Source organism: Anoplopoma fimbria, chromosome 2 (assembly GCF_027596085.1).
Source record: "Anoplopoma fimbria isolate UVic2021 breed Golden Eagle Sablefish chromosome 2, Afim_UVic_2022, whole genome shotgun sequence".
NCBI classification, from domain to species: Eukaryota; Metazoa; Chordata; class Actinopteri; order Perciformes; family Anoplopomatidae; genus Anoplopoma; species Anoplopoma fimbria.
Window position 1 is genome coordinate 19307873 of NC_072450.1, and position 144179 is coordinate 19452051.

General features: G+C 38.7%; 4 protein-coding genes across 7 annotated transcripts; all 4 read left to right on the forward strand.

Moving 5' to 3' along the window:
* The first annotated feature begins 390 nt into the window (after nucleotides 1-390).
* tmem9b (TMEM9 domain family, member B) lies at nucleotides 391-5664 on the forward strand. Its single transcript, XM_054614467.1, has 5 exons — nucleotides 391-632; nucleotides 1329-1420; nucleotides 1519-1627; nucleotides 2185-2319; nucleotides 4338-5664. The coding sequence occupies exons 1-5, from the start codon at nucleotides 561-563 to the stop codon at nucleotides 4491-4493; spliced, it is 564 nt and encodes a 187-aa protein (XP_054470442.1). The 5' UTR covers nucleotides 391-560; the 3' UTR covers nucleotides 4494-5664.
* A 714-nt stretch (nucleotides 5665-6378) lies between these two features.
* dennd2b (DENN domain containing 2B) lies at nucleotides 6379-49071 on the forward strand. 2 transcript variants are annotated; one of them, XM_054611843.1, is made up of 20 exons: nucleotides 6379-6481; nucleotides 19511-19609; nucleotides 23486-24739; nucleotides 25968-26116; nucleotides 30462-30583; nucleotides 31919-32137; nucleotides 32519-32615; nucleotides 32790-32834; nucleotides 33206-33390; nucleotides 34465-34574; nucleotides 34862-34931; nucleotides 36507-36584; nucleotides 37819-37959; nucleotides 38061-38209; nucleotides 44555-44732; nucleotides 46156-46197; nucleotides 46853-46964; nucleotides 47301-47540; nucleotides 47801-47887; nucleotides 48516-49071. In XM_054611843.1, the coding sequence occupies exons 2-20, from the start codon at nucleotides 19536-19538 to the stop codon at nucleotides 48548-48550; spliced, it is 3387 nt and encodes a 1128-aa protein (XP_054467818.1). In that variant the 5' UTR covers nucleotides 6379-6481; nucleotides 19511-19535; the 3' UTR covers nucleotides 48551-49071. The 2 variants fall into 2 exon arrangements, with proteins under 2 accessions (XP_054467818.1, XP_054467817.1); XM_054611842.1 differs by lacking the exon at nucleotides 6379-6481 and adding an exon at nucleotides 10416-10655.
* Nucleotides 49072-54362: 5291 nt separating this feature from the next.
* trim66 (tripartite motif containing 66) lies at nucleotides 54363-68854 on the forward strand. The gene is made up of 17 exons (XM_054614942.1): nucleotides 54363-54452; nucleotides 55286-55499; nucleotides 57263-57392; nucleotides 57710-57826; nucleotides 58003-58117; nucleotides 58369-58515; nucleotides 59486-59603; nucleotides 59972-60801; nucleotides 62398-62604; nucleotides 63566-63695; nucleotides 63807-63888; nucleotides 63976-64162; nucleotides 64806-65728; nucleotides 65853-65976; nucleotides 66083-66157; nucleotides 66874-67026; nucleotides 67185-68854. Exons 1-17 carry the CDS (start codon nucleotides 54444-54446, stop codon nucleotides 67419-67421), a joined length of 3798 nt encoding a protein of 1265 aa, XP_054470917.1. The 5' UTR covers nucleotides 54363-54443; the 3' UTR covers nucleotides 67422-68854.
* Nucleotides 68855-75772: 6918 nt separating this feature from the next.
* stk33 (serine/threonine kinase 33) lies at nucleotides 75773-89541 on the forward strand. 3 transcript variants are annotated; one of them, XM_054617838.1, is made up of 14 exons: nucleotides 75773-75859; nucleotides 80152-80268; nucleotides 80775-80888; nucleotides 81041-81145; nucleotides 81330-81468; nucleotides 84010-84095; nucleotides 84827-84914; nucleotides 86428-86503; nucleotides 86597-86709; nucleotides 86890-86975; nucleotides 87061-87133; nucleotides 87712-87875; nucleotides 88358-88441; nucleotides 88774-89541. In XM_054617838.1, the coding sequence occupies exons 2-14, from the start codon at nucleotides 80152-80154 to the stop codon at nucleotides 88942-88944; spliced, it is 1416 nt and encodes a 471-aa protein (XP_054473813.1). In that variant the 5' UTR covers nucleotides 75773-75859; the 3' UTR covers nucleotides 88945-89541. The 3 variants fall into 3 exon arrangements, with proteins under 3 accessions (XP_054473813.1, XP_054473820.1, XP_054473830.1); XM_054617845.1 differs by having other exon boundaries at nucleotides 88777-89541; XM_054617855.1 differs by lacking the exons at nucleotides 80152-80268; nucleotides 80775-80888; nucleotides 81041-81145 and having other exon boundaries at nucleotides 75792-75859.
* Nucleotides 89542-144179: the final 54638 nt, after the last annotated feature.

The following is a 144179-nucleotide window of genomic DNA, read 5'->3' on the forward strand; positions in this document are numbered from 1 at the left end:
CTTTACATGTTATTTATATTTCATGTTCTGGTATGTCTCCTCTATATATTATCTTTGCTGTCTACATTTAATTTCATTAATGCAGATTTTCACCCCACTTTTCTCCACAGACCTCTTAATGGTCGCCTAACTAGCGTTTGGTAATCTGATTATTTGCTACGACGTCGAACCAAGGGGTGCGTTCGTTTTAATTCACCCGGCCACCAGCAAGGGCGGAGTGTAGCTCGGCTTAAATCGTTTTACGTTTCTCAGAATTGTTCTATTGAATTGGACAGTATTAGAATATTTTACCAAGTTAAAACCAAACGATGATTTTTTTTAAAAATACGGCCCCTTGGTTACAAGAATGTCACAACACATTTCCGGTGGTTGCCTGTGCACAAACCGAACGCGACTTCCGGGAACTGCAGGTCAGCTGCTCGGGAGTGTTTATCTTATATGTAGCTTGATGGCTAAAGTCGTCATTTAGGGTGTTTGTTTTTCTACACTGCAGGTGTTGTTTCTAGAAATACTTCAACGGTAGTCTTTGTGTAAAGCTGCCACAGACTGTAAGGTTAAAGATGAAGTCTGTGTTTCTCCTCGAGGCTTTCTCTGTGGCTTGTTTTGTGCTTCTCAGCCAAGTGACAGCGAAGGTAAGGCTAGTCCTAACTAGCGTCTGTTAGCTCACCGGCTAACAAACCGTGACATTACAAGCCTTTTAATCCCCATGAAGGAAGGATTTGTGTAAGGACTGTTTTATATAACCGTGTTGGCTTTAGCTTGGCCCATGCAGCGCAACATATGTGCAGACATGGTTACTTATGCAGGGCAGCTAGCAGCTAACACCACCTCTAGCTGCTTGTCAACCATCAAATAAGACAGTATGCAGCCAAATGTACACTATGGAGTTTACTGCTTTACTACTACTAATAGTGATGCTTTATATAACACTTGGAAACATGAATCAATCTGGTTCACATGAGTTAAAGTAAAGGAACACAAGACTGAACAATAAGGCCATTAAACCAATACAGAAATACTAAATATGGTTAAAGTAGCAAAAAGAAGGAGGGGAAGGAAAATAACAATGATATATATATATATATATATATATATATATATACACATCCTATATGTGTATATATATATATATATATATATATATATATATATATATATATATATATATATATATATATACACATCCTATATGTGTATGTATATATATACATCCTATATGTGTGTGTGTGTGTATGTATGTATGTATATATATGGATATAGCAAACTTGTTTGTTGTGTATGTGTGAAGAGAAAACACATAACGTTATGATACTTGTGATCTTTTACAGAATCCTGAAGACATCCGTTGTAAATGCATCTGTCCGCCATACAGAGATGTCGAGGGTCAAATCTACAAACAAAATGTCTCTCTTAAAGACTGGTATGCAATGTGCTTTGTCATTACATTTCCCTGAACGGCACGAATTGTCCATTTCCTTCTTCCTTCTAGCTTGTTAATGTTGTTTTCTGTGTTTTCAGTAACTGTCTCCATGTGGTTGAACCGATGCCGGTTGACGGTAAAGATGTGGAGGCGTACTGTTTACGCTGTGAGTGTAAATATGAAGAGAGGAGCTCGTGGACCATTAAGGTAAATGTACATTGGAAGGCTTGTTAATTTCTTTTTATCTGTATTGTCACTTATTTCACTGTTGTCCTCCACCTAATGATTGTATTTATTATTGAATACACTGCATATACACTTATGTAAGTCGCTTTGGATAAAAGCGTCTGCTAAATGACTGTAATGTAATTATTGATTAATCTGTTTGTTTTTATTTTTTTCTTTATTAATCACTGGGTCTATAAAATACCAGAAAATTGTGATAAATGAGCATCATACTTTCCCTTAATTTGAAATAATCAAGTTGCTTGATTCGTTTAAACAACAACAACAAAAAATATATAAAATTTACAATGATGATAAGATAGATAAAAGCAACTAAACCTCACATTTGAGGAGCTGGATTCAGTGAACGTTTTGCTGTTTTGGTTGAAATGTGCCTTGAATGATCAATAGTTTATCAACATTGCTGTCAAATAATTGTTTCAGCACCACACTCCCCTTAATTCTCTGTGCCTAATGTGTTTGGATCCCACATGTTTCAAAGGACACCAAACTAATCGGTAATCATTCTGAATATTTAGGGTACCATCATAGTGTACCTCTCCATTTTGGGCCTGCTGCTGCTATACATGGTCTACCTGACTCTCCTGGAGCCCATACTGAAGAGGCGTCTGTTTGGACATTCACAGCTTATCCAAAATGATGATGATGTTGGGGTATGTATTTCTCTTGATATTTCAGCATTGCAACGCACTGATAAGATTCAATAAAGTTGTATATTATGTCAATTATGGTACTGAAATAGTTACTCTAAATTCTTTCCTGTCGTGAGAATTTCATTATATGTCCCAAACCTCCCTTTGCACATTATGTCACATGGGATACATCCTTTATAGGTATCAAGTGTCCAAATTACACATAAAATACTACACATGATACTGAATATGAATCTTACATCTACGAGTGTTACAGCAGCTACCTGAAGCTAAACAGATCCTTCAAGTAGTGCTTTGTGGTAATACTGGTTTCAAACACAGGGAGTGAACTCACTCTGCATCAGATCCATTAGAAACCACATTCACAGGCAAAGAGCTGCAGCAGGGAAATTGTCAAACTAGTGATACGATGCAGGCAGCTTTAACCCTTTCTGTTCACATCACACACACTATCTCTACATGCTTTTTCCACTTAGCTGATTCTTAAACTTCATTAACTGAGAGACCAGGTTTCTTTCTCAGGTTGTGTGAATGAAGCCAAAGCCAAACACTAGGCTGTTTTCTAAATTCTCTTTAAATAATATTTTTTTGTATTAATTTTCCACCCAAAAGTGTATACTCTTTCAGTGGCAGGTCCTGTTTTGACACACATCAGAAACAAACAGATGTTACATTTATTTTCTAGAATTTGTTCAGACTGCCCACTCTCTGTTTTTCTCCCACTCTATCAACTGTATTGTCACAGTGCAATCCGTGAAGAGGAATTTTCTTGCAGTGGCAGGCAGCATGAAAGCACTAAACAGGTTTCATGAAAAACATTGAGATATAATAGATATAAAATATGCCGGTTCCCATTACTGTAGAAAAGCGAGTAGAAAAGAAAACAAATCACTGGCTTGCTTGAAGTAAATTGGGGGTTTACTGTTACTTTTACACCTCATTCACAATAAGATTCAGATTTTTAGCTTCACATTTCTAACAATAATCTAATTGCTGATATAGTTATCATTTGCACTGTTAACTTTTTCAGGAAACCGAAGCACCACTAATTACAAATGCTGAACTGCATTCAAAGAGCAGTAAATCAATTTTGCCTCCAGTATGATTCAGTTTTTGAGTTATGGTATTTTAGATATGATAAAGAAAAACTGGCTGCCTTTGCCTGAGGGAAGGGAGGGGGGATGCAGCTGACTTGCTGAATCGCTGCTGTGGTTTCACCAAGAGGGAGTGTTACATGAATGTTTTCTCCTAACAAATATTTTGCTTAAAAATGTGAGCAATAGTAAGCATTAAAATGTTTTACATGGTTAGTGTGAACATTTTGATTTGATGGTGGTACACTGTCTAACTTCTGTTAAATAGAAAGGAGAGGTTACTTAGCTTAGCTGTTTGTTAGGAAATACTCGAAGACATGTAATCAACGTTTCCTATATTTGTGGCACAGCAACAGAATAGGGAAGCTTGAAATGACTGCAGTACTGCAATTATCTAATATACCCAAAGTTGAGACTATTTGTAGCGCTGTAGCTTGTCACTGGACCAAACAAAGGGGAGAGATTCATAGCAAAACCAGTATAAGGCTAAGCACTGCTGCTGCGTTAATTATAGAGGAAATGGTGGGCTTGTAATGTTTAGTCAGTCTTTGATACAGAGAGGCGGCCCAACTGATAACCTCGGTTTATTTTCCTCAACGCATTTGCCACAGATGTCAGTTGTGGCTGTGATCCTCCCAATCTTGTTTTTCCATTTACTTTTATTATGTGCTCTTCTGAGAGTTACAATTGCGACTTTATTTTATAGCGCTCAACACAAAATACTTTACAGAGAGACATTAAATTGAGAATAAAGAACAACTTTGAAAATGTATGTCTAATTTGTTTTAAAAAGGAATTTAATCAGGTAGTTTGTGCATTTTCTGTTTTCCTGGTCTTACAAGATGTACCTACCAATGACTCACTGACCTATGACACACCTCTTAGGCTAATCATGTGTTGTTTTTTTCCCTTCTGTGTTTTCAGGACCAGCAGCCTTTTGCCAATGCTCACAATGTTCTGTCCCGTTCACACTCTCGACCCAACATGCTGAACAAAGTAGAGCATGCTCAGCAGCGCTGGAGGAGGCAGGTCCAGGAACAGAGGAAGTCTGTGTTTGACCGTCATGTTGTTCTCAGTTAAACAGCCCTGCGATCGAGAGTTAGTGGTGGAGCAAAGAAAAACAAATCACTGTGACAGAGCCCTCAATTGATATCACTTCCTTTCTCTCATTTGTGGTTTGTATCTCATCCAGTGTGACACTTCCCAGGTGAACATGGTGAGGAAATGTGAATCTGTAGAGCAGAGGTCCCCGTTAAATATACGATTAAAACTGGGAACTCTTATTTTGTCTGCAGGCAGTACAGGAGATTACAGTGAATTCATTTTTTGCACAATCTTGAATGACCAGTCTTAAATTGCATTTTTCCATAAGCAGAAGTTACTCCCTGCCTGCTGTCTAGTTTGAAGGAGTGCCAAGTCATCAGAGAATTTGCGGTGAATCATCTGATGGGAGTGACTAATAAATATAATAATTAGATCAATATAAATCTTTCAAATGAATATTTTATAACATTCTCTAATTATTTCTGGCCACAGTGTCAGGTGAAGTCCCAGCACTCCAAAGATGGCAAGTCTTTCACATTTACAAGTATGTACTGGCTCTCAGAGTGAAATATCCAGATGTTGGTTAACTGGATAACTAAAGCAGCCTCCTGGCTATAGCTCTGTTAACATGTAGCTGATGGGTACTTTCTTCACCCAAAAACTAATATAACTTTAAACTAATGCTCTCACCACAGGAGAAAGGAAATAGTGCACAATATAAATATTTCAGCCTTCTTTGAAAATGCATGTTTTATAATGAATCTTTTATAAATGTGTTTTGAATCCTTCATTCCTACCATAATGTTTAATGTCTGATAAATCCATCATTTAACGCTCTACATTAAATTTGATATCTCAAAGTAGTGTCATTAACCTCGTTGCAGGAATCGATGCAACCTCTTGGTGATGTCACAGTAATCGTAGCTGTGCTATTGATCCTCGTCTGTTGAAGACCCTCTTGAAGTCAGTGCTCTCTACAACTGCCTGAACTAATCTAATGAAAAGTCTTTTATTATGGCACTTCTATGTGCTTGGTCTAACATCAGTTCCATTATGAAGGTCCTTGTTGTCTATCAGGCAGCATTAGTATGAAAGTGGTGTTATTCTGAGTTCATTCTGTGTGTAGTTGGGCTGTGTACAGACCTATGGAAGTGTTCTTAACTATTGTATATGTTTTTCCTTTGAAATAAATTTATGTAATATTTGGGATTCTTGCATTTGTTGAGATGTCTTTCTGCTTTAATGTAGCTGAAGGCCTAACCAGCTGAACAAACTGCTTACCAGTTTGTATTATTTAAGTCTGCATTTGACATGGACACGATTTCTATAGTTTGATGATGTCATGTCAACATCACTCACCAACACTATGTGAAGTATGCAGATGCACCTTGCAATAAATAACATGGCCTACTCATTACTTTTAAACACACTTTCTCCTGACTAATTTTGCCATGTGTAATATAAATGTACAGGTATACTACCTTGTCTCAGGTTGGTCTTACATTTCTGATCATTTAAATGCAAATTTGCTTAAGAATGTGCAACAACTAAAATAATTAGGGCATTAAAACTAGATTTTGACACATGATTTTTGTTCACTGTGTTGGCAACATTTTTATGATCAATTTGACACTGCCAATGGAAAACATACTCAGTATAATTCCCTTAAAAAAATCTACAAGCATGTTGGCATTAACTCAAAAACGTCTGGAAACTCCCTGGAAATGGGCAGTTAACTCTTCATTAACATCTGTTAACTAAACTAAGACAACTTAAAATAGTCTGCAAATGTTTGATAACCCTCAGTCTCTTCGATTTTATTAAGCAAACTGATCTCCATACAGATGCGTCATCATTTCCTGTGCAGTCCACTTTTCCTTTTTTTCCTCCTCATTGCATCCAGTCATACGGAGGAGACTATTTTCCGCAGAAAATCTGTTTTCAGGCAGTTCAGACAGAAAGCGGCACAGACGCTGTTAAAGAATGGATCACTGAGCAAACACTGCAAGAGCACACACAGACAGGTAAGATGTTTGTTTCGCCTCGTTAAATGTTGTATTTATTGAAATCCACCGACATTTTTTGCCTTTTTAAGTAACTTAAGTATTTGAAGCATCTTCAGAAAGTCCTGTTGATGAAAAAATAAACTTTCTTTGTATGTTATCGTCAGTTGTATTGTTGGGCAGATTGACATTACTGACAGAAAGTTGTTCATACACGCTGACTTTGATTGATGTTGATGCATTTTCTAATCTACTGTATAAATTTAGGGGGAAAAAGTAGTTATTCCAGCTTTAGTGCTGCATTTGCACGAGTTGACCTACAGGGGGCGCCTCAGCCTTTGAATTTGATCCCTCAAGATAAATAATATCTGTTAGACTCATCAAACAGTGTTGATTCACTCACCTGTGTTTACATTTTCCTTCATGTCCCAACAAGTTTGAGTTTAATTTAGACACTTTGCCAAACCCAGCCCACACACACACACACACACACACACACACACACACACACACACACACACACACACACAGACAAAGAAAATCCAGTGTGTGAAACATTACACCATTACGCTACATTTGTCTCCAAGGTTTCTGAGTCAGTAGTCAGACAGATGTAGCTGCTGTGTGGTGGAAAGTTAACATGCCATGAGATAAAGGACTGTCCTTGTGCTAAACAATGGTGCTCAGTAGCACAGTGTGTTATGAAAACTGCATCTGCACTTAATGAAAGCATTTTAGACACAGTAACATGGTGTTACTTGTCATTGAGCGAACTGTGAAACTTCTGGTTTTCTGACAAAAATATTCCATTTCAAATTATTATTTCATCAATCGAAGATTTACCCACTTTGTTACAGATTTTTGTTGATTAAAATCATTTTTTTCTTATTGATTGTTTTTGTATCAATCAGGTTATGGTGCATACTGTAGATAACGTTCCCAGTATTAATAACAACACATGTGTAGCCAACACATACACACAAGGTAGTCCGTATTATTTTCTATCCTCTCCATTTGTCCTAGACTGCAAAATGGTGACTGTACGAAGAATAAAACAGTCAAAACAGGTTTGAAGTGTGCCTGAGGCTGCATATATGAATAATCAAACAGCTGACATTCCTTGTTATTCTCCCTTGGCAAACAGAAACTGTTACATGATTTGAATTTAAGTATTTGAAGAAATGAAGTAGTTGTTAGATCGTATTATTTTCAGCTACTGTGCAGAAGACACTTGCAGCTTATCTTCTTCAGTTTTAAAGAGGAAAGGGTGTCTCTACTTGACAAGTCTTCTCGACAGTACTGTCAAAAGTGTTGACTAGACACGTCAGCCTCAACTTAATCCTGGAGTTGAAGAAGCTGCCTCGGGTCTGTTTCTGAAACCCAATATGGTTGTTAACTGCACCAAATACATTTTCAAATGGGTTCAATATTTCCTTAACTCCTCTCGTCCCCTCGAACCATGTGGACGTGCAGGAGCTGGAAGAAAGAATCTGAGGTGTAGGTGGGAAAATCCCCAAAGATCTGTGAAATAATCCCCTTTGAATGTTTTAGGATTTGGGATTCACGGTGGATCCTTAACAAACACACAAAAGGTTTAGGGATTTTATTTGAGAATATAAACACTCATTCCCTTGTGGCTTTGGCTTTAGCAGGTGTATAGATATGAGAGTTGGAAGACAGACGTAAGATTTACAGCATCCAAGCTCTGGTCACTCCTTAAACTTTCTGTTTATTACGTTTTTGGAGCCTGGCATCATACAGCAGAGCATCCTATCAAAGATGTAACGATGTATGTGTGCAGATGCATGTTATGCTAAGTTTTGTTTGATGCTCCCAAGTCATGCCAGAAGAGGATGTGGCTTTTAATGAGAAATGCAGATGGCTTTGCGATCAATGGAAACAATGAATTCCATGAGAGTACAAACTTTTGGTTTTGTACTTGTAAAACTTCCCACAAAAAGGAGTCACTGGCTCTGTCTTTTGTGCTCAGACGGTGAGGATTTGCAGTGTTTTCAGGAAGGACAGTCTTTTACGAGACCTTGAAAAGGTTTTTAAGTGGGTCTCTGAGAAAAGCTGCACAGTGGCAGAGCTTGTGGGCTTCCTGCTGACTTAATGTGACGAACGGTGATGACGGATGTCTGAGTTTTGTGACTTCCTCTGTTCCCGTGTCTGTTGGGATGATAAGACACCCCAAGAGACTAAAAAAAGAGAGGTTTTATGGACGGGTAGTGATTCCATGTTTGGTGTAAAGATGTTGCAGCAGGAGCATTTAAAAGCTAACCATGTATGGCATAGGATTTAACATTTGATAACATGGTGGATATATTGTTAATAGGAGCCCTTTCACAGTTAATTCTAGCGTGTAACAGTGGAAAAAATAAAGTTTTTTGATACTGAGCTCTCCAGTTCAAATTGATCTTGACTAAACAATCTCCAATCAAGGTCCACTTGCTTGTTCTGGAGCTTTTAACTGTACCACACAGTCCTCGCCAGTAGCAGGAACTGTACATGTGTAAACTATCTATTCTTTGCTGTTGTTTTTTTTCTGTGACAAGGTGTTACTGAGAAATCTAATTTAAGAATTAATCAGATTATAAAAGGTATTAAAAAAATCAGAATTTCTAAGCAGTTCATGTATTGAAACAATAAATGTGTGTTTTAAAAGAGTATCCATTTAATGAGAATGATCCGTTTCATGTAATTCCTACAGAGCAGATACATTTTGTTTTGTTTGTTCTGTGGTGATTTTGATCAGGTTTGATTAACACAGCATACAGTCTGAGATACTTTATGTGAGCTGACATGACAAAGATGCTCTTTGTTATTCACTGAATGCTCCAGAACCACAGCACAGAGAGAGTTAAGTGGTCTAATTTGGTTTGAGTGAACTCAAACCTGGGGGGATATCATATTATGGATGAATATTTTCATTTTTGTGGTCACCTCCAGTTTAGACCTGTGGTTCAGCTCTGAATCACACCCAACCACTTTAGATTTGTTTGGAATAGGTTGAGAGATATCCAACAGTGGAATGTAATACAAGCACATTTGCTAAAGTACTGTACTTAAATAGCAACTTAACACCAGGCTGCATCTCTGGATGGATCTGTGCTGTGTTGCACCTGTAACCACACCCACAAGTGATGTCATAAGGTCCTGGAGTACACCTCAGCATCAATCCTGCAAGTAAGAAGATTTTCAGTGGGTGTTATTAACTGACTACTAAGTGACTTTTTTCTTGTTATTTAGTATTTTTACATTGTGGAATCACTATTTTGACTTAGGGATCCAATAATTTATTCCACCACTAAATATCTGCCAGAATGTATACTATTCAAAATGTGGTCACTGTCACTGCTCTCTAGCTGTGGTGGAATGCAAGTACAGTAAGTACTCTCCATTTACTAAAGCACTGTACTTCAGTACAATTATGAGGTACTTGTACTTTACTTGAATATTTCCATTTAATGCTACTTTATACTGCTATTTCACAACATTTCCAAAGAATGGACCATTCTGCACAATTAGTACTTTTACTTCTGCTAGACTACTAAGTGCATTTCGATGCAAATACTTATGCACTTTACTTTTCTTAAGTTTAATATCTGAATACTTCTTCCACAACCGGTCCCGGGCTGCTTGGTTACACACCCTTGTCTGACAAATGAAAAGACATCTTTGTGTGGCTGTTGGAATATATTCCTGTGGGGCCAAGCAGTGTGGAGGATTTCAGCGTGACATTGTGTTGCAATGCTGGCAAACATGGGCTTCAACCCATCAGGAGCCAGCAGCCCCCTTCAAACTCCTGAATATTCATCCACGCTCCTCGGCCCCACCGTGACAATAAACAAGGGGAGAGGGGCTGAATGCCTGTCTGAGGAGGGCACCAGGGCAGGGGGCCAAATCCAGAGAAAAGTGGGGGGCAAACAACCCGTCTCCACGGTAACAAGTCCTGCCTCCCACTCTGCAGCCGGCTGTGAAAGGGGAGGCAGGAGTTTTTTTTTGTTTTTTTTCTTCCCCTTTTTGTCGGTTTTCGTTGGAAAGACTTAAATCGGAGTTTATTGAGAAGGGCAGGTATCCGGCAAAAAAAATAAAAACAGACAAAGTTTCTCGTGGATGAACGGGATTTACGCGTCGCAAAAGGGGGATTTATCTCAAAATGTCAGCAGCCATGGATGTGGGGAGAAACTCGGAGGTAACGTTAAAAAAAAAAAAAAAAAAAAAAAAGGCTGCTTTTTGAGCTGTTATTGACGAGCTCACACCAGGGGGGTTAGACTTTAAGACAGCGGTAGGAAACCGGTACAAACTACCCAAAAAACAAGGGTCCGGGAAAAAAACCCCGTAAAAGATGTTGCGAAAAAAGTTGCAAGGTGCGTTTAAATGTAGCGTCCTAATCTCCACGTGACCTTATTTGGTCATAGACATGTTTAAGCGATGAAGTGCAGAAAGCGGGCTAAAACAGCACACTGTGGGTTTTTTTCTCAGATGACCCTTTTTGAATGAAGGAAAGTGTCCCAGCGGATTCAGGCTGTAACTCTGTGGATTGTAATTAGACCAAGTTATCGCTTTAACATCCGAAAAAAGTCAAGCAGCTGATAAACAGAAAGTCCTTTTCCTGTTGTGGTTTGGATCTAGAGGGGACACTTTTCCTTTTTGTTCAGGGAGATAAAACAACACAAAACAACATATGTGACTTTTTTAATTGCGTGCTGTGTGTTTTGTCTTACATGCTTTTGGTCATAGTTTATACAGATTTCACTGCAAGGTTGTGCACATTATGTTTTCTTTGTAAATGCTGTATGGACTGTAGGCCTACACAGTACAGACACGTATAGGCTACTGTGTATGACATTCTATACATGTCATGAACAAAACAGTAAAGGTTTATTATAATAATCTAAAAACAGGATTCATATCAGTGTTGTACTTTCTTCCCCACAACATACTCCTGCCTTGTTAGTTAGTTAGTAAGGGGGCTATCATTTTGACCTAAGTGGATTTTTTTATGAAAATGTTAAACCTGGTCGGCGATTACAATACAATTTATTGCAAATATAGTATAGGTCATGGGCTAAGCTAAAAGAGACATTTGGGGTGGATATGGATCCAGGATTCTTTAGAATAGTCTTCTTAGACTGAAAGATGTGCCAAAATTTTCTCCACTTTCTTATGACTTTGTGCAATTACTTGGATTCAACTCATCCAATTATTAAAGCATTAACACATTCTCATCTTTGGAGCAACTAAGGCATTCTCTCACTGAGTGGTTTTTAGATATGGGAAGCTTTGCTGCGTCTATCATGAATGTGAGTTTTCTTTACAGATTACAACTTAAATCCTGAGGATCTTATCTTATACACTGTAATTCAAACCCTAGAGACATGACTGGCTTTCTTTAGCTCTCTTTTTTTCTTTAAACTCTCTCTGTTGTGGAGATCAAACAATGACCTTCCCCTCTCACTGGACGGGACTGTCAACACAAAGCTATTGAGGAAATTCTTCTCTGTTCTTCTTTCAGTTAAACAGTAGTGAGTCCTGCCAATCACCGCTTTTAAATGGACTCAGCATTATAATGAAAGTGATTTTAACTATCCATCCAGATAGTTTTGGTGGGACTGGTGGGGTGTGATTTGCTAAGGATCTTCAAAACGTAACAACAATGTCTCTTTGCACATAGAATCCCAATAGAACCATTTAAATCTCTTAATTCGACATTTTGTTGTGAACAGTGCGTCTGCTTATGTACTAGGGAAAAGTATCTCTCAATGACATTTTCTGCAGCAACATGGAGTGCGTGGATTTTTACGAGTAACTAAGCTTTCATACTTATAAAGAGACGTTGCTGTTGCGTTTATGCACATGTAACACGATGCCATTTGGTGTTTTGTATGATGACATTCAACATGTCAGTTTTGTGTTTTGGAGTGAACTGTCCCTTCAAAGATGTGTGATTGATGTGTGCAAGACATGTCAGTATAATATATAACATCCAGTATGAAGTTCATGGACCATTTATTTAAATGAAACTGTTAGAGGACAGGGTAAATCAGTACCTTTCTATAATTTAAGCAGCCTTTACATCATTGTAGTGATGGAAGAGAGCTGGTTAAATAGAAGTGTTTTTTCTTGATATCCTGATAGGTCTTTGTTAAGTTGTACTCACATGCTACATGAAATGATCTCTACAATATGGGCTGCCAGTTTCAAGAATACTGCTGGATATTTTGGTGTAACCCTGATTCACATAAGTAGATAGAAATTCACACATCCTTCCTCTTTTCATAAGTTAACTTTTTAGACTTGCAGCTGGACGGTCAGTGTTTTTTTAAATATTTTATTGAGGTGGTTCTTGGAGAATGCTTGTTGTTCATCAGTACTTTACTTTACACTAATTCACTTAATACATGACTGATTGTTGCTTAGTGTACAGAGTCTGATACTGTTTGCCATAGAACATAACTCTGAAAAGCAAGCACATTTCTCAGTTGAGAATTGTTCAGGTCACAAGACCATCTCTCTTAACTTGAACCCCAAAGCTTAACTGATGCTATCATCCACTGAGTAAGAATGCTTCTTTACATAAGAAAATGTACTTTCACTTGACCTCAATGACACGTCCATCCTGATGTTCAGTTATATATGTAACTTAAGTGCCCGGCTGTAGTATTTGTAACTTGTATTGCAGCACAGCTGGAAGTCGGTCTCAAATTCTATTAAACCTGTGACAGGTTGGTCTGTTTTTGTGTTACAGAAATGACAGAAAAGAGATGTCTGTTGTGTTGCTGTTTTGGTCTTTTTTTTCTTGATAGACATGTTTGTCCCTGTGTGCTGATGAGAATATGAGAGGCTGTCTCGTAGTTTGCCCTGCTGTCTGCCTGTTTAAGATACTGTTGATCACTTGCATGACGACACTGATGCATCTCTGATTTATAATCCTAGGATTACAGCCTCTGACTTTGCTTCGACACTTGTTGCTGTAGGTAATACTTTACACTTTCACTGGGTTTGCTCAATGCAGGTGGCATCTCTTTATTGACTCTCATTTAGGTTTTCAGTTTTCTAATAAGTGCCCTGCAGCCACAGTGCAATCTAACATAATCTCACATAATAACCAGATCATCTAATAGAAGGTATTTCATTATCTAATGTTGTCATCATGTACATGACGGTTCCCTTTTTCAGATCACTTACCAGTTATCTTAATTCATTCACTGACTTCTTTGTCAAGCGTAGTAATGCAAAGGTGAGCACTGGAAGCCAGAGAGCAGTCTAAAGTGAGTTTCCAATCGTTTGTTTTTCTAAGCTATTAAACTTTGTGCTTCAGCAAGTCTGAATAACATTATGGGTCATTAGGTAAAGATCACCTTTATGGTCAAAAGAAACCAATGGCGACTGCTGGGAAGACCTCGGTGGAAAAGTTTATAAAGAGAGGTTTAGCAAAAATAATGATTGAGCAGATTTTTGAATACGTGATGACAATGCAGGTCTTCCTCCCACGTCTGTATTTTCTTGCAATGTCTTCAGAATATTTGCAACAGTTGTTTATGGAAAAACACACTGGCTCTGTTCGTTTTGGCTGATTTCTTAAAAAAATGTTGAACATCCTATTTAAGGACAAAAATCAAGTCTTATCTTAATATTTAACCTACTTGAAGCTGATAAACATTGACAAATATGCTCATAGTAGAGAAAATAAGCAACAACACAGGTGATGTACAAATGATCATTATTTTTGTCGGCTCGGTTGAAATCTTGACTTTGTGACAGAAGCAAACAGGAATACATCTTATCTACTTAACGTCCTTAGAAAAGTCAAAGACTGTGTGTCAGAGGTCAGCTCTGTGACACAAACTCTAGCACCCCTGCTGCAACTCAGATGGATTTAAGCCTGTTTTCCACATGCCTGCCTCTGCAGCTGTGCATGCTCATATCTAGGTTACACAGAAGGGTTTTTCCTCTTTTCCACCAAGTGAAAAATATGCCGGGATCACTCCGAAAAAAAGCTGAAGTAGCTTAAAAACAAGATAAAAAAAGATTCCAGGAATTGGTTCCACCTGGTCAATTGAACTATATAGTGGCAGCACGGCGAGCTTTGTGGTAGAGTATGGGGGTAATTATATAGGTACAGCTATGTGCACCAACCTTGGTGGTTTCTTTTACATAGAGACATACTGAGGCTGCCAGAGCCTTAAACTGCTATCCAGAGTCAGCTAGTTATGTAAAGAAAATACATCCAGACTGTGATATACATCAATCTTTTAGTTTCAGCTGAGAGGTTCTGCCTTTCCATTATGTTTGTCCTGCAATACAAGGTTGTTTGTTTGTGTGTACACCTCTCATGTACAGCTCGTAGTGTCTTGTGAATGCTTTCATGCAGACTGAATTATTGAGTATCAAAAGCTTTGATTCCCTTCGACCAGGATATTTCTGCAACTCCCACAATGCTTTGTTTAACATACCAGCTCAAGTCTCTTTTTGTCTGTAGTGGACACAACGGGTCTTTCTGCAGATATTGAAACAATGGCATGTATCAGTGTGTGGGCTCCTGCCTGCCAGTGAGTTGTGACGTCTGGAAAGAGTTGAGAATTTGCAGCAGTTTTCACCCCTCTTTTCTCCGTTGCTTCTTGGCTGACTGTAAGCTCAGCTGTGGTTCTTAGAAACCTTGAAGTCAGGTTGCTGATCAGCAGAAAATGAGGACCAGGTCAGCCAGAAAAGCAAAGTAGGAAGAGAGAGAAGAAGACTTTATCAGACTCTGTTTATGGACACTTGTGTCTGCTACTGCATAATTCAGGATAAACAAAGATCTCCAACTGAACCCAGCCGCAGGTTAATAAAAGTTATGACGTCATAAAACTCTTTCATGAAACTGTGCAGTGCTCTCATAGTCTGAACATACAGTGCCAGGTGCTGAGGGAGCACATATTTGAGTGTAGTCTTTGTTGAATGAAAAACAAGCTCTTGGCATCAGGTCCAGGTGTTTCTGCCCCTCTCCTCTGCTTTCTTTCACCCTCTGAAAACATTCTTTAATATTTCGAATGCAGCCGCAGCTCTGATGGATAGGGAACATATTACTACATTCCTGCAGGTAGTTAAGAGAAATGTGTATCGGACGATCCGTCATATTTGACACGGCCAATGACGTGTGGACTCTCATTTGAAAGATATTCTACTTGCAAGTCTAGTCTCTTTCATACACACACATACACGCACACGCACGCACGCACACACACACACAGCTGATAAGAGACTTACTTTTTAACCACGTCTCCCTCTCAAGGACGTATTGAACACAAAGGGCTCTTTTATTCCAGCCTAGATAGTCTAAAGGAGACCCATTCATTTCTTGAATATGCTCTTGTTGCTGAGAAACACATGCGTCATAGATATGCCTCTCATGTAATCAATTAGTACTTCCCATGTATTAACATGACGAAACCAGGAAAAAAATCCTGCCATTACGTCATTAAGATGAAGGCAATGAATATCCTAATGCAGTCTGGCTTTTGGGATTTGTTATTATGTCATGGCCAAAGACTGACTCATGGATGCCTCATCTCTGTGGTTTGAGTTTGAAGTAATGGCAGTAACTGCTACATGTATAGGGATAAAGGGTAAGAGACAACTTGTAACTTCTCAGAGGCTAAATCTCTTGTTTGACAAAGTAGTAGAGAAGAAGTAGTCAAGCTACAGTCTAATAGCCTGTAGTCCTTTTTTCTGTCCTGGTTGTTCAGTAACATTTTCAATGCAGATCATCAACAATGAGGTAAAACAACCACCCTGTTATATGTACGTAAATCTGCTCCGATAAATAGTTTTATGAGCATTTAGCAGCCAAAGAGTCAGATATTTCCCTCAGGAGTTGGTGGGGACCGAATTTATATTTGAAAACAAAATCATCAGTAGGTCACAAACATTTACCACCATTAATTGTCAAGGTTGTCATTAAGACACTGAAGCAATTGAAGCGGTTGACTTCCCACTTTTTACCGTTGGCTCTGACGTCTCAAGAGAAAATTTGTCTTGAATCTGGTTGAATGCACTTTAAAGGTACTCTAGGGCTTTCTTAGAAGTGGTTGTTTACAGCCTGTGATTTTGTGTAGCGAGATGGTATCAGACCTCAGGAAGTCAGTTAGCTAACGCCTTGGTGTTTACACTGCAAAGTCCGTCTTGGGCCTCTGTGAGCCATTTCTGTGATTGTAGCTTTCTCAGTCCCCCCCCAAAAAAAATAAAAGGATGAATTCTTACAAATAAACATTGCCTAATATAACTAAGTGTGTAGAGTGGACACAATTTAAAACAATTTCATTTCTTAAGCTCCTGGCAGCTGATTGTAGTTTTTCTCTACTCTTTCCTTTAAGGTGTAACAAATTGAAGCTTTATGTTTTCAATCAAATGAGAATATTGAATTTCACTTCCAAAAACATCCCAAATTTTTCCAGCAGGTTGTAATCAGAAATAATATTTTACATAACTGCCAGTGTGTCTGAACTTTATGTAAGCAGAATATTTCCATTTGGTTTATTTTGGAGTAATATGACATTTCTGTCTCAATTTCCCTTCCAGAATGATTTCTTTTGTTTTATTATGCAATCATGGATACATTATTTAGCCATTTTTTTCCCATTTGACAAACCAAAGAGGTTTTTTTCACAGGACAAACTGATGGCAATCGGTATTGTTTCTCCTAAATGTGACTGTGGCTCTTAGATTAATAGAAGTGTTGTTATTGTATATATGAAACATTATATATACATATTATATATATGGAACAAATGTCATGTTGCTTGTTGAGTAGCTCTCCATCTCCGTCACCTACACACTTGACACACTGGTTAATGTATGTCTGTACACATTTATGTTTAATTACTGAAGTACTGTCTGCATCACAGATTATATAGGGTCCTACTGCTCTTGTCATATTCAGTTTTCTGTAAAAATGCACTTTGAGTGTATTATTTTTCATGGAGAGTAGTAAACAGGACAGGACAACATAGTTCTTTGATGAAAATAATGATGCATGGCCCGTCCTCTTAGCACAATCCACAGCTTCAGGAAATAGCTGACAGCAGGAATGCTCCCTCTCTCTCCTCATCTGTCTCTATAGGACTCAACCCAACTACTGGTTGGCTGGCTTCTTCATACAACAACTTCCTGTAAACAAGCCATGCTGCCAAACACCCTCCCATCCTCCACCTCTAATCTCTAGGGATCTCCATTTGACCTCTTTATGCACCAGAACATTCCCTTTGAGCCTTTTTTGAAAAGTGTATTTCAGGGGCAATGGTCAACTATTTGAACTAACTGCTGGTCTAATTTGAGATTAAGTCCAGGAAATGTTTATTATAAGGAAGATGTCTTAACTGTTTTTCCTGCTGTTCTTGGACTTTTCTTCGTGTTAAATAAAGCATGTTAAATACAACGGATCCACAGTCCATAAGTTAAAACAACGAGCATGTGTGAAAGCATGCTTTAAGCAGTTCCCAGCAATAGTGTTTAGCACTATCAACATATTTCCATTCACCTCCATTATATCGAGGTAGAAGCAAAAAATCCTCGAGCAAATAAAACCTTAACTATCTGCACGGCTAGATATTAAATCTAGACCAATAAATCGTCCGGGCTAATATATCGATCAAGATATTAGCTTATATGTCTGCGTACATGTCGATCGATGTGTAAGAAGAAATCACATTACAGAAATGCCAAAGATATGACTGCGGTAATTTATTACATAGTTTGTCCATCAGAGAGTACGGACAAGTTTATTTACTTCGTATTTCTTAAGTGCCACAGTTAGTAAGTATTGTGGACACGTGTTTGTTTATGTTGTCACTTTATGAAAAAACAAAGACTATCGGGCAATATTGGTATCTGATGTTATGAACTCTTAAATATCAGTATCAGCCTCCATATTTCAGTATGGTCAGGCTGTACTTAATATCAATGGAATTTGTTAATTGACCCTTTAATGAGACTATTACCAGTCTCGGATATCCGCAGCTGCTTTTAGACTGTATAAAAAGAGTTAATTATCTGCAGCCACCTGGAGGCAGCAGATCGGCAGCTTCTGAAATTGAATGAAACATGAATTGCAGTGCCAGACAAACTGGGATCCATGGAGGTGACCTTGATTAAGTCATGCACAACAAACATCAGGGAGCTGCAGTATAACTACTAAACCTTAATGTCTCTGCACACATCCAACTGGTCACTGGTGACTAAACTTTTCTACAAGATAAATGCCATTAATCACCTGGCTGCTACCCAGAGAATCCTTTAATTCTCTCCAAATGTCCTATATGGCTACGATCCAAATCTTGTTTAAATATTGTCAGCTGAGCCGTTTCAGTGGCAGCGATGTAGTTCTGTGTTCTCTGATGTGAAAATAGACGTGTTTTAAGTGGAGCAGAAGCTTTGCCTGAAGAATGAGAGTTTCTCTGGCAACACATTGTCTACATGCTGTGTTGGTTATAACACTTTGTGAAAATTCGCCTGCAATGTTAACACTGGAGATTGAACATGGCATCTGTGGTGAAGTGGAGAGCTCTGCAGGATTTTTTATAAGCTTGCTTTATGAAGAAAGTTGTCAAGCTCAACAACTACCTTCTTCCCCACTCTCGTGTTAATTTGTGATTGAGAAAAAGGTCAACTATAGGGTTAAGAGTGTTAAAAGTTGTGTCAAGTCAAGCTAATATCAGTTATAGGGTAATAGTGATCGAGGCCATGATTCATATAAAAATCTGATTGTTATTGTTAGAACCTGTGTTTATAGTTTCATGCCAAAGCTAAGCAGCTGTGGTCTTACAGGAATGTTGGCCATTTTGTGTTCAATGTGGCACTAGATTTAATTCCATATGCTCATGACAGGATTGGATCATTTTATGTCTCTACTAAGTCCATTTCCATTAAATATTTTAGTAATAGTCTTAATTTCTAATAACACCCAAACGACCTTAGAGGTGTTTTAGTTAACAGTACGAGTTCATGTTTATTTACTTATTGAATGCTGCAGCTGTTTTAATGTCTCACATCCTTGTGTTTGTCCATCAGGTGAGTGGGCGGTTTGCAGACAAACATGACTGCCAACAAGGGTTCGAAGGCCGTGCCGCGAGCAGGAGGGGGTAAAGCTCCCCGGGACGTCCCCGACAGGTCAGTGACATCTGGGACATCAGGGGTGGGCTGGTTAATTTGCACGTTGATGTCACATGGTTTCAGAGCATCCTGACTGAAGGAGAAACAAGAGCTCTACTCAAAATCAGTTCATTCATTTTCAACCACATCTATCTCATCGATGATCAATCTGTAGTAGTTTTCTCTTTTTTTCGCTCGTGGGAAAGAATGGCTGATGATAGTCTTTCATGAGAAGTCTACCAAAGCTTTGGCAAGTACGATCCTGTATCCTGGACAAGGGCCCCGTCCAACTCTGTACTGTGAGTAGTGAGCTGAAGCTTGTGTTAGCATGTTGAGAGCTGACAGTGTCCTGCTGGGAGAGAAAAACAAACTTTGGGAATGATATGTGATATGGAGACTATTCGTTCCTACAATTTATCATCCTGTCCATTTTCTTTAACCACAAAACGTGTTCTTAGGAACAGGCAGACTGTTCTCATCTCACATACAGTAGTTACACATGATCATTGTACTTCACAGCGGTGAAATGTAGTCTGTGTTCACACTGTCGCAGCACCTTGTGACAGTCTGATGGCTGAATTTGAGTAAGACAATTGCTAGAAAAGGTGCTGTTTATCCAAATTCTAATATATAATGAGGCTACTATTTGACTGGCAGGTTTTTTTATTCTTATCAAATATTTTGTCCTGATGAGGGAGTGGAAACACACAGCAATGTTTTACACTTCGCAAAACATAACTGGAAGTGGCAATTTGCACAAATGTTAATCATAATGTAAATATTAGGATTTAGATAAAATGCCATTCATTTGCTGGTAAATGTGCACGTTCACCACTATTCCCCAGGTAAACATGGAGAATGAAAATGTGTGGAAAACAATAATCACTCTAGCACAAATCTCTCTCATCCTGCTGACTGCATTACTCTAATATGATAACTGTGCATTTAACCTCAGCCTCTTTTGATAAATGTAATTGTCATAGTAGTAAAGCCTTATTAACAGCTTGCTGTCCTCATGGGCTCATGTTACCCTAGATTCTTACAGATCACAAAGATGCTTTGCAGCTCCTGTGTTTTAACAAAGGAAGATAAATGAGTGGTTAGTGCTAAACAATGCATTCCCCTTAACTATAAGATCAACCAGGGAGGAGTTTCAAGGACAAGGACAAGGACATCTATTACAAACTGTTTAGCCTCAAGTGGCACACATGGCAATATGCAGTAACATGGTGGAGAAAATACATACAAAACAAAACGAAAAAAACGAGGGTGTGATCTTCTTTGATGGAATAATTTAAATTAATTCCCTGCACCTAAAAGATTGAGGTAACTATAAAAGGAACCCAGAAAGGGCCTTTAGTAAAACAAAACATGCTGACAAGGCAGTGAGAGAGACTCGTGCTACTGTGATTGGTGTTCTATACACCCAGAAATGAACAGTTACTGAATTTATACTATTTACTGATATGCAAGCAAATAAAACCCCCAAAACTCTTGATTTAAATGTGTTAGAGTTTTATCTGTGATAATGCATAAGTGAGCACTGATGGACTAAAAAGTTAACATTTGTTGAACTACAATGGTAGAAATGCTATTTGTGTGAGCAGTCCGCTCCTCCATCCTGGTCAGTAACAGGAAGTGGCCTGTGGTTAGCATGCCCTGCAAGCCTGAGTGAAAGCCAGAGGCCAGGTTGTGACTGGCATCTCTTTGTACTGTACTGTATGTGTGGCTGGACTTTTTTTTCACAAGCGTGATCCAGACCACCAGAACCACTAGAAGTCCCCAAGCCCTAAATAGACAATAGGTCTTCATATTTCCATGTACTTTACAGCATGAGGAATAATCCTATGAGACCATAATATTTTTAAATCTGTATTATTTGGTGACTTTACTTTTGAGGTTGATTTAAATCTGCGCAATTTAAACAAATAAACGATACCATATTCAAGTACAGTGATAGAAATTACACAAAAACGAAATAATATATTACAAAAGAAACATGCAATTTACTATATTTGAGAAACGTCACCAAGTCATCGTATATTATCGGTCTACAAGTTTCAAAGTCACTTAAAGTCACTATATACTCAATATAAATATATTTTCTGCTACATTATCTGTTTTATTGCTTGTTTACTCTCACATTGGTGAAAACATGTTTTGAGCTTGGAGACAGCGATGAATCCTCCCGTTGTTTCACCCTTAGAGGCCATCAAACCAAAGAGCAAAAATGTTAATTGCTGTCATTAACTCAATACGTTGTACTGTTACTGGCATTAGAGTAGTATTACTGAGTGTTTGGTCTGGTTGCTACTAAAACATTCCCATTGATACTTAGCTTCAGAAACTCCGCTCCTTCTCTGGCCAAACTTCTTGGCAGAAGTTGAGTTTGGAGTTTTAGCAGCTAACAAGTCCGATGTTAATGTGCCAGACATTTTCTCATAGCTCCTTGCTGAAGCACTGCAACATGTCTTATGTTTGACAGCGGATTAATATCAGAGTACTCAAAAAGTATTTTCTACATAGGGTCTGTTTGCTTTATTGTTGGTTTCAATTTTATAAGTCTGATAGACATTATGCCTGCTGAAGCTCAATTTGGTTTATTTTACATGTATAATTTGAGTAAGGTTGTCATCAGAGATGTTTGAAAACAAACCTAAATTCCAAGAATACAGTATTTTCTCAGGAAAAACTGCTCATGAGACAAACACGGCAGGTTTAATGAAGAGAAAAGCCTTTTGTTTAAGCCTCCACGTTTAGGAGATGAGCAGTCTAAAAACACACAGACATAGTTTATAACACATTATAATGTTATTGTGATCGGATATTTCTTATCTTTAATTAAGTTAATAATAATAAATGTGATTGGAGGCAGGCACACAGTTGTTGTTTTTATAGGAGAAGTTATTTTCAGTGAGATATTAGTTCAGTATCCAAAGTATCACGTGTTAAATATCAATTTATTTGACTTCAGAATACTACAAACCGGCAGTAAAAGTTTAAAGACATGAGTCGTCGTCTCAAAATCTCGCAATTTCAGGGGAAGTCAGATAAGATTCATTCGTCATGCTTGCAGCTTGCCGGTTCCTAGCTGTTGTAAAAAGTCTCCCTTCCCTGGAGGCGGAGGAATGAAACCAGGGAAGGGCAGGTAGGTGAGAAGGGAGATCTGTCCTAACCTGCATTGTTGGATCACAGTCCGCAGCCCTCAGCTTCCTCCTCCCATAAGGCTTGTTATTCTAACCATGGCTGTGACATCAGATCTCCCAACGCTTCACTTTCGCAAGACTTAGCCAGCTTCCAAGTCGTGACAAGGTTCCTGAAAGATTATGAGTAGTAAGGTGTCATGGACGGGGAAACTTTCTCTCTTTGGCAATCTTAAGGAAAGTAGCAGCCTGAGAAAGCATGTGTGTGTGTGTGTGGTACAGTCAGCAGTGAGCGTGGGACAACTGTAGCACCGAGTATCACTGTAGAAAAAGGCTGCGCGGATTAGAGAGGAGTAGTGAGACTTTCACAGGTAAGGTCGCTGTAATAAATCTGGCTTGACACACTGGTTTATTTTTTTTATTTTTTTTATTATGTGGAAAAATCCAAATTGGCATTTTAATGTAGCCTGTATTTCCTTTGGCCTTTATTTCATTCTCATGCTGCCAAAGACAGAATACTTTCCTGTGTTTTTTCTTAATAAGTGGCTCAAGTTTTCCTTTTTGTCTTTGATCTTTTAAAAGTAATTCAGATTTTTTTGCTGATTCCTGACAGTTTTCCTCATCTGTTCACCACCGAGTTTCTGGTACTTTTCATGCTGCAGGGTTGAGTGGCTTTGTTTTTTGTTTTATTATCTTTTTATCATTTCAATGTTTACAATGTTTGATTACGCCTTTCTCTGTTTCTTTACAGGTGCCAGTCTACATCACCGTGTCCTGTACTCGCTGCCAGTCAGGGGCAGAGCCAGCAGCCTGTCCTTAGCGACGGTGAAAGCTCTGGGAAGCAGAGCAGGTACGTCAGGACTGACGGCAGGTTCCTCGTACGTGCTGGCTGGAAAAGCAAGGCCGCTACCTTGTACAGCGGTGCATCTCTCTCTGGTGACACCGACTTCCAAGGCCGCCTCACCAAGTCAAAGAGCATCAGCTGCCTGGATAACAGGCTCTCCATCTACAAGCCTCAGGCTCAAACCAAGGAAAGTCAAGGCGTCCAGGAGCAACAAGGGGAACCCTCTCCGGGAGATGGACTAAACGGCAGGCCCCTGAGTTGGAGCACACTCTCACTGGGACCTTCCTCTAACCAAAGCCACAAGCGCACTCTCTCTCTCACCCGCTCGGGAGCAGGTGCTCCCCCCATCACAATCCGCAAAAAGATCACAGAATGGGAGTGCCGAAAGGTGGCTCTGCCTAGGATGAGCTTGTGTCTAGATAAAAGAGGAGGAGAGCGTGTAGGGGGCAGTGAGGGCTGCCCCAGCCTGCTCTCTTCTCCCTGTAGCGAGAAAACGTTTGACTTTAAGGGCGTTCGCAGGATGAGCACAGCTTTCTCAGAATGCTCCTACACAGAGGAAGAGGAAGGGGTCTCCGACAAAGACGGCCTAGGCCGCTTCCAGAAAAGGATAGGGAAGACAGAGTCCTCATTTGTACGTTCCCTGTCTGCTCGGAAAGAGACGTCAGCGGTTCTCAACAGGATACAAAAGATAGAGCAAGCCCTGAAGGAGAATCCCAGCCCATCCCCTCCACGATATCTGAGTAATTGCTATGCTCCCGACAAGACAAGACAAAAGTCTTTTGTGATAGGCGACGACTTGGACAGTACTTGCACCAGTAAGCGCAGCAGCATTTGCTCAGTGGCCACAGAACCAGATGCCGTTTTGGTGCCTGATAAGCTCTCTAAACTCAGACAAAGGTTTAGTGTGAGCTCTGTCAGGTCCGAGAGCCCAGAACCACCGGGCCCACAGACCTCTGTCGGCACACCAGTGAACCCCTTACCTAAACCAAAACGCACTTTTGAGTACGACGCCAAACGGGACCAGAAGGGCGTGTCGCCGGCCAATGGACTACCTCCAAACAGAGACCCTGAGTCTCCCCCGCCGCTGCCCTTGACCCCTGCACCCAGCGTGACCCGAATGGTAAAGACAGAGGGGAGTACCCCGGTGAGACCACAGGACAGGTGAGAATATCAGTGTGCTTAAATCTAAAGACGGATTATCTGTGAAACTCGATGTAAAATTCAATGTATTATTATATGTATCCTTACTGGGTGTGAAGAATTTGTTAGATACCTTATCTTGACAGAATTTGGATCACAGGCCAAATGTTTCTTTTGTTGGTGTTGTAAATCACTGATTAGTCTGTCTGATTGTGGTGTTAGAGTGATCGACTCTGATATCTTTTTTTAGTAAGGATTTGAAGTGGAGATCAGTTGTTATGTTTCCCAGAAGACCACTGAATAATAAAGATTGTTTTGTTCTGTTATAGCATTGATTTCTCAACTCAATTTCCTAATTTAATCAGACTGAATATAGGTTTATTATGAGGTAAAAGCCTACAGGAAATCATAAAAGCAGCTCATAAACTAACTGATTTATTGTACAGGCTATTTGAAATATCGGATTCGTTTTGGTCCATAAAAAGATTTGGCAATTTAAACACACTCCTAGCAAATCCACACTATATTCTTAGTCAAAAATATGTTTACTCGTAATCTGACTGTTACTGAATATACTCTATGAATTACCTATAGAAACCAGAGAAACACTGGATTATTGTGCCTATTTGATCCTTGAATATTAAGTGATCTTGATTCCTGTAGTTGTTCTTAACTTAAAGCTCTCAGGCTCAGCTGACTCAGTTTGAGGGTGGGGCATTTCCAGATTGCCCCTTTTGTGAAATGAGGATGAAATCCTGAAATGTTCGTCCCTTGGACTCTGTGTTTAACATTCCTGTGGCTCTAGCAATTTCAGACCAAGCTTAAAAGCCACACGCTGTTGATGGCGCGACGTGACCATACTGTAGATCCCTGCACTAATGTAGCAAAGACGATATGTGACGTGAACCTTATACTGTGCAGAGAACTCTCAGCAATAGTAAGATATCTGCATGTTTACTTGTGACTTATCAGGAAGTTCCTTGTGATTGGAGGCACATATCGATTCCTGGTATTTCTGATTTTGTGTGTTTTTATAATCAGAGATTCATTACTTAATTTTTTTTTAAGGGATAAGACAAAGCTGTTGACTTTTGCTGCTTCTAGTTGGCAAGTGGACTAAGAAATTAAACTGGCCGTCTAGGCTATTTTTAATGCCATCTGGACTTCTTCTGTTTACTCTAATCTGTCTCCACTTTCTTAACATCTTTCCCCATCATGGTCTGTTTTGACTTCCTTCATTTCTTCCCAGAGAGTCGTGTGAGTCGGAGGATGCTACGAGTAGTCTGCCGTCTTCATATCCGTCCTCACCTACAGAGAATGGAACACTAACCACAGGCACACGGAGTCGACCCAATTCCAAAAGCACTTTAGAGGAGAATGCCTATGAGGACATAGTAGGTAAGCTTTAAAAACAGAAGAAGGGACCTTTATGTCACTTGGATCTCTTGCTGGTTTTCTGTCTGAACTGGGTCACTCTTGGATATAGATTAGAGCTGAAATGATGAATTGATTAGTCAACCAACAGAAAATGTATTTATTTATAACAACTTGTTTTGTTAATCAATTAATGGTATAAGTCACCACTTTTATGTAAAATGACTCTTTCTGGTTTTGGCTTCTGGAATGTGAACTTTTGCTGGTTTTCTTAGTGTTGTATGATAGAAAACTGAATATGTTTGCGTTTTGAACACTTGGTTGGACAACTTGGCATTCGAATATATCAACTTGGGCTTTGGGAAATTATTTTAATTATCAAGAAAATAATCGTCAGATTAATTGATGATGAAAAAAACAAGTTGGTTGCAGCCCTTTTACAGTTTAATGCAACTCATACCTACAAAATCGTGTGATTTGAGACAAATGTTATATGCAGTGAGGGATCACAAAAATGACATGCATAGATTAAAAAGTATTGAAAGAAAAGAAAATATGTGGTAGTTTGTGTTTAGAACCTTCAAAGAGTAAATGCATACATTATATGGTTTTAAAATGCAACAGTGGCCTAAAGAGAGAGTAGTCAGATGGTTTAGTGAAAGCGATAGTCCCATGCTACATGGCCTGATGTAATAAGATTTTAGGGTAGCTCCTCCTCCTTCATCTGCCTCTTGTAGACACTCAGCCGGAGCATAGGATTATTGTATAACGTGTGGTTGTATTGGTTGTATTTTAATGTAAAGATTGTCTGGTTATGTACATGTTTCCAACGAGAATCCAGTTGTTGTATTTTGAGTTTCGGTAGGATGACGATCTACGAGTGGTCCACACCTGTCGTAGTAGTCATGTGCAATTAGGCTGCTATTATCCAAGCATAAGAATTTCACTAATGGATTGCATATTTACCTAGTTATAATCACTTTGCTTCAAAATTCCAATTTACATGTCATTAGATAATTCTGTTGACATTATCCTGTTTGACTTGACTACAATATCAGAGTTGAATATGCTAATTTACTTTTCTCATGAATGCACGCTCATTTGCGCACAGGTGGCATTCATCATTTTTACGCTGGTCATTTACAGTTATCTAAAGTAAGGTGCATTTGCTGAATCTAACGTAGCACCCTCATACAAAGCCCCAATACAAGATTTTTTTTTTAAAATAAATAGTTATCAGTAATAGTCACAATTGTGCAGCAGTAGGACAAAACTCACGGTAGAGAAAATCTATAATTTTGTTGCTAAGTTTTGTTAGTAGTGCATCATCCTCTCACACTCTCACAACCTTGCAAGCGACACGTTGTGTATCTCACTGTACACAATAACCACTGAGATAATGTGTGTATAAAGTGCTGTAGGAGCCAAATTCCTTTCCACTAGCAAAGAACCCCAAGCCTTCTGCCCATTCAAATTGCCACTTCCCGCAGTGCATACTTAATTAGGTGGAAATGTGTGTCAGTGTGAGTAAAGTCTCATGATGAAGCTTGGATTTCAGATTCAACGACAAGTTTCACACTATTTTGCAGTATTTTTTCATGATAAATGCTCAGTGACCAAATAAGGGCTTTAAATGCAAGTATTACCATGTTAAATGGTATTTCTACAAGTAGCCACATTTATTTAAAACCTTTTTTTAAGCTAAGGATGTGCAGTAGTCTCGGTGAGTATAAGGGCATGACTGCTTTTCATGTGAATTCTAACAAAGTCCCCTATTGTTCATCCAGCACTGCAAGTTTTCAGTTTTCAGTTTGGTGACGCAACTTTTGCTAATCTCTTTATGATCATGACAAAGACATTGTCTCTCAGTATGTTTTGAAATTGCTCCAGCTGTTTCCAACAAAGCGTTCAAGCTGGTGTCGTAATTGAGGAGAACTGGGGTTTCCACTAACACTGCTCAGTGGTTTTTAGGTCAGATGATCCATGTGAGAAGCAGCCACAGCTGTAAATGAGCCATGGTTCTGTCCCTCTATGCCCCTATTTTAACTAGAATTTCATGAAGTCCCCCACACATTTTTCCCATGACATCTTGGAGCCACTTTGATAGGACATTCACTCACACCTATTGGGTTTTTGGTCACCTGTGCCTACTGCCAGATGTTTACCTTAGGAGTGCAAGTCATTGCAAGAGTGCAACACATGCTACAGTGTTACTACAATTGAATGATGGATTGAGATATTAGGGGACTGTTTTAAGTGCTTTTGACTAGTGGAGTTGATAAATGGAGTGCCAATGAGTGATCTGTTTGCAGGCAGATGAATCACACCCTGTGCTAACACTGTGATTCAGCTGTCTGTCTCATAGAGTCACGCTCTTGTTCAAAGTTTCATCGTTCTGTTACCTTCGCTGACGTAGTTTGCCCAAGTGGTGTCTGCGCTCACTCTTGTGAATAAGTCTGGGAAACTGTCTGGTAGATGTTGTGAGAGATTCAGATTTGATTTAGTTTACACCTAGACAGTTACAGACTCACTTGGACCTATGATTTTGTTATTCTTTGGTGTAGAACATGTCATGTGCATTCTCCTACGTACTTTCTCCAGTGTGGTCACAAGCAGACTCTCTTCATGATTGATGTAATGTATGGTTTGTGGTGCCAATTGTTTTTACAAAACTAACTGTATGCACATTTCTGTTTACGGCTCAATGATTGAGCGCCGGTGCTACTTTACTGTAACTTGTACACTTTATAGGGTAAGCTGATACTGATGTTGTTGGTATAGTTTGTCCTGTGCCTCGCCCTGCCCAGAGAGTCCATTGTGTACACAGAAATGTACAATCACAGTGTGCAGCCGAGGTGTGTCCACTCCCTGCATAATACTGTGTGTCTGGGGTTGTGCTACAGAGAGATCTGGATGTTTGCAATCCGAGGAGTAGATTAGTACCCTCCAGTACATAAGCAGCTATGCAGACATATCATTTTCCCAGCAGGCTCTCATTACAGTATTGCTTCAGTTTAATGGAGTTGCAGCACAACGTGGGGTCACACTAAGCCCTCTTACTCTGCTCCTCAGCTTTAACGATGCACAGAAAATCACTCAAGTACGCTAATTTACTGTGTGAGACATCATACTGCTCCTAGGATCCCTAGCAGTGTGCATTGTCTGCGTATGTGTGTATGGGTGTGTGTATTTACCCCAGACAGGTTCAATAATTAACCTTGAAATAGATAACTGAACAAAGCTCTGCCTGTAGGTTAACTTAGATATTTAAAAAACACACACTCATTATATGAGATGCTCAGGTTTTCCACTAATGTACTCAGGAAGAAGAAACCCAGCTAGCAAATAGATCGTTTTGTTCTTTCCCTTTCTTTTGACAGATAACACTGCTTTTCTTTCTTTTCAATGTTCCCCTCATGCATTGCGACGCCATCTGGCTCTGTTTTTATTCTTCGCTGTGGTTTCTTCACTTTCTCACAACCTTTTTCAGACCCTGCCAAAAAAGCTATTCTCAGAGCACATGTCTGAATAGACATGGACTGTGGTGTTACACAAGTTTTCTCTTTATTGAAGTTGGCCCTCTGCCAGGTGACATCAGTGAGAGCTGTGCAGCCCTCTGTAATGTTCCTTTTCTTTCCGTTTCTGCTATCATTTATTCACTGAAGTACATCTACAGAGCAGTAGCAAAGTCTGTGCTTATTGTAACTTCTTGAGGTACAGTGATGCATATTTTTAATGTTGAGTCCTTAAAATCCATTAACGTTTGAGACCCTACTCAGAATATTAACTGTGGTCTTTAAACCTGATTTTTAATTCCACAATATCTTTAAACACATGGCATGAGGTTAAAGATGTTTTTGTTTTCCATATTCTGGATATTTTACAATTATATTAACAGTATTTCACAAGAGAGAAAATGTTTTTGCAACAATTATATTCTAATCAAATGTTTGAACATTAATACACAACTCTTCTGAGTGTAAGTCTAAGAAGAAGAATAACTCCCACAGCAGACAGTTGGGATGCCTGGACAGTGACTCACCAGCAGTGTTGTGTCCAGAAGTTTCAGCTGGACCCACTGGGGCCTGTGGGGCCCAGTGCCAACAGCAACTGTTTTGAAAAAAGGGAGTTCACTTGAGACAGCTGGGAGTGACCTTTGACTTACCTTTCATGACTCCTCTCTTCTCAGACCAACTATAGGGAGGCGCTCTTGTGCCCCCTGACACCTTTTACTGCCCCCTGTTCACCCTTTTTGACCCCACAGCCCTGTCTGTCTTCTGTCCAACACACCCTCTGTCTATGGGCAGTATCTGGTTTTACTGCTGACATTAGAGTTGAGCTACACTGAATACTTACTTCATCCCCACAGAGAAGGAGAACCCATATGAGGATGTTGACCTGAAGCGGAAGAGTTTGGGTCGGAAGTCATGTCTGTCGGAGAGCAACAGATCCTGGGCCACCATGGATAGGAAGCTCAACTCTCCACCTCAGGTAAGTCATAAGCCTGTTGGGATCAACAGCACTGATGTCTTTTCCTGTAGTAAACATAATACAGATGTTTTCCAGTGGTAATGTGAATCCCCCTCCCTATGTGACAGTGCCTGGACAAGATCTTTTAAAGAATCTCACACCTCATTTATGGCACTACAGGAACAGTTTGATATGTTTATACCGGGTGATTCTCCACAGAAAGGCCCATCTGCACATTTTGCTTCCTCACTTAAAAGCAAAAGTACTTGTCTCACTACAGAAAGGAGAGACACCCACTGATACTGGTGGTAATAACAATTGCGGTTTATACTATATTTTAATACCCCAGAAAATACTCCTTGAGCAGCTACTTTGTCAGGAATAAAACAGAAGAACAAATGCTGTATCTGTTGACAGTGCAGCCAAACAAACAAATTGTTATGATAATGAATCAGTCAATAATTTGTTTTTTTCCATCATACCATGAGACACTGCAATCTTATTTCATGCTGCACATGACAGAAAAAGTTGACCACACAACAGCAGGGCTCATCAAGGTTTGTTACTTTTCTGCGGAGGTTGAGGTGTGTAGCCTGTCATCTGCAGCTCTTCTTCTAAAAGCTCTTTATGGCAGCTCCTTCTTGTTCCATTGCTTCCTGCTATATTTAAAATTAATCAGCTTAAAGTGACCGTGTCTTGTTTTGGGGCACATTTTTGAAGAGTTGCTGCTATCAGCGCTAACCTCCAAGACAAATGCAGTGCATTTCCTGTGACTGTTTCACAACAAAAGCCACCCTGTGCTCCCTTGGTTGAACGCTTTTAATGCTTTTAATGCTTTTAATGCTTGGTTTGCTTTGGCAGTCGCTTAATACAGCTCTGAGAAAGAGAGTGATTCATCATTTCCTGTAAATCCTTTGTGTTCTAGGAGATAATTTGAATCAGGCGCGTGGATGGTGGACCCTGCCACTAAAACATACAACTATTGGATGTTAAACCTTAATAATTAGCCTCCAAAAATGGGGGTTTAATTTCACTAACATCTTAAAAGGACAATTCATCCCAAGATTAAAAAAAACCAACATATTTTTGGAGATATCAGCTATAGAGTCGTCTGACCTCGCTCGAATATAATGGGACTAAATGACAATCAACTTCTGGTGCTCAAAGGAAAAGAATAGCAAAATCATGTATTTTTGATTTTGGGGTGAACTATCCATTTAAGGATTCGAACTTAATGGAAACTATCTTAAATTATTGCACTGGTGTAACTATTCAGTAAAATTGTACACATGAATAAATAAATGAATGACTGAATGATATATACCAACCCTTGCTTTTTCTTTCCTCTCTGACTAGTTGCCTTCCAAACCCAGTAGCCAGTCTCTTCGCCTCCCTGGTCCGAGTGACCGGAAGAGCCACCGCATGTCACAGTTGTCCAAACGCTACAGCCATGATGAAATGCTGCTTCTCTCACAGCGGGGTGTATCTGCGTCACCTTGTGGCCTGCTGATGGATGATAGCCTCAGTAGCACTAGTGATACCCTGGCCTCACACAGGCACTGGAGGATCCCCAAGGTACACACTACGAGATCCTACACAAACACCTTCACTAAGTCCCTCCAGAGCTCTGACCGTTTTCCCTTCCCTTTCCTGCTTCACAGACCAACTCAGGTTTCTGTAGGGACCAAGTCAGAGCAGCTCTGGATCACTTGCAATTGCTCTGTTTTGAAAAGACTTTTATAGAATATAGTGCCTCTATGTGCGTTATTACTGCTTGGGTTTCCCTTGTGGTACTTTTTCTCAAGAACTGGCATTAAAGATTTTCAGTAACCCTTAAAGCACAGTAAAGTATTACTATTGGCCAGGAACACCCCCCTACTTCTTCTATACTTAGGATCAAAAGAAACAAAACTTCAGATACTCCAACAGAGAATTTCCTCTTTCCTCTGTTTACAGCTGGTCCAGAGGATCAACTCCATTTACTGCACTAAACGTGGGAAGAAGAGGCTGAAGAAGCTGTCCATGTCCAATGTTGAGACTGCTTCTCTGAGAGGTAAGGGCTCTCTTTATTCCCTTTATCCACTGGCCAGATAAGTGAGTAAATATTTGCGTCTCACCCACCCACATAGAGTTCTTGCTGTGTCCCTCTCGTGACATAAACACATGTTTGTGAAATTGCCCTCTGACCCGTAGAAAACCTTCTTGTCTGTCTCATGTCTGCCTCCAGATGACAACAGTGAGAGTGAGAGTGACTCCGATGACAGGTTCAAAGGTGAGTGACCACAGCATTCATTTGCAATGGTTAGGTGCTACACTTCTGTTACCTCAGAACCTTTTCTCAAGCAATTTTTTTCAGTAGTTTTGGCAACAGCTTCCCTGTTTTATATTTAACAAGTGACCGGACAAACCACAGAATTGTGACTAAAACAGTTTCCATATGCATGGATTACCAGAAAGCCAAAAAACATTTATCATATGTCTACTTTCAATGACAGGAATCTTTCAGTAAAAGGGAATTACACCCAGAAGTACAACATTTAATTTCCTGACATCCTGGCTAACACTCTGGTTAATACCCTGTGAGCCCTAGATTTACATTCTGAACTGTAAATTGAATGTATTGATGTTCGCTTCCCTCTTCAGCTCACACCCAGAGGTTGTTGAAACTGCAGTCCATCCTTCGACGGGCCCCCAGCTACCGCACGCTGGAGCTGCAGCTCATTGAGTGGCAGGAGAGAGAACTCTTTGAGTACTTTGTGGTTGTTTCCCTGAAAAAGAAACCCGGCAAAAACTCCTACTCCCCAGAGGTCACCTACCAGTTCCCAAAGGTAAAAGCCTGGCAGTCCTTTACGCCAGGGACTGGTATTAGAAAATGTTGCTGTTGTTAGTTAGTCTGTTCAGGTGACTGTGGAGGGAGGAGAAAACAAATTGAACAGATTATTAGCTTAGAATCTATGGAATGGTCTGGGAAAGGGTTAGCCCTCTAGCTAAATAAAATTGATTTGAAATTATACAACATTGTCTTTACGATTGGAGAAGATGATGGAGATGAACTGTGGATTTTCACAAGCAAATGTAATCCAGTTTAGTCATATTTAGACATTTAGTCTCGAAGATGTCATTTAGAAATAACGTGTTAGAACAAGAGTTGATTACGTACCAGGGTTTTCCCATTTTGAGCTTTTAGTCACGACAGAAGTGTGAATGCTGAAAATGATGACGATTTACAGTACCAGTCAAAAATTTGGACACACCTTCTCATTCAACTACTTTGAAGAATCTAAAATATAAAACATATTCTGGTTTGTTGAGCATTTGTTTGTTTACCACATAATTCCATATGTGTTCCTTCATAGTTTGGATGTCTTCAATATTAATCTACAATGTAGAAAAAAATAAATAAATAAATAAAGAAAAACCATTGAATGAGAAGGTGTGTCCAAACTTTTGACTGGTACTGTATATTTTGCATTATTTACAATTGACATTGACCTAGGCAATTTTTTTGTTTAAATTGAAGTTATAAAACAATATTTCGGTGAGCTTTTCACACACAATTATGCAAGTTGTTGACAATTTAAAGCTGTACTGGCAATTAAGATTTATAACATACAGGCTCGGGAGTCTTGAGTACATAACTAGTTATACATAACTGGGGTCTGTGGCAGGGACGTGTTTTTAATTATTCAAAGGTACATTTTAAAGTTATTTAAGATTTGGTTCAGCAGAGGTGTCCCTTGGGAGAAGTACATCTCTGCCAGCCAGGCGATACGCTCACACTGATACGCTCACTCTATGGAGATCTTAAATATGGAGTACACAGTTATCTGAAGGAGAATGAGCTAACTGAAACTCCTGTCCTCCCTCTCCTCTCCTCTCTCTCCTCTCCTCTCGTCTCACAGCTAGAGAGACCCACCAAGCAGATGAGGGAGGCTGAACAGAGACTTAAAGCCATTCCTCAGTTCTGTTTTCCAGATGCAAAGGACTGGGGTCCTGTGTCTGAGTACACCAGGTATGGATGAATTATTCTTTACTAACTGGTCAATTAAAGGGGTACTTAGTACCGCTATGTAGAATTGCACCTAATTGCATAAAGTTGTGGGGCTTCTGAGAGACCGATGGAATTCAAAATCAAAGCAGCAGAGGCAGAGATATCCTGACTTTTATCCTCAGTAATTAATCAAATAACTCTGGATTTCTCCAACATTTCCTATAAAGCAACTCTGTGGCGTCTTTCGTACAATTGTCGTCATGTCTTTGTGTCAATTCGCATGTGTTTACATGTGTCTTTTGCTTCAGTGAGACCTTCTCCTTCATGTTAACTGGAGAGGATGGCAGCAGGAGGTTCGGATACTGCAGACGCCTGCTGGTAAGCCACCGACCCCCCTCATCCTCTGCTCCCTGTTCACACCCTGCTGAGCCCTGTTTGTTGTGACACACCTTTTTTATGTGAACACGTGAAACAATGGTCCTGTGTGGCGAATAATGTGATACATGACCATCTACGGGAGATAGAACATATAAAGCAAGAAGAAGGCAACCAAAAAAGAGAAAAAAGAAAAACTGTGCTCATGACAGAACTGGTTAAAAAAAGGTATAATACTACAAAAATGCCATAAAGTGGTTTAATATTAAAAATGTAAATCTGTTATTACGTATGTTTTTCTTAAAATGAACAAAAAGAAATACAGTAGCTGCATACTATTTAAATATTACTATTCTAAGTATAACTGATAACATTCAGTCATAGTCATAAAGTGCATAAAAATATAATAATTTATGATAAAAGGATTGACTCATTGAATTTAATGAGAGTTTCTCAGGAGAGGCGAATCAAAGAGAAAACCATGAAAAATCCTAACTTTGTCATTGTGGAGCATTTCTTTCTTCATAATGAGGCTGCAGAGCGCTTTGATGTTTTTCTTCCCATGTAACTTGCGGGTAGAGGGGTATGATTCTGTGAATGTGGTGGTGATTTTGTTTGCCTTTTGGTATTTCTGAGTATATGTTTGCAGCACGACAGCGTATATGTTTTCTTTACTTCACTGGGAGTGTCTTTACCTCTATGTGCTGGATGACAGCCAGATGTTTTGTGAATAGTTTGACCAGACAAAAATGTTTTTAAACTGGATCTACTCTCTTGATCTGAGATTCATCTTGATGGAATCAGATTTTAATGAAGCTAGAGGAAGAGGTGAGCTGCTCTCCTACAGTAACTTTGTTTCTTCCCTGCTGTCTGACCAGCCGTTGGCAGCGAGCGAGCATTCCTGAGGACTTGAATCAAGCTCCACATAGTTGATTTAATCATCCATTTGGAAAAGCGGAGGAGAAACGAAGAGAAAATTGTATACCTAATATGGACAAGTGGATTGGCGGTTGTAGAGTGCTTGTGCTCATTTGTGTCTGTGTGTTTGAGTGTCTGGGGTTTCGAAGCACATAATGGTCTGTGAGTGTACAGAGGAAGGTAGATACAATCAGCAGGAGCAGATAAACCACCTGTGTTTAGGAAGTTGGTATCCACATAAAAGACTCTTACCTCAGATCACAGCCTAGATGTAAAGGCTTCAGCTTCACTATTTAAACAACTTATCTACATATGATATTATCTTAGTCTACAGGTCATGGTTACATTATCATGGTCTGACACTTTATTCATTGAAAGAAAAAACCACACATTTGATAAAAAACATAACCTTTTCTGACTTTTTTGCCCAAGTTCTTTTAGCAATCTTTAACATTTTACCCATAATGTCTTGTGTTGCTCTGGATGAGTTTTCTAAAGCCAGAAAAGTAACCCTTAAACCCTTAATCTGTCTCTTAAGTCTTACAAGTGGACTGCCCATTTAAATGTGTTTGTAGTCAGTTCACAGACTGTCTGTGATTGTTTCTCTTCATCGAGTCTATTATCACCAGTGTTCAATGACTCTATTGCCTTCTCTTACAGCCGACTGGGAAAGGATCTCGCCTTCCAGAGGTGTACTGTGTCATCAGCAGACTGGGCTGTTTTGACTTGTTCTCCACGGTGAGTTCATCCTATCCTGTGCATGTGACACACAACACACACACACACACACACACACACACACACACACACACACACACACACACACACACACACACACACACACACACACACACACACACACACACAAACACTTACTGCAGACAGACAGCTAAAAACGTTGGCTGTGTGTGGTGTTGTAGCTGTGGTTAACCCATCTCACAGCTGAAATAAATGACTTTCAGCAGACCTTCTGCTGAGCGCCTGTTCATTGGTAAACCTTATTCCAGTCTTTTTTTTTTTTTTACTTCCTGATTTCCCAGAGTAATTGTTTCCTCCACTTTTGTCTCAGTGGTGCTAACACAGAGCAGAGCTGTCACTCTGTTTGGCTTTTCCAGGCTTATCTGATTACTTATTAATTTAAAGTGATTAGGTCCAGACTGTTGAAACAAAGTGGCGGCTGTATAACATAAGAATAAAATACCATGGTATATTTCAAAGACAGAGTGCAAATATGTTCTGTTTTCATTGTTTGACAATAATCCTACCCAGGCTGTGATTAAAGGCCATACGACGGCTTGGCAAACATGAGAAATCTGAAATATGTATTTAGTTCTTGAGTTAAGCAGATAATTTCAGCATTTCATTTGTGACAAATTCAAATGTTTACCAGCAACAGAATATGTCTAGTTTTGCATCATGTGATTTTTTTAGGGCATTCAACAGATACAAGAGTGGAAGAGAATTTTGTTCATTTTGTGAACAGTGCAGCAGTAAATCTGAGACGGAAGTAAAAGGAATCTAAGTGTTTTCATGGTAAATAGGAAAGGAGACCAGTGTTTGATATCAGAGGGAGGTGTGTGATAGATGTGATATCGTATGACCTTGATAAGACCTTGATTCTTTACAGACAGAAGGCAACTTGGACCAAAACAGGCAGACAGGCACACCAGGTGGAAATTAACAATCACACAGACATGGAAAGAAGTTCACTTGCTATTTTTCAAAGCAGAAAATGAATACAGAGTTCCAGACAGTTACTAGTACTCAAACACACAACAATGTGTTTCCATTAATATCGCCATGGTCAATAATCTTGATGACTGTGCACTTTTTTTTGCCATGCTAGGCTATTCATTCAATAAGGATAAAAGCCTTGGCTCCTTTCATATTGACAGATTTCCAGAAAGTGTGTGTATGGATGAGACTGGTTGAAATTTGTTGAGGAAACTGTGATTTGTGCTCCCATGTTCAGATCCTGGATGAGGTGGAACGGCGGCGAGGCGTCTCAGCAGCCTTGGTCTACCCCTTCATGAGGAGTCTGATGGAGTCCCCCTTCCCTGCACCAGGGAAGATTATCAAAGTAAAGACCTTTCTGCCCGGTGCAGGAAATGAGGTCAGAGCTACTTCTTTCATCATGCAGTTGTGTGAAATTTTCTTAGTTAAATAGATCCAGAATGTGATAACTTAAATTTCACATATTTTGTGGTCATTCAGGTCATCGAGCTGAGGCGGCCCACAGACTCCAGACTGGAGCATGTGGACTTTGACAGTCTTTTCAGTTGCCTCAGTGTACGGCAGGTGATACGAGTCTTCGCCTCGCTGTTGCTGGAGCGTCGAGTCATCTTTGTGGCTGATAAACTCAGGTGAGGCTCAGAGGTTGTCTTAGTCCCTCTGCAGTGAGCCTATCATATCCAATATATTATTTAAATGAATGAAAGCTTATTTTCCCTGACACATATTTGATTTTTGTCACACTGAGTTATCTTTTTCCTCTTGCAATGTTGGACGTTTGGTCTGTGACTTTTGTGTTGTTGGAGCCACTGACATATTTTATAGTAAAGTTGCCATAACAAATATTGTGTTTTATGAACAGATGATAATGCAATAAAATAGACTACTACCAAGGCTTTCTGACATAAATGATGTCTTTGGACCTAGGGCCCTGTCCTGGCACACTGTTGTAGTTTTCCATGCCTGCTGGTCATCAAAAACTGAGATATATCTCTTCCAGAAACCTTTCACAGTCTGCCAGCTTGTGTCCATTTATACTAATCCTGGCTGACGATGACAGAATTGCAATAACCTTTCTACACACAGACACATAAAAGTAGCATAATACTGTGGTTTTGTCAGCTTGGGCCGTGTGTTGAACAGTTTGTTGTCAGGCAACAGGTCAGTCAGTTAGGATTCCAGAAGTAAAGTCGGTCACACAATGAGTCAGTGCCAGAGGAAAAGAGGGTGGGGCTGATAAGATGCGATGAGTCTCTTAGGACTTGGTGTCCCAGTCTATCCTCTTGTTACACAAAAGAGAAGGGTACTTTTAGAGCATTGGAGGCGAGGGTGGAGTGGGAGGAGAATTGAGTGGAGAAGTAATCGCTCCATGTATCAAAGCCCAGTTTAAACAAACATCAGTGGGGGCAGTGACTGTGAGGAGAAGGAATGCACTTCCTGTGTGCGCGACTCTGCCCTCTGTGATCTGTGACTGGACTGTCACCGTTTGACTTATGATGCCACGTTCACTCCCTACGTATGAGCTACGGCACTTTATGTGTCCCCGGAGAAAAAAGGCCTAAGTTGCTCATTACCAGAGGTGATAACATCAAGGAGTCATTGGGTGGGAATCAGGCGGTAACTCACGATATGTTGTTATTATTAAATATTACCCAAAACAGGCAATTTGTGATATCTTGCATGACAATCAATAAGGATGCAATGCAATATCTGCATACCTGAAGAGATAAACTTTCTTCCAGAGGGGTGAAATAACTATTAAAAGCTATGTCGTTCACTGCATTATGAAACTTTTGCATGTGGAACAAAGTGCATTCATTCATGGTTTCCAGAAGATGAATCCTAATGACTTTGGTGATCCCCTGACTTTTCTTCACCACCATGATGTTGAAATTTATGGTTGTGAGTCAAATGTCTCAACCACTATTGGAAAGATTGTGATGAAAAGTGGCACACACATTTGTTTTCCTCTCAGGATGAATTGTAATAACTTTGGGGATTTCTTAACTTTTCTCTAGCACCATCATCAGGTCAGAATTTCAATTTCTAACCAAATACCTGGTAAACTAAGCACACTCCCACCAGCCAAATTTTAGCATGCTAAATAAAAAACTATGAGTATTATATTTTTTTATATAATTGTCTTGAATATGCAGTCATGCCTACTGTATATAGCGTGTTTGTGTATGTGAATTTAAATGTCTAAGCATGCTTGCATACATGCAGAACTCCTGTGTTTTGGTTTCTTTTGAAAACTGTGACGGGGCCTCTCTGCAGCATAAATGACTTTGATGATAAAGGGCTGCTCCCTCTGGGGATTCGGTACATAATCCATTCCCAAAATACCACGGCAGCAGAACATGATGTATGTTTCTTTCCCTTGAAATGTACATCCACTACAAGCAGGAAGCAAGAGGAGAAGCCATGTTTGGCAACAGTTTTCTGTCTGGTCTTCTATCTAAGGTTTCTTTGGTGTGCTACATTCCCTTAACTCGTGTAATATTACACTGAAACCTTTTGTTGGTTTTTTTCCAGATAGGTTGTTGACTCGGCATAAAAAGTCTGCACAGACAATTTATTTTCCATCCAATGCCTGTAATAACAAGTTGGATGCCTAATCAGATAAATTCATCACCAGCTACGTCACTCTGTAATTGCTTAACTCGATTGACCTGCAAGGGTTTTGTCAGTGCTGCAGACTTATGTAAACAGTCTCTGTCAGTCCTCAGGCTAGAGTTGAGGACAGTAACCAAATTGTATGTGCATGTCTGGATTTATGTCTTGGCCCAGGAGTGAAATACTTCTACAGTAAAAGTGTAATTGCATATTGGATTTAAATTACTTTCCCAGATAGGACTCCATTTTTAAAGTGATTGAATCCCACCTACTTTGCAGCATTATTTTTTTTATCAGAATTGTCACCCTTAAATCTTAAGTATGAAATATTTCATTTGCAAATATGTCCTGTTGCAGTGGGTAGGTGTCTCACAAATGCATTAAGGAGGCAGAGAAGAAGAGAGAGAAATATAATGAAAGATGAGAAGTCTATGTTTGAGGACGAGGGAGGGGAAGAGTAAAAAGGGAGGAAGAGGAGGGTGCTTGGCTTTCTACATAGAGACTCTCTGGTTTTCCCTTAATGCTGATCATTTTGTTCCCCATCTGTGTCAATAGCTCAAAACTGGTATTTGGCTGCATGATCAAAAGTACACTGTGAAGTATTATGTGTAGGCTATACTGAGGTTGTGGTGTCATTTTTTATTTATTTTTGGGAATAATACAGCAGTCTGAAAGTGAGTTGGAGGTCTGGAGAGCACCCAGCACGTTTTGCAGCTGCTGTATTATGATCAATGGCGTCTGCAATCCTCAGACAAGTAGAATTATTGCCACTGCTGCTGGCACTTTTCTAATCAAAGAGTAGTTAATTTAGTCCTCGGTTATTCACAAATACTTTCTGTAACAAGCTCTGCAGAACTGGCACAAATCCAAAACCGCTTTTAACAACTTAACCGGTTTCCCATGTGGTATTTAACTCCGAGGTAGAGTGAAATCCACACACTGTAAACATGTGGAATGTTTCTGTTTTTCAAAAGGAGACAAGAACGACTTGGCCACTGCCAGAAACTGACCAGCTGATTTTTACATCAGTGTCGTTCTGGTGAATGTTTACAGCCGCACATAGACGCTCACATACACATGTAGACACTCGTATACACAAACACCTGCACACATTCATCTGCACTCTAGACGGAGCCGATCAAACTCAGACGTTACTGTGGTTTAAATGAGAACATGTATGGAGTTTTCCCACCGGGAGGTCGTTTCTCATTGTAAAATTACTTCTGCTGTTGCCTTCTGTGGAGCTGGAGAACCGAGACCAAGAGCTGGTGGCTGGAGATCCTTAAAGACAGGAAGTGAGGGAAAACCATTTGGGGACTAAGAGAGCAGAGAACATTCTGGTAACGGATAAAAATACATCCTGTGCAGCTTGTCACAGGAATCCTATAGGTCTATGTATCCCTGCTGCTTCTTTATATGATTTCTAGGTGTTACTGTGAGCTTGGGAAGAGCTTTAACATTGAAGAATGGTTTTGCGGAGCTTTGCCGAACAGCTGGTGTGTGACAGCTGTGGTTCAGTCTAGTCCTCTTTGTCCTCTGTCTATGGAATCAGTCTCAGCCATGCCAGGACTGGTAGACGCAGTGCTTTGGTAGGGTCGTGAAGCATGTGGTGATACAGGCTTTTGTCTTCCTGCCTCTCTCTCTGTCTTGGACACTGAAATTTTCCCTCCTCCTCTGGGCTTCACGGACTAAGCCTCTGGATCCCCTTTTTCCTGGAGTATCTGCCAGTTCAGCCTCACACACACTAAACCAGGCCTGGCAGACCTAGGAGAGCTAATATGTCAGGATTAGCTCCCAAACCTCAACGGCTCTGCCCCGACTTCAGCTCTGAGGAACTGGTTCTTCTCTCTTTTCCTGATAGTAGAATCATGAATTTAGTTATCAAGTTATCAAATCCAAATTAATTAAATTAATCTTTGTTTTTTTTTCTTTATGTGTTTCTTTGTCTTATTTTCCAACAATCCACATATGGCGATGCTTAAGAATAAGTGAAACTCAGATATGCTCTTCCAAAAGTTTTTCCATCCCGAGAAGTGAATAAAATTGCCATACAAGGCAGATTTTCTTTCCTATGTTTGTATATGATGGCACCAAAATTACAAGACAGTCTAACTCCATGCAGCTCTGTGTGGCTATACTTAGGCATAGCGGTGCTTTGAGCTAAATGCTAATATCAGCATGCTAACATGCGCTAAATGACAATGCCATCTTAGTTTTACATTGAATCATGCCTACATTAGCTACGCAGAGTACAGCTGAGGCTGATGGGAATGTCCTTAGTGCAGGTATTTGGAAAAAAACCAAAGTATTGGACAACATTCGATGGCAATCCACCCAATAGTTGCCAAAATATTTCAGTCTGGACCAAAGTAGTGGACAGACTGACCAACTGACAGACCAACATTTCCATCCCTAGAGTCACTTCTCCTGCATGGATATAAGCCACCATATAACATAGTCAAATCTGATACATCCACATTGCAAACACTGTACTAACTACAAAAATAATACAGCATCATCAAATTCAGAAGAAACGAAACCTAAAATTTCCGTCTGCTGACGCTGTCTAATTAAAATCTTTCATTCAGGATGTTTAATTTTTTGATACTTGTTTATTATTCTCACCTGTTAGTGGACAAGGAGACCAGATAACTTATTCCTCCTTTTGTTACGACCCATGTATGGTCTCTGAGGGTCTGACGTTTTGGTCTGAACGGGAATGTCCCTCTCTCTTTCCAGAGTTGAGTGGCAACCTCTGGTAGCACAGAGTGTTTTCATTGCAAGTTCATCTTCTCCCAAGAGTGTGTGGTTGGGGAGTGAGTGTAATTGATCCTTTTGGTGTCGGTGGTGTGTATGGCCGCGTGTAGCCTGTGGCCAAGGTTTTTTAGAGATCTGTGCCCCATCACTCCCTGTTGGAACTCGTCAAACCCAAGAGACGGGATCTGTTAGGAATTATCAAGCCCTCCTCAGGCAAATAGAAATCAGACGGCCAAAGTAAAGCTGCAAGTGCTTCATGGTATGAGTGATCTGGAAAGGGCCTAAAAAGACTGAACACTGTGGTTACTGTAGCCTTTGGGTTTTCCTTGGTGTAATTCTATTTAACCCTGTCAAGAAAACACATTTTAATCTTAACAATTTGACTCATGGGAAGTGAAGATGAAAAGGCCCTTTGGCTAACATGTAGCCTGAATGATTGGAGTGGAAAAGTTTGTGGGAGTTTTGTCATTTATCTCAGCACATTGATTACGGTACTGATCTGTGTCCTATGTATGTTCTCTGTACGCTGAAACTCAGTGTGAATGAGGTCACATAAAAGGGAGTAACTTCTGTTTACTTGGATGTTCTGTCTGCTGTTGATGACAGCGACCACGAAAAACAGTCCTCATTAGAAGTGTATATATCTCAAGTGGGGTGTGTGTGTGCATACCATGTTTGATCCCTGGTCTTGTTCTTGATCCATACTGATTTAGTGCTCCACTGTTGGTGTGTGTGTATGTGTGTGTTTGTCTGTGTGTATGATTGGACCCACAGTTTATTTTCACTCCCTTTGTGTACATGGACTGGACAGTATGTAGAGGACAGAGGGGAGGAGGGTCAGCCACTGTCAACAAGCGACGGATCGTGAGAAAGACGAGCTGCTATTTGTGATCTCCATTTTATACCACAGCTGTCGGAGTTTAACCGAAGTGGCGCTTTTTTTTTTGTATCGCGTCAACAAGCCTCCAGCTTAACTATAGCAACATGTCAGTGTCACGCCAGCCCTGCAGACAGTATAGTAATGTAACAGTCATGCGTTTTATTGGGCTCACCATTCATCATTGTGGTTTGTAGTAGATGGTGTTAAACTCTGAGAGGGAGGAGTGCAATACATAAATGCAGTAATTTGTCGAAAAATTGTTGTTATGAGAAGTCTTTGAGAGAAATCTTTGTAAAAGTGTAAGAACAGCCTGTTGGATTCTTCTGTCCTTCAGATGATCTGCAGGAAGAACAAAGTGTCAAAGCCAGAGTACATAAACTGCTGGTTCGCCTTGTATAAAAGTAACTGTTTCAGAGAGACTATTTGTGCTATAATAGTTCAGTGATTTGAACATTTTGAGTGATACTATTTTTTTTTTAACAACAACAGTAGTTATGACCTCAGTAGGTGGTATTTTTAGGATAATGTTGTTAAAAGCGTATAAACCACCACTCCCCTTTTCAGTCTGGAAAAAAAAGTTTTTTCATTATCTAGTGAAACATCTGCTCCATTTTGACCATGCTCAGTTTAAACTGGTGTGGCCTCTGCAGGGCGTTGTTATTGTGTGAGTGTGAAGGTGATTAATGATGTGTTTTTTTTTTTTTTTTTTGTCTGCCATCATCAGCACCCTGTCCAGCTGCATGCATGCAGTGGTGGCGCTGCTCTACCCGTTCTCCTGGCAACACACCTTCATCCCCGTGCTGCCAGGCTCCATGTTGGATATCGTTTGCTGTCCCACTCCCTTCCTGGTGGGGCTGCTGTCCAGCTCTCTGCCCAAGCTCAAGGATTTGCCTGTGGAAGAGGTGAGTCCTCCTTATCTGGATTTTCTCTGCCGGTCTACCTCTTTGCAGTTTAGTTCCCAGACTTGTGCATTTCAGCCAATTGTCTCCTAAATTCTTCAGATGTCCCTGATTGATATTCTGTCTTTATCATTTTGTTCTCTGATTGAAGCCAATGATATCAGTGGATATTATTGTCTGGGCTGATAAATTACAACAAAACTGATTTAGAGCAACTTTATTATAAATTGGCCGACTGTTGCTGCGTCTGTTTGACCTCCTCTGCCTCTAGTCTTATTATATCAGGGATCCAGCCAGGTAACTTCCAACCAGAGGAAAGTATTCAAAAATGTGGTCAGATTTTAGACAGCATGATTCAGACCAAAGAAACAGAAAGGTGCATTCATTGTTTTGTTTTTTTGGCCACTTGAGGGTAATGGAATACATTTGACCCCTCTTTATTATAGATAGTAATTTGATCCATTAGTTATATGAAGATATTGATTTGTGCAGCATTAATCATTTTTATTTTTTTATTTTAGCCTAAATTTTAAGATGTGATTCAGTTTTATACTCCTCTGGGACCATAAACTGAATACATTTGGGTTTTAGACTGTTAGATCAGACAATACAAGTCAACAAGGGTTTTGGGAAACATGTAATCAACATTTTACAGACCAAATGAGAATAATTGATAAATTAAAGTATTGCTGCACCAATGACACAAATGATCTGTGAAAGAATCTGCTGTATTTATGTTCATCAATCTACTTATTTACCTGAATAGATCTATATTGAAAGTCAAGCCATGACTCACAACCCCATGAAGTGTCGCTGACCAAAGCAAGTGAGCTTAAGTAGTTCTGGTCTGGGCAGCCGTTACAGAGCCGGTGTGCCAGTGCAGCTCCAGCTCCAGCTCTCTGGCCTCCTTCTCTTTCTAGTTTTGGCTCACAATAAATATTTTAGTAGATGAAGCCCTAATTATTATACAGGTATTAGGTATGCACCTGGTTTGCTGCAGAAAGTTAGAGTTTTGTTTAATTTATCTCAGCATTGGCTAGATAAGATAAGAGATAAGATAATCCTTTATTAGTCCCGCAGCGGGGAAATTTGCAACACTTCTACATATACCTCTGACAGAGAGGTGATTTGTGTGAAATGACTGACCTGTTAAAAATCAGCTAATGTCTTATTATGTCACTTTTCCTGTTGATAATTTGACAAATGACATAACTTAAAAAACCCAACTCTTTTTTTGTATCTGATTTTTTTTTTTGTACCATTTCTTTTTTGAAGGTGATATTTGGTTATTTATTTTACAGATTATATTTTCCAGAGAGCAAATGTACATTTCCACTGTAGGTGGAATAAGCAGTTCTTGTACCGAGAAAAAACAACATTTGAAATACTTCTGAAGAATGATATGCTCTTCTTTTCCTTTTCTCAGGCTTTAATGGTCGACCTGGGAACTGACCGATTCATTCGACAGGTGAGTCTATGAAACTGTACTTAAAGTGAGACTCTATACATTTTGCTAAACAGTGGCCAATTTCCCTTCATTTCTTGAGTCATTTTTGCATTATCCTCAGTTTAAGGCCTGCCAGGGACCTTTCATACATTTCATCCCCTCTATGTAATAAGGGCAAAATGCAGGAAAACAAAAAGACAACATCACCTTAAGTACAATTGTATTGTGCCAACAAGCTTTAAACAAAGAAAAATCTCCTGGTGAAATATGTGTTTTTAATTCTCAATTTATTTTTGTCACAAACCACTTAATGTTAATCTGTAAAATGCTAAACTGATGTGTAACAGTATCAAACAGTCAGCAAACTGTCTGTTTCAGTAATGTATGTTACACAGCAGCAATATGTGTCTACATCAACCATTGTAAGTTACTGGTCATATTAGACCATGTAAGGCTGGAGCTGCAAAAACCCTGAATGTTTTGAGTAGAGTGAGTGTGCTTTCTGTTTCTCATAGAATCAACTTTTTGTGTTTTTTCTTCTTTCAAATGTTACATGGTCGCTTTAAACAGGGCTGTAAAACACGCGGTTCTCTGTTGTAAGTCTGAGCCTTTGAAACCTTTTCTCCAAACATTGTTGTTTATCACTGACTGCAGTGTGTTTTTCGGTTGTTTATAGATGGACGACGAGGCCTCGCTGTTGCCACGGAAACTTCAGGCAGCTCTTGAGCAAGCGCTTGAGCAGAGGAATGACATCATCAGTCAGGACTCTGACAGCGAGTCAGACGAAGGTGAATGAGTGACAAATCATCGCTTCTTACCGAGATGGATTCCTTTTTAATTAGAGCAACAGTTTTTTGTAGCAGAACGCATTTAGTTCAAGTCTCTGTAAAACTCTGACGTCTTCTGTACTGACTCCTCATCACAGTGAGTCACTAAGGCTTTCCTTAGAGATGAGAAAATCTTACTTTTTACGTTTCCTTCTGAGGGTTCATTGTTCTATAGGTGATATGGTAGCAAAAAAACATTGAAACATCCATAAGTTGTACAATTGTGAGAAGAAAAAAATAAACTGTAACTTTTCATTTTCAGATGTCAGATTAATCCCTTTGTCTTTGTGTCTCCAGAGTATAACTCTTTGAACAGCCTGGTGTCAGAGGCCTTTATCCGCTTCTTCCTGGAGACCATCGGCCATTACTCCCTGTTTATCACTCAGAATGAGCGTGGAGAGCGCAATTTACAAAGAGAGACCTTCCGCAAGTCCGTGGCGTCCAAAAGCATCCGTCGTTTCCTGGGTGTCTTCATGGAGTCTCAGATGTTTGCTGGGTTCATTCAGGATCGGGAGCTGAGGAAGACCCGGGCTAAAGGTAGACTGTCCGTTTCATTAGTGTCAGTTGTTTCCATGTCTGTACACATTTCTCTCACATTTCCACCCCTGTTCTATCTATAATACTAACTGTGCAGGAGAGGGCTCTGCAGTAATACTGGTCTCTAGTGGCTGAAAGTTATCATCAACATGCTTTCTCACCACTCTGCTCCTTGGCAGACAAAATAATTGTAACTTCCTGCAATATGAGATGTTTCATTCCTTTTCTTTTTTTCATCCATTGTTTTGTCCCATTGGCAGGTTTGTTTGAGCAAAGGGTGGATCAGTATCTGGAGGAGCTGCCAGACACAGAGCAAAGTGGAGTCAACAAGTTTCTGAAAGGCCTTGGTGAGTCCTGCAGCAGAAACACACAAGGCTAGACTCGTTTCTTTTGTTGAGCAGATTTAATCAGGCTGCTCTTGTTTTTTTCTTAAGCTTTGTTGAAATATCTCACACTATTTCACACTTTTCAAACTTTCATCAGTGTTTAACATTATGTAATTATCAAGGAAAGTGTGTCAAAGCTTCATAATAAGGTTACAAATGTGTTTTACTTGGTGTAACTTCACCTGGATGTTTGAGCTTTGCTGTGCAGAATGATGTTTGTGCAGAGTTTGACACCAGAAGGCTGTTTTAACAATCATCTGCTGAAGGTGGAAAGTTTTCCTTTGCCATCCTGAAATTTCAGTTTAAGGCCTGTAATACTTCATACAAGCAGGATGTTGTGTATTTACCCTGCATTTGTTTAATATATATTTTATTTAAATATTTTAAAACTGGAATCCACACACTTCAGCAGATAGTCTACAATCTTCTTAGATTGTAGACGGATGCCTCGTGGTTAAATCAGACCAAATCCTCACGTAACCAGCCTGGTGTAATCCCGAAATACAGTTTAATAACCTGAATAAAATTTGAACTCTCAGATGTTGATGTATTTAACATATTTTAATAGAATTGTTTTAACTGTTTTCAGGAAGTAAAATGAAGTTTCTCCACAAAAAGAACTGAGGGGAAATCATCCTCGTTTTCAGTCACACAACAAACTGAAGACCTGATGTCTCAAGTCTCTGCATTATGATGATTCTCACCTTTTTATAAAGTTTTTTTTTTAAATAAACATGTACATATTATTTCACTGTAAGCTGGCTGTGATACTCTTCAGTGTATGTTTATAGTACCTTATGAGATAGCGATAGTATGACGGTACACAGCGAGTGAGCCGTAGAGTAACCACTGATGTCCAAGTGTGCTTGTGAAGAGTGTTATCAGGATGTGTGAGTGTATGTGACCTGACATGGGCATAGATGTACAGTTCATATGTTTTCATTTTGCATTATTTCACAACAGTGTTGTCCTCTGTTTAAGGAGTGTAGAACCTATTCGAAAAACTGTACATGCATTAAGACAATGAAGAAAACGATTGTAACTCTTCATAGAGTCTTTTGCAATCTTTTATTAAAAAAAAATGTTAAAATGCTTCAAAGTGCACAGTATTGAGTTTACTAATAATATAAATGTTAAATATTTGTGTGTTGACTATTGCTTAAAGGTCAAACTTTTGACTCAACATACATTTGTTTGTATTTTTCTTACACACATCATCTTAAAAAAACACTTATCAATAACAACATTACAGATGTTCAACACTCTTTATTACTCACAAAACAAGACACAAATCATGTAGACATCATGTTTAAAAACTGAAATATGTAATTCACAGTTTGCCAGATGATATAGAAATCGTCGCTTTTTACATCCGACATCTCAATGACAGCTTCCCCCAAAGCTATGCATTAGGACAAGCTGATATGATCCCAAAAGGCACAGATAGTCTAGCACCAGCTACCACATGCTGCCGGTAACCTTATTACGTCTCTGCACATCACTCTGGTGGCTGTCACTGACGTGCTGTTATTAGCTCTCCTAACTGAGAGGCTCGCTGTTGATTCCAGCCGCCATATTACTTTTTCTCTTCTTGTGTCCTTTATAGCAATTAAGGGTGACATTTGACGTGACATAACTGTGTTCTCTGTTCAGTAATAAGCTGGACACAAATTGTTTATCCAATTTTTAGCTTACATTAGTAATGCACATTTCAAGGTAGTACTACTTTATTTTAATTTTGTGAAACATTAATTTCACCTCCTCTACATTTCAAATGGAGATTTTGTACTTTTACTCCACTAAATTAATCTGATTGACTGTTGCTTTACATATCAAGAATTTACATATAAAACATAGAAGCATTGTGTCAGATCAGTACAGTGTATTTACTGGAAAGGCTGGACCACACACATCAAAACACTTATTTTAGGTAATTGCATCAATGATTTAAAATCTTGAAGAGGACTTTTCCTCAGAGTGAGTACTGTTACTTGAGTATATTTTACGACTAATACTTTGATATACCTAGAAAAATGTTTGAATGCTGTCATTTATGAGAATAATTTTACATGGTGATATTTGTTTTTTAACTACGGAAAATTGTTTACGTTTTCCACCAGACACCAATATTGAAATATGACAGATAATATTAGTTATGACATTCATAAGTGTAGACTTTGTTAAGTGCTAGCTTTAGTTTATGTATAAGTCTAATTGTAGGCGCAGTGATAAAAGGTAACTAAGTACATTTACTCAGGTATTGTTCCCAAGAACAATGTTTAGGTACTTGAATACTTTAAACTACCAAACAGTATATTCAGCTAATCTTTCATGTCTATATGCTGATTTGATGTTGATGAATTAATTATTTTACTTTGGATGATTTAAGTTCAAATAATAATCGTACATGATTATTCAGATACAATTTCTAATGCACATTTTTTTTATTAGTGGTCGAAGAAGTACTAACATGTGATATAAACGTCCTATTACAAGTAAAAGTCCTGAATCAAAAGGATACTTGTGCAAAAGTACAGAGGTACTATAAGCAAAATGTTAAGGTATCAAAAGTTAAGGTACTCACTATGCAGAATATGTTATCACAACAGATACTTGTCACTACTGACAAATAAATGTAGTGGAGTAAAATGGAAGTAGTTTATGTCAAAATTGTCTTATGCTTATAATGGATGATTTTTACATTGGGGTACTGTTATTTCACATATAAAATATATGCATAGGATATAATGAGAAAACTTCTTCCCTCACGTTGCAGCAGTGATATGTCCATGATGCCATTCGTACAAACTGTCCTCATCACATCAAGTGTTACACTACAGCTTTGAGAAACGTCAGAAGTATTGCATGAGAACGAATATAAAGTCTCACGATTAACTGCGAGACTTGGATGTCTCTAAATTTTTTGGCCGGTCTGAAGAGCGACATCCGACGGGGGGGACTCTCACTCGGAGATGCACGGGTCAAGGTAAAAGAAAAAAGAAAAAAAAAACACACTCGCACTTAGGACAGACGCACAGCAGCACAACAGACATGAGTGACAGGCCGACTGAAGTTGAGTTGCTCGGCAGACAGTCTCGGTCACACATCCTCACACGCGCTCACTCTGATGTTTACCTGACATGATGCTTTGCACGAGCTACATACGCACTTCGCGAGCGGAATTCATTTGTTCACAGACACAGTTCGTGGATGCTCTGAGCACCAAACTATCCGTGCGCTGACTTTATGTTTGCGGGGCTGTCCTCTTGTTTTGTTGTGGATTGCACCATGATGCCATAATAGGGGCGTAATCTAATGCGCACTTTCTAAAAAATAATATCCCGCTCAGTGATGCGCTGGATGTGATGTTGCTGATGCAGAGCAGGCTGAGGATGCGGGGGCAGCCGCTTTGCAGTTTGACTGACAGGCTGCTTGTTATTAAGAGGAGCCGTGGTAATAAAGTGCTGTCACAGTGACGCGTTCACGAACAGATGGAACAGGCAGCCAGACGTGTAACATGCCATAAGGAAAATCCCAAATCCCCACAGCGTTATAAACAGTAAGTAATACATAACAAAACTACAGTGTTCTGCTCATACTTCATTGTAGTTTCACCATGACTTCAATGTAACATTCAAACAGAGATAATGTTTTACAGAGATATTTCAGACAGAGTTACACCATTTGACAAACTGGATAGTTGCAAATCAGATGAAAATCTGTAGGCTGGTTTTTTTTTTTTATGTTTAAAGTCAAGTTAAAGCTCCATTTAAATTCCATTACAAGGAAATAAGGAAATAATGTATGGGGGCATATCTGATTCAATTTGTCTTAAAGTTATGGGGGAGTCTTTACTTTTCTAACTTGGGGGTATTTGGAGTTAAAGTTTGTGATTTTATTAAATATAGATTAAATTGACTTCACTCGACTATGACATTCCCATAAATGGTGGCTTCATCAGGGCCATAGCAACGATTTGAGAAATGTTTGTCAAATTCTTCAGTGCAACCTCACCCCCTGATGAAATGCTTGACTAGTCTCTAAAAAAACCTCTAATTGTTGGTTCCCCCCCTTATTTCATTTAGGAATTTACCTTTATATATTCTGTAATTTCTGTCTTTCTCTGAAATCTATTTCAAATTGTAAATAAGATTTAATTTTAAAGTCGTATTTTTGCTTAAACTGTCAAATATAAACCATGAGAACCAGCCTTTAAATCCCACCATAATTTAGATGTTATTCCTCTTGACGTTGTTATTCCTCTTGATGTCATTAAAAACAAATATTTCATGTCCTCAGCGCTATACAGTCGCTGCAGCCCCGGGCTGCACTAAATTGTTCTACTAAATATTACACATAAGATTTTAAATAAACTGAAGTTATATTGCACTTTTCACTTTTTCTTATGCAAAACTTTAGCTAAACATTAGATCCTGCAATTGAACATGTTTTTACTTTAAATTAAGTGCAGTGGTTAACTTAAAGCTGCATTAATCGATATAATCAATGGAAGTTTATATTAATATTGAATTAAGGTGACTACATGTAGACTAATTTAAAAGTGATCACTGACAGAGAAGGACAAACGGTACAGCTTTATGTTTTTTCATGACCTTTTTGTTCGAGCATCATATAACAGTAATATATCTCTGCTTTGGGAAAAGGCAATTTTTGCTACAGAGTTAGCCACAACAACTTAACAAAGCAATAACATGTCAGCTGTTTTGTTCTTCCTCTGTCCCTCGGCGGCTTAACATGCATTACAGACGAGGGTTGTTTTTAAAGGAGCTTTAAAACAAGAGATAACTCTATGCATAAGAGTAATGATGTGACTGCTGTGCAACGTCTCTAACTGTCTGACTTGAGGCTCATGGTGAGATCCCATCAGCTGAAGTAGTTCAAGCACCCCAGAAGATCAACATAATGGATCAAGTATCTCTTGAAAATCTTGTTTCTCTGTGAAGTTGCAACAGCTAAACTAAGCTTTCTTAAGAAGAACTCCTACAATGGGGTTTCTCAATTTTGCATTTTATAAACATGAGGCAAGTGAAGATTTTTCTCTCCAGTTGATGGGTTTATTTGCAGCACAGTAACAAAAATTATCTGAGGATGGAAATAGTTAAATTACATGGTAATTTAAGAGTTGTTGAAGATAATCCTGCTTTCTCTGTGATCTCATCACTTCAGTGTTAATAGGTGTTACATAGGGGGTGCTTTCAAGGGAGAGATCACTGCACAGGTTTCTATTATAGAGACATCCCTTGAGATGGCATGCATATCTTTCGCCGGCTTCACTTAACAGGGCACGGAGAGTTGGCGGGAGGTTTCAGTTTAAAAGATAAATGCAGTGAAGGTTCACAGAGAGACAGTGCACAGTTTGAAAAAGCTACAGAGGCTGAGTGAACGAGAGGCAGGGTGCATTACGACTGACTAATTGTGTTTCAAATTGGGTCTTTAAGCGTAGAATGGGGAATGGGATTGTTCTGAGCTCCCCACTGAAGCACCCAAGGATGAGAAAGTTGTCAGATTTGTAGGTCAGGCTGCAGGGGCTGTTGTTAGGCAGACTTTCTCACAGCTTGAGATGTCTCAGCGGTTTGACGCTGGGTTATACTTGATGGCCAGTGTTTGTTTTAAGTTTTCGATTCGACCCTTTTTAAACTTTCATATTGTCATGTTTTTTTTTGCAGATACAGAGTATTATTAATTCTGTGTCTAAATCCCTTCATCTTTGTCTACAGTTGGCTCCTTTTCTTTCTTCTTATAGTGTGCTCTGCTCATTTTCTCTGACATGTTGAGTTAAAATCTTAATTGATTTCACAGCGTTGGAGGGAATTGCAGGAGGGTACCCTGGTCCCATCTGGAGCTTATCAGAGCCTGACCCGGTTTCGGTGTGCTACGTTAGTGCGTAGCTCCGTTGGGACCTGTTCCCTCCTCGTTGCTGACAAAGAGAAGAAGGCCACAGCCGTCCTATCCTACCTCAGCCCCACATACCCCGACTCAACCTGAGCCCAACATCTGCCTGATCCTGCCTCATGCTGCCTGCTCCAAAGAACTAAAAAGTTGCTTACAGTATACTTTCTCCCTCCCTCTCTCATTGTAGGTCACTTGGTCTTCCTTCCTCCATTTTGGAAAGGGCTTCCGGGGATATTTTGCCCTACAAAAAAATAATTATCTTATCTCCCTAATTCCCAATTATTATGCACAGGCTTATTTAAGAAAAAGGATTAGATTTTCTCTCTTTTTTGGTGGCTGCACCACCATGCAGGGGGGATGAATTTGACTGTGACACTCTCCTCCGCAGCAGTGAGGGGGTCCTACACTTGGTTGAACTGGGGGAGGAGAGAGCACAGTGAGGCTGTCATGTAAGCCGTCTCCTCTGGGGCCACCTCTCTGTGCGTGCTGCTTCCTGCCTCAGGTAGAAGCCTCAGTGCTTCTGCTGCCGAGGCGTCAGGCTGCTCGCTCTCCTCTCCTCACCCTCCCGCCGAGAAGGCAACAGCTCCACTATAAAAGCACTGAAATGGAGAAGGTAAGATGTTTGTTTCACTATTGTTTCCTATGTTGATCTTGACACAGCTTGAGGTTGTTTATTTTTTGTGCAGTAGTTTCTGAGTTTGCACTGTTGATCGTGTGATCGGACCCCTTAAGGGCGCTGTGGGCCTTTCTGTGCAGAGTTGACATGCTTCCTATGTTTGCGGTGCTCTCTTTCAACCCTAAGATGCATGTAAGATATAAGGGATACCCCCTGCCATTGCATTTTGACAAGTGTTAAGGTTTTAAAACTGGATTTGGTCCAGAGGCGCTTTTCACCACTCCTAAATTGGTAAGAAGGGTCAACTGCAGAGGATGAATCTTCCCACAGGGATTAATGAGGCATAACCTAACAGGCTGCACTGTGCATCATCTTACTATGTTTCCTTAGACATCTTGCACGCTCTTTTAATTAGCTTGTATCTGAAACAAAATCAGATGAAAACATAAGGGATTTAGAGGAGTTTTATTATAATATCCTTATTTTAACAGATTTTATGTCATTCCTTTTTAAAGTTTACTTGCATCACAATGTTTGAATGCTCATGGTTGGAAAATGAAATCAATGTTTAAACGCACTCAAACGATGCCCTACCACAGATTCAGTTTCACTTACATTTCTCTGCAAGTCTCTGAGACATTTGCTAGCATGAGAACAGATAACAACTCTTGGTAGTGTGATTTAGCCCAAAGCAAAGCAGCAACACATTTCTGACATATGCCATCTTGTCGTTTTATCACATGGACATCTGTGTGTGTGGGTGGGTGGGAGAAGGTGTGTCCACTGTATGTTTTAAACACAAGCAAGCTTTTTCTTTGTGTGTCTTTCAGAGCTGCTCAGAGTGCTCAGTGCCGACACTTGCACAGAGCCTGTGTACACTCTGCAACAAGTGGTTGTGTTACCAGTGCACAGATGTGCATCAGCATCAGAGAGCCCCCACCACTTCCCAGTACACAGACATGCACCAGCAGCAGAGGCCCAGTGCCACCCAGTGTCCTGACCTGCTCCAGAGAGGCTCCAGCTCCCTGCCTCCGACCGGACAAGGCAAGATATTTACATGTTTCTAGGCTTTGTTACCTACATTTTCAGGCCAGTATGACAGACTATCGTTAGGGCGGTGCAGTCTGCTTCTCTTTCTGTCACCACAAAGCCTGTTCTGGCTTTTTTTGTTTTCCCTCTGGTGCTCTGTTTGTTTGTTAATCATGTCTCTGCAGGAACCATTGCAATGAATAATGCATGTCAGTGTCGGTGGCTGATAATAGTTGCTGGATATCCTTGTGTTTTATTACACCTCTCTTTAACACGTGGCCCAGATTCTAAACTGCTCCCATGATTTCTTTTTTGCTAATATTAGTGTGGTGCTATTTAAAGACCCTCAAGTAGTGCCAGGCAGCTTTGTTGCCAGCTGCTCGTGCAGTTCTGCATCGAACAAGTTGTCAAATCATAAAGAATAAGTCCTGGACGGCCTTAATGTGATGTGGGAGTGTTACTGTTTGGTTTGTGTACTTGTGAGAAAAAGCTGTGTGACTGCGCTGACAGACAGGATGTGGTCAGTCATATCAGGTTGATGCAAACAGGGTGATGCTTGGCTGTTTACCACAGAGAGGTGTGATGATTTGCAGGCAGGAGGGGGTTGGCTGAGGTGAGCCGGCCAGCAGAGAGCAGTAGGGCTGCGTTCATTTAATTATCCGTATCCAGCTATTGTTAGATATATGCTCTGTGGGCCAACAGTTTCTACGTTGACCTATTTAGAAATGTTCGAGAGATACCAAGTGTGCATTAGTATGTGTGTGTGTGGTTGGTTCATCAAAGGCAGAGTGGACAGCTCTGAAATTTGTTCACTTACATCTAAACACTCAACTTGCAACCTATTTCCCACAATTGTATTATCCTTTTCGTATCAAAGTGCAGAGGAAGGCTAGTTTTAGTGATGCATATCAATATAACTCATCACAGTTTACTTTTAACCCAATGTCCCACTTGTAGCACCATGTAGAAGTTTCCCAGACTGCTTATACTATGAAAAGCTACATGAATACAAATATGAGTGTATTGAAAGATTAGGCTTTTGTCTTCAGCTCATTAGTGTCATTTTAGGAGGAAAGCAATGTTGAAAAAATATTCGATAAATGTAAAATATAACTAAAATAAAAACATAGGGTCTCCCAATCTTCAAAACAAAAATATAAAAAACTTTATGGCCAAAGTTATTGCCTGGGTCTAATGATAAAAAAAGTAAATTTGTTTCAATTTAGGCAAACCCCACCCAATTCAGAGGATGGTTGTTAAATGAATAGATTTTATACACTAGACATTCTGGAAAATATGCTTACTCCTTTTCTAGCTGCGTGTTGGATAAGGAAATTGATACCACCCTAACAAGTACAGAAGAAGCTAAGACCAGCAGCCAGTTAGCTTAGCTTAGCATAATGACAGAAAACAGGGGGAAACAGCTAGCCTGGCTCTATCCAAAGGTAACAAAATCCACCTCTCACGAAACTCACCAAATAACCAAACCAAAATTGTCCTATTTATCAAACAAATTTCATCCCTAATCAAATTTAATTTAGTTCCTCTTATAAATCAATTTGATAGCTTTTAAGTTATAAGAATTCCCTGTTAGTCAGTTAGTCAGTTGGTCAGTCAGTGAGTCAGTCAGTGAGTCAGTCAATTAGTTGGTAATTGTTGTTTTTTGTTCTCCTCAGAGACTACGTGTACACACTGATCCTCCTCTAGCTGTTAGTGTGAATTGTTTGTGGGCTCTTGCTAATTCTCCTCCTCCCTCCCTCCCTCCGTCTGTCTTTTAGGCCCAGGGTCGTATCCTTGTTCCCTCCTGATGTGCCACTCTCACAGACAGGAGCCCTTGGAGCTGTTTTGTGAGTCATGTGACCTTCTGTGCTGTAGCAGCTGTCACCTGTCCTCCCACAAAAACCACAGGTCAGTCCTCAGATACACAGCACAAGGGCACTGCAGAGAAGGGCTAACCGCAGGTTAAAAACTTCCTCCGAGCAACAACTCTCTTGTCACTTGTATCATCTGTATCTGCATACACTACCCTTGGCTCGCCTTATTCCTATTAAGTATTCATATGCTTTTGTTTTCTGTGATGTTACAGTACAGTAGCTGCCTCTAAGGTCACCTGCATAATGTCCTGTCCCCAGGGGAAACAATTTTAATTGTGGTGTTCTTCATGCCCAAAGAATAAATTAGTGAACTTTCTGTGTGGTGGATGCTGTTATCTCTCATGTTTTCAGGGTGGTGCAGATTGGGAAGGCCCTACAGGATCAGCAGTGGCTGTTTGAGAACCTGATGGTTCAGGTGGATGAGAGGAGGTCTGCAGTGGAGAACAATGCTAAGCAGATAGAGGACAGGTTGGTGAAGAGTCATAATCATAGTCCCAAGTCTGAGCAACTTCTGCCACAAATGCTCAATAATTTAACAGTGTGAAATATAGCAAACTAATGCATAAATTAATGTCTGATATGCTGCTCCGTTCTTCTGCATTTGGGAGTTTTTCTCACACATTTATTTTCTCCTGTCGCCGAAGACTTCATGGAGTAAAGATTGCACACAGGAAGGCAGAGAACCAGATTAAAATGGCAAAGATGATTATGATGAACGAGCTTAACAAACGAGCCAACCTATTAATAGAGCAACTGGAGGTAATTACTTTCTTTTTCTTTTCCTTCTTATCGTTCAGCCAGCCTTGAATCTATAAGCAAAGAATCAGTAAACGCTGTGATGTAATCAGTCCTGAAAGCAACCAAACGAGATTCTATAATAATCTGTCAAAGCTGCTTAAACAAACATCTCAGGAAATACATCTGTCACAAAAAGAGCCATTGAGTTAGCCCATAGTCCAGCCATGACTCTCTGTGTATCAGTAATTACTTTTTTACGGGTTTCTTTACAGAAAATCTCAGAGGACTTCCAGCAGCGTCTGGAGGACCAGCTGCAGGGGGCAATAGAGATATGTGGCCAGCTGGACCATGTTCAGAAGTTCATCACCTGGGCCACGACCCACCACTGCAGAGGCCCGGTGCTCTTCAGCAGGGCTCTGGTAAGTCAACAGGGCAGGCAACAGACGTTTGTTGTCTTATTGTAACCCACACAGCCCGACGAGGAGGGAATAATTAATTGCTGATGCTTCTTTTCTTACCCCTTTGCATATAAAGGGGAGCTTCACCTATTATAGGCAAAAAGTTTATTAGTCATAGTACTACTCGAAGCAGTTGTACAATGTCTCCTGGGTTTCTAGAGCTTTGAAACAGTAGGCCTGAGTAAATTACTCAAGTTGCATCACTAGGGAACTAGGGTAGTGACATTTGAAAGATGCGGGCATTTACCATTACATTACATTACAGTCATTTAGCAGACGCTTTTATCCAAAGCGACTTACAATCAGTAGTATATTACATATCATTTACACACTGATGACAGGCTACCATGCAAGGTGCCACCATCAGACTCTAACTAACATTCATGCAACATCCAGTCCACACCGATGGCAAGCCTTCGGGAGCAACTTGGGGTTAAGTGTCTTGCCCAAGGACACATCGACTGCCGAAGCCGGGTATCGAACCACCGATCCTCTGATTGTGGAACTACCTTGCTCTCCACTACGCCACAGCCGCCCCAGACAGGAAGGGTTAAAAAAAAGACAAGTTGTATGACTGATGTCAGGATATCTTGGCCACTATATTTACAATTATTTTGCAAATCTCCTGTGATGCCTTTAAATTTATGGAAGTGCAATATTAAATTAGTTGAATACTCCTTTGATGCTGTATTCAAGGGTGTTGCTTTTTTCGGTGTAGGATGTAACTCTAGTCTTCTGAAGCTCAGTGTGGGATATTTGTGTTGTTGCAGCTTGATCTTGGCGTTTGATTTCCAGCAGCTTTTCTTTTAGCATTAGGTGTCTTTTGAGCACAGCTTTATTTTTTATAATTTACAATAGAAATCAGTGACAGCAGCAGGGTTTGCAGAATGCATCCTGTTTATCGTTAATAGAATATATTTTCTTCTGTCAGATTTCTCTCCAGATGCAGCAGCTGCTTGAGTCGTCACTCCACTCAGACTCTTGGAGTCCTGTCAGGATCAAATTCAATTGGGATGCAAGTTACTGGACGAAGCAGATTTCCTCTTTAGGTAAAAAGAATGTAATTGAAGCAAGATGGTTATATTACAGGGGTTGTATAACTCTGATTATTGAGAATGAGCTTAAAACTGAAAATAAGCCAACAAGAAAGATGTTAATGGACTAGAATAAAAGGACATTTTTTCATGACAGGATTCAGAAAATTTGCTAATGTTATTTAGGCATTTATGCATAATTGTAAATGCTGTGTGAATAGTGTTCGATGCATCACCATCAACATTTTTGGCAAAATGAGAAACCTTCTTATCCAGAAAAACTTTCTGCTGCAAAGCTAAAGCAAACAATTTTTTAATGTTTGCTTGACCTTTTAAGCTATTTGGTCCAACAAAGCTCTTAATGTTACTCTGTTTCTCTGCAGGCCAGCTGACTGTTGAAGGGGGAAACAGCATTTACCCTCAGGGCTTGGCCTGCTCCAATATTCTCCGGCCTCAGCCAATCACCCGCTTGGCTCTGCCGTCCGGGTGTCACAGAGGTCTAGAACCAGGCTGTGGGTACCAGAACTGCTGCGAGCCCCAAATGTGTTGCCTCCATGGCCTTCCCTCTCAGCCAAATCTGTCCAGTCTGGAGAAAGGCCAGCTGGAAGCCGCCCTTTATAACTCCAGCTGTGTTCAGCCTGCCCTTTTCTCAGCCTCCTTGCACCCGAGCCAGCAGCCCCAGAGGTGCTGGGACCGAGACAACTCATCACAATGTCCTCCCCCTTTATCACCTATCCCAATCATGGGGCCCATCCAGCTCAACTGCAGTCGAGGCTCTACATCCAAACCACAAGCTGCTGCCTCTCAGCCCCAGTCTCAAACTAAATCGTATCTCTATCGCCAACACCAGAGAGAAGTTCTTCCAAACAGCCAGGCTCAGCCACGTGCAGACCGTAGCAGGCCAGGCCAATGTCAGAGGAAGCTGTCGACCAGCACGGCTCTGCAGCAGGAAGTCAGCCACACAGCCGTGGAGAGAGATGCAATGACTGAAGAGAACTGGGAGGAGAGGTGCAGAATGGAGGAGGCTCGAGGACAAAAGGCAGCGGTTGAAAGCAGGGAGCTGCTGGATGTGGAACTGCAGCAGGACAGGAGGGGTCAGAGTCCTGTCCCACAGCAGCAGCAGCAGCTCCATGTTCCTCCTGCAGCAGAGCTGAGAAAAGAGCTGCAGAGAAACAGACCTGCACTGATGCTCAGAGCACACAGAGATGTCAGGGTGAGAGATTAAGTTAACAATCACCCTTGACTAATACTGAATACTGCAATATGTTAAAAAAAAGCAAGGATCCCTCAAACTTGATTGTTTAAAATGGTAGTTTGTATATTGGTTTGTGATCAACATCAGCTACTGTGAGATGATAGCGAGGCATGCGGTTGAATTATGTGCACCTCGGTCTTCTGTTTTTCGTTTCACATGTGGTTCTGCAAAGTTTCAATGGCCTCTAACAAAACCACACCACACTGTTTATACACACCTCTCAAAGCCCACAATGTATCAGTCAGAGTCAGGCCTATTTCCTATTAAACACAGATGTTCAAACAAAAAGAACAAGAGACAAAGGCAACAAAGCCTAATAAAAAAAAAAAACGCTTCTGCAGTGACATTTAAGTCACATCAAAAGCCAGTAAGAAAATGGCAAGTGGTTATTTTATATTTCTGAAATGTTGAAGTTTAAGGTAGTTTTGAATTTGAGGCGGTACTCAGTTTTAATTAATCTGTAAACGACTGAAACTGAAGGACAGCTTTGTTTTAATGCCAGAATGATCGCTTCCCACAGTTGACAGCTAGCCTGAAAACAGATGGTGCAACAGAAATGTGCTTCTGCTTTTATGAAGAAAGGATGATGAGAAAATAAAGAGCTGGTCTGACATTTAAAGCTAAGCTGTTCTTTGCATGCAGCCCAAAAGGAAAGGACAGGAAAGCACTGTTCATCATTATCACACTTGAAGCCAGAGGTTTGAGCAATCACATAATCACCACGCCAAAAAAATTCCCAGGGTTGCATGTTTACGAACTCAAAGATGTGTTATTTTGCATTTCCAAGTCACACAGCAATTGGAAAACGACATAAAACCACTTGGTACTTAACCTGTCATTAATAAGACGCTAAGGGAATAGAGGGAGCTGCCAGTTTAATTTCAGTTCTAGTTTGCTCTCTGAGATAAATTCCTGCACCCCTCCGTCGTTCCAGAGAGAAGGATTATAGTCTATTTTCTTCCACATTCAAAATCTTACATACGCCTCCCAAGGGGCAAGGATCAGGTAAGTGTTTTAATCGCATGATACTTAGGAGTACATGCTTGGTGTCGGCGTGGCCTGAATATGTATGATGATACACTAGAAAAAGAAAAAAGGAGGAAAGTAAGCTTTTGTTAATAAGAACCTAAATGATTTGTCAGCCCTCCTGCTTTCATTAGCTGAGGTGTTTAAAGGAGCTTTTTGAGACACTTGCATTGGCTAAATTGTAATAGAATAGAGAAGGAGAGACTGTTAGTAAGTGTTTTGCTGTCCTGGTTTAATCAAATGGCCAAATTGCAACCCTGAACTAACATATTAGCATTGTAACCAAACCTGTCATTGCCTGTACTTTAACAGTAATTATTGCAGCTGTGTGGGCCGTTCTCCATGTTTGTAGGGTTTGAGTTTATTGTCTGTCTGTGTGTGTGCTTGTGTGACACTCAAGGTGGTTTCCACTGCACGCATCCCACTCCTTTTCTTTCCTGTCTGTTGTTAATGGCATGAACAGGAGCATCTGTGCATGTGATACAGCTTGAAAACCTGCTCAGTTTTGCATGTTTGTGTTTCTGACAGAGATCCACGTCCCTGGAGGTGTCGGTGACAGCCCACGAGCGTGTATCTGATGTGCAGCGCAGCAGGCTCAGCCCTAGTTTAGTGTGCACGAGGAGGGAAAGACGCTCCCAGAGCATCCCGGCAGAACTGGCAGCCCCTTCCACCAGCCCTTATGCTGAAAGGCCCACAGGATGCACCCACAGCCTCCAGGCAGGAGCTGCAACTAAGGTAACCCTGCATTAGAATATGATCACACATGGGGAGGAAGTGTGGCTCAGCTGTCAGATAGAGTGGAGGCGATCCGTTTGCACATGTGAGTTCTTGTTTTGCAACGCAAAGCCTACCGCATACACAGTCATACACAGTTTCACAGAAAAACATAACATATATAACTCTGATTAAGCGCTCCAACAAACTATTATTTTCATCATTGATTACTTGGCCTATTATCTTCTTGATTGTTCGTCTAATTTAAATAGACGAACAATCAAACATTTTCAAACGTCTAAAACATTTTGTCTATAAAAGGTCAGAAAATAGTGAAAAAAAGTTTTCATTAGAGCTTCCCAGAGGCCAAAGTCATGTCCTCAGATTGCTTTTTTAATTAAGTTCAGGCGCGACTCAAGTGATGACAAGTTTGACAATGAATAAAATCGGGGGTGTGGAGTTGGAAAGAAGTGAGCTTACCAGACATCTGCAGCCTGCTTCCCAACTCTTCTTGAGAAGAGCAGCTTGAGGCTTTCTTAGCTGCTACTAGTATAACACCTGAATCTATGACTGAATTATTGCTGGTCGAGGTGCATTGTGGGTAGAGTAGGCACCATGGATAGAATGCATGAATGAATGCTCTCTGAGTTGACAGGGTTCTTCTGGCCGGGTACAGAGCAGAGGTGTCTCTGTGTCTGCAGCGGCTCACTTGTGGCTCTCTGCTATCTTTACACAAAGTTTTTTGTGGGAAGGACAGAGGATGTCGCATGTGTACAGATTATAAAGCCCTCTGAGGCAAATTTGTAATTTGTGATTCTGGGCTATACAAAATAAACTGAATTGAATTGAATGTAGCAGCTGTGTTTTTTTTCTATAAATCTAAAAAAAGTAATTGCCTGGACTATTAGGAGCATCGTGGTCAAGTTACTATATAACGTAAAATATACTAATACGCGTTATATCATGTTTGTTTTGTTCTCAGTATGTCAGTATGGATCCCAAACAGAGGAGAGCCTCAGATGGGGTGCTTTGCGTTGTCAAGGAAACTTCGTCTGAGACGGCGCACTCCAGAGGTCACCAGTCTCCTCTACTGTCCTATAAGACAGAGCCAGGTGCTGGGAAATACTACTTGTGTAACTTCCATTCCATGTGATTCTTTCTCATATCCTCAAATAAACAATTTACTAAGTTTGTGAATACATGTTCATCTTATTTCTCTCTAGATCATTCTTTCACTTGTGTAAATGAAGAGATTGATTATGAGATCGAGGGGAAATGCAGGGTGTCAAGAAACAGCCACATCAGGTGTGTAATAGCTGTCAGTCAAACATCTGTCCATGCACAAATCATGAAAATAAGATTTCATCACTCTCTCTCTACTTGCCTCTAAAGTAACAGAGATGCTCAGAAGGACTCAGGGAGGCCAAGGGTTCCAGTGGTTTGCTTAGAGCGTCTCAAAATACTTGTGTCTCAACTCCCCCCACATGGACGAAGGCAGAGCGACCCTTTACCTGCCAGCGGGACGGAGAAGAGCCAAACGCTGCCGCAGCAGAGGGACAGCCATGATGCAATGCCTGAAGTATGTCTTATTTCTTTCCATTTGCATATAGTGGAGAAAAGGTGATACTATAAATACACCAGAGGGAGTCAGATTGCAGAAGATCTTAAATGGTCATTGTGATTGGTTTTTTTTGGTCAATAATGCTTATGAGAATAGATGGCTTGTGTATGTTCATATATATAGTATACAAGTCTTATTTTGAATAAATAGAACATATTTTCACCCATGCCAACATTTGTTTTTAAGAGTTTAACTGGGTTTTGCTAAGGCAGAGTTCTTGTACGGCTGCTTGTGTTTAGTCAACAATTTGAGAAGTTTTGGCTTCAGTAAAGTATTGTGTTAATTGTTAGTATTGGAACGACGCTGTGATGTGTCAAGGAAGGCAGACTAGACATTAAACAATGTGTAAATACTCACCATAAGGGTTTCATGCCTTTTACTGTACATGATCTACAGAATTTGTTTGATGTGTTGGAATGATAGTTACTAATTCATTTAATACATCTGAGAAATCAACATAGATTCTAGTCAACATGCTGTTAAAATAATGTTTAATTCAGCAAATATATTTAATAACATATGATAAAAGCACACATGACAACTGTTGTTCTCTTCTGTTCTCTTCTCTTCTCTTCTCTTCTCCAATGTGTTGTAAACATAGGGGATAGCTGGAGGCTCAGTAACCACGAGGACCACCCGCTCACTCACAGCTCCACCATATGCAGAGCGACAGAACAGTATTCAGTCTACCGCACCCTCGACCACCAGCGGGTTTGATAGCAGAGGGAGAATCAGCTCTCCTAAAGCATCCACGCATCTGTCCTCTGACCCTAAATATGTACCACAGAGCTACTCTGCACTGGATCTGGACTCTGACTCTGATCCCAGATCAGTCTCAGAGGACGCAGTTGTTTCCCAGGCTGATCCAGATCCACAGCTAGACTCAGATGCCTCACAAGATTCTCACCCAAATGCAGAGTCTTCATCTGAGGCCGAACTTGAATGTCTGGCTGAGGAGGAATCACTGGCTGCAGGAGAGATGGGGCTCTGCGGCGAAACTGATATCGCAGGGGATTCGGAGCCAAGTCTTGAATATGAGGTAGACCCGGAATCAGATGCAGGAGCAGGATCAGAGGATGGCCACGGGCTAGACGCTGATGCCGAATCAGGCGATGCTGAGTCAGGCGATGCTGAGTCAGACGTCCAGCCTGACTATGATCCCAGTTTTCAGGCAGAGACTGACTCTGACGTCGTATCTGATCAGCCACCAGACTCTCAGGGCTCTGTGGAGTCTGAGCTCGACGTAGAATCTGAACCTGAACTCACAACTGACGACCCACAACCACTTCGCTCTGACCTGGAAGAGGAGCCCCACATTGGTGCTACTCAGAGGCCGCTTCTGATTGCAAACCCTGTCGCTCAAAGAGCCACAGAGGAAGTCCAGCCTGACCAGGACGGTGCAGAGATGGAGAATGAGGACTTCTGTGCCGTGTGTCTGATTGGAGGGGACCTGCTGTGCTGCGACCGCTGCCCAAAAGTTTTTCATTTGTCTTGCCACATCCCGTCTCTGCTAAGCTTCCCCTCGTAAGCTTCTTATACTGAAACATGAAATGTACCCAGCACTTTTAATATTACTCTCTAACCTCTTATCAAACTGTTTATTTGGGGGCGTCAGTGTTAACTTGATGCTGTTTCTTCTCCTGTTCAGAGGTGACTGGGTGTGCAGCCTGTGCAGAGACGTCGTGCAGCCAGAGGTTGAATATGACTGTGAGAATGAGAGAACATCTGGAGAACAAACATCAGCAAACGGACTGCCTGCATGTGACCAGAGAGTGGGTCATTTTATTAGCTGCTTTCATAATAGTGATGGCTGGTGGTTTTCTGTGACTTTGTTCCCTTCCGGAATTCATAACAATTTTCCTTCTTGTTTGTATGTAGAAATGTGAGCGGCTGACTCTTCTGATCCTCAGTAACGTCCTGAGTGCTCCCTTCCATGAGCCTGTCAGTCCACTTGTGAGTGATCACCCTTTTACTTTTATAGACCAGTTACAGAAAAGGCCAACTGATTTTCATAATCTCATTTAGTTTTCATTATACTTACAGGAACACAGTAGCACCATGAACATTTATCTTGGTTGTTTCGGCATACATAAACACACTTTAGTTGTTGCTATATTCTTAGGGTTTGGTGGCTAAACGGTATCCTGGAGAGGTTTTTTGTAACAAAGTTAAGGTCACGTTCAGTTTTCTCACCAAACCACAGTGAGTGTTCCCTTGAGGCCAGATATAGATTTTAAACATTTGCAAAGCTGATTTAATAAATGTTTTAAGGTAAGCATGTATGTGCAAAGTGACCTCATACAAACATCGCAACATAGCGCTTCTAGTGGTTATTTCCTCTTGTGGCTAGTGCTGTAAAAAATTACAACTGCATTTAATCAAAGACACTATCAAGACTCTACAGTTTAAATGTGCGTTGCTGGACCATCTCTGTGTGAGCATATTTCATATAAGGCAGGAACAAGGATGCTCAAGCATGCTTCCTACAAATAGGTGGTCCACTTTTTGTTACAAGGATCCATAATGCAATGTATGGAACATTTATTTAATGCATTTTGAGTGCAGAAAGACTTATGAGATAATTTACATTGGAAGGAGTTACAGGGAACTAAGGTATCTGGGTGGATAATAGCAAAATCAGTGTTAAATTTCTCTGCTTTTTCATGCAGGCTCGTCATTACTACCAGATCATTAAGAGGCCTATGGACCTGTCCGTGATCAGGGCCAAACTCAACAAGAGGCATACTCGACATTATAACTCCGCAGATCAGTTTGTTGCTGATGTCTATCTAATGTTCCACAACTGTGCAAAGTTCAATTATGTAAGTAAAAAAATGTATATCCTGTATGTGTGTATTCAATGTGCGATTTGTCTCATACCCACAATGAATCCTTGTTTAAATTATAAAATGATAATCATCAGTTAGACCTTCACCAGCACTGATCTAAGCGTAATAGCTCTTTATCTCTCTAAACACAGCCGGACTCAGAGGTGGCTCAAGCAGGCCGCAGCCTCGAGGCGTTCTTCACCTCCAATCTGAAAGAAGTTTTCCCAGACAGAGTTTTCCTTGCAGCGGAGGCGGACTCTGACAGCGATGAGTACGATGAGGCCTACAGGACCGCTGAGGGTGGTTTCCCCTGGCCAGAGAGGAGAGAGCAGTGCCACAGGAAGAGGAAGAGGAGACACTCTCTCAAGTCGAGGAGACAACACTTCTAACCATGAAGTACAACAATGGACAAAAAAAATGCTGTTTTTGTGAGTAATGATGCTGTTTTTATTTAGCAGCCCGTGGGGCAGTGACAGTGTTTCCGTTCTGTAATCTATTTAGTGGTTTGTAATAATATTACAGTGCTGCCATCCGATGGCAGCTGAACATACTGAAATGTACTTCAAATATTTGAAGCACTAACGAATGCTGGAGTAATTATTATCACTGCAAACTTCAACTGATCAAAGAAGGAGAAAGTGCAAAACCTGATTATGTTTCTGTACATATTAAATTCTACACATTTTGGAACCACATCTCATTGGAGAAAACAAATCAAACCCTATGGCCGTAGGGTGGCTTCTGCAGCTTTAAAACATCATATAGCAGTGAGACAAGGCTGTAATTGTTACTGTATCATATTATATTATGCCTGTATGCCCTGGAAATTACATCTATTATTTACATTTAGACCTCCTAAAGTCACATACCCAATGTTGTATGCTGTATTTTGCAAAAGACGATTCTGTAGTTGAGTGTTTATTAATTAAGTGGATTTCTGTACTTTTTTTAGGTGAACACAGCTCTGATTATACACGGCACTTTGAAACTTTGATATGGGTAAATACTGTATTCATCATATTAGTAAGCACTCAACATATTTATACATGTGTAACTGTATAGAACTGTATAGAACTTTACTATATTTCGCATTTTAATTACTAAATGATTGCAGGCAATTATCATAGGTTTGATTATTGATATTATTATGTGTCTCAGTAGCTTTTTTTTGAAAAGCAGCAGTGAATCCTTTTGACTTTGTCTTTTGACCAGAATGTGAGTGATTGAGGGCTCTTTAGCCAGTGTTAGATCTCAACCAGACAAATGTATTCTCATGTTTGTTAGAGGATTTAATATACAAATGAAACAATCCAAGAAAATTTGACTTTTACATTTAACCATAAATTAGGTTATGTATACATTATGTAAGCTTTCTGTTCCACCCGTGTTTCAGCAAAACCTTGTTCTCCTCTATCATCTAAATATCTCAGGCTTAATGAGAGTGTTAGGTATTGATAGCATTCAGTTGTGATGATTATTTGTAGAGCCACACTGTTGAGAGCAAATTAGATTCTATAATTCCCGCTGTTGTAGAGCATTTCCTGTTTTTAAATATTCTTTACTTGCTTCCTGAAGCTTAAGATAGATTTGACTTGACGATAAGAGTAATTGCTGCACAAATGAATGTCTGTGCACCTTGGTCATTGTCAAGAGTAGTGCATATACAGTATATGAGATGTTACTTCCTTTGAAATCAATAAATGTAATCATATTTCCTATTGTATGAGGGAAGACACGGCACTGACTGATAATCTATAGTTACTGTCACTGTTTCAGGACAACATTCTTGTCCATTTTTTTTTTTTACTGTAACAGTCAACAATAAATGCAAATATATTAATATCAATAAAATGCATTCAAGATAAAAACATTTTTTTTTTTATTATTAAATATCATAGCTTATAGGACACAAACAAATGGAAAAGAAATTATAATTCACAGCACCACAGTGTACAGTAAACGTTTATCTACTGTATACAAGCAGCACTCAATATGAATTGCAGCCATTTACAGTTGGAATGGTATTGGTATCAGACATGGTATTATCTTCATTTTTCATGAAGATAGTTTTTTAGTAGTATGCATTCAAAGCTTTTTTTATGTCATTTTCCATTATTTCAGAGGGTCCAGGCAGGTTTAGGGGACAGTGAATGAGACTTGATTTTGCCTCCCTTGAAAATATCTTCTGAGTTCCATCCTCTAATCTAATTTCATTGGGCTTCTCTGAAGCACAGTGATGATAAATCCATTGTGTTTGTATTGGATCTCTGATCGGTGAGTGAAGCAACAGAAGCCATACTTGTTATTGTGCGGAGCTGCAGAAGATCATTTGTGCAGATTTTGTAACAAACTGTCAAAAACACAGGGCACAAATAACATGCATAAGCTCTTTTAAATACTGGTAAGTACAATTTAATATAGTGAATCAATTTCCCTGCAGATTTTCTAGATAAAATAAGCAATATAAGCTGCAAGGATCAGTTTTAAGAGGATGCTGAGCACATGAGCAGATAAAGCTATAAAGCAGGCGGTAGGTGAATCCAACACACTGTAGCTCAAATTGAAGAAATGCTAACATCATCATGTAATTACAAAAATAGGTCTGAACAAACATAAGTCACAGTTTGATGATCAGTCAATACAGTTTGTTTGAGCTGACTTGTTAACCACAAGCAGAGGTATTGATGAAACCTTAAACTAAATTTAGCTTTAACAAAACGCTCAACAAAAACCTCATCGCTTCTGAAACCTTTGTGACATATTTCGAAAACAATTAATGATTTGAATCTGCTCACATAACCTGTGGTCATACACCAAGTAAAAGAGACGAGGCCTCACTCTAACTTTTAACATGACTGTGACTATCATACACTATTGAAAAGTTAAAGCTTTTTAACAACAATTAGTTTGATTGTGAAGCTATATAGCTAGCATTTTTGGGAGTTCCACTGAAGATACTGGACTATCAATGATGTCATTGAGGATTCACATGTAGCTCCATGTTTCTGTGTGTTAAACCTCCCTTAGATGTTTTAATGCACTTTGTCTTAACAGCTTGATGTCATAGCAGTAAGATATTTGGGAGGTGGTAGGAGGAGAGTTGGGGGACTTTTTGCCCCAAGTTCGGCCTTCAAGGTAGGCATTCCCATCAGACTGTAAAAATGATTGTAACTAAAACCTTAACCATCTATCAACCTGCCATGAGTGTCAGAGCTTTGATGGGGCAGCAACCAGCCTGAGGGGTAGCCCCTCCTGGAAGATTGCTCTCACGGCAAAAAAATAAATTAGATTGTATTTTGGCGAGTTTACTAAACCACCAGCAGCAATCCATATCTTCTATCTATTATCTTTTTGACACTTGCCTCTCATGTTTTACCGTCTGAGCTGAATTTCTCTCGTTATTGTGTCTTATATAAAAGGGGAATTGTTTCTTGTAGTTCTCAGTTGTTGTTAAACTGGGGAAACCCTTAGTACAGAAACTGTCCACATTGCAGTTTGACATCAGTTAAGTGTTGTAATGAGCTGTACAAATGTTAATTGTTTATTTAGGGATAGGAGGGATAAAATGCCATCCTTTCTAATATTATACTGCGTATCTTTCCTTCATGCATTTGTCTTGGTTTTTTCTTTAAAGAACACATGCAGAAATAAGTCAAAGGTGTAATATGTACACAGTTTTGGTCAGGGAGCATCTTGCTTTGTTTTATTCTCGAGATAGGTTTGTGACCTTTCATTATGCAAACATGTTGTAAGACATTACAGGATTATAATGAGATACCTCTGTGACCTTTGTTACACAAAGAAATGGGCTGACAGGCAAGTATTGAGATGAAATCAGAGCTGATCAGTGAAGCAGTCTGCGAAATCAAGGTTTTGAGTCTCTTTGTTTTGGAGGGACATTTTTCTCTTGAGGGGACCTTCAAATTAAGCCCTAACATCTCTTTGGAAAGTCATGTTTGATCAATTTGTTGTGCCGGACTCTTGTGTTTAGAAAGACTTATCCTTTAATATTATCTATACTTTATTTATTAATTAATTATGGGTTCACACAAGGAAAACCAGACTCAATTTAGATATTTTGAATCAGGGGAGACAAAGAGATGCTTTTGAATATTCCTCATGGTACACATGACACACACCTATACTGTTTTGTAAAATAACACAAACTACGAGGAAAAATGTGGCTTGTCATTTTCAACACCTTTGTCCTGAAACCTGTCTGGCCTCACACTTATTATGTTCATCGATCTAAGGTGAGTCAACAAGACCTCGTTTACAGTCTGTGTCATATGTGTTTGAAATCAGTGATGTGCACATTTTACCACCACTAAGTATTTATCTTGCAGGCTGGATGATTGTAATACAATAACATTTTGCAGAGGGGTTTTCAATTTCAAACCTCTTCACTTCTGGTCTAAATTAATTGGTTTGTTTTCCCCCTATGAGCAATCATGCACCACAGTGATTAAAGTAATCATTGTTCCATAGTTTGACTAAACTAGCACCATGCTGTGCTCATTGCCTCTCATAAGAAAGCTTTGTGTATTTGCATTTACTCTCCTCTCTCTGTATTAATGTTGATCGGTTAACATTTGATTAATAGCATATCCTACTTTTTATAGCAAACATATTTTTACTTGTTTCTTTGCGGATTCATTAAACCATGAAGGATGTCCATTGATGGCAGACAGTTAAACTTGGTTATATTTGATCCATGTTCACAGGCAGAAATAACATTTTCAGTTTTAATCATAAAAGGATATCTTATATTGGTTTGAGTGATGAATTGTGTTAATGTCTTTTGTACCATACAAAATATACCAAATGTTACGGATTTATGCTTTTGGTTTAAAGTATTCATAACAGTACCCTGTAGCTGTGGAAAGCACTCAGCCTTTGAAGGTTTATGTTGCGACTATTAGGACAGCAGAATATGTTTACTGGGGGCACACATGGTTTTCTTTACCACCAAAGCTTTAACTTTTATTGACTGCAAAACTCCAGAGTCTCATATAAAAGTATCTTAGTGACTCTGTTGCCAAACTGAGCTGCAGCTTATTTACTTTCTTTTGGCCCCCCTTCTTGTTTATCTCTCACAGTTTTCTGCAGCATGTTGGAGAAGAAGTATCTTATCTTTGAATCTTTTGATGGCTTTTGTAGTCAGATCAGTCAATAAACGATGATATCCGCATCCACCTTTGCTGTGTCAGAGTGGAAGCAGCAGGTGTATCCTGTGGGAGCCTGTGAACTGGCCAGATGGATTTGTGGTGGTGCACATTATCGCTGACCGACTGTCCTTCCTCCCCGCTACAAGCATCCTGCTGCAGATCAAAGAGAGTTGTAAAGGGTGAGCGACCGTACAGTCTGCTGGGAATGAAGCCGAGCTGAGGGATTTACTTTGATGAGCTAATGAGTCCCATTCCTGGGATGAATGTGTGTGGACATATCAGGGTGAGGATCAGTGTGGTATGCTGCGAGAAGAAGAACTGCATTTCAACACGATGTACTGGGATGAGGAGAAGAATCCCTGTTAGAAGTACAGTTTGACTTTGTAGACAAAAATAATCAATATGGGGGACATTTTGATTTTGGATTCATACTAGTAGTGGAACTTCAGAGCTCCTCCAAGTTAATTAACTCGGTAAATAATCCCTGAATGCTTAATATCTGCGTTAATTGTTCATGTTAATTGTAATGGGATAAAATATACAGAGGGAATTTTATTTTAGCAAAGATGCATGCAAGATGGCAACAATGAACAGTGGCAGCTGGAGAGCTTCGAAAATGAAAGTTCCTTGAATTGTGAGAGAGATTCAAAACAGCTAAGGAGATCTGTGCCTTTTTCTGCACGACATTAGCTATCTGTGCTTCGCAGAAACCATTTCATGACTTCCATGACATGAGTTGTTCTCCTGCTGATACTAAGTGAAAACCAACAACAAACACTCAATATCTACAATAAAGCTTACATGATGCACTGTCTCGTATACAGTAAGAACATACTGTAGGACTGCTTTTATAAGCTTATAAAGTTGAATTTACTTTTATATTATTCTACAGGGAAAATGCACATTAATAACCACTGCTTCAGATGAGCCAGAATTAACCAAAATGTAATAACAAATCTTTAGTCCCTGCACATATATCACATACAGTCAACCAAAGTTGAATAGACGATTATGATTAAATATGGAATATTCATGAATTTAGGGATATCATACAGGACACCTTAATACTACATTGCTAGGTCCTAATTCCTCATAGAGATTGACCTACTTCTGTGAGCAATATACAGCATGATGAGAAATACAAATTTGACATATTAATGCTAATAGATTTATGAATACAACATTGGGCTTATTTATATATTACTACAGCAGCTTCACATTAGATACTACTAAAATCTAATGGACACAACATAGAAAGGATATTTAAGTTTAAGTTTTTGAACTTCTAAGACCTGGTGCTGTTGTTTAGTCAGTTGCTCTTTGCATTACCACAATAATGAATCTGATCTGCCTCAGGCTTTAATCTTTACGAAAGACTCAGAGACTTTCTAGGGGAACAATCCTTTGCTCAGGATGACTGCTGCCACTTCCAGGAAGTGTCTGCAGTGGAGAGCTACTTTGAGATCTAACTTCTTCACAAACCTGATTCCTCATGTGATGGAGAACCTTAAGCACCTTGCAGACCGCAGACGATACAGTGGCTCCAAGTCCATGGACAATCTCATCAATAATGTCTCTGGCGGAAGTCTGTCTGATGGTGGATATCATTGGTCATAATGTCTGGAACTAAACATACATTTTGTCTGGATACTCATGGCGTTTTCTTTTGCTCCAAAAATATATAAACATATTTTACACTTGCATGTCAAAATACCACTTTTACTGAAATTGAATGGCATCTCACATTTTGAAACAAATGATACATAATTTCAACTTTCAACTTTATCTTAGTCCCCTCGGGGCAATTGATTTTAAACCAAGGCATATTACCATATATGAAAGAAGACAGACATACAGTACAGTGAGGGGGACGGGAGGCGTCCTGAACAGGGCTAGAAGTCTAACAAAATATTGAATCAAACAGTGGACACTGTAGGTGGGGGTCAAATGTCAAAGGTCAATGATTTCACAGCATGTAAAATGTATCCTTTGTCATTTTTTATGGTACACTTTGCTTTGCTGCTGATTATGTTTAATGATATAAAAGGTGGCAGGTGACCTGCTCCTATTAATAATTTTGGCGGCAGCAAGCAACATTCTCTTTGCTATGATTATATCTGAAAGCTGCATCCAGCAGACCTCCTGAAAAGCAGATGTTAGTCTAGTAGACCTAATAAAAATATGGTTTTCTAGGGTGCAGTTAAATGTCATGCAAAGATTACAATTCAGGCTGCCCAAATAAGAATTAATGTTAAGATTTACAGAGCCCACCTTCTACTAATCACTTTAAATTGCATGCAAACAGCTCAATTTTAGACTAAACAGACCTGGACTAACTCAGTAAAAACTGTTTTCAGTAGGATTAATAAAGAACATTAAATAAGCAATACAAAAATAAAATGTTGCTGAGTTTGGATAATTAATTGTTTACAAAAACATTTCAATTGTGGGTATAAACAGTGCAGTAGGTCTGATGTAAGAAGTGATTTTATATTTTGTTGTAAGTGCAGAAGAAATGATCTTAGACCTTGATTGTAGATAAGATCAGTATGAAGGTAAACTTTTGTGTCCCAATTAGGGAAATTTGGGTGGTCAAGGTGCAGAAGCACAAAAAATGGCTCTGTAGTGGCCTTACTAATAAGAATACAATTTCATGTCATTTCTGAAAACATTCAGATGTATTTTAAATCCTATTTTCTGTATATTCAATTGGTAATCTGTTCATCTCCGAGTTGATAAAATGCTGTAGTGTATTTGATCATATTCTGCTATACCTTGTTGTAATGAGGCCATGAAGGTGTTGCATGCTGTGTGATGTTGAGAGTCAGGGTTCTTAGGAGCTGCCCTAAAAATGACCTCATGACCAACATATGGCATGACAACCTTGTTTATAGTGATGTTTACACAGATGGAAGATTCTAGGTTCTCAGGAACGTATTTCAAAAGGTGTATGTTTCAAGGTGTCTGAATGATGTATGTACTGCTCAACATGTTTTATGCCTTTGTGCACATTGAGGGGATGCACAACACAGATATAAGTTCAGACTGAAGGCTGAGAGCCTCAGTCCATGCCGGATCTCTGTATGGGCTCCATTCTGCGCAGAATGACTTTAGATGCATTGATTCAATAAAGAAATTGTTGAAACTGCATCAACGGACCTGGACATCTTCCTTCATCCTTTGATATCAAATTATATACCAAATGCAAAATATTTAAAAGTGTTGACTCTCTCTTGTTATCTTTAGATAACTTTGGTAGAATTTACCAAAATGAAAAGTAAAGAGTTACCACTGGATTTAACAACTTAGACACTCCAGTTTCGTCCACTAGATGGAGACTATGGACCAACAAAAACCCAGGGTACCACAGAGAAAACTGGTTCCCCATAAGCAAAAATAAAGAGAACTTCTGGTTAGTGTGCACGTTGTAAATTCAAAAAAAGTGGTGTTCACGTTGAGCTTATCTCAAAGTCAGGGATGCTTCACGTGGGGTCTACACACACGAGCCACAGGGGGCACTGCACGCCCCCGGGTTAAGAGAAGCCCTGTTCATTCATCAGCAGAGGTTTGTCCCTCTTCGCTTCCCCTAGTCACTCGCTGAGAAGTTTGCGTGTCGGTGGAGAAACGACCTGCTGAATGAAAACGGTCTACGTCAAGAGGTGAGACGCGTTTGATCAATCTGCTGACATGAGCTCTCACACTGTTACCGAGGTCAATGCACACGTGTATCATTTTTTTTTTGGACGTTTTTGCTTGTGCAACTTCATGTTTCGTTGCCATGGCAACTTTTGCCATGGGGAGGGGGGATCTATGCTGATGTGCTGATGAATGATTTATAACTAGGTTGTGGACATGTGTGTACTCTGATATGAATGTGCTCGGTTCCTTCCGGGTTGCCATTTAAATGCATTTGATTTGTTCTTGTTGTGTTTTTGTTCTGCTCTGGCCTACATTTCTCCATGTGTCTGCCCTCACAGCTACCCAAGGCTGAGCCCAGCAAGGGCAGAGATTAGCTCTAACCAGGATTAAACCAATGAGAAAATTTGAATTTGTTGGCCCTTATCTCCTAGCAACATGTGGAGTGCTCTGAGCAAATGGCAGAATTTGATCTTTTACTTCCTTTTGGCAAAGCATGTTTTCTTTCCAATAGACTTATCAAATATGACCATTGGAGACAGGGGGGACTCTTGGAGCAGCAACATGCATTACTTGTTTGCTGAGTGTAGGAATAGCAATTTAAATACCCTCTTTTTGTCAGCCCTGAGGTCCATCAGCTGTCTATTGTATTCTGTTCACAGCTCTTTACTAAGTGTTGTGTGCTTTAATGGCCTAAGGTTGAAAGGTTCTTGGTATATTACATTTAGACCACAAGCCTTGATAATCTCTCTGCATAATATTATGAGTCACCTCATAACTTAGCTTAGTGAAGTAGATGGGCTCTATATTTGCATTCTAAACATGCAATTTCTTGCCTCATCAGGTAATGTAATTCCACGCTTCATTAGGACTGTGAAGTTTATCATTTGTCATCAAAGCCAAGCTGTCAATAAATGATTAAGTTTCACATGAGAAAAATGTAATATTTGGTCTCAAGCAAAACGGATAGCAGTGTACACTTTAATTGCAGTAAGTAAGATTCTGTATTTGTTTGATTTTCAGGCTGTATTTTAGTAGCTGCTTGTTACAACCCGAGGCACCTTCATTAGAAGCTGCTTAAGCATAATTTATTCTGCTATTTATTCCATTAAATAAATCAAAGGCGCTGTACAATAATTGAAATTTCCATTATCTTGATGGTATGATTGAGACTGAAAAGTGTAAACCGTTTTGAAAATTTCAGCAGCATACTATATGCCATTTCTTTCTGGGACACACCACTGCTGACTTTTGATATGTTGCAGTTATTCTACTGGCCAGTGACACGTGTAAATGGCATCGGGGCTGCAAATAATGATTATTGATCATTGTGTCGATTATTTTTATGATAAACCGATTAACAGTAAACCGATTAACAGTTTTGTATCTAAAGTGTCCAATCAGAGGGTCGGTGGTTCGATACCCGGCTTCGGCAGTCGATGTGTCCTTGGGCAAGACACTTAACCCCAAGTTGCTCCCGAAGGCTTGCCATCGGTGTGGACTGGATGTTGCATGAATGTTAGTTAGAGTCTGATGGTGGCACCTTGCATGGTAGCCTGTCATCAGTGTGTGAATGGGTGAATGATGTGTAATATACTACTGATTGTAAGTCGCTTTGGATAAAAGCGTCTGCTAAAATGACTGTAATGTAATGTAAAAGGAATATAAGTTATAAATGTCTATCGTTTCCCACAGCCAAATATCTTGTTTAGCAAGAACAACACTCCAGTGATTAAAAATGATACAAAAAGTGAAAATCTTCTCAAGTGAAAAGCTGAGAAGAAAATCTTGATAAATGACTCGAATTATGAATTAAAATCCCTTCACTTAAATGACCACATGACCAAAGTCACCGGAATCAGTTTTTGAAACAAAGTAGTGACAGTAAATAGTTCACAGTATATGAAGCATTGCACATAGACAGACATCATCCATTGAAAGACATATCACACAATAAATGATAATTACGGTACAACTGGCAAGGCTGAAAAAAAACTATATATATTTATTTAAGCACATGACGCAAAGATGCAGAGGTATGTTGCAGAGTTAGGAGACAGAGTTCAGAGACCTTATTGCAGATGGGAAAAGCCGTTCATGAAACAAAATGTTTTGCCTTACAGGGTAGAAAATTGTTGATTTATTTAATGTCGATTAACTCATTGATGAATCTACAAATATTTTCAGCATCACTTGTGTTGTCCTACTTCCTACTTTGAACTGGTTGTCAGCAGCAGTATTACTATATTGCTGAACAACATTGTCAGGATTGAGTAGGAGAAAGAGTAAATACATATTACCTTGAGTTAATGAAAGACAAGCAGGTTTAAGGGAAGAAAAGTTACAGATCAGAGTCATCCATTTTATGTCAATGCTCTCTTTGTTGCAAAGTGACATTGATTTGATGTGCTACGTTCTATGACGGTATCCCCCACACTCCCAGTCATTAGGCGCTATGTATATTTGTTCCCTCAGTACTCCGTAGTTTAAATAAACACAAATGCTGTCTGACAGAATGATGAAGAGATGAGGCAAGTATGGGCTTGACTTGTGATGAACCGGCCGCTCTAATTACTTCCTGTTGAAACTGGAGATGAGGCAAACTCAATGTAAAAGGTGGACCACAGCCTTTGTTTCCTCAGGGTTGGGGTGTGTTCTGATGTTTACTTATCTTTCAGTGTGTCTGTGTGTGAACAAAGACCATTATGTCTTGACATTGTTAAGTTGTGCTCTCTACTATTATTTAATCATTACTTGACATAGTTAATAATTATGTTTTCATTCTTGGGTTAATCCTCCATCTATGTAGAGATGAAAAAAAACCCTCTTGGTTCCTTACTGGTGGGGGACAAAATATTTGATAGCATTTCCCAGTTGCATTTACAATTTCCAAGACTTTTTTTTAACTTTACAGCAGTGTGTTTAACAGTTTTTATCAGGGTCAAATGCAATAATTCATGGGTGCATTTGGATGCCAAGCCTGCTCTGTTCTGGGTTAGTTTTCTTCTTCCAGCCCTTGAAGTCCTGTTAGTGTTTGTGTTTAGGTGCAAGCTGCAGTGTAACAATTTTAAGTCATTATGTTTGAAAACAGACACAACTAACATAGGTTAATATATTTAGTGTTATGACATGTAGTTTCATCTGTAGTGTTAGTAACACAGGTCCAGGAATTGCATATAGACAACCCCAAGCTTAAAGCAATTCAAAAGCTGTGTCTGTTAGTGACCCTTTTGAAGATCAGACTTCTCACCCTGACCTGAGCCTGATATCCAATTTCCTTTGCATCTTGGAACTGGGTCTAAGGACCAGACACCTCTGTCCTGGAGGCACCTGAGGTGCGCAGGACCCTCCTCCAGTCACTCCAAGTCCCCGGTGATACACTCATCACATGCCTTTGTCTTCCACAAATGAGCTGTGATTGAGGTGATTGGAATTTCCAGAGGCTGTCACAATCGTTTTGATTTGAAAATATACAGGAGATAATGGGAGAGACAGGCCTGTTATGAGAGCCCTGTCAGGGCTAAAATAATGCATCAGAGTGAAGAGGTTAAAGACACCGCTTCCTTGTTAATAATTAATTGCTGTGCATGTGGTGGATCCACTTCATAGCTCCCAGTCATCACTTGATAATTGCTTTACATTTAATTTGGCTTGAGAGACTGTTTTTCAAGCTGGGTAAATTGTGCTTAAAGTTATTATGGGCCTTGACTGAGACAGAAGTTTGGTCATAAACCAGTGATTTAAAAAAAAAGAAAAAGACACGTTACACTTGGGTAAGTAAAGATTCAGTGTTCTGTACACTTGTTCCTGAAGTGTAGATTTTTTGAGCAATTTTTAAAAACAATGTCTTCAATACTAGTAAATAGAGATTCAATTAAACGTATGTTGTTAATGTCTTAACGCTTTTTCAAAATTAGCAGGGAGGATTGCTTGAGAATATTTGTGATTTTTTTCTAGTAGTCTGTAATACATATTACAGAGACATAATACTGACAAATTGGAAAAAATACTGTCAATTATAAATTAATAATTTTAAATATAACTCTTAATCAATAATTCATATAAAATAATAGTCATCTGTGGCCCCACAACAATATTTACAAATGTGTTTTGGTCTTTAATAATCACTAGATTTTAAGAAATCCCTCTCCATGACTGCATTTGTGCACGTTTTTCTATTAGAATAACTAATCGAGTTTTCAACGAAATGCAGTTATTATTTGAACACAATTTGTTTTTTAAGGACAGCCTGTCATCTTATGGCCTGACAATGAATTTCAGAGAGATAATGACTGCCCTCTTTTTCCATCTCTAGATGACACACGTCTTTGTTAGTGGATTAGGCATTAACATGGTGTCCATGCAGACCAGCAAGGACACACTGGAGAGGAATGTTCCTTTAATACGCCTGGAGAATGATGCTGACCTGAGGGTATGGCAAGCTCCTTTACATGAGTCCACTTCAGCCCTGTGTTGTGCTTTGGGGCCACCCCTATGGTACACTATTATCTGCATCAGAAGAGGATCAAACTTCACTTTGCTGCTGTATGGCCCCCCTCATTGGGGAATTTGACTTTTCCCTTTGCCAAATCCTAAAGCAGCCAGTGCTCAGTCTTGCATGCACACAGATAATGATCAAGTTAATTAGACCTGAGATTGAACGAACTGCAGCAGCAACTTAATCATTTGTAACTTGATTAGAAATACTATATTCTGCACCACCAGAGACCTGAAAATGTTCTGGGGTTTTTTCAGAGAGCTTGAAATTAGGATGTACTTTGGAATCAGGTCTTGAGTTAAGACATAATGTTTTTGTAGTCCACAATAGTGAAATAATCCTAAAGTTTAAAACACAAGGGAAATCCTCTGCTGTGTCTGACTGACAGTGAGCAGGTGTATATTACAAATATATTAATGTTCTCTTCCTTATCCCCATAGGAAATCTATGAATTCGGAAGGAAATTGGGTCAAGGTAGCTTTGGAGTTGTTTATGAAGCCACCCATATTGAGACGCAGACAAAATGGGCTATTAAGGAGGTTTGCAGACCAGCGGTGAGTGCATTTGGCATCACCCTTGGAGGCCTGTTTTTTACTGTGATTTAAAAAGTTGCACTAATAAGAAAGTTTAAAGTTTTGAGGAAAAACAAATGGCCACAACTAGACTGACACTCCATCGGTTGTGGTTACACTTTCTGTCTCTTTAGGCAGGAAGTTGGAAAGCCAAGATGCTGGGTCATGAGATAAACATTCTCAAACAAGTGAATCATGCTCATATAATACATCTCCACGAAGTGTACCACACGGCTAAGGTGAGCAAAGCCAACCTTTAAGTAACAAATTCAACGTAAGCCTAATTGAGAGAGTGGGTTTGGTGTAATGCATGTCATGCTATGATATGACATATCGTAATCTATTACTGTGTCTGCATGAATATTGTTTATAAGCACCCAAATTGACTATATGTTCCGATGCATTTTCTCTGCTTGTTTCTAGATGACATATTTGGTTACTGAGCTGTGTGTTGGCGGTGAACTGAAGCAGCTGTTGCAGCGGAAAAAGTTCCTTACAGAGGACGAGACGAGGCATATCATCCATAGCTTAGCTGACGCCGTTGTCTACCTTCACAAAAGAGGTAATATCATTCTACAGATTGACATTTTGATAGTGTTTCAAAACATCTTTTAACGCTAGCGGAAGATCAAGTTTTTGATGACCTTCGGTGATTGAAGTCTTCACCTTGCTCCTTGCTACTCCCTGAAATCACTGATAAGGGAGTTTGCAGGTGTTACAACTCCCGCGTGTGGTTATTGATACAACAGACATGAAACTTGTAACCAGAAGACAATTGAAACAATGCTGTTGTTGGGCTATTACTTCATAATCAATTTGAACAAAGGCTCAACTAGCCGGTGTTTGCTCTCTGACGCTCAGATTCTGGAGGGTCCCTGCCTGCTCAATATCTTAGGCAGCCAAAACACTGTCAAATGAACACTGTCAAATGTATGTGTAGAGATTATAATCCCTTGAGGAAAATGTGTGATTTTGGGCTATACAAAATAAACTGAATTCAATTGAATTAAAAACCTCATCCACAACATCCTCTGAACCTACATTTTGGAATATAACTCATACATATGTTAGGGATATAGCGTTTTTCACACTGTATCCCTAACTCAGATTGATATAGATAAAGTTGGAAATCTGTTAATCTGTTTCCCTTTAAATTATTAATAGTACCATGGTGCCATTATTATAAACTAATTGTTTTGTCCTCAATGACGTGAGATTCCTTTGTTGGGACCTCACTATGTTGGTGGAAAAAAAGACAGAGGCCTATATGTAGAAATAAAAGCCTGAACCGGTTTAAAACACGCCAAGCCCCATCAGGCGTTGAAAATCTCAACTAAGTTTGATTACTGGTTTAAACCACAACACTGGTGCCTCATTGTACGAGCCCCACGGGAAGCCCAGGGAGTCCCTGTGACACGGCCATGACGTCATTGAGACTTTAAACATCAGCGCATACCTTCACTCTGGGCCGTCCCTGCGACTCACATCGCTAAAAGGAGGTAGAACAACATTGTTGCCTTAAAGGAATAAGAAAAAAGGTCCTAGGCAGAAGAAATTCCACCAAACCAGTCTAAAGAAGCAAATCCCCAGTGCCATACTTAGGATAAGCTTGCCGGTTAACCCGCTGTCACAGCGCGGTACGGTCGTGGTACCAACCACTACGAAGCCATTTCGAGTAAGATAGATGTTATACTAGATGTTTGTTGTGATATAATATTATTGATTTTTGATCAGTATTGTTAAAGATGAATAAACTCTGATATAGTTTTAAAGAGCAGCTTTCTGTGATTATTTTTTGCATATATGTTGTGATAATAACTGGTTGCTATAGTCAGTTCTCGGATTCATCCCTTCACTGTTCAGTGTAGTGTAGTGTGAAATAGTACTTTTACCTTTGACATTTTGAGTGAACAGTTTGGTAACTGGTCCCTGATCCCAGGGTGGTGCCAAGAAATGATTAATTTATGTTAATAACCCTATTCATATATTCTTTATTAATATCAATAATTACATTTTCATACTTACTAATAACCAAACCCGCTCCTACCACATCCCACACCGTGCCATTATGATTTTCAGTCATTATAGAAGCATTATTATAATTATTTAGAAATGCTGATTCCCCTTCTAATAGTACAATCTGTGGTCGGTGGTAATTTAGGACATTGCTTGGCAATGAGGCATCATTACATGCGGCTAATGACTAATTTACAACAAGCTAGGGAGCAATACTGATTAATAGGTGTGTTTTCACATGGAACGTCCCTCCGTGCTGGTTTCCCTCACCTCTATGGAAAGTAATGATTTTACTGAGAGAGAGCTGGTTCTGAACTTGTTAGCCAGCCTAAAGTAATTTTGAATGGGTTATTGTTAATTTAAAGTATATATACTTTATTAAATACTGACATTTCTAAATGTTAAATTGAGAGTTCAGCTGTCAGCAAGCAGTTGAAAAATGAAAAACCATTGAACAAAACATATTTTAAATGGGTGGGGGAAAAAATAGAACATTTTCAGGTGTTTGTTTTGTGCGCACCATTTGGTCTACCTTACCTTTCACACACCATCAACACTGTTGCGTTTTATAATTGGTTGCTTCAAACAGTGCAGTGAAAAGGACTGCCCAGGGCAAATTGTATTTTTCCTCCTGCCTTCTCTCACTTCACCAAGTTCTGTTAACGAGGCCGTTCAGCCTGGCCTACTGTAAGCAAGGTAAACGGATCACTGTGACCGTGTGTGCAAAACATACTTTATTCTGGTGACTGACATTAGCAAATCATGTTGCACTCTGATCACAGACTTTATTTATATTTTTCTTCGGAGCTCTGGTTGTGATTGATGATACACCTATGATCAATCATCAAATATTGGTATTTAATTGATTAAATCAGCAACACAGTGACTAACAACTGCAGAGTTGTGTTATACTTCTCAGTGGTTTCTTCGCTATGTGTAACCCCCTTTTCAACCTTTGATCGTTTGTTTTTATAAGGATATGTATATGAATATTGATAAGGACAACTAATTCTTACATATATCCATGTTAAAACTGTATTCAAACCCATAATGTCTTTGTAAAACCTTCCCTCCTCACATCTTACAGACATAGTGCATCGGGACTTGAAACTTGAGAACATTCTCGTGAAGAATGATCTTGATGAGGATGATAATGGCAGAATTAATATCAAGGTAAGATGGTTACTCAAACTGTGAAACTTTCCATCAACCCTTCTTATCCCATCTCTGTCAGACTGAGTATAAGCCTCTGATGGGCGCTTTTTCTTCGCCCGCTACCTCCCCTGTTTTTACCAAAGGCTTTAAATAGTACCTTGTTATGGCCGACTCCCTCTGGTCTTTCTTTATAGTATACCTTTACAAAGAGAGACTCAACTGTATCTTTACTAGCTGATCACAGTATGTTGTGTGCACTGTCAATGAGCAAGTCAAAGCAGATACCTGGTGTGCAAGCTAAAACAACACTAGACTACTTTTAACACATCCCTGTCTCCCTGTTTTTCTCTGTCTCACACAAACATGAACAAACACTAACATGCTGTTCATGTTGCAAATTTCCCCGCTGCGGGACTAATAAAGGATTATCTTATCTCTTATCTTATGTTGCAAGAAAGAGTTGTCGTGGCACACCATAAATTACTTTAATTTCAAATGCGTTAGTCTTCTGGATTTTTTTGGTCTCGTAGTAATGTGATAACCTTTCGCAAACATTTGGTCCTGTACAGCCCTAACAGCTATTTTGCTGCTCATGTTAATCATCAAGCATCATTGTTTGCGCTCAAGCTGCAGATTTGTTTTCCTGATAAAAGCACCTTTTAACAAAGAAATTGAATATGAGTTCTGTGAGCACATATAAATCACGTTTATATGTATCACCTTTTTCTGAAGTGCTTTTCTTTACCTAGGTGACAGACTTTGGATTATCGGTGAAGACAGGTGGTGTAGGGATTGAGAACATAATGACGGAGGCGTGTGGGACTCTAATCTATATGGGTATGACACCTATATCTCCTTCAACATGCTAGTATTACACATGGATAGAACTCTAAGTTTGAATTAGTGGTGTAGCATTTTTGCCATCTGCCACAGTATCTTTTCAGTTCTACTACTGGGGCATGCCAAAGTTGGACATTTTTATATTCCATACAAAGTGGTTTTGTAAGTTTGTAAGATATGGAATGTATCAGATATAATTTTTTTATATCGATATGTAAAGGTACCATGCTAAGTTTTTTTTAATACATTTTTTTTACCAATAGTGGTGCTATGGAGCAATGCTTTTTTTATGAGCAGGTCCCTGTTTTGTTTGCATCTTGTGCTCTACTAGCAAGCCCACATTACTGCTGAGTGAAGAGTGTGGTATTACAATATGACATCACTTGGTTTTATACTATTCCACTCATAGACAACTGGTGGTGGGAACATAGCAAAAAAATCCCAATGTGCAGGAAAACTAGAGTCCGTCTTGTGATGGGATCACATCAGCCGCAACGCCAGAAAGGAACAGTGGCATTAATTGGAGGGAGGACCAATGGCCTTCCCAACTTCTGACCCCCGTACTCTCGGTGCCCTTGCTCTAACCATACCTTCATTGGACATTTTGTGACTGCGTCTTGCACGGTTGTAACACTATCGCAGTGACAAAATCTGTCCAAAGACAGTCAGACCAGCCCATTGTCATTCCCAGGGTATCAAATACCTGCGCTCTGATAGAGCAGAAGGCACCCTTTAGCGTTTGTATGAGACACACAGGGCTTTCAAGTATCAGAAGGTAGGCAGAAAAAAACGTTGGGATAGGATAAACAAACGCAAGACTTTCACCCAGGAGACTGCTGTTTGTGTCCTGTGTGAAACCAACAATTGACCCCAATGTTAAGTTTAACTTTCACTTTACAAACGTAGTTAATTTAACCCAAACTACAATCTTTGCCTAAACCAAATTGAGATTATGTTTCATTAATCTAAGAAAGTTTTTTTTGTTTGAATTCCTCGTTAACCACAAGGTTACTGCGACCGAAATGGAGCTATATAGTTTGACATGCTACCCATTGTTTTAGAAAGTGACCCTTTCTTGGCTGGTATAGAAGGCTGGCTAGGCAATTAACATGGTATAAGCAATGCAGGTCTCAAAGTATTTAAAAACACGTTGGTTAAGCCTCAAGGATACACTCAATGTGTTAGTTGTAAAAATACTGAATCTGAATCTTTTAACTTTGCATGCTGAACAGTTGTTGCATAATGTAAATCACAATCAACCTGCAAAACATTTTTTAAACTATGTGAAACCTGCATTGTTCCAGCATCTACTTCTTCTCTTCCACTTATATTGGTGTGTTACTACTTTTTACTGCTCATTACTGCCACCAGCTGAGGAAATGCATTACTTCCCTATCACGTCCTCTGCTTGTGGTGTGCGAGGGTGTCCTTGTTAGTGTGCTGATATACATGGTACATATCTCAGACCAAAAAAAAAAGTAAACTTTCTGTGTATGCATGTGAATTCCAGCACCTGAAATGATGAGCGGTCGTGGTTACAGCCAGTGGTGTGATGTGTGGAGCATAGGAGTCGTTATGTTCATTTTGTAAGTAGACAAACCTACTATATATACATGTATGCACATACACACATGCCTACATACTGTGAATACATGTGTCTGAGCTGTGTGTCCCTGTAGGCTGTGTGGGGAGCCTCCGTTTGTGTCCAAAACACAGGCAAATCTACTTCAGGAGATTATGAACAAAGAAGTCAAATTTACTCAACACATCTGGGCCACAGTCAGTGATGCAGGTGACACTTAACAATAAATCAATTATAGATGTATTCCTGCAAAAAAGGAGAAATTGCTTGTGATATTGAGTGAACAAATACATTTTTTCATTGACATGTAGTACAGGATGTTGAAATGCTGTTTTACTGGTCAGATTGTTACTGACAAACTCACCGATTGGCTTGAGTCTGTCTCAACAGCAAAAAATCTTTTGACTTGCCTTCTAAAGGCGGACCCTGCCTACCGCATGTCCGCTAATCAGCTACTAGAAAACCCCTGGATTACAGTAAGGCATGATTGTTCCAGCTGCTTTTATAAAATTCACCAAATGAGTCGCACAATGAGCTCTTATGGGATGCTTTGTCCGACAGGGTGACACCAATGTGCCTGCTATGCCGTCCAATGTGCTGGAGATGATGCGCAACCACCTGGAACAGAAAGAGAGTAAGACAATGATTAAGATTTGACTAAATTCAAATAACTAAATCCTGGTCATGGTTACTTGAATAACGATTGTTGAGATATTCTGGTAAACAGTATGAATATAATGGACGAAGTGGAGGCAAAGCAATTTGTGCCATGTTATTATTAGTTTGTTTGTGACCTGTTTAACTCTGAGAGTTAACTGGTAACCTAGCATGGAGCGTTTGTATTGTTGCTATGGTTACCTTCAGTTTACTCTGAGTTCAGATTTTTAACCTGCTGGACTGCTGCAATAGTGTGTTTGAAATGTCCTGATATATAACTTTAACAGATAATGATCAACCAATCAGAAAACAATTCCCTCACCAGGAATGGCTGTGCAATACCCAGTACCATTGGATATGACAAAGTTACCAAAAAAGGTCAAATTAGTGAAATCTACATACCGGTAACTGGTTGTAATATGTAAACATTAGGCATTTGATCATCATACAGTGGAGAGTGCTGAAGATCAGAGATGCAGAGGGGGGACGGAGGAGAAAGGGAGAAACCAAAGACACGTGAGATTACTTGATGTTGATGTTATTTAAAATCGTCAGCAATAGGAACACAGACTCTGGAGGACTTGTCCCTCACCTCATGTGAGGGCACACTGGACCAATCCCCGCTCCCCAGCGTAGTTTCAACAGAAACAGACAGCAACTGCAGGAGCCACCCTGAGGAAGACAGCAGCTTCTGCACACCCTGCACGTCCACTAAACCGGTATGTCTGTTTTGCAAAACTCTCAGCTGCCTTTGTATGTTTTTTTTATTCAGGACTAATAAAACACGGCTCCAAAATATTTCAAAGATGTCAAGTCTGTACTTATATATTTAAGTACTGTTACTTCTGCTTACACATTACTTACCTCATGTGGTAATTGTCTTGTTTTTAATTAAGAATATCCTGTTAAGTAGATAATTCAGCATTTACAGCAAAAACGTTTTTTAACAAAGCTGTAGAATTTTTTTCCCCTTATTCTTAGTCATTTCTTAGAAAGTTACAGCTTTTATCAGTATCTTATTTGTAGATATAAACCATGCCAATATCCAGGTGGTGATTATGATTGTGAATCTCATATTGTTCATATTGTTATTTTTCTTTAAATTAAACTACCACCTTGTATGTCAGTCCTTAGCTACTATATAAATGGTCATAGAATCCAGGTATCAGTCTCTCATCTCTCCCTTGTATCTTGGAATAAGACTAAAGAGGGTGGTGGCGTCCTTCAGAGGGACCAGCGAAAAAACGTCTCAGAAACCTCAGGACCGCTTCAGCACACCACACAGGTTTGTTGTAACCTTTAATGAATATGTTTTATTACAATTTTAGGGCACTTCAAATACCCTGTAGTTATTGATTTTACAGGTTTTGATCTAAATTTAAATTGTTTGTTAATTATTTGTAATTTTAAAGGCAGGATTTCTAATTTAACGGCCTTTGTGCTTTCTAATTGCCATTCAAACTGCCATGCAAACTGCTTTTCATATTCAATAACCACTAGATGGTGCCAGATTGACCTATTACAGAAGATTGTAATGAAGGTGTTTAAATGCAGCTCTTTTTAAATGGATGTGGTACTTAATTCTGTAATTTAAGAAGAATATGAATATTATCCCAGCAGACTCATGCTGGGGTGAAACCCACTGCACAGCTGAGTGCAAAGCAGCACCGTCCTCGGGACAAGAAAGACGTCAGTACAGAACAGAAACCAGCCTCTGAACTCAGTAAGGCAGACGACCAGAGACCTTCTACCTCCAGTAAAAGTAGGACTGCTCCCCGCAAACTCTAAGACCAAAACCCCTTCAGATGTTTTAAGGTCATATCACTTGAGAAAGAGAGAGAACACTAGTGAGAACACAAAGTGAGCACACTAGTGTTTTTCTCTCTTGTATGCTCAATTTCTTTTGGGCAAAATAAGTGAAAATACAAGAGACAAAAACTAAACTAGTAAGTGAACTTGATATACACTTTATTTAAGCCGGGGATGGTGCAACTTTTGGTCGTAACCAGGGACTAAGCAGTGACAGCAGTGTCAAATAAATGGGCCTCATATGTAGGTTTGGAAAATAGTACAAGAAGTCCAGGACCACTGCAGCTCAGGGTCCAGCCTCAGAGGTGCCTTGTGCCAAAGAGAAGGGCCCAGGTCTGAGGTGTTACCCAGATGGGGCCAAACTGCTGGCAAATGCTTATTGTTGCACAGCCAACTTTATGTCATGCAGTCCAAATACAGACACACTTTTTTGTAGTGGCATGCATTCAGATTGAATGAGTTTGTCATGACTGGTAGAATCTGATTGAAGGCTTTTATTATAAAGAGTTACCTAGAATATTTGAGCATAGCACAGCTCATTCCTTAATAAAACCTGTTATTTGATTTACTACCTAGCAGAACATCTAGTCATTCATCATGACATCTCTTTATTAAATACACTGGTAATGTCTTTTTCCATATAGAAATGAAAAAAATATCTTGTTTTAAAAGTGAATGTTAATTTATTACACTGAGAAAAACTAATTATTAGCTAGAGGTCAGGCATGTAATAATCTGGTCTAATGTTTTCATATCTAATCAGACATTTTATGTAAAAAGAAATGTAGAAATTGATTCCCACAAGTGTATATACACTTAACATGTGCCAAAAAACACCAAACCGTTGCACATATTTTTTTTTACATATATAAGTTTCAATACAATTTTTCTTTTTTTTTATTGCTTTTTAATTTAATATTAAATTGCAGAGAATACTTATAAAGAGCACAGGACATTTTATTGCATATCATTTCAACGCCAAAGTGAGCATTAGGGATTTTCTTTTCTGACCTCTCAATTCCAAAACACCCTATATGCAGTGACTGCATCCACTCAGTGTCAAAACAGAAAAACCGTCACACAGGCTGGTTACGCTCCGTCTGAATGCAGAGGATTGGGACTGAGAGCAGCCACGGGTCTAATCTCGTTTGGAGGCCATTGAAAGCAGTAGAAGCTACTTTGAGGGCACTGCCATTCAAGCACAGGTTTTTCCGCTGTAGAGAGAATAATCCCCAGCATAGATACAACATTAAAGTAGCCAAGCATAACACACAGAGGCTGAATTTCAAATCCACCCATTTGCATCTTGAAGTGAATGAGTGCCAACAATGGAGCTTCTGTGCTTATGCAGAGGCTCTGTGCTGAAGTGTGTAAATGTAGTGTGCATTTGTTGAAACTGTTTGCAAAGTGTATTTCTACATTGCAGGTAATTGTCTTAAAAGTGTGGACACAGCTTGTAAGATACCAAATTCATTCCAGGTAGACAAACTGATCTGTAGTGATGTTTATTATCATAGTGAGTAGATATGCAAAACAGTTTTTTACTGTCTTTTGTTGGATTTATTTTGAATAAACAGACTGTGAGAATAAGAATGAACAAATGGCATATGAATTATCTTTGATTCAAGCTGCTTGCCAAAAGACTGCAACAATCTTCAACATTATTGACATACTGTCTGCCTTTGGTTTATTCCGACTGGTATAAACAGCAGATGGAGCTGTAGTAAGTTGCTTAATTCATTTCCTGGAGTTAATCTGACAGGAGAGTGCTATCCCTAAAGCTTACTACCTAGTTTTGTGCATGAAGATGAGTAATTAGAATTGATTGCTTGAGACACTGCCCGTTTAAACTGTGATGTCCATGTAACTTGTCATTAATGAATATGTTGTATGGTAATGTCTTCATGGTCCATTCAAACAAAATAAATGGTTTAGACATGCTTATTTTGGGTGCTGTCTTGATTTGGTTGGTAGATCATTTGATTCGTAAAAAAAACAAAAAGAAGACTATTATTCGTCTTTCTCTTTAGGGTACCACATGGAGGTCTGTTAAGACAACCATCTGTATAGCAACTTTTTGTCAGAAGTGTAGATGGGATTTCAGCATATGGTACTCATTGTCTCGTGCCAGACTTTTGATTAATTATAGGGAAACACAAAGAAAAAAAAATCTCCAAATTGGTTTGTGTAAGCAGAATATGACCTACTGCAAATTATGGTAGCGCTTGTTCATGAGTTAGGGTGGAACAAATTAAAAGAAACTGAAATACAGCAAGAAAATAGGGAAGACAGTTTTTATATATGATAACAGCAGGTTGAGATGCTGTTAACATGCTGTCAGTTTGTAATGCTGCAAGCCAACAGGAGCCTCCATTTTTACTTTTACTACTTTGGCCAAAACAACAGAGAAAAGAGGTGGCAGGGGAAGGGGGACAGAACGAGAGAGGCTGTATGGTGGATAGGTTAGGGGCGTGAATTTGGGACAAAGCATGGAGGCAAAGGAAATTAGAAAATTCGTCGGAATGGAACAAGGGATGCGCCCCTCACCCTCACACCCCCCTAAAAACCCTCCCCCCTTTTCCTCCAGCAGTGCTCCTGACAGATGGAAGTAAGGGTGGGTGGGTTGATGGGCTGGAGGGATTAAAGCTCTGCAGCCCCATTTTGGAGCCTGAAGAGAGTGTCACTCCCGCAAAGGTGGGGTGCAGAGAGGCACTTGTGGCGAGAGTCGTGGGGCGTGTGAAGTGGGTGCACGCGGGCTAATGTCAAAAGAGGCAAGGATGCTTCCCCTCCATTGGCCCCCCTCTGCTCCATCCACCTTTAACCACTGAGGAGCGTGGATGGGGGTGGGGGGTTCATCTCAATAACCTTAATAGAGCTCCCTTTAATTAATCGGCTCATCTGCAGAGGCCTGATACCTGCAGCTGAACCCCCCATCCCCTCCATCCCCACCCCAAACGTAACATCCTCACTGCTGCTGTGACATTGTGGTAATGAGGTAACACAGCTACAATGTCATGGAAATGTTGCGGAGACGTTATCTGTGGGAGCTCATCACACATGCTGATGTTCCTGATCCCCTTCAATGTTTGTGTGTGTGTGTGTGTGTGTGTGTGTGTGTGTGTGTGTGTCTGTGTGTGTCTGTGTGTTCATGTTTGCTGCAGCATCACAGTGCCCCCACCCCCTAAAAACACCAAAACAAAACAGATACATATGGCGGGGGTAAACCATGATGCCTCTATTTCCACAGAAGAAGGGTGGTGGGGGGGAGATCAAGTAAACATTTGAAACAGATGGCAATTTCAAAGCAAGCCTCATCAATCTTTGTTGACACTACCCCTTTTAAAACTACTCTTATTTGGGATATTTGCAATTATAATACAAACCGTGAGCTCATTTGAATATCAAATTAATTACTGAACACATTGGAGTAAATACCTCCTTTATAAGTCCTTGTTAAAAGTGAAAAGTTCTTGACTACGGTTGGATGGCGTGTTAATTTACAGTGATATCTAATCCCAAGTTACTTCACATAAAAGGCATTACTATACATATTTTAATGGGGAGGTGGTTGTTTTCCAAGCAATTTTCTGCTAGAGTAGATTTTTAATTTATTCATATTTAATTTATTGGTCTCTGCATACCCGCTCAGTAAAACTAATCAACACCATGTATGGGCCTCTTAAAGCCACATCTCTCCTTGGCAGGCAGAAATGCAGCCTCTGCATTGGGATAAGCTCTCCTCTCTTGTGCAAAGAGCTGGGTGAAATGCCCCGCATTCAGTCGAGTAGGAGGATACCACCTCGAAAGAGAGACTGTTCAGTTCTCACAAACAACCGTTTAATCAGAGGGGAAAAAGAGCAGGAAATGAAAACAGTGCCCAGCAATGAGTGATCCAAAACATTTCAATTCCTGTGGATAGTGACCATCGTCACTGCTGTCAGAACATAGTCCGCTGGGACAAACTCCTCTGCCCTTGAATTGGTTTTATGGATCTTTGGCAGTCATTTAGCAGAGTTCTTATCACCTGACTCCGCTGTACACTCCAAATATCTATCGACCCATTGACACACCTTGAGGAGGGATCTACACAACCTTACACATGGAAATGATTTCAATTAATTACCATTCCCCTTTGACAAGGCAGAGGGGAGGGGGGAAACAAAGGAGCGCAGACAACAGGAGCATTTCTCTGGTGTAATGTGCACCATGTGTAATGAGCAGCGGAAAGGTCATTTGACACATTTCTGCCAGAATGAATTCATTTATTTCAAGCACTTAATTTTGTAGTCACCTCATTGGTGCACGGCTTGGCAGTGCACTGAGAGGGTGCATTACCACAAGTAGAGGCTTAGTTTCCTCCCCAACAGCTAGTGCTGACCACAGGTCTGTGGGAATGCCTGAAGAGTAGAGAGATAGTGAAATGGAGTGTGGGAGATCCAATCACCCCTTCTATCATAGGAAAATCACCTCCATCACCTTCAGCGTAATTGGAGCATTCATTACAGTTCAGTAAAAATGCAGGTTGCCATTAGATGGGCAATTTAAAAGTAGGCTTCTGGAGAATGAGAGACTTGAGGGGTCAGGATACAGGGTCACAGTCAAGTAAATAATGGGAATTGGTCCCATGAGGCTTGGAAAACCACAAAGCCCGTGGTCACGCACCAAAATACAACTCAGCACAGGAGAGAGACAGGAATTCAATCATCAGACAGAAAATAAAATGTCCCCGTGCCCTCTCAACATCACAATAATTACAAATAGAAAGTCAGATGCAATTTGCCGTCTCATAATTGCTCAAACCTGCTGAGTTTGGAAAGCGCTGTGACGTATGTGTGACAACTAGAAACTATTTTGTCATTTTAACGCTTATATTAAAGATTTAGGCCCTGATCAGACAGAGCGCGTTTTAGCAGCTTGGTGCAGCTTTTTGTAATTGTTTTCAATGGGAGTGCGTTGCTGAGGGCCTCACGTTTTTCCGATCCATGTCGGTTTTGCAGAAGTGCCTTGAATGCCTTGGGTTGGAAAAATGATGAGATGACTTTTGCTGGACACCCGGAGCTATTTGACTATCCCATGATCTGAACAGAAAAAGGCAGACCTGAAGGGAAATAAGTGCGGTTCTTGAGATTTGGGGTTAGTTGTTTTTATTACTATAAACTGTATCATTAACTATTGGGAAGCATACTGTTCATGGTTTGCGTTAAGCTATCGTTAGCATTCATTCAGGGGTGCATAGCAACAATAAAAAGCAGCAAACAGTAAAACACTCTGGCGTCTTCAAAAAAAAAAAAGGCAGTGTGGTGGGCCTTGCTTTTTCAACCTGCAAAACATGTTCTGTCTGATCAGGGTCTTACAAATTGAAGTATGTATGGCTATAAGGTACATTGAACTGTAATTAGCCCACATATAATGTATGTACAATGGATTCAATATTATGAAGTTGATCATCAATTCAAGAATCGTCCTTACACCTTTCACACGTTAAAGGGTAGTCTAAAGCTCATGTCCTAAAGTAGTAAGCCCGCCTCCTGCATGATTTGATTGGCTACTTGTGCCAAGTGTGACAGTAGCGGTGTGACTCAGCATATGGTACTGAAAGTGTCTAAAAGAGTGTCTAAAAACCGCTACAAAAATGTAACGTGCGCTACAAGAGGGAAGCACACGCTAGGGCCGCCATACCATAGGAAAATATGGTAGGGGCTAATTTTTGTAGCGATTCAGTGAAAATTGCACCACTTTGTTTTTATATGTACAGTTTTACTGCTACTTTTGTTTTATTATGTTTTAACATTTCTCTCAGGCATTTGCCTGATCAAAGGAAGCATATTTAATGTGTTCAGATTTGAAAACAGAGTTGTTACTTATGTTCAGAAGGTTATTTTACAAAACTTTGCTCTAAACAAAGAAAGCACAACAATAGTTCATTATGTGTGCTTCACTTACTGCAAACGTGCCTGAAGTCACTACTGATAACATGATTTTAGATTCTCTTTGAGAGATTAGACACTCTCACAACAACTTGTGGGGGTATTTATTTGCGAAGCTCCCTCTAATGACCATGTTTTTGCAGGAGAAAATGCTTATACATTAAATATGAATACACATCATGATGAAACAATTAGGCAATGGTCTTTGGTGTAACTGGTTTAAGTATCTGAATGCCTAAGAACAACTGATTACATTAACAAAACTGTTTCACAAATTAGGCTCACTTCTTGTAGGAAAAGCATGTAATTACAGAGTTTTACACTCTGCCCCCCTTTTGTCAAGACTGAACCTTCAAAATTTAGGAAATAAGATAATAATCAATCAGAGGTATCCTTACCTATTGTAAAAGATGACCAGATGTTCACAATAGGGTGACACTCGCCCCTGGAGTCACGGTCTCTCACACAGTATATGGGGTGTGCTTTCCCCCAGCCCTTTTACCACTCAGGAGGCAGATTGGACTTCGCACTCTCAGCTACTCCACATTATTGTCCATTATCACACTGTGGTCCATGTGTAAGGTGACAGTGGTGCTCTGATGGAGAGGCGACAGGGGGACCTAGACTGCAATAACATATTATTAGCTTTTTTTCACAGCTCCACTGGGCTGGCTTTACACTGGATATCAGGAGACCTCCGAGGGCAGCCCACAGTCACAGCGGTGTCCACCAGCAGAGCAATTGCCAGAGATACACAGGTGTGTGTGGACTGAATGGCATGCATCCATGGAAGGCACACACAGGGCACGCGACACACACGCACTCAGACACACAAACAGTGTGTGTCTGTAATTAGTGATGGGCTTTTTCCAATTAGCCTCAGTACGCTTTCATTCTTGTGTGCTATTGTTGGACTGCTTGTTCTCCTTTTGTTCTGTAAACTGTAAACATCTCCTGCCATCACTGTCGTGTGTCTGAGTCAACACGTGAACAGTTTAAAAGATAGATATATACTTTTAAAAGATAGTTAGATAGATGTTACGGTAGATACTTTTGATATATAGATACTGTAGATATATACTATATATAGAGGGTAAATTCTGCAGGTAGATACTGTAGATAGATACTGTAGATACTTTTACTAGATATATAGATAACATAGATAGATACTGTAGATACTTTTAATAGATGGATAGATACCTTAAACAGATAATATAGCTAGATAGATACTGTAGATAGATACTGTAGACACTTTTCATAGATAGATAGATACTGTATACAAATACTATAGATAGGTAGATACTGTAGATACTTTTACTAGATACAGATACTATAGATAGATAGATACTGTAGATAGTTACTTTATACAAATAGATACTGTAGATGAATAGATACTTTATAGATACTATAGATACACACTGTAGATAGATAACAATATAGATCGATAATGTTGATGGATAGATACTGTAGATAGATACTATAGATACCAAGAGACCTTCGAGGGCAGCCCAATGTCAAACGTAGATACTGTTGATACTGTCGATACTGTCGATACTTTTAATAGATAGATAGGTAGTTACTGTAGATAGATACTATACATAGGTAGACGTCTGAGGGCGGTGTCAACCAGCAGAGCAATTGCCAGAGATACACAGGTGTGTGTGTAGACTAAATAGCATGCATCCATGGAAGGCACACACAGGGCATGTGACACACACGTACACAAACAGTGTGTGTCTATAATCAGTGACAGGCCTTTTCCAATTACCCTTAGTATGCTGTCATTCTTGTGTACTATTGTAGTACTGCATGTCCTCCTATTGTTCTGTAAACATCTCCTGCTATCACTTTGTCTGAGCCAACACATGAACAGATGTAGTTATAGATAGATAGGATAGGATAAATCAGAGTGCTTTCAAATTCCATATGAGGGGGAGAGTGGCACATCTGCCGCTCCTGTTTAAATGCGAGATGCTCTTGTCCTTGGTAATGTTAACAGTCTCCCTTGTGACTGATGCCTCTTGTCCCAGACCTGTTTATAAAACAGTCAGAACTTCGTTAAGGGACAATAACATCAGCCAGGCTCAATTATGGTGACATTTTGCTGACATGCAGATTGCCTCCCCTCAATCTTTTTTATGTAAAATACTGATGTGCCAGTCACATATGGATGGATGAACTTTGGGAGAATCAATTGTATTGATGAATCATAGATCATACAAGTCAACAAGACTGACACCAGGAGGGCGAATTCATCGCACGCAGAAAGTCAATATTAAATTGTAATCATAATCAGACAAAGTGAGTTATGTATAATCAATAGCACAATTATGATGTGAGTTGTCTTTGCAATACAGACAATAAGTGAATTCAAACAGGCTGCATTGTGTTTATTACAGCATGGGCTTGTGTAGATGTCTATGTATTGTTAATAGTACCCCTTTAGTTATTTATAGTGATACAGCTTGTTTAATGATATAACTGAAGGGATAATGACAACAATCCTATTAAATATACCAAGGACTCTTTTGTAAGAGAAGAAAAAAAATTCCATTAATTGTTGCAAACTATGTGAGTTGTTCTGAAATATTTTGGAACACACAAAGAGAAGAGTACAAGACTGCTTAAACCTGTGAGACGATGGGATTTGATTGTGCCCTGAAATGTTGAAGCAACTCTGAGCTTTGTCCTGTTGTAGATGGTCTCACAGTATGGGCAAAGGTGATTATTGAAAAATTAGGGTTAGGAATATTTAGCAGATCATTTTCTTAAATTAGCTATTTAGTTTGATAGGAAGTTTTTATTTCTGTGTATTACAAGACACTGCTTTTTCTTCATTTTTCGTATTTTTTCACAACACAACCGTCCATTATAAATTAACAGGGACCTGTGGTTATCTGCCTTTTTGGTCAGTATCGTCACAGACTGAGCACAGAGCAGCAGGCTGTGGAAATGGAAAAAGCAGCCACTAAAAGGACAGAGAAATACTTGCTGACATGACCCATCTAACAATAGTTTTATACGTATACACACTGTAAAATTTGTTCCACTGTTGTGAAATGGTAAAAAATAAATAAAATCAGAGCACATTTTGTCGCACAATGTTTTATATTTCTTTTTAATTTTATATTTTGCAGTTTTCCCTCGTTGATGTCTTATTTCACCATGAGCTGTGAGAATACATTGTTAATCAGTTGAGGAGCTAGACCATGTATCTTATAAAATAAAATAATATGCAAATGGTGGCATGATTGTTTTTTTTGTCCAGTGCTTCAAGAGTTTATTTAAGGCTAAAGACCTAGCATACAGCAAAATAAATGTATTCAACTGTTTCATAATATTTCATATTACTGATTGACGCGGTATGTACTGTGTACTGTATACTGCATACTGCCTTCGTCAGTGGTATTTAGTTGGCAGTTTTGACTAAAGCCTCTCTCTCGCCCTTTCGCACACACACACACACACACACACACACACACACACACACACACACACACACACACACACACACACACACACACACACACACACATAGAGACAGACAGACAGACAGACTGATGATGATTTATACATGATTTATGCAACTCAAAGAGATATTGATATATTTTAAAAGGTGAATATAATCATCAAAAACAAGTCCTCTCTCTCCTGCCTGTGACTACAGCAATAACAAGCATTACATATTAGACGACCCAAGTCTTATTCATTAGAAGATGACAGCTTTTCTCCATCAAATAGCTTATCCTAAGGATGTGTAAGCGCTTTGAATCAGACTCTGTTATTGCTGACCAATGAAAATATTCAGGCCTTTGCATAAACAGTCTTTACTAAGGCCTCATTTTCAATTTTGTAGATTGGATTGAGCTAAATTCTAATAACTTCAGAACCTGACAGGTGCATACCCTGATACTCAATCTCTCCTCTTTAATCATCTTTTTCCTTCATTATTTCCACTTAACTGCTGACAGTTTAGAGGCCAAAGATTTTTCTTTTTTTCCCCTTGACTGTTCAGTGTGCAACATACTGTTAGAGACGACCCATAAGCTCTGCCACATGAAAGGAATGTAATATCTCTTAGATAAAAGGTGCGTAAGGTTGAGGACCTGCACCTTAGCTTTTAGTCAGACACCGCTTTGGTCTTCACTTTGTTGTCGTTAATACACTCACTTTTGTTGATTAACAATAATGAGGTGACTTACTATACACCCCGGGCCAACCCCCTCCTTTAGTGAGGTGGTACGGATAAAAAAAGTCCATCCAGGAAGCCGTCAAAGGGGGTCAGCACAAATCAGATGGAGGGGATTTCTTGTGTCTGGCAGCCGACACTTTCAAATGTTAATGGATGGGGGCGAACAAAGTTGAAGTGGGTCTGAAAATGCTAATTGTCCCTAATTCATGTAAATAGGTTTCTTAATGGAGGAATTAGGCATTTTAAATATGCAATCGGAGGCAATCAGTCCTTTCATTTGGTGGGGTGGCACAGGTGTAGTGAATTGAAATTCATCTTTCACACAGGGTGTCTCATTTGTCATTTGGCTGTGTTCAGGCATGGATGACGGGGACTGGAGGAGAAGTCCTTCTGCACTTTTATGTACTGGTTCCTGAGAGTGAAACATGTTGCAAAACCTTTAATTGTGCTCTTGTTATTGACCATTAGTAGATAGCGCGAAAAGCAATTAACCCAGATCAATACTGGTAACACAGCCAGAGCAAAAATATAATGTATTCTCACCACTTAAATATGTAATGAACTTAGATATTTATACATTTATATATTCTTAAGGAATTATTTGTACTTTCTTTACTTATATACAGTAGAATGCATGTATACTTTATTATAAAATTACAGCAATATAAGTAGAGTCATTTCTAGTGTAGCACACAACAAAGGAAGGAGACATACCTACCAACATATCACAGACAGAGGAGCCGTAGAGTAGACAGCTCTGACTTATTATTCTGATCATCTCAAACAGACAATAAACCAGGAGGTCATGTTTCAGCATGTAATAACATGCTGTTGCAGCAGGACCAGAGACAGAGGGAAACTCACAGGCACCGTGTGGGCTATGAATCAAATGGGCAATGCATTGTCTCAGAAAATGACTTATTAGTCAATATAAAGGGGGGTACTGTGTCTTTGAGGTGTAAATAGCCGTGGTTGTACAGAGAAGAGGAGGCGGCCCTGGTTAATGAACAAGACAAGAAAAACCTTGTATAAAAGGACAAACCAGATCACAAGATTTCAACCCCATTAGCTGCTACTCACAGGGAATGATAATAATGATAAAGGCTGGTAGGGCCTTTTGATTTTGGAGTAGCAAACTGTGTTGTCTTGAGAAAAAAATCTTTTCCTGGAGGAGAATCAAAGAGCAGTTCATTTTCACACTGACCTTCAGGGCTCAAGGCGGCCAGACAAGGGCACAAACAGATTGAGAATTAATTGGTGCAATTAACATTTTGTGATTATAAGGACTTTAGATCAATACCCTATGCAAATAGCAGTATTGATGTGCAGCAGAAACCTTGTTAATTGTGTTTGGCGAACAAACAGGCCCCTGTGCTACTATTCCATAATGGAACAGCAGGCACGGACAGGTTCAAACTGCTGACCACTTTAGATGCATGAGGACATGCGGCAGTTTCCTCTCCCTTCCAGTCCACCTCTTCACCCCCCACTCTGCTCAAGACTTTTAGGAAAAGTTGCAGAGTTTGATGATCTTGGTTGCTTTTAAGATTGCCTTTTAGTGTCTCTCTGAAGAGGTTCTTAGAGGCTGGATGAAGATCCTTCAGTGTTTCTCTGATCATCTTGCTCATGTAAGGCAGCAGCAGATTACACAAATGGCCTTCTGCCTCCTTTACAGTTACAGTTTTTAACAGGGAAAATGGGCATGTAAGGAAGAATTGAAACACTCTTTGCCGTCAGCCATTGAAATGAATTAGTTTCAGCTTTATTACTTTGGACTGAATTTTCCACTCTCGTTATTAAACTGCGTTAAAAAAGCACTTTCATTTCAGATAAGTACCAGTAATCCTGTTTGCAGACCACAGCAGATGAAGTTAAATATAATTTAAGCAGAAATGGAAACGCGTGGAACAATGCAATCACTGAAAGTGAGATTGAAGTGATGCTATTCTTATCATTAGTATTTCTGTTACTATTGTGGTGGAAAGACACCAATGATGGTGGCAGCAACAGCAAGCAGAAGTTTAGAAAAGAGGGGGGTAAAAAGCCCCATCCAATAACTGTCAGAGCCAACAAATCCCTGCACACTACTGCCCATCTCACTTTTTCTTTCAGTGACAATTGGCTTGCATATTGTTGGAGGGCTTGCATTCTGTGGCCTTGAAGAAACACAGAGCTGGCAACATACAAAAGGCTTGTAGCTAGTGTTAATTAGCTGAGTTTACAGGCCGAAGGAACAGTTAGCGGGGTCTTTTATGTGCTGTGCAGCCTGCTGCGGCTGTGGTGTTGGTGTAAAGATGCTGCGATTAATTTGGCTTACCTGTCTTTAGCAATGTTGTGTCACATTTGCTAGGATGTAGCACAAAAGGTAAAGAACCTGGTGAGAACAGTGCAGTGTCGTGATGGAAAAAAAATAAAGAATTCCTGCATGATTTTTTAAATAGATTTTACCATATTAAAATGATTCATATTAACCACCATCATTTAAAATAAGGTTCTCAAGATTACACTTTATTTAAATAAAAATATAATAATTGCCATCATATTAGCCATTTGTTAGCTTGCTAATTACAGTTAATTCTTTTCAATTTTGGGCAGTGCTCCTTTAGGCATAAGCCTTAATCTCCCTGGTGATGAAGTTGGTGTGTTAAATAGAAAGCACTAGAGGGAGGGGAAAGTGGAGATGGAATTAAACCATCATACTTATGACCATGTTTAACAAACACCACCACTTACTGGGCTATTTGACAAATATAGTGCTAAAGCAATGGTTTCCAGCAAGAGATAAAGAGATATTTTATGAAAAAAATAAAGATTAGCATCACTATGAAAAATATAGTGCTGTATGTGTAAAATTTTTAATTGAATTCTGAAAGACCCAGTAATATCCAAAATAAACAAATTTTATTTGTATTGGTAATCATTGTTTAATGAATATTGATACCAGACTAGTTTCTATGGGGGCATATGGCGACCTTTGAGCATGCGGTTATACAAAATCTATGATGGAGTTAATGCATGATGAACTTCCTCTTTCACTGGATCAATTAATGTCTACTTTCAAGATTGAATGAATGTAAAAATCAAGATTCAATAGAACTGCAACTACATGAGGATGAATATCAATCCACAAGTAAACATCAATGTAAGAGGACTGAGGTGCCTCTGGAAGATGACGCTGGTTTAAAGTAAACATTGCTGGGAGAATGAAGATGACTGTGGTGATGATGAAACTGATTCTATTGCACCTGTTAAACAATTGATTGTATCTCTGCTGTAGAAGAGATGAGACCTAACCTTTTACCCAAGCAATGAACATAAAAGATACATAATGATGACATGTCAACCATTTCCCAAACCCTGTTATAAAGACAAAAATAATGCAGATTGTAAATCATAAAACCAGCGGTCAAAATGCCCATCTACAGTCAGGCTGTGGAGAGCAGGTGAAAAATACACAATAGCATTGAATTTCTAGACATGGTTCAAAAAGACCTTGTCAAGATTGATGTCTCTACTGTAGCTATAGTTAATAATAAGGGAACACTCCTGAAATTAGAATCCACTTCTTTCTAAATGCACCACCTGTGAATCGAGGACATCTGAGAGAAAAAAAAGGGAAAGGTACATGTCATTTCTATAGGTTTCCGAGACACAGGGAAAGGAGAATAGCCAATCTGTGAGATGTAATGGATATGTCAAGAATTGCTAAATCATAGGTGTCCGAGTCAGAAAGGCAACTAACCCAAACATAATGTCATTCTGGAGGCAGAAAAGAGACAAATGTAGGAAAGAAGACCAGAGGAAGTGACACGGATGGATAAAGTATTTAAAAAATGAGGAATAATATTAACTGTTTGTTGTCTTGTGTACTGCTCTTTATGATTACCTATTTGGCATCTCTGTTCGGGTGCATTATGGAAATGAGGTAATGCTACTTTGCTTAACAATAACACACTGACTTTGAATCCTCTTACTTAAGGTTTGATTGCTTCTTGACGGTGGTTTTAAATGAATTGTGTTGAGGAGTGATAAAGAGCTTATTGCCAGGAATAAAAGCCCAGAGCAATGAAGAAAAGCTACACATGGAGTGGCTAGGCGATACAGGCTATTACGGTGAGGGAATGGTGTCCTTGACTGCCAGGACAGCTTAGAATTTTATTTCATCTTGTTTTGCTGGCTGCTGACAATGATGCGTGACTCTGGCACCGGAGGAAGAGGGCAAGCATGAGAGCCATTTTAGATCTCATTAACATACAGTGTGTCTATAACCACATGAAAATAACAGCATTTGAATGTGTGTGCATGTACATATAAAAATGCAATATGCATGTTTCAGGAGACATGAATATAGTATGTGTACATTCAGGTGTGTTCGTGCATTCAAGCATTCTAAAAGTTTTCTCTTGAATTTTTTACACAGTGGTATTTTAGGGAAAGTTATAATTCTCCTTGTGTTGCATGTTAGTGAATACTTACTCGCTCTGACCTCTACTGCTCACATGCGCTGGAGCCCCCAAACCTCATGTATATTCGGACAATGGAAGACTCAGGGACTCTGGGAATTGTTGTTTATCAGTGCAGCGAAAAGAACGGTTGAGCTGTAATGGCCCCCCAGTGGGTTCAGTATGTAAACTTCTCTGTGCAGCAGCAGTTTGAGGCCTCCCCTCTGAGCTGTTCATCTCTGTGTTATTTTGGTTGACTGCTTGATTTGGATGGGTGCAGTTCATTTGAAGGTTAACACTGCTTTTGTCAAGGTGAGTCAGTGCTTTTGTTGCATACAGTGACTCAGATGAGAAAGTAAGATCTCCAAAAAAACCAACTATTTATACTTTGAAGTCTCCTCTGAGTACATTGATCCTCCAAGGTTGTAACTTTTAAAATATCTTAAAGTTCCCCTTCAGGCACCTTTTATAATGCGTAAAAATTGTTTGCTATGATTAATCTTTGTTTAACACAAATAAAATTAAAAGGTGCTGGAAACACATATACTCTTTCTTCCTCATTGACAAATTCTCGATCTGGCCTCACCCCTAACCTTCACAGGAGCTCATTGACTCTCGCTCGATGTAAAAATGTATGTCAAAGAAAATCATGAAAAAGTAAAAGTAAAGTTTGCCCGATAAAGACATAAAGAAGGAATAGTATAGTATGTCAAATAATATCATTAAAAAGTTTGATTGTAGTAAGGCAAAGAAGTGTCAAAAAGTAATAGTATAGTGTGTTGAAAATAAGGCCCAAAAAAGTCATAGTGTAATATATCAAAAAAATTATAAAAAGTCATAGGACAATATGTCAACAAAAGTATGTATGTCCAAAAATGACAAAACATATAGTATAGCAAGTCCAAATAAGTCATTAAAGAGCCACAGTATATTATGTCCAAAAAAAGTCATCCAAAAAGAAAAGTATAGTATGGTGAAAAATGTTATAATAAATTCATGGTGGAGTATGTCGAAAAAAAGTCCTAACAAAATCATAGTATGGTATGTTGAAAAAAATAATTAACAAGTCAATGTTTTTAAAAAGTCATGGTAAAATGTGTAAAAAAAGGCACGGTATAGTATGTTGAAAAATATCTTGATAAATTCAAAGTATTGTTATTCCAAAAAGTCATAAAAAGGGCATAGTATCATATGTAGCATTTTTGTAACGAAAAAGTCATAGTATATTATGTCTCAAAAAGTCATAAAAGTCATCATGAAATATGTAAAATTTCATAGTCATAGTATAGTATGTCCAAAAAAGTATTTAACTAGTCAGTGTTGTATGTCCAAAAAAGTATAGTATGTCGAAAGACCTCACCGAAAAGGATGAATAGTCGAAAATAGTCGAAAATAGTCGAAAATAGTCGAAAATGATAGTCATAGTATAGTATGTCGAAAAAAGTCACAGTATAGTATGTCGAAAAAAGTAATTAAAAACTCATAATACAGTATGTCAAAAAAGTCATAGTATAGTATGTCGAAAAAAGTAATTAAAAAAGTCATGGTATAGTATGTCGAAAAAAAGTAATTAAAAACTCATAATATAGTATGTCAAAAAAGTCACAGTATAGTATGTCGAAAAAAGTAATTAAAAACTCATAATATAGTATGTCAAAAAAGTCACAGTATAGTATGTCGAAAAAAGTCATAAAAAAGTCATAGTATAGTATGTCGAAAAAAGTCATTAAAAAAGTCATAGTATAGTTTATCGAAAAAAGTCATAGTATAGTATGTCGAAAAAAGTCATTAAAAAAGTCATAGTATAGTATGTCGAAAAAAGTCATGAAAAAGTCATAGTATAACATGTCAAAAAAAGTCATAGTATAGTATGTCGAAAAAAGTCATTAAAAAAGTCATAGTATAGTATGTCGAAAAAAGTCATAAAAAAGTCATAGTATAGTATGTCGAAAAAAAGTCATTAAAAAAGTCATAGTATAGTTTATCGAAAAAAGTCATAGTATAGTATGTCGAAAAAAGTCATAGTATAGTATGTCGAAAAAAGTAATTAAAAAGTCATAGTATAGTATATCGAAAAAAGTCATAAAAAAGTCATAGTATAGTATGTCGAAAAAAGTCATGAAAAAAAGTCATTAAAAAAGTCATAGTATAGTTTATCGAAAAAAGTCATAAAAAAGTCATAGTATAGTATGTCGAAAAAAGTCATTAAAAAAGTCATAGTATAGTATGTCGAAAAAAGTCATAAAAAAGTCATAGTATAGTATAGTCATAAAAAAGTAAAAAAGTCATAGTATAGTATAGTATGTCGAAAAAAGTCATAAAAAAGTCATAGTATAGTTTATCGAAAAAAGTCAAAAAGTCATAGTATAGTATAGTATATGTCGAAAAAAGTCATTAAAAAAGTCATTAAAAAAGTCATAAAAAAATATAGTATGTCATTAAAAAAGTCATAGTATAGTATGTCGAAAAAAAAAAAGTCATATGAAAAAAGTCATAATATAGTATGTCGAAAAAAGTCATTAAAAAAGTCATAGTATAGTATGTCGAAAAAAGTCGAAAAAAGTTATAGTATAGTATGTCGAAAAAAGTCATAGTCATAGTATAGTCGAAAAAAGTCATTAAAAAAGTCATAGTATAGTTTATCGTCATAAAAAAGTCATAGTATAGTATGTCGAAAAAAGTCATTAAAAAAGTCATAGTATAGTATGTCGAAAAAAGTCATTAAAAAAGTCATAGTATAGTATGTCCAAAAAATGTCATCAAAAAAATCACAGTATAGTATGTATGTCGAAAAAATTCGAAAAAAGTCATAGTATAGTATGTCGAAAAAAGTCATTAAAAAAGTCATAGTATAGTATGTCGAAAAAAGTCATTAAAAAAGTCATAGTATAGTATGTCGAAAAAAGTCATAGTATAGTATGTCGAAAAAAGTAATTAAAAAGTCATAGTATAGTATATCGAAAAAAGTCATAAAAAAGTCATAGTATAGTATGTCGAAAAAGTCATTAAAAAATTCGAAAAAAAAAGTCATAGTATAGTTTTTCATAGTATAGTATGTCGAAAAAAGTCATTAAAAAAGTCATAGTATAGTATGTCGTCAAAAAAGTCATAAAAAAGTAATTAAAAAATAGTATAGTATGTCGAAAAAAAGTCATAAAAAAGTCATAGTATAGTATGTCAAAAAAGTCATAAAAAAGTCATAGTATAGTATGTCGAAAAAAGTCAAAAAAGTCATAGTATAGTATAGTCATAAAAAAGTCATAGTATAGTATGTAGAAAAAAGTCATTAAAAAAGTCATAGTATAGTATGTCGAAAAAAGTCGAAAAAAGTTATAGTATAGTATGTCGAAAAAAGTCATTAAAAAAGTCATAGTATAGTATGTCGAAAAATGTCATTAAAAAGTCATAGTATATTATCTCGAAAAAAGTCATAGTATTGTATGTCGAAAAAAGTCATATTATAGTATGTCGAAGAAATTCATAAAAAAGTCATGGCATAGCATATCAAAAAAAGTCATAATATTGTACTACAAAAAAATTCATTAAAAAGTCATAGTATAGTTAGTCATATAAAAAGTTGGGCCACGGTTTCCTTTAGCCAATCACATCGTTGCTGTCAAACTTTAAAAATATGCTCTCTGCTGCGGTCAGTTGTCATTTCAGCATATTGCAGACGTGACCCTCCTCCACCCCAGTCACCGCCAGTCGTCAGCACAGGCAGCATTAGGATTGCAGGAAGTCCCTTCATCATCGTCAATCGTGTCTGTACCTAGACTGTGGTCGTGCCTCCTGCTGAGGCCCTGCTGACACCCACTGCTACTACCATTTTATTATTAGTAGTCACATTACTATTACTATTCCCTGTACCAATACGCATATTGGCTTTGCTTCCACCCTGAAGACCTTTTTTGCTTTCTCGCCTCGCAGTTTCCACGAATCGTTGTGGTACCTGGACCATGGTCGGGCCTCCTGCTGTGACCCGGCTGACACCCACTGCTACTTCGATTGTTATTATTAGTCACATTACTAATACTATTCCCTATATCATTATTCAAATTCTACTATAGTCATTGCTGCTGATATTATAAGTAGTCTTAATGTTTCCTTCGTTACTCTGCTACTACTCTGATTATATGAATAATTTATGTCATATACATTGAATGTGTTGTAACTCTGTTATGTTGTTCATTCTGTACACATGACATCTATTGACTTCTGTCCATCCTGGGAGAAGGATCCCTCCTCTGTCGCTCTCCCATAGGTTTCTTCCTTTTTTTCTCCCTGTTAAGGTTTTTTTTAGGGGAGTTCTTCCTGTGCCGATGTGAGGGTTCCGGGACAGAGGATGTCGCACGTGTACAGATTGTAAAGCCCTCTGAGGCAAATTTGTAATTTGTGATTTTGGGCTATACAAAATAAACTGAATTGAATTTAATCATAATCACCACCAGTGTCTGAACTCCATGGGGAATTGTGCTTCGCTGATCTCAGCGTTGGGCCCCTCTGATATAGGGCTTGGCCATGGAGTCCAATAGCCAAAGACTTTGTACTATTCATTCTTATGCATGTGTAATAAATTATTGTTAAATTTTATTGAAGTCTCTCCTGATTGAAATATAGTATGACAAAAAAGTCACAGTATAGTATGTTGAAAAAAGTCATAGTATAGTATGTTCCAAAAAATCATTAAAAAAGTCATATTATAGTATATCGAAAAAAGTAATTAAAAAAATCATAGTATAGTATGTCGAAAGTAAGTAATTAAAAACTCATAATATGGTATGTCAAAAAAGTCACAGTATAGTATGTCGAAAAAAGTCATAGTATAGTATGTCGAAAAAAAGTAATTAAAAACTCATAATATAGTATGTCAAAAAAGTCATAGTATAGTATGTCATGTCAAAAAAAGTCATAGTATAGCATGTCAAAAAAAGTCATAGTATAGAATGTCGAAAAAAGTCAGTAAAAAAGTCATAGTATAGTATGTCAAAAAAAAAGTCATAGTATAGTATGTCGAAAAAAGTCATAGTATAGCATGTCAAAAAAAGTCATAGTATAGTATGTCATAGTATAGTATGTTGATCATAAAAAAGTCATAGTATAGTATGTCAAAAAAAGTCATAGTATAGTATGTCGAAAAAAGTCAAAAAAAAGTCATAATATAGTATGTCAAAAAAGTCATAGTATAGTATGTCGAAAAAAGTAATTAAAAAAGTCATAATATAGTATGTCAAAAAAGTCATAGTATAGTATGTCAAAAAAAAAGTATAATTCAAAAAAGTCATAGTATAGTATGTCAAAAAAAGTCATAATATAGTATGTCAAAAAAGTCATAGTATAGTATGTCGAAAAATGTAATTAAAAACTCATAAAAATCAAAAAGTATAGTATGTCAAAAAAAGTAATTAAAAAAGTCATAGTATAGTATGTCAAAAAAGTCATTAAAAAGTATAGTATGTCAAAAAAGTCAAGTAATATAAAATGTCATAAAATAGTATGTCAAAAAAGTCATAGTATAGTATGTCGAAAAAAAAGTTCATTCAAAAAAAGTCATAGTATAGTATGTCGAAAAAAGTCATAGTATAGTATGTCGAAAAAAGTAATTCGAAAAAAAACTCATAATATAGTATGTCAAAAAAAAGTCATAGTATAGTATGTCGAAAAAAGTAATTAAAAAAGTCATAATATAGTATGTCAAAAAAGTCATAGTATAGTATGTCGAAAAAAGTCATAGTATAGCATGTCAAAAAAAGTCATAGTATAGTATGTCGAAAAAAGTAATTAAAAACTCATAATATAGTATGTCAAAAAAGTCTTAGTATAGCATGTCGAAAAAAGTCATTAAAAAAGTCATAGTATAGTATGTCAAAAAAAAGTAATTAAAAACTCATAATATAGTATGTCAAAAAAGTAATAGTATAGTATGTCGAAAAAAGTAATTAAAAAAGTCATAATATAGTATGTATAATATAGTAAAAAAAAGTTATTAAAAAAGTCATAGTATAGTATAGTATGTCAAAAAAAGTCAATAAAAAGTAATAGTATAGTATGTCGAAAAAAGTCAATAAAAAGTAATAGTATAGCATGTCAAAAAAGTCACAGTATAGTATGTCAAATAAATTCATAAAAAAGTCATAGTATAGTATATTGAAAAAAGTCATAGTATAGCATGTCAAAAAAAGTCATAGTATATGTCGAAAAAAGTCATAGTATAGCATGTCGAAAAAAAAGTCATAGTATAGCATGTCAAAAAAAGTCATAGTATAGTATGTCGAAAAAAGTAATTAAAAAAGTCATGTCAAAAAAGTCATAGTATAGTATGTCGAAAAAAGTAATTAAAAAGTCATAGTATAGCATGTCAAAAAAGTCATAGTATAGTATGTCAAAAAAGTCATAGTATAGTATGTCAAAAAAGTCATAGTATAGTATGTCGAAAAAAAAGTCATAGTATAGTATGTCGAAAAAAAAGTAAAAAAGTCATAGTATAGTATGTCAAAAAAGTCATAGTATAGTATGTCGTAATTAAAAAAGTCATAGTATAGTATGTCAAAAAAAGTCATAGTATAGTATGTCGAAAAAAGTAATTAAAAAAGTCATAGTATAGTATGTCAAAAAAGTCATAGTATAGTATGTCGAAAAAAGTAATTAAAAAAGTCATAGTATAGTATGTCGAAAAAAGTAATAAAAAGTCATAGTATAGTATCAAAAAAGTCATAGTATAGTATGAAAAAAAAAAAAAAAGTCATAGTATAGTATGTCGAAAATAGGGAAAAAAAGTCATAGTATAGTATGTCGAAAAAAGTAAAAAAAGTCATAGTATAGTATGTTGAAAAAAAAAAGTCATAGTATAGTATGTCAAAAAAAGTCATAGTATAGTATGTCGAAAAAAAAGTATAGCATGTCAAAAAAAGTCATAGTATAGTATGTCAAAAAAAAGTAATTAAAAAACTCATAATATAGTATGTCAAAAAAGTCATAGTATAGTATGTCGAAAAAAAAGTAATTAAAAAAGTCATAGTATAGTATGTCAAAAAAGTAAAAAAGTCATAGTATAAAGTCGAAAAAAGTCATAGTATAATGTCAAAAAAGTCATAGTATAGTATGTCGAAAAAAGTGAAAAAAAGTCATAGTATAGCATGTCAAAAAAAGTCATAGTATAGTATGTCGAAAAAAGTAATTAAAAACTCATAATACAGTATGTCAAAAAAGTCATAGTATAGTATGTCGAAAAAAGTAATTAAAAAAGTCATAGTATAGTATGTCGAAAAAAAGTAATTAAAGACTCATAATATAGTATGTCAAAAAAGTCACAGTATAGTATGTAGAAAAAAGTAATTAAAAAAGTCATAATATAGTATGTCGAAAAAAGTTATTAAAAAAGTCCTAGTATAGTATGTCAAAAAAAGTCAATAAAAAGTAATAGTATAGTATGTCGTCAAAAAAAGTCAATAAAAAGTAATAGTATAGCATGTCAAAAAAGTCACAGTATAGTATGTCAAATAAATTCATAAAAAAGTCATAGTATAGTATATTGAAAAAAGTCATAGTATAGCATGTCAAAAAAAGTCATAGTATAGTATGTCGAAAAAAGTCATAGTATAGCATGTCAAAAAAAGTCATAGTATAGCATGTCAAAAAAAGTCAGTATAGTATGTCGAAAAAAGTAATTAAAAAAGTCATAATATAGTATGTCAAAAAAGTCATAGTATAGTATGTCGAAAAAAGTCATAGTATAGCATGTCAAAAAAAGTCATAGTATAGTATGTCGAAAAAAGTCATAGTATAGCATGTCAAAAAAAGTCATAGTATAGTATGTCGAAAAAAGTCATAGTATAGCATGTCAAAAAAAGTCATAGTATAGTATGTCGAAAAAAGTAATTAAAAAGTCATAGTATAGTATGTCAAAAAAGTCAAGTATAATATGTCGAAAAAAAAGTAATTAAAAAAGTCATAGTATAGTATGTCAAAAAAGTCATAGTATAGTATGTCAAAAAAGTCATAGTATAGTATGTCAAAAAAGTAATAAAAAGTCATAGTATAGTATGTCAAAAAAGTCATAGTATAGTATGTCAAAAAAAGTCATAGTATAGTATGTCGAAAAAAATCATAGTATAGTATGTCAAAAAAGTCATAGTATAGTATGTCGAAAAAAGTAATTAAAAAAGTCATAGTATAGTATGTCGAAAAAAAGTAATTAAAGACTCATAATATAGTATGTCAAAAAAGTCATAGTATAGTATGTCGAAAAAAGTAATTAAAAAAGTCATAGTATAGTATGTCGAAAAAAGTCATAGTATAGCATGTCAAAAAAAGTCATAGTATAGTATGTCGAAAAAAGTAATTAAAAACTCATAATACAGTATGTCAAAAAAGTCATAGTATAGTATGTCGAAAAAAAAGTCATAGTATAGCATGTCAGTCATAGTATAGTATAGTCATGTCAAAAAAGTCATAGTATAGCATGTCAAAAAAAGTCAGTATAGTATGTCGAAAAAAGTAATTAAAAAAGTCATAATATAGTATGTCAAAAAAGTCATAGTATAGTATGTCGAAAAAAAGTCATAATATAGTATGTCAAAAAAGTCATAGTATAGTATGTCGAAAAAAGTCATAGTATAGCATGTCAAAAAAAGTCATAGTATAGTATGTCGAAAAAAGTCATAGTATAGCATGTCAAAAAAAGTCATAGTATAGTATGTCGAAAAAAGTAATTAAAAACTCATAATACAGTATGTCAAAAAAGTCATAGTATAGTATGTAGAAAAAAGTAATTAAAAAAGTCATAGTATAGTATGTCAAAAAAAGTCAAGTATAAAGTCATAGTATAGTATGTCAAAAAAGTCATAGTATAGTATGTCGAAAAAAGTAAAAAAAGTCATCATAGTATGTCGAAAAAAGTCATAGTATCAAAAAAGTCATGTCAAAAAAAGTCATAGTATAGTATGTCGAAAAAAGTCATAGTATAGCATGTCAAAAAAAGTCATAGTATAGTATGTCGAAAAAAGTAATTAAAAACTCATAATACAGTATGTCAAAAAAGTCATAGTATAGTATGTCGAAAAAAGTAATTAAAAAAGTCATAGTATAGTATGTCGAAAAAAAGTAATTAAAAAGTCATAATATAGTATGTCAAAAAAGTCATAGTATAGTATGTCAAAAAAATGTCAAAAAAGTCATAGTATAGTATAAAAAAAAAGTATAATTGAAAAAAAAGTCATAGTATAGTATGTCAAAAAAGTCATAGTATAGTATGTCGAAAAAAAAAATGTCAAAAAAAGTCATAGTATAGTATGTCGAAAAAAGTATAGTATAGCATGTAAAAAAAGTCATAGTATAGTATGTCAAAAAAGTCATTTAAAGTATAGTATGTCAAAAAAAGTATAATGTCGAAAAAAAAAAAGTCATAGTATAGTATGTCGAAAAAAAGTAATTAAAGACTCATAATATAGTATGTCAAAAAAGTCACAGTATAATATGTAGAAAAAAGTAATTAAAAAAGTCATAATATAGTATGTCGAAAAAAGTTATTAAAAAAGTCCTAGTATAGTATGTCGAAAAAAGTCAATAAAAAGTAATAGTATAGTATGTCGAAAAAAGTCAATAAAAAGTAATAGTATAGCATGTCAAAAAAGTCACAGTATAGTATGTCAAATAAATTCATAAAAAAGTCATAGTATAGTATATTGAAAAAAGTCATAGTATAGCATGTCAAAAAAAGTCATAGTATAGCATGTCGAAAAAAGTCATAGTATAGCATGTCAAAAAAAGTCATAGTATAGCATGTCAAAAAAAGTCAGTATAGTATGTCGAAAAAAGTAATTAAAAAAGTCATAATATAGTATGTCAAAAAAGTCATAGTATAGTATGTCGAAAAAAGTCATAGTATAGCATGTCAAAAAAAGTCATAGTATAGTATGTCGAAAAAAGTCATAGTATAGCATGTCAAAAAAAGTCATAGTATAGTATGTCGAAAAAAGTCATAGTATAGCATGTCAAAAAAAGTCATAGTATAGTATGTCGAAAAAAGTAATTAAAAACTCATAATACAGTATGTCAAAAAAGTCATAGTATAGTATGTCATAAAAAAGTCATAGTATAGTATGTCAAAAAAAGTCATAGTATAGTATGTCGAAAAAAGTAATTAAAAACTCATAATATAGTATGTCAAAAAAGTCATAGTATAGTATGTCGAAAAAAGTAATTAAAAAAGTCATAGTATAGCATGTCAAAAAAAGTCATAGTATAGTATGTCGAAAAAAGTCATAGTATAGCATGTCAAAAAAAGTCATAGTATAGTATGTCAAAAAAGTCATAGTATAGTATGTCGAAAAAAAAGTATAGTATGTCAAAAAATAGTATAGTCGAAAAAAGTAATTAAAAACTCATAATATAGTATGTCAAAAAAGTCATAGTATAGTATGTCGAAAAAAGTAATTCAAAAGTCATAGTATAGTATGTCGAAAAAAAGTAATTAAAAACTCATAATATAGTATGTCAAAAAAGTCATAGTATAGTATGTAGAAAAAAGTAATGAAAAAAGTAATAGTATAGTATGTCGAAAAAAGTAATAAAAAGTAATAGTATATGTCAAAAAAGTCAAGTAAGTATAGTATGTATAGTATGTCAAATAAATTCATAAAAAAGTCAAGTATAGTATATTGAAAAAAGTCATAGTATATGTCATAGTATAGTATGTCGTCAAAAAAAAAGTCATAGTATAGCATGTCAAAAAAAGTCATAGTATAGCATGTCAAAAAAAGTCAGTATAGTATGTCGAAAAAAGTAATTAAAAAAGTCATAGTATAGTATGTCCAAAAAAGTCATTAAAAACTCATAATATAGTATGTCGAAAAAGGTCAATAAGAAGTAATAGTATAGCATGTCAAAAAAGTCACAGTATAGTATGTCAAATAAATTCATAAAAAAGTCATAGTATAGTATATTGAAAAAAGTCATAGTATAGTATGTCAAAAAAAGTCATAAAAAAGTCATAGTATAGTATGTCGAAAAAAAGTAATTGAAAACTCATAATATAGTATGTCAAAAAAGTCACAGTATAGTATGTTGAAAAAAGTAATTAAAAACTCATAATATAGTATGTCAAAAAAGTCATAGTATAGTATGTTGAAAAAAGTCATTAAAAAAGTCGTAGTATAGTATGTTGAAAAAAGTAATTAAAAACTCATAATATAGTTTGTCAAAAAAGTCATTGTATGTCCAAAAAAGTCATAAAAAAGTCATAGAATAGTATGTCGAAAAAAGTAATAAAAAAGTCATAGTATAGTATATCGGAAAAAGTCATAGTATAGTATATAAAAGAAATCATAAAAAGTCATAGTATAGTATGTCGAAAAAAGTCATAGTGTAGTATGTCGAAAAAAGTCACTAAAAACTCATAGTATAGTATGCCGAAAAAAGTCATAGTATAGTATGTTGAAAAAGTGTACTACGTCTAAAAAACTCGTAAAAAACTAATAGCAAAGTAAGTCGAAATAAGGAACAGTGTAGTATGTCGGTTACATAGGCAAAAAATCTCAGTATAAAGTATGTCTCATATAGTCATTAAATAAACATAGTGTAGAATGTCCCAAAATATCATAAAAAAATCTGAGTAGGGTTTTTTTTTAAAGTCATAGAAAACATCATAGCATTCCCGGGCTAGACGGCCTTCTGTGTGGAGTTTGCATGTTCTACCTGTGTCAGCTAAGGTTCTCTGACACGGGGAATAGTACAGTATGTCAAGAGTAAGTCCTGGTAAAGGACAACCTAAAAATGTCATAATAATGTCAAAGTATAGTATGTCATAAAAAAAGTCCTAGTATAGTATGTCTTTAACAATGTCAAAACAAAGAATGCGATATAAAAGTCGTAAAAAAGTAATATTATAGTATGCCATAATAAAATCATAAAATGCATACCATAGTATCTCATAAAAAGTCATATAATAATGTCATACAATTCATAATAAGTTATAGTGTAGTGCACCATAATAAAGGTCATAAAAAAGCTTTAGTATAGTAAATCAATAAAAATATGAATGTCATAGTATATCATAGAAAAAGTCAGAAACAGTCATTATATATCATTCATTCATTTTCCGTAACCACTGTTAAAGGTCGCGAGGGGGCTGGAGCCGAGCCCAGCTGTCATTGGGCGAAGGCAGAGTATGCTCTGGACAGGTTACCAGACTATCGCAGGGCTGACACATAGTGACACACAACCACTCACGCGCACATCCACACCTACGGGCAATTTAGAGTCTTCAATTAACCTAAGGTGCATGTCTTTGGACTGTGGGAGGAAGCCGGAGAACCCGGAGAGAACCCACGGGGAGAAGATGCAAAGGGCCGTCTAGCCCGGGAATTGAACCCAGGCCGCTCTTGCTGTGAGGCGACATTGCTACCCACTACACCACCGTGCAGCCCCCAATAGTATATCATATCACCAAAAAATCATGAGTCTTAAAAGTCAGAAAAAAGTCTTTATAAAAAGTTTTTATATCATTAAAATAGTATCTCATAAAAGGTCATAGATTAGTATGCCATATAAAATGTCATAGACAGTCATAGTGTAGTATGTCATAAAAAACTGTCATTGTCAGAATGTCAAAAAGTAATTGTATAGTTTGTCATGGAAATGTCAAAAACAGTCAGTATAGTATATTTTAAAAGAGTAATAAAAGTCAAAGTATGGTATGATTTTAAAAAAAAGTCCTAATATAGCGTGTCATAAAAAAGCTTTAATACAGTATGTCATAAAAAATGTCAAATTATAGTATGCCAAGAAAAGGTCATCCAAATGCCATTGTATAGAATGTCCTTAAAAAGTCATAGTACAGTATGCCAAAAAAATCAAAAAAGAGTTATAGTATAGTTTACCTAAAAAGTAATTGTCCTCCAGTCCAGCAAGACTTATTGTGGATGGGTAAACGCTCCAGGCTCTTCACTTGGTCATAATAAAGTTATTGTATAATGTTTAAGTGTATAATTGTTTAGTATGTCATAAAAAAAGATAATAAAAAGTCATAGTATAGTATGCCATCAAATGTCATAGATTAGTGAAAATGAAAAAAAATCATATAATCCATTAAAAGTAAAAAAAAGTACAGTAGTTTGACATACAAATGTCAGTAAAAATCATAAGAAACTTATAAAGTGATTAAAAATTATTAGTTTAGTATGTCATAAAAATTTCATAGTATAGTATGTCATTAAAAACTCATAAAGTAAAATTAGTATAGGATGTCATTAACGTGTCCTTAAAAAGTCATTGTGTATTATGTTTTAAAAAAAACATTAAAAGTCATAGTATTGTTTGCCATAATTTTTTTTATAAACACTCATGATACAGAATTACATAATGTCAGCAACAAGCTTATTTTGCATACCGTAAAGTAAAAGGCTGAAACTCAACAGAGAAAGGTGGGGACGGTTGTTTTTTTGTAGCCAGCAAAGTAACAAAAACATGCATACCCAACAACACAGTGTAGGAAGAAGAGAAAATATTATTTATGTCAGTTGGTGTGGTGTGGTCATCCTTGTTACCTCTGACCTGGTAGGCTTCAAGGGGTTTTATATGTTCAAAAAACTTCAATAAAAATGAAATGCCTCACACAGTCAAAAGCAACCAGAGCAGGTCTAATTGAGCCCTGCTTTATTTGCCAAAATGTGTTGCCACACACGGTGAGTAATAGGGGCTGCATTTAAGGTAAAAATGTTACGGTAGTTAAAATCCTCCACTGTCAGCAACACTGATTTGAAATGAATATGCTAAAAAGGTCCTTTAATTTAATGGAAAACACTAAGTAAACCATCAGCCATACACTGCTGAAGAAACTGCTACAGAAGAACATAGTTTATTCTAAGCAACATCTCCAAGCGCCGACTTCTTGACTTTGTGAGTCAGGCATGCCATAAGCTGTTACCCCTTAAGTAACGTAGATGTCCAGTAATTATCTCATATGATGCTGCGTGTTTTCAGGCATACAGAAAATAATGATCGTGTGCCAGAAAAGTGCTTGAAAAATTCCAGGGGTGAAACCTCTCCCTCTGATAGGTTTAGGCATTTCAGACATCCATTTCCACAGAGATTTGTTCAGAGCTTTTCCTCTACTTAAACACAGAAACACTGAGGATCAATTTGTGGGATTAGTGGACACTGCTGAGATAAAGTTAGTGCTGAAGAGGCCCACATGACTATCGTCCCCCCAGTATCCCGCTAAAGTCCTCTTAGCTTCATTCCTGGCCACAGACTAAGCCCATCCAAACCCCAAATGCAATCACAACCCCAGCTCAGAGCGACCCCGCAGAATCATCATCTCCAACAACGGCATCCTAAATTGCAGCTCTGTCCCTGATCTCCAGCCCCCCCTGCCTCATCTCCTCCCAGAACTTTATTTAATGAGTGAAGTTTTTTGGTGGGTGTTCGGGGGTCCTCACGCCAGGCATGGAGCAACAGAGGAGGAGCTTTCATAAACCATCGGCGAACAAATGGGATTTAACACACAAGAGGCTCTGATGGCCTATTAATTCTGCCTTGGCTGGCATCCAGAATGAGCCCAGCTTCTCTCCTAATTGGAGAGAGGCTAATTTCTATCAGAGGTATCGGGAGACTTTTTTTTCTCTGTGCAGGATGCATCCACATAACTTTAATGGATTCATTCAAGGGCTACGGCAAGCAGACATTGATTAGATTGCTTCTGAGGCCCTGCTGCTGGTAGCTTGACATAGGCAGCAAATGAAATGTGACCTCTGGTAAAAGGCCTGAACCAGCCAGCCCCACTCTAATCCATTAGCTCAGAACCTTTCCCAATCCCATTTAATTAATGAAGTGATTTGAAAAAGGGTGAACATTTACCTGTACCTGAAACTGGAAAATACTGGGCATATAGAGTGAAACAAGATCAACAAGAACAACAACATCCCCAGTCATAAAAAAGCACAAGCGTTGGGTTGCAGAGTAATTGTTTGGAATATTATTCCAACCTTGAGATAAGATGATCTGACCAAAAAACACATACAGATGTGAGGTAATGAGTTGGTTAGGGCAAATTGCCTTTCTTTGGTTGGATTGCTTAAATATATTTGTCAGCAAAAGAAAAAGTAAATTTATTCAAATTCATCAAAGCCAAACAGTGACAGCGGGAGGGGGAGTTAATCAGTGAAATGAAAACAGAGGAGGAAAATATTTTCCCCTTTTGCCTGTATTAGGAATTTACCAGTTTGTTCATCTTGGCTGTGAAGCTGTGATCTACACTCGTCAGCACCACTTCAAATCTGCTTTCTGGAATTCACATTTTGAATAGTTATTCCCTTTTAACAAGCTCTTTATTCAGACAATTGGAATGGGAGCTGTGGCACAGTATTTCTGCTCAATGTCAAAAGAAAGACAAGCACCCGATTTCTGTTGGTGCATATGTTACTTATTTTTCTAATTGAATTCATTTATTTATCTTCAATTAATAATTTATGATGCGACACACAGTGGTATGCAAATGAACAATTTAAATTTAATGAGTTTTTAATGACCAAACAAATAATTAGTCAAGCCCGGTGTGGTGTGCATGTAATTTGAAAAGGAATGAATTTGAGAGCTTTGTTCAATGTTTGAGTACAGACAGGCTAATTTACCTATTGAGCAGCTGATGCAGCAAAAGAACTGCATGGTACATACAAAAGTGTTGGAAAGTCTTTACCTCAAGGTCATTAGGAAGGCTTCAAAAGGCCAGTTGTGGACATGTAATGCTAAAGAAATAATGTAAGCCATTATATTCAGCACACTCATAGCACATAACAAAATAGAGGCACATGCTCTGAATATAACTGAGACGCTGACAAAGGGTAAATCCACTCTGGATATCCTAAATATTCTAACTATTCCCATTGGTGCTGGGGAAAAAGGCAGAGGGCGACATGCCACTGGAGCCAAATGGCATTTGATAATGGCTTTTTTCAGCAAACCCAAAAGACATTGTTAAGATTTACATTTTCAAATATATGCTGACCTTTTTTCCCTCCTCTCCTCCGTTCGCTTGTCATCAGCACTGTAATTGAATCAATATATTTCCTGATCAGCCCAGAGATTGAATAAGGTCACAGGAAGCCATGTGTGGACATTAAAAATCATTATTCTACTCAAATTGAGCAGAGATGGCATAGACCATTCAGGGTTCAAAATGAAATAATATTAGAGTCTATTACACTTTTACAATTATAGAGACGTTCCAATATTACAACGGGAAATGAAGTCATAATAAAAAGCCCAGGGGTGTATTACAAAGAAATGACCCAACTATTTTCACTTTCACAGTTATTGAATTGATGAAGAGAACTTGGAGACATTACATTCATTGATAAGTGACCTTATTCATGAAAAATAGAGCCTGTTTCAGTTGCTCCACTTTCTTACTTTAGGTTTGCTGTGGAGTCGTTTTTCCACCTGCAAGACCTGATGTCCGCAACATTCTGCATATTTACATTTCCTCACAGACACTTCCCAGGACAAGTGGTAGCCTACTAATGGAGCCGCTTAAGCAGTTACTGCTTTAATTGCCTTTAAGCATACATTTATTTTAATTATGCATTTATTTTCTGGGATATGGGATTTTGCTTTATGCACACGTCTGAGCTGCACAAGCGACTAATTAAATTACCCAATAGAGTTGTGCAATTCAAAGACAAAGTTTCAGTCCCGTTAATCCAATACTGCAGAAAAAAAGTGGAAAATTAAATTAAACCACACTATTAACTGATACTTCTCAGTCTAAACTTTTGCAAATTATGTCTAACTATCAAATTAGATAAAACTCCATTTTAATTGGCTTACTCATTGAAATGAATAACACTTATCAGCAATCAACTTATCAACGCAGCATGAAATAAGAATGTGCAGGACAAGAAAGAAAAAAAAACGTTCCTTCCGGCTTTACAGTCTTTCTTATGGACGTTGCCTATAGTTTACATTCAAAGATCAGGCTCAGTGTATTTCAAATTAGACAATTATATGGCTCCACACATATAAAGTGGTGACCTGTGATTTGTCTATGCTGTCACGTTCGTCTTGTAATGCGGAGGAAGAGGTTCATTTTCCTCAGTTGTTATACTTCTGTTTCACTTAAGGCACAGCCCCTCTGGTCAATTAGGCGTGATGGTCACAATGCCTGCAGAGCTCTAACAGTGTGCTCTTTAAAGCCTGTCAAATGACGGTGAGCGGGGAAACCCGGTCGCCTGGAAACGACGGCGGCTCCCACAGCCATCATCATCATCGCTGGATGTAAATAGCCTTTCATCTCAGGTGGAACAGAGCCATTGAGCGAGCACATCTACGCTGCCCTGTTTAAACTCTGCATACAGAGGGATGAACGGTAATGAAAGGACCATTTACACCATCTATTCCACCTCCACCCCTCAGATTTTTTGAATATAAAACCTCAGAGTGGAACGTTTATGAAACACATAATGACAATCTAAATCAGTGGGCGGCTTCAATCTACAAGGATAAGGGGGCTCGATGTAGTTCAGCACGTGAAGGCATACTTGTCGCCTTATTACTGTAAGAGCTTCAGAAGTCCTCCCTGAAGGAGCAAGAGAGGGAGGGGGAACACTCGACTATGCCACAGATCTCTGGCAGCAAATTAGGGACTGTGCTATCTGATCAGTATGGAAAAATAAGGCCACAAGCTTCTTGGCCTGTCACATTTTTCAGGTAGAGGAAAATAACTCTGTGGTAGATTTTTACTTTAATGATATGCCAACACAGTCTCACACCAATGCTTCAAATATTGCAGCTTCGTCGGTGGCACAACACTTCAAACTATTACGCTCTACGTTCCCTTCGACGCCAGTATTGCACATCTAAGGGACCTGGGGTCAATATATCCTTTTTACATGCCTAGTGTCTTGTAGCCATTAGGTCTGTGGAGTGCTGTTTTGAAGCCTCAAGTTTGGTGTTTTGGCCTTCACCATCTTGGATTACGGACGGATCTTGGCTTTTTGGAGTGACTTATACAGCTCTGCTTTATTGCCTATTTTACACTTAATAGGACCAAAACTACTAAACGAACACCACACTGTATTGAAGAATTGAAAATTATGATTTAGACTATAAAATCATGTTCACAATGTTTACTAAAGTAATAAATCAAGTGAAAAATAGGGTCATTTTCTCATAGTCTTCCAGACAATCAGACTTCTTTTTGCAACCAGAGGAGTCGCCCCCTGATGGCCATAGAGAGAATGCAAGTTTAAGACACTTCTGCAAAAAAAACACTTAGTTAGGTTTAGGAAAAGAGTCTGATTGATGTTTACTTGACTGACCATCGACCTATGTGAGTTACGCGACTAGTGACACTAATGTCTCACGTCACAAAATGTCGACTTACCTTTAATTTTGCAGGAGACACAAACAGCAGTCTCCTGGACAAAAGTCTTGCGTTGGTTTGATGAAGCCACATCCCATGCCAGACCTATGTAGACTATCTCGCTTCTTATACTACGTAAATTGCTCTGACCGTTTAGTGTGTCACATGCATAGGCTAAACGTGCATTGATGTCATACACCAATGGGCTCTGACCAAGCTGCATTATTTGACGCGTTGGGAAGTGAGAAAGACGTGGGCATGCTCAGGACATTATTGCCTCAAGACAGCAAGGCAACTATGCAGACGAGGAGTGAAATGCCTGTGTACACTGGTATGTTTGAAACCGACACCACTATTTATTAGAGGTCTGCAGGTTGTGGGTTTTACATGAATGTCTGTCATTTTCTAACACTCAGCAGTTACAGAACTAAAGGCATCACAAGTTCATCACAAGTAATAGCCCAGGTCATGCAGAGTGGTGGAGCGCTTTCTGAAGATAAGTAATTATAAAAAAGAAGAAAATCAAGTAATTACAGAGATTTGAAAGACTGTAAAATTGAAATACTCGCTGTCACATCTTATTTGGGGATGGGAAATTTGTCCCATACTGGCTGGCCCATGTTGGAACCATTAAGATCAAAAGAAGTCAGGTTTATGGACAAGACATAAACATCATAAATAAGTGTTTGCTCCATTTGGGTGGAAAATGTTCATTGTCTTGAAAATAAAGAGATCCCTTTTAGCAGAGTCTGTAACAGGCTTTTAGCATCCAGCACTTTGGTCAGAGCTTTTTTTGAAACTGATTCAATTGTCCAAACAATAACCACAAATATAGCCAGGGCTTTGCAATTATTCTGATACTTGAGTAATGATAGTAAACAAAGATGGGATGCAATAAATAATGAAAGATAAAAGTGTGAAACTTGTTGTTGAAGGCTACTGGGGATTGTGTCATTGATTGAAACAATTCATGATTACACTCCTCGTTGTAAATGTTCAGACAAACAGACAGTTACACACATATATTAACACACATCAATCTCCAGTTCACAGAAGGTGCTCTAGTAGCCCTGCTCTGCAGTCCGATCGTCTCCTCCTCATCCAAACTGGCTGGCTCGCTCTGTCACCCTGGTTTGTTGGAGGCCCGATGGTGATGAATGTCTTTTCCTTTTTGTGAAGTCCCCTGTACTGCTACAGCTTGCCAGGCAGAATGAAAAACAGATTAAAGAGGCAGGAAACCGACACAGAGAGGATGTTTGGCTGTTGGCTATTGAGTTATCAGCCCTTTTCACACCTAATGAAACAACTTTCAGCACTGCAGCTTATTAAATATCCCCCAGTCACTGGGCAGAGCTGCTGAGTTGCCAGGCCCTGAAAAAGCTACATTAGATTTTAATTAAAAACAAACAAATTACCTAGAGCTCCATGCATCCAGGAAATTTAGCTCAATCCAAAAAGGACCTAACTTTTGTGGAATGATACAGGTTCACTTACACTCAAAAAAAAACACCTAAATGTCTATTAATGCTGAGTGGAGAGTTAATACTTCAAAGGGACTTTTATGGACCGAAAAATAAATGCAAATGGAAATGATAAGACAGCAAGGAGACTAGGTCCAAACATCCACAAATGCACCCTGTGAGACCAGCAAATAGGAAATCCTCACTGGCTGATTTATTATTTGATAATCAATCCAATCTTGTTAACCTTCACTGTGGACACTTATCTTCACTTATCAGTACAGTCCACAATGATTCTGAAAATCACACTGAAAAAAGGTTAATAATCATTTCTGTTCCCGTTGTTCTTGCAGAATTTGAATGGATTTTATCTTCAAAGCTAAATGTGCCCTTTCAGGTGCAAATTCCACTATGACGACAATGACATATCATAGCTGTCTTTTTCTCTGGAGATCCAGGTATTCTATTTTTAGAAACATAATAAGCCCATCTGTGTTTAAAATTATATAAAAAAATAATATATATATATTTTCGGAGCCACATAAGTTCGTCATCGTCTTTCCTGAAAGCAGGGCTGTGTTTGTTTTAGGTGTGGACTGAAGGGATCTTCCCACGTGAAAAACATCCATCTCATTACTGAAATAAAGATATTAGGTATTGTATTAACGAGGGCATTAACATATTTTCTGTGGAAGCGAGGAATCGGCTACAAGGCTGAAGGGCATCCGTCTCAGGCAGCTAAACCTATGTGGACTTCTTCTTCTCCAGGCCTTTCCCTCCCAACATTGCTTATTTTCCTCCCTGTGGATTTCTGCTGTCCTCCAGCTGCGCAAGTAGCAGGCTTGTTCGTTTCATTTTGATTTGACCCCTGCTTACCTAACTTCCGAGTGGGCTTCATTAAATGTCTTTCTGGCTTTATCAAGGCCTTCTCTCCCCCTCTCTCTCTCTCTCGGAAACACTCACTAAGTGGGAGAATTGTAACAAAAGGAAAGCCGCCAATGTGCAATCCTCAGTGGAGAGGGTGACCCCAGCTTTAGGGAGAGAAAGAACCTGAGGATAATAGCAAATGAAGCCAATGGCTGCGTTAATGGGCAGACACAGCACACAGAGTTCCTGGTGCTGCTTTAACTGACAGACATGTATATTAATACTCAGCATCTTTTTTATCAAAGTGGAAGAAATATGAATATTCATGCTCATTTATATTTCAAGGCATTTCCATTCCTGCAGGGGGCCTTGGTAGGTTTTGACCAATTTCTATCCCTATTACGGAAATGACAGCTCTCACTCTCGGGCCCTGACAGAGGTCTGCCCAATGCACAGGAGGTCTTACGAGGAGGGAGCCTGCGCCCGTTCCCAGCTGTCCACAAACACTCATTAACAGAGGAAAATATCCAACGGAATCTCTGTGAGAATTTTTAATCACACAAAGGTCCTGCTAATTAGGCAGCTGATGGGGCATGGAGAGCACAAGGACGAATTCTTTAAACAAAGGACTAGAAACTTTAGGAGCCTTAATTACTCGGGCAAAGAGTTCATTCCAGAATGGCAGAGCACATCATTCCACTAATGAGACCAAGTGGCAGCACATATTAGTGAGAAATAATGTGGAAAGTTCAATTATATTGTGCTTTTGGAGCCTTTTCCCTCTTTCCCTCCCTGCTACTTATGCACACACATAAGACAAAGCCCGGGCCAGCGCAGGAAGGAGGCAGGGGCGGAGGACACGTAATCACTGGCACCAGCACTCCTTTCTTCACGTGTATCTTGGCAGGCTTGATCATCTTAATTGCCCATTAGTATGTTCTCCTGTTTGAAAATGAATATCATTAAGGCACCCGGTTCTGTCCGCTGCTGGAGAAAGACATTCAGTACTGCATGTGTCTTAAATTCCAAACACACAATTGACTAGCAATTTGCAATAACCAAATCCTTAGAAATGCTATGAATTAAAAGGGCAAGGGCAAAGTTAATTACCAGGAGGTGAGATTAACTCTTTTTTTCTTGCTACATAGACAAATTCAAGAACATGTTGTGGATGTGGCCCTGTCATTGTTGCCAATGTTGTTGTGTATTTGGTTTCACTACATGGGCTGTGTCTTTAGGGACAAGAGAAAAGGAAAAAAAATCATTAACTATTGTTTCTTTCTGACTTAATGTGCTGCCTCTCTTTACAGGTCTGCTTATGCCGATACATACACAACACTGTCCCTTGGTAAAACATGGAAACCATTTTGCTTTTGAGGTTTTGGTTCCATTTCAGAGAAAAAATGACACCACAGTTTTTAGGTCTTCAGATGACGTTTTTATCATTATTTTGCAGTAAGGATGTGGAAACAGAGTTATAGCTTATTGTAGCTAATAACATTAGCCACAATCTTTAACTTTGTTTCACACAGAATATGGGTAAATAATTGTGAATGACAATCAAATAATGTGCGACTGAAAGGGTAATATATGCGCATTCTCACCTGCTTAAAGGATTGTATTAAAAATCCTAATGCACACATCAGGAGGTGCCCAGATACCAATTACAGCAAGCAGGAAGCAAATTTCCCGTGAAATAAAACAGCTAATGGGAAATGGAGGGCGGCAGGCATCATTCTTTATTGCTCGTGAGCTGGAACAAGACAGAGAGAGGCAGGCAGAGGCGGATGTCCTCTACCGGCCTGGTTTTAACCACACTGAAGCCAAATACATGATTTGGGCCTTAGGAAATGGGGCCGTTAAATATGTTTGTGCTTAAGATGATTTCACTTCCCCACATAAACTGTATGTCCAAATGCTATCTAGATGCTATCTGGGGATCTTTTTTCTGTATTCAATATCGACTTTGTAAACACACTGCTGAACTGCTATAATGCAATATATTCATTTTAAAAAATCTATTTATTGGTATTTCTTTTGCTCTCTTTCCTTGTTGAAATGTAGTGCACACATGTGACACAGGCAGAGAGAAGGAAGATTACCTCATGATTTAGGTCATACTCAGATACATGATGTTGTTATTATGGCACACATTAGTGGCCATCATAATAATTGTAATTCTCTCAACAAACTAACATTTACTCTTAACTTATAAAGCGTAGTGAGACATCTACAGAAAGATTCAAATGGAAGTATGTGCAGCCAAAGACTGTTTAGACACATGGAAAACACATACACAAAGAGAAATTGGTGCTGCATGAGAAATCATGACTCTTTGTCTCAACTCCAAAAACAATGGATCCTACAATTACCACATTGCAACTTGAATCTTACATCTATGGACCCTCCCTGAAAAAAAGAAATAACTTTGAGTAACTTTCTCAAACTTGACAAACTCCTTCAGAGCCACAGATAACTTTATACAACTTTTTCACAGACTGCACTGCTTGAAAATTGAGTTTGACACGAAAAAACTGGTGACGTCCCCTTTAAAACACAAACCATGAATCATTTTGTATTAGCTAAACTTCATCTTTTGCTGAAAAGCTATCATCTGTTTGCACTTCCTTTTCAGCTGAGTGGGTTAAATGCACATTAGCAGCATTCTCTGTAAAGCCCCGTTATAAAAGAAATGGGAAAATCAAGATAGTGTTGATTGTATGCGCCCCTCCTAAAGTCTGCAGAAACAGGCCTAACCCAGAGAGAATAACCTGACCAGAGAGGACCCACCAGTGAGGGAACCTATTGATTTTTTTCTCCCCATGTTCTCTCTGCCAGAGTTGTTTGTTTCTTTTTGCTCATTGCCACTGTTTTATTTACAGGCAGTGGGATCGATACAGACACTTCCTCACTTGCTTGTTTCCAGCTTTATGAAAACACATCTTTCAGCCTCTTAAGCACACTGGCATATCTACATCATTTCTCCAGTGGTTCAAATAATTTGTGCTCAAATTATTGACAAGTGTAATTGTGCAAGAAGGTGGCCGTATAGAACAAGATGAAATGCTGCAGCACTGAATTGCACTCTTAATATGTTGAGCACTCTTCTGGGCTGTCACAAACTTGTTAAAAATTCTCCTGAATATCGACCTGTTCAGCCGTCAGTTCATGAGAGAAACTAGTAAAAATGTGCTGTGAAGACTTTTGTGAGTAAAACTGGGAAGGTCTAGTAAGATTTTCTGCAAGATTGTCTGTACCTGTTTAGGTGACAGATCAATATGTTGGTTGCTTCAGAAAGCCTCAGCAATTACAGTTGTAACATAAAAGCAGGGGAACCTGGCTGCAAACCGAACAGGCCATTAGACAGTTATACCGCTAACAGTGGGTGTGGGCTATTTCACTCCCTGCTACTTATTTCTCTGACTGACTGTCGTTGGTAGCAGTTCCTCCATCTTGCAAAACCACTGGTGTGTAAGCTAGTTTAAAAGATGACTGTTCTCCCCCCCCAAAAAAACACCAATCGTTTCAACAAAAATTGCAATTGTTTACATTTAATTGACAAAGCCCTCTAGTGGCTGGAAGAAATATAGCTGTTGTCCGTTGGGAGCAAAGGACGAAGTTTTGATTGATTTGTTTATTTGAGTGTGCTGCACCATATGGTGGCCAGCCCATATGAGCTTACAAGGAAGTAGTGTGACAGTGTGTTAGAGCCCCAAAGTCAGCAGAGGGAGAAGCTAGGGGTCAACAAAATACTGGACTTAAACACAGAAGTTTATGTCCAATGCCAACTTTCAGTGCCAATGCAAAAAGTAGTGTAGAGTTTGTGTCTCGTAATAATCCAACAAATTATGTTGGCCTTTTTGGAAACTGTAACTATGATCTGGCCTGAACCATGAAAAAGTGTTTAAATTTCCTAACCAGAATTATAGTTTATATTTCATTAAAAAACTCTGGCACTCAACAGTAAACAATGTTGTCTTTGGACGTAATCCAACATCAATATTCTGTCTGGCAATGAGGCTGCATTGGCTTAGATATGTGACTACATGAATACCTGTGCAAGGGCCAAAACTGTTCTTATGGCACAGAAATATATAGATATTTCACATAATGTCTTACATATGTTATAAAAAAAGAGTAAAAGCAATGTAATAACGTGCATTAAAGCAAACAAAGGAAAAACAATACTTATTTAGTTACATAGTGTAGTTAGTATGCATATAATGTCTCACCTTTATATGCAGTTTATGAGGAATTGGCTGCTACAAGTTCAACAACACCCACAATCTATCCTAAGTTTCCAAAGTCCTACGAGAAATGCATTGCATTGTATATACTAGCCCTCCTTTCCCCACTTCCTGTTGACTGGCACGCTGTTCCTTCCTGGACGCACAATGCTTTCAAACTCATTTTGGTGCAGAGGGTGCTACACATTGAATTAAAATAGTTCTGATTGATAAGGTAGTTGAAGGCAAATCTGCTCCCACTAATTGTCTTTCAAATGCCCTCATTAATCAAAGCAGAGCCGGCCCGGTGACGGCCAGTCCTGTCAGCCGTTCTGCTACAGGCTCTCCCACGGCCACTCACCTCCCAGCATGATGCCTCCTTCCCCTCTGTCAGGCGCCGCTGTCCGAGGACTACAGGAGCACAGGCCATCCGTCCGTCCGCTGCACACCTGCCTTTTGCCAGACAGGATCTGACCGCCCCCTGCCACTAGGACGGCCCCAGAGACCAATTTAGCAGCCACTTAATGATTCATGACTTCAAGTGGTGGAAATGAGGGCAGCATATGATAACAGGAATAAACACATTTAATTAGCTCCTCTTATACATTATTTATTTATTTACCTGCACTCTGATTAATTTATATATTTTGTGTGTGTGCAAGGATTTTTGGTATTCACAGCATCTGGCAGAGAGCCTTTGTTGTGTGGTTGAGGGAGCGCCTACTCCCACATCTACCTTTGGCGGGGGGGTAGCGGTGTACCTCCTCCATATCTGGGCACCTTTTGCAAGGGTGCAGTGGGGTGGGGTACCAGCAAGAATTTGGCAAGGGCCCCCACAATGAAATAAAACGGAATGGCGGGGAATATTAGACTTTAAAATATACAGTTCTTAGTGCTCTAAGTAGCTTTGTTTGTGAATTTCCTGACAGGTAGTTACTCCCCCAGTTTTCTTTGAGCATAGGGCATACATTTTCATGGAGACACTAATCAAAGCTGTGCTGTGGCAAACAGCGGAGCCACAGTAGGCCCAATCAAAGCCGTGTACCTGGCTCTCTTCCATAAGACTCCGGGAATGCTGATGACAACTCTTACCCTAGCATCTGCCATCGCATCCATCACAGGTTGACTTCCTTCACACTCACTCTCCACATCTCTCTCTCTTATAGACACATGAGCACAGACTGCACTATGAGCTCTTTCTCAACAGTATGAACGTCATGTTTCTAGGAGTTGGGTAAACACAGAGGAATAAATTACATCTTCTGGTTAAGGCACTAAAAGGGTCTAGCAAAGAAGATCATTAAGTAATTTAATTATAGTTCATTTTATTTATGCAGAATGTTCAAGAATTATAATTTTTATGGATTTTTTTCATATTTGTCATCATCTTACACTGATTAAAGAAGGCAAAGGGAGGAGGAGGCACAAAAAACTATGAGGAAAAAATGCTTTAGATGGTGTCATTAATATTGTATTCTCTTAATTAGCTGTTGCTGGAGAAATACACTTTAATTGTCTGCATGGCAGCACATTAAAATGTCCGTTGTAAAACAACCTCAGACACACAAAGTGGGAGTGACCTCTAGTGTTGTCCTTTCAAGGCTTTGCTCTCTTTGTCCCTTTTGTGAGGGGAAATCAGTGAGAGCAGTGGGAGTGTGATGATGAGAGTTGAGGAGGTTAGAAAGGCCTACATCCAAAGCGGCGGAAGCACAGATTCCCGCTGCCCGCTCTCCTCCTCTTCTCTTTTCCGTCTCTATGTCCCCCCTCTTCTCCTCTAATCCCTGTCCGCTGAAGACCTCCAGACGCCCTCCTCTCATAATGACACGGCTATCAAACCCAATTGCTGTGGCTCAGACCCAAGGCAGTGTATTAAACCCCTTAGTGTCTGATTGCTTCTCCAGAGTCAAGTGGTTGTGTCCTCCCTGTCATTCTCCTGGCCACCGCCATCGCCGTCCCGTCTGCCAGAAGCTGCTGAGATGAGAGCCCTCACACAGGCCTGGTTAACCCACTCACCCCAGTCACACTGACCTCATACATGCAATGAGGCACAGGCCTGGACAGGGAGATGCAGGAGTGCTGATGACGGGCTGCCAAGATTGTTTTTAAGCAAAATTAATTAAATATGGGAGAATCTTCAGCAAATGTTAGAAGGACCTGAATTATGAAAGAACTCCCTGTAGATTCATTATAAGCAGACATTTTTAATGCTGTGTACTGTTTTATTCCGACTAAGTACACACAGTTCATATTATATTGTTTTGTGTTACACAAAGTGTGAAAGTCATTTGAGGGGGGTATTTGACTTACTAAGTTTGGCCATGAGCTAAAAAGCTATGAAAAAGTGTGATGATGTTTAAAGTTGTTTATTTAGAAAGCTTAAGAACTTAGAATTCATTAAAGTTGCTTCTCTAATTATTTTGTTCAGATTTCATAGTAGTCTGCGGTGCATATCAAGACACAAATAAAATATTGTGATGTGACTGGCTCCAATAATTAATTATCAAAATATCATGTGTGTATTGCAAATATAGCTTCTGTAAACCTGTTAAAAAAACACATTTTTGGTCCACTGAAGATACATGAATTTCAATCAAACATAAATAATCAAACTGCAGGTTGTTATGCAATAAATTAAACATGTATTCAATAACAATATAATTATTTATATTATATAGGGAAAACTGCAAGAATATCTTTCTTAATTTTTTTTAGCAATTATTGAGGCATACTAGTCTCCATACTAGTTTACAGCGCAGTGAAATAATTTTATCTTCTTTCCAGGTTTCTCTTTTCTTCATTCTAGATCTGCTATCTGTCTTATTCTGTCTTGTTTCATGACACTGATACTCATCCAAATCATAATCATCATAAATTAATTTGTGTTAAAAACAGGAAAGACTTTTATGACTCAATCATAAACAGAAAATACTTGATATGCATGGAAGGAGGGGCTGGACAATCTATTACTTCTGTCTTGTTGACTACAAATGAACAAAGGCTTCATGCAAAGATTGAAGACATACTTACTATCAGCAGAGAGAAAAAATCTTATATATAAAAAATTAGACTTGAGACTTGAGACTTCATGACAGTGAATATTGGCTCAGTTTAACTAATGTTTTCATAAAATACATGACCTTGTTATCTTTAGGTGATGTACGTTATAGAAACGTAAGTGTTACTGTATTTCTAAACAATATGATTTAATGTTATGCATAATTGATAACTCAGTGTTTGACCTATAGACTAGCCGTCACCAAACATTGCTGTAGGGATGTTCCGACAGTGTAAATGGCAAAGTATCCTCCATGTTGCCAGCACACCAATGGTTGCACTGAAGGGAAAAATAATGGGAATGAAAGAGCAAATATCGGTAAGTATTTGTTTGTCAGTGTGTGTGTGTTCCCGTATGGTTGTGTGTAAGTGTGCACAAGCAATGTGTGTGTATGTGTGTGTGTGTCTCTGTGCCGTATAAGATGGAGTGCAGTGTCGGAGTTTGGGCAGAAGGTGAATAACTACAGTGCTTACAGTGTAATCATGGTTCCTGTCAGCCCTGCTGCAGGAGAGGAGGGGGCGCCCAGCAGACTGAGCTCCTCGGTGATGAAGTACAGGCACCGAGGAGCGCTCTACACCTGGATATTTATTAACACAGGCCTGACAGTAATGAGGCCTGAACAGGTGGGCTGGGACACACATATCAGAGTGAGGAGCATCCGCCAGGAGGCAGTGGGGGAGACGGTGAAGACGAGTGGGAGAAGTTCACCCTGCAGGGACGCAGCCCTACAGAGAGCTGTGGCTGCACACCCACTCGTACCTACATACACATCTGAATGGAAACTACAATAAAAACACCAACTAAATGTTTATTTCTCCTATGCTGCTCCAAAATGTGCATGTCACACTTGGATTTAATAAATCACCCAAACAGTGATTGAAATTTGTTAGACTAGCTAATTAGCAATAACAACGAAATGTATTAAGTTCCTTATTTTTTGTGGCACTTTATAGTGTTCCCAAACATGCAAACAATGGAAAACAAACTCTTCCAGTGACACCGAATGTGCATACAATGACAGGTATAATTTGCAAGCCAACAGCTCCTCTTATGAAACAGTCTATGAATATCTGGAGCAGTCTTGTTCTTGTTGTACCCTTTCATTAGACAGGAAAACACAATTGTTCCATTTTTGTTATTTAGAGACAACAACACTTTATGTCTTAAAAAATACCCTGTTATACCTGAACATACTTTCAAATTGTCTGAAATTTAGCTGCAAACAAAGTATAGAGAAACATTCAAAGTGGTGTGAATTAAAGCCCTGCATTCTCTCTCACATACATAAAATCAGAGGTTGACATTAAGAGAAAGCTACAGACATGATGGAGGAAATTAAAATAAGTGGCTCTCAGTCCATGCAGTGTGGACTTCAGGGAGAACAGCAGAGATGCTCAGACTGGGAAAGCTGGACAAATCACCAATAGCGATGGACATTTTCCAGACCTCATTAGGGTTAAGGACAGAGTCACAGTGAGGTTAAGGGTAAGGGAGTAGGGTGAGCATACAGGCTGGGAATGTACTAATCTGGTGTGCTTGTGTGTCTGTATTCGCCTTGTGCTGCCTTTCTGTACTCCGGTTGTCTTATTAAGACTCTGAGTGAGGCTAATCAGGGCTGTCATGTGACGCTGAACAGATGCACTGAACAAAGGAGAGGAGGAGACCACTGCAGGCCCAAGGTGCATCTGCGGGGGAGGAGAGAGAGCTGTGCTGCCTGAGCTGATGCTAGCTGATGGCACTCCCTGTCAAGTACCCCTCTCAGAGACTAATGGGTGGAGAAAAGGTAGAGGGTGACTACGTCCAACATTTCATGTCAAATCCACCTTAATAATTTGTCATTGCCAGCTGTGACTGACACAAACTGTAGGGAAGACGGCTTCTCGTGCTCACCCAAAATGGCACATGGTGAAATTCACTTAACTAACGTAGTTGACTCTGGATCCAGTCTGCGGCACTGTGGGTAATCTGAATTTCTGGTGTGTGAATAAAGAGTGAAACTTGTGCTTTGGAGAGGGGACATGATTTTGAAAATGATTGGGGGAAGGGGATTGATGACGGTGCCACGTGAACACTTCCCTTATTCTCTGTTGTTATGTCTCTCTTTTACCATCAAGTCTGTCTCTTTCTTCCTGTCTTCCTGCTTTTGTCTCTCTCCCTCGAACCGTCTCACTCTCTTTGCCAGCAATGGACAGAGACTGAGGAACTCAACTAAGACTGCAGATAGACTTAAAAACCAGAAGGTTGACTATTAACTCATCTATACAGCCTTCCTGCTGAGTCTGCTGGGAGCTTGCACTCATTTCCTATGCAGACACTCCTAACAGATGACCTTGGTCTTATCAGGACAGGTCTAGATCTCGCTAAAACCGGCAACACATAGCACTACCAGTATATGTGTTGGAAAGAGACAAGTACCATTGTGCATGTGTCATTGTTTTAAAATGTAGCCTCCATAAATCATGGTAGATGTAATGAGAACTCAGTGATCTCCGCAATCTAAACAGCTACAATAACACTTAAAGATAAGTCTAATTTTAAAATGTGTGATACAGTAGCTTTTGGTTAATCTCGACAGATACGCATCTACCATGATGGACTATAAGCTTCCTCTGTAAGTGCATGTTCTGGAAGAAAGTCCACTTCAAGTGTAATTGGAAAGGCATGCACTCTACATGGATTTAAATGAATGCCACACATGTCCTGCTTTACACATCAGTAAAAAACAGCTTTCTCTTGTGCAGGCGGTTCCATTTTTAGCCCTCCAGTCAAACCAGTCACATAAGCATACAATAGGGCTTTATTAGCCTATCCCCTACACTTGCTGTGCAAGGAGGACTGATCTTCAATCTAAAGAGAACAAGAATTTGCCTTTAAAGATCCTGTGTCTGGGGCTAATCTGGTAAACTCCCATAAATGCTCCTCGGCACCCCAGATGGAAGGAATTAGCAGCCCCAGACAGTGCAGAAAGTCTGTAAGCCTGTGATATACCTCTGAGATTAATTAGCTTCCAACTTTAGATATTATTATAGAATCTTAGGATGCCAGAGAAATTACCATGTCTTCAACTCCATTAGACAGTTTTGTGCCGTGGTCCAGGCAGAGAGCCGAGGCGCTTAGCAAGGCTCTGTCTTCCATAATGCATGTTGGCCTCATCCGTACTCTGACAGCACTTAAGAATCCTACAGCCATTTGAGTGACAAAGATCTCATCTATTTTTCAGTTTTGACTCTCACTCTATGAGGAAAGAACTTGTGCAATAGAGTGTGCGTACGTGTGTGTGTGTGCACAGGTGTCTGCAAGTGTACACAAGTGTTCGTGTGTGTGTGTGTGTGCTGGGGCAATTAGAAATAAGTTGTTGGACAACAGTCTCGGATTTACTCACAAATTATCTCAACTCAGTGCAAGCTGCAGCGTCTCCGTGTGTGAGTCACACTTTAATGAGTTCTTTTCATGCAGTCCTCGGGAGCCTCGCTCGCCGGCGCTGCAGATTCACCATTTTGCTCTTACAAATCTGTGTGTTCGAGTTTATGTGTAGGATAAAGCCTCCGATTGAAGGAAGATGAGGGACACATACCAAGAAGGGAACTACACCTTTAAGAGGAAGAAAAACAGAAGATCTCCTGCCAGTAAGAAATCTGTATCAAATTGTCTTGTGGAAATGACCTGCAGTGCGCAGCTCAGACCTCCATCTCTGTTCGTGTCAGAAAGCTTAGATTCTGAGTCTCCCAATCATCCCCTTTGCTCTCTTTGAAATGAATTTTATTTGATGTGGTTTAAAAATATATTATGAAAGCCTTTCCGGCACTCTATGAACATCCAGACATGCAGGACATATTATATTGAATTAATGTGAACTAAATGATCAACTCTTTCTGAAAGCAATTCTGCCTGTAAGCACTTTGTCAACATGTTTTTGTTGTATCAAATAAAAGCTGGATGCTAGATTTGAATTTTTTGCGTGCCAGCTTCCATTAAAACATCTTTTGACAGCGCTGCTCAGCATGATAAGTTTCACTCTTACAAAGAGGCGGGGCTAGATAATCCATTAATGTAGCATTAGACCAAACTTTTAAGCTTCCTCAGACAGGCCATCTCCAGTATTTGGCAACATCTGAGGTGGGCGGCTTCTTATTGCACATTAAGTGCTTTTAGACACAAGAGCAGAGCATGTGGTGAGTGATGCATTAGGAGACAGACTGTCGAAGATATGTGCTCTCTCATGGATGCCACTTTTATTGATTTCTATAGCCTTTTAATTTAAGGCACTCTCACTTAAGCTGTGACTAATGTGAGAAAAGGCTGGCTGCATATTCAGCTGTTAATGCTACAATCATGTTCAATTAAAAATGCATGAGGCCACAGATTTAAAGATAGGTCCTTCAAATCGGCTTGTGTTTGCTCGTCATTAAATAATCTGTATTGGTTAAAAAATATGCCGCACAGTATGAAAAGTGCTTCTAATGAACATCAAGCACTTTATATAACACAGAAAAGACATGAATGAGACAGAGCAGGGACAATTAATCCCTCAGAGGCTCTGACTGACAGACCAAGTAGATGCAGCTCAGTGCTGAGCCTATGACCTTGCTGAACAGCCTTGAAAAGCACAGGTGACCACTCTGCTGCTTGCTAACTTTTCCCTGGCTGCATGTGCTAAGTGAAATTGCTGTTTTCAGCCATGGAGATGTTAGGCTGCAGGTTGGCGTCACGCTGAGAGAAAAGAGGCAGGAGTGCAGGGTAACTCTGTCTGTTAAGCAGGCAGAGGGCACCCGATGTCAAGCTCATTAACCTCGGCAGGAGAAACGTTACAATGAGACAGAAGATATGCACGGCGCTGGGTCACATCCTGAACTGCTGCTTCTCGTAAAAACCTGAAATCTCCTCAACTGACACAGCAGCATAGGCATTTCATATATTAAAGGCCTTTTTTTCTCTGAAGCGATGGGATGGTTTTCGAGAGGAGAATGGGGAGTTGTGTTTGATACTGTAAGTAGATTTAAATATTCAAAAGGCAGGGGTGGCTTAGACAGATGGAGTATACATCATTATGCTAGGCCTCTCCGCATATCTTCATTTATAATGCTTCTCATACAGTCGTCTACCATGCTGACCTGTTCAAATAAAGCCTTTGTCTGAGACAGGCACAATCAGAGTGATGAGTAAACACATACACTATGTCTATCTTGCCTATTAATCTGGGCACCCAGCTGTGAGGCGTGCTTTGCTGCACTATCTCCCCGGGTCCACACAGTAGTGCGTTGGTAATGCAGCCTATGTTTGGTTTTCATCGAGAGCTCGGGATGGTTTCACTGTAACACAGATCACAGGCACACTGGAGAATGGATCCTGGCTGATTCTGTGAATATTTTGAACCTGCACTTTAGCTTCTTGTCTTTTGCTTCCTGTAAATCTGGAATATGAGCAACTTTTAGTTCAACAAACTATTTCATTCCATGCATAGGAATGGGGACATGAGCTCAGAGATATATAAAATGATAGAGGCAGCTTTACTCCATGTTACTGGTGACACAGAGATGCTCCAATGGAAGCAGGATAATACGCGGTTGGTTGGCTTGGTTTGGATTCCTACAATATCTGTGTTGGGGGAACTAAAAAGAGTGTGCAAGATGTTACAAACTATTTAAATTCTTATACTTATACGCTGTTTCCAAAGGTCACAGATGGCTGTTCACCGGCGTGAGGGTCAACATTGTAGCTGTTGCTTAGTTAGTTATTTGCAGGTATGCATACAGATAATTTGCCATTGACTGCTACTTCACAGACCATTATTCCAAGTTACTAGTATATCATCCCTTGATGCTGGGAGCGGAGACTGTATATAAGAAATGGACGTAGTCACTGTGACGTCACCCATTGGTTTGTGGTCTGAGGTTTTGAAGACTTGAGTTCTGCATTTTGGCTGTCGTCATCTTGGTTTTGGCCATCACCATCTTGTTTTCTGTTATCAGAAGTGAAACGGGAGGGTGGAGGTAAGTTTAACTGAACGCTGAGTGACGCAAAAAGGTTGCAATTTCATTTACTAAAAACCCATTGTGAAAGGGTAAAAGTTGTAAAGAGAAAAAAAGGACAACGCCCAGACCTGCCAACGCTGTGGTAGCGACATGTCAATCACAATGTAGCCACGCCCTAAAGCATACTCTGCTTTAGACTTAGACTATAAACCCATGTTTTAAATATTTACTGAGGTAATAAATCAAGTGAAAAGTATCATCATTTTCTCGTAGACTTCTATACAATCAGACTAAAAGAATACATGCAAAGTTAAGACACTTCCGCATTGACTTCACTTTTCAGAACCGGAGGTTACCGTCTGGTTTGTGACAAGCTCTCAAAAGTTGATCTTGGTATTGGTAACACTTGGAAATCTGATGTGAAAAATGTTTGAATTCAGTGGTTGATATGGTGCTGACATGGATATACTAGTGTTTAGTGGTGTGAATTTAAGGCCTAATATGCATGTGAATTAATGCTTCAGAACCTTGATATAATCTGATTTGGATTACTGAGAAAGCAAGTATTAAATACAGAGCCTGTGAACAGAAGTAGGCTTTGTAACTCTGCAGGTGAATATTCCATGACATTTCATCTGCGGTGGTATTAAGGTGTGGGGCGACACTGGCCATGCGGGTAGGGGGCTGTTTGAAGCATGAAATTCATTGTCAAATACTTTCTTCCAGTTTAAGCGGAAAAAATCCCTGATGTGGGGAAATAAGAGGAAATAAACCAACTTACTGGCATTTACAGTGTGAGGTTACAAGCGTATTTAAAACTCACAATATTAAATTGTAGAGAATTTGACAAAAAGCATTTCTCTTTTCATCATGACCGCTTTGTCATATTGAAATCCATCATGTCATTTGAGATCGCTCAATTCATAGAAAACATAGGTGTATTAATAGAATATAACAGAATTCTTATTACTCTTTTGACTCCAGTGTGAAATGCATAAATTGCAAATGGGGCTGTGCGTGGAACGTGCGACAGACCTGTTAATGAAGGGCTCCGATTAGCATTTGTTAAAACTCAGTGAAGTTCTTACATGCTAAAGGTCAGACTGCTGTTCTGACACGGGGAGATGAAAACATTCTACTTTTTGGGGGAATGTCATGATTTGAATTAAGATTGTCAGATTGGCTGTAAGCTCGTATCACAGTGCAGCCGTCTTGTATGACCTTTTCAAGGAATTGTCATTTTCCGCCCCTGTGATGCCACCATGGCTCAGCGGGGGAGAGGCCCCTCTTCTCTCGCCATGTAATTTGTCCTGGGTGTTACCATTCACACTGCACTACTCCCAGCCTCTCGCCTAAATGCCTATGTATCTACAGACCAGCAGGCTGCGACTGCAGAATAACGAGAATGAAGCCGCTCTGGTTCTACTTTACGCACTGTGTACGGCAGGAAAGGCCTCCGCTGCTGTTGGTCTGAGCATCACACACACACACACACACACACACACACACACACACACACACACACACACACACACACACACACACACACACACACACACACACACACACACACACACACACACACACAGAGCTGGAGCAACCACTGATCTAAAGCAAATATGATCGCAGTTAACGATATTAACTACACTCACTATAGCAACAACCACACGCATGAGCAATCAAGCACTGGAGCAAGCTGTTGAAAGTTCTTGTGTACTTTGCAGTAAACTATTTTTTACTCACAATGATGTGTGTTCATATCAGGCAACATAACGTGTTGTTGCTATGAAAACTGCTTGAAAATATGAAGGATTTTTATTCAACATCTTGCCATAATATTATAAAATACCTAGTAGCACAGGACCATGTATATGGTATAAAGATCTGAAGGTGATATACAGGCTAAATTTTGTAAAACAGACATCTGGTTTAAAAAAAAAAAAAAAATCACCCTGAAACTTAGACATAACCAACATTCACTTTTTAATCAAATTTAGCCCAGTGTTAACCCAGATGCCTGGATGTCTTTGACCAGAAAATTGTTGGATAGTAGGATGAAGCGTGCAAATGCCTTGTGGCCCCTTTGGGTCCCAAAAGATCCAGGTTCACTGCCTGTCAATTCTTTTTAGTAATCTGCCGCAAAAAAAAGAAAATTGCACTACTGTAGCACTTTATCAGTTAAAATGGGTCCTACATTATTAGCTTATTAGCTAATGTCCCTGTCTTGTAGAAGAGCCCTGTGTCAAAATCAAATTTTAATAACTTTATTATTTGTGTGTATCTTATGCTCATATTGTGAATATTCCTTAATGTTTAGTTAGCAGCAAATGTTTGCCTCAAGGGACTCCTAATTGGTTATGTGTGAAATCGTAAATGAAGAGGAACAGCTTACTATTAAGTGTTATAATACAATATTGTTACATAAAAAGACATTCAGTGGCACCACTGTGACATGACTTCTGAAGTCTGTCTTCTAAGATTTGTTCCTACAATGAAGATCATACTGCATAGCAGCAGTGAAGCTGATGTGGCACTTCTGCCCTTTCACAGCTAATTGGTCGATCTGTGCTCATCATCTGGTTATCAGCAGTGATTGGCTGATGGTAAGCTGCGACTGGTCATTCAAGTGTCACTAGCCTCTGTTCCTGTAATTAAAATCTGTCATCCAGAACCACATCCCTCGTCGCCACTAAACCCTTTCGTCAGATGGCAGAGCTCAGATAAACTGCCCTGCAGTCATTTCTCTGATGAGAGAAAAGCACATTTGTGGTGCAAAGTTTAGGAAACGGAGAGAATGCTTAAGATATTCCTTCAAATCTCCTAAAGTTGATCCTATCTAGCCAAGTAAATATTAATAAACAGATGAAATAGACACAGTACTTGAATTATTAGTTATACCAAATAGTTTGCTTATTCATGTATGAACAATAAAAAGGTTGCTGTCTTTATACTGTTACTCTAAAACTTTTAACTGCAACAGTGATTTTTTTTATTTGATAGAAAAAATAGATCTGCTGTAGATAATGTAGTAGGAGAGAGAGGGAAGTAAAAGGTACTTGATATTTTGAATTATGTTAGGCCTTTAACTACTGGAGGGCACTCCAGTGTTGAGTTTCCACCATGCTGGCCTTCAGAAACATGGATGACAGAAATCTTTGGAAATTAATTAAAGACAAATCCCTTCTCGCTGCTGAAGTGTGGCATTTAAGGCATTGTCCTTGGTGCTCGTATAACACCACCTTTCAGTGTCGACCCCTCTCCTTCCACATGCTGGATAATGCAGCCTAATCCACATTAGCAATCACTCCAGTCCCTGTTGTGTAGTGGCAGTCCTTCCTAATTGCTTGGCATTATTAGGTACTTTACTTGTAAATTTGAAGAGGAGGAACATCATTCTACTGCATCCAAGCAGCAAATGATCCAATTTGCTTAATTTCCAAGAAACAACACCAGTCTGTTTTTTCCTCAGTGCTCCCCCTATTGTTAGTGGAAGGAGATGATGGAGGAGCATATAACTAGCAGTCAGAGGTGAATGTTGATATATCGTTAAGCTCAATTATTATCTGAAAATAATTTCAGAGATAACAGGAATCAAATATAGATTCATTTATAAATAAAAACCAACTGTGTACCCACGGACAGAGAGCAAGGAACAGTAAGAATGTCATCAGATTCGCCTAACTCTGTTGCAGGCCTCGGTTAAATGCAGAAGCCTGACTGAAATCAGCTTGTAATAAAATGAACCGGAGTCATTGTTAAGAATATCCAAAGGAGGAAGAAGAATATATTTGATATGATATGACGTTTATCTGTCAGCACTGCAGAGTTGTTTACTAAATAAGAAAATTACATTTAGGCGCATGTGATAGCTAGAGCAGCAGCATCAAGGCAGAAATGAGTTGCTGCTGGTGAAGAATATCAGCTTTGAATCTCTCAAATGTAAACATATGAGTGGACTAATCTGAAATTCAGACACTGGCCTGAGGGGAATGAGAAGGGAAAATAGTCTCATAATCTGTAAACCACTCGTTCTTGTCTTCTTCACACACTCCAGCACAGCTTTCTCTTCCTTTGTGAGTCTCTTGTTAAAGTTTTATAGTCACTGTCTTGGCGTCTTTTTCACTTTCACTCTTAAAAAGATCTACTTATGAGTTGTTGACTGCCGGTCTCTCTTTATTTCTCCATCTGCATTTAGGGGAACATGAAGCCCAATCCAGTTCATCTCTCCCTCTGCCTGTCAGTCAGCCAGCCAGACATCCAGCGTCCCTGGACTGCATGTGAAGGGAGGGTGGGAGGGAGGAAAGCCGACATGGCCCAAGGCGTGCAACTACACACCAAGGGGGAACAAGGCAGACATGACAGTCTGATGACACTTGCTTTTGTGTATCATATCATTTCACCAATCATCTGCATTTCATTTATGTGGGACTTCGTACTCCAACGCAAAGTGTCAAGCCTGTTGGCCTAGTTAGGTTGAGAGTGAAGTTGGCTGGGTGAAAAGCGAGCTGATGAAACCCTCCTGTCCGTGGCCCGCTGACAAGCCTGGCACTCCAAATGAAAGTGGAAAGGCAGCCTTATTACAGTACGTTTCATACAGCAAATGGGGAAACAAATGTGACTTGATATCCCAGGATGCCCTTTGTTGTTGTTATTACTGCTGTTGTTATTGTCAATAATGGTGATGATAATGCCTGGTGTTTTGTTTCAGTGCTCTCTTTTGTTGTTCTACCCAAACAGGCTTTGTTGGCAGAAGAGCTGCTGCAGCAGGGAAAGAGACATTGAGGGTTGCACTTTGTTATCTTGATCCCCTCTTTTCCAATTTAAAACTTAAGATGAAAACAGCGGTTCCAGAGTTGATCTGTCCTCAACAATTAGGGGACTAAGAGACGTGTTAAACCAGACCTGAAGCGGAATGTTTTGTATGTCATTAGAGTTGACTCTTGTGATCTTTTACAATCATAAACTACCATACTCAGTCTGGGCATCTTGTGTATTTACTGTGTATCTAATACTGGACACTGAACAAGATGTACCATGACTTTTCATTATTTATGATTTTTCTAAACTGGCAACTTCATTCATGAGGTTTGTGGAATATTTACTATCAGCCTGCTTGTATTGATTGCATCAATAAGTACTTTGCATTCTGTAGCCCATCTTGATTAAACTTAGTCTCTAGATTTGTCCTTCAGATAAGAACAAAGGCTGCTTGGACACTTTGGAATTAAGTTCATGTTTGGGTTAGCTTTTTGTGCTTAATCCCCATGCAATCAGTTTTATGTATTACAAAACTGATTTAACAAAAACAGTGCATATTCTATATGAACATTTTTAAGTGTTGACACAAATGCACCGCATACCGTTGTGGCCCTGCACTTAGGAAGAACACAGATTAGCGATTGGCCCTCTTCCACTCTGTTACTGTCAATTTTCCTTAGAGACAGGAACACTTGGAGACAAACATTTAAAAGCTCTTCATGTAAAAACAGTGGGAGGATTCTGTCTGAAAAAAGGTCTAAATACAGAAATGAATAAATAAATACAATAAAATGTGGGCACTGTTCTCATTTTGCAGCTTGGATGCAGCCTTGTCAAACGGCACTTAAAAGTGAGGGAGCTGGTCTTGGGGGAGGTTGAGATGTTTATTCTAATGGATGCCATAATGAATGCTTACGGAGTCAGGCCTTGGCTTCGATAGGGGGCTCTGTGCCAGCATGGTTTTAAAGGAGAGCAGCCACTGCAGCAGCCCTGGGCGCTTGGCACGCTGAGCTCTCCACAATCTCTCGGCACACACAGAAATGGCAGCAAGGACCTGGAGATAACCACCCGTGAAATCTCTCATCACATGCCTTTGATTACTTGTCCACTTTTGACTGTTTTTAAACCCTGGACTTCAAACACAGTGAATAAAACACAATTCCTGTGACATCTCCTTCATCATAGGGCCATGTTTATTGAAGACTTATGTCTATAAATTGTCCTGACTTTGTGTTGCCTCTCACTTAGGACTCCAAAAGACACAAAAATTGAAATCAAAATGCTGGATTGACACCAAGTATTGGATTTTTTCACTGTTTCATTTAAAACACTTAATCAAGTTTTGAAAACAGAAACAGCTCTCTGTAGATTTAATGAATGTGTGTCTATTTTTCCATACATAATAGAGCTTATGGTGTGCACAATTTGTATGTGTTTCTGTGTGTGTTTGTGTGTGTGTGTGTGTGTGTGTGTGTGTGTGTGTGTGTGTGTGTGTGTGTGTGTGTGTGTGTGTGTGTGTGTGTGTGTGTGCCTGCTGGGGGTGAAGACTGAAGCGCTTTATTAAAATGATGAGAGCAAGTTCAATTTGAATCATGCAGTGCCTGTCAGTGGCTTCTCGAATTGCAGGGCTGATGAAATTGCTCTTGCGGTTATTTAAAAGCAGTTGTAATCCATCTGAAAATGCTGTGATATAATCCATTTAATTTCTTATTCCTCGCAGCAATAACATTGAGTAACAAAAATCTATCAAAGCAATGTAGCCTGGTGATTTAGTAATTATCTTTATTTTGCATTACTGCAATTCAGCCCGGATTAATTGGAGTCTTATCTGAACAGAGCGGCAGGTCACTTACCTCAATACACCACAATGTGTTTTTATCTTAATCATCAACCTCCACAAACTCAATTGTGACCCACTGTGCCAAGAAATGATTATTTTCCGATGCATAAAATCTGCAAT

Bases quoted from the DNA above. Each gene is read 5' to 3' on its own strand.
- tmem9b (XM_054614467.1), top strand. From the start codon at position 561: ATGAAGTCTGTGTTTCTCCTCGAGGCTTTCTCTGTGGCTTGTTTTGTG. The intron at 1,628-2,184 runs GTAAATGTACAT...CTGAATATTTAG, and splicing joins GGAGCTCGTGGACCATTAAG to GGTACCATCATAGTGTACCT. The intron at 2,320-4,337 runs GTATGTATTTCT...CTGTGTTTTCAG, and splicing joins AAAATGATGATGATGTTGGG to GACCAGCAGCCTTTTGCCAA.
- dennd2b (XM_054611843.1), top strand. From the start codon at position 19,536: ATGACTGCCAACAAGGGTTCGAAGGCCGTGCCGCGAGCAGGAGGGGGT. The intron at 19,610-23,485 runs GTCAGTGACATC...GTTTCTTTACAG, and splicing joins CCCCGGGACGTCCCCGACAG to GTGCCAGTCTACATCACCGT. The intron at 34,932-36,506 runs GTAAGCCACCGA...CTTCTCTTACAG, and splicing joins GATACTGCAGACGCCTGCTG to CCGACTGGGAAAGGATCTCG.
- trim66 (XM_054614942.1), top strand. The intron at 57,827-58,002 runs GTTGGTGAAGAG...CTGTCGCCGAAG, and splicing joins GCTAAGCAGATAGAGGACAG to ACTTCATGGAGTAAAGATTG. The intron at 60,802-62,397 runs GTGAGAGATTAA...TGTTTCTGACAG, and splicing joins GAGCACACAGAGATGTCAGG to AGATCCACGTCCCTGGAGGT.
- stk33 (XM_054617838.1), top strand. From the start codon at position 80,152: ATGACACACGTCTTTGTTAGTGGATTAGGCATTAACATGGTGTCCATG. The intron at 86,976-87,060 runs GTAAGGCATGAT...TTTGTCCGACAG, and splicing joins TAGAAAACCCCTGGATTACA to GGTGACACCAATGTGCCTGC. The intron at 87,876-88,357 runs GTATGTCTGTTT...TCTTGGAATAAG, and splicing joins CCTGCACGTCCACTAAACCG to ACTAAAGAGGGTGGTGGCGT.